At 36.6% G+C, this 144179-nt stretch overlaps 5 protein-coding genes across 14 annotated transcripts in view; 1 reads left to right on the top strand and 4 right to left on the bottom strand.

The window, feature by feature from the left end:
* The first annotated feature begins 10835 nt into the window (after positions 1-10835).
* On the top strand, positions 10836-49775 carry LOC139137569 (actin filament-associated protein 1-like). Of its 7 annotated transcripts, XR_011553409.1 has the most exons (12): positions 10836-11050; positions 11740-11941; positions 12546-12725; positions 16515-16741; positions 17400-17600; positions 18446-18526; positions 20528-20639; positions 43855-44050; positions 45011-45248; positions 45732-45806; positions 45994-46048; positions 47263-49775. XR_011553409.1 is itself a non-coding variant. In XM_070705739.1 (11 exons), the coding sequence occupies exons 1-11, from the start codon at positions 11006-11008 to the stop codon at positions 47287-47289; spliced, it is 1584 nt and encodes a 527-aa protein (XP_070561840.1). In that variant the 5' UTR covers positions 10836-11005; the 3' UTR covers positions 47290-49775. The 7 variants fall into 7 exon arrangements, 5 of the variants coding, with proteins under 5 accessions (XP_070561840.1, XP_070561841.1, XP_070561842.1 ...); XR_011553410.1 differs by lacking the exon at positions 45732-45806; XM_070705739.1 differs by lacking the exon at positions 45994-46048.
* A 4490-nt stretch (positions 49776-54265) lies between these two features.
* LOC139137579 (peptidoglycan DL-endopeptidase CwlO-like) lies at positions 54266-66666 on the bottom strand. Of its 2 annotated transcripts, XM_070705757.1 has the most exons (8): positions 65998-66666; positions 65439-65525; positions 62313-62521; positions 61545-61701; positions 59598-59742; positions 58662-58798; positions 57036-57950; positions 54266-56364 (listed from the first exon to the last, which is right to left on the bottom strand). In XM_070705757.1, the coding sequence occupies exons 1-8, from the start codon at positions 66655-66657 to the stop codon at positions 56317-56319; spliced, it is 2358 nt and encodes a 785-aa protein (XP_070561858.1). In that variant the 5' UTR covers positions 66658-66666; the 3' UTR covers positions 54266-56316. The 2 variants fall into 2 exon arrangements, with proteins under 2 accessions (XP_070561858.1, XP_070561859.1); XM_070705758.1 differs by lacking the exons at positions 65439-65525; positions 65998-66666 and adding an exon at positions 63511-63650.
* A 292-nt stretch (positions 66667-66958) lies between these two features.
* Positions 66959-116499, bottom strand: LOC139137580 (uncharacterized). The gene is made up of 3 exons (XM_070705759.1): positions 116112-116499; positions 115492-115832; positions 66959-68522 (listed from the first exon to the last, which is right to left on the bottom strand). The coding sequence occupies exons 1-3, from the start codon at positions 116137-116139 to the stop codon at positions 67362-67364; spliced, it is 1530 nt and encodes a 509-aa protein (XP_070561860.1). The 5' UTR covers positions 116140-116499; the 3' UTR covers positions 66959-67361.
* A 15874-nt stretch (positions 116500-132373) lies between these two features.
* Positions 132374-134719, bottom strand: LOC139137570 (uncharacterized). 2 transcript variants are annotated; one of them, XM_070705745.1, is made up of 4 exons: positions 134606-134719; positions 134341-134495; positions 133189-133575; positions 132374-133140 (listed from the first exon to the last, which is right to left on the bottom strand). In XM_070705745.1, exons 3-4 carry the CDS (start codon positions 133562-133564, stop codon positions 132878-132880), a joined length of 639 nt encoding a protein of 212 aa, XP_070561846.1. In that variant the 5' UTR covers positions 133565-133575; positions 134341-134495; positions 134606-134719; the 3' UTR covers positions 132374-132877. The 2 variants fall into 2 exon arrangements, with proteins under 2 accessions (XP_070561846.1, XP_070561845.1); XM_070705744.1 differs by lacking the exon at positions 134606-134719 and having other exon boundaries at positions 132374-133575.
* A 5473-nt stretch (positions 134720-140192) lies between these two features.
* The window catches only part of LOC139137572 (proline-rich proteoglycan 2-like), a 5548-nt gene continuing 1561 nt past the window's right edge, over positions 140193-144179 (bottom strand). For both annotated transcript variants that reach the window (XM_070705749.1, XM_070705748.1), the window contains exon 2: positions 140193-141026. In XM_070705749.1, coding sequence (XP_070561850.1) covers positions 140398-141015 — 618 coding nt within the window. In that variant the 5' untranslated portion in view covers positions 141016-141026 and the 3' untranslated portion in view covers positions 140193-140397. The remainder of the gene's footprint in view (positions 141027-144179) is intronic.

The raw sequence follows: 144179 nt of genomic DNA on the forward strand, positions 1-144179 counted from the left end.
ACTGTGTAGTATTAAATTCATTTGGTGTAGTATCGTATTTACCAACATTTTTCTCAACTATGTGAGATGAATCATATAGTTTCTGAAGGTGGATGACATTTATAATACCATGGATCCACAGTTTCCTGTTGATTACAATGAGTTGTAAATCACTTGTCGCGATCACGATGTAATGTACATATATCCTTTATTTTGGTAAAAATTATAGCTGTCATATTTCACTTTCTAAAATGATGCCAAATTCTTAAAAACATGTGCATTCACTGGGCCCAATTATAGTACATGCACATTTATAGCTTTGTGTCAGGTACACAAATACATGTACTGCAAGAATTTAACGAGATCAGTTTTTATTTTGACCAGCACACTTTTTGAGAGCCAGTCATCAGACATCAAGTTGGTGTGATAGGCTTCATGTTGGTTGCCTGGCTGAAGATTCACCAGTTCTGGACACACATGTAGATCTGGCTGGGGCTAAGGATAGGTTCAGGGTAAATAACGTGCCCAGGTGGTAAATTTCAAGGAGTTAATTGTCTCAGGACTGTGTCATATGTGATATTGCTAAATAATGGGAAACTTTACTGCATCAGTCCTGGCATTACTTATTGTATACAATACCTATAACAGTGTACTGTATATATCAGCAAGCAGTATCTAAGTGAAGTAACACATCTGTAGAGGTTTGAAATCAAAATGTAGATGTTAAAACTCACTATGTTTATAGTAAGTAGTGGCTTCTTGCCAATCAGGGGGCAGCTATTGACCTTTCCCAAAATACCTGAAAATATCAAGTGTGGTGTGGATTTCCCAATCACATGTCATCCCACAGTAGTATTTGTTTAAAGGGTGTTTTTGCGGTCTGTATGAAAAACCTTGGTTTGTTTTGACCACAAATTGATTACAACAGCTTTTAAAAAGACATGTGGGACGGGTACATGTACTTCCAAATTTTAAATGCCTTGCAAATGTCAAGTATTTTGATCGTGGGTGTCTGAATGATTTTCAAAAGTCCAAAACAGCAAAACCAATGCAGTTTAAAGTATTCACAAACATGTTTTCCAAATACTGCATGGGCAGGGAAGTCTTTGGACTTTCATTGCCTAAAAAGCTGGAGTAAAAGTAAACATAGAATGAATATAGCTCAGGTAAAACAAGACAATGAAGAAGAATTTTTCTTTTGACATAACTTGCAGATAGCAAATCAATGACTTTATAGTTTAAGATATAAAGGAAATCACAAATGTCAAGGTGAGAATAAGATGAGCACATTTGGGTGAAATTAAAGTCGTATCATGTCACATAAATAATAATAATAATAATAATAATAATAATAATAATAATAATAATAAATAATAATAATAAAGTACATCATTGTAACGTGCCTAATCTCTGAGAATAGAGCTCGTGGCGCAAACAGTATGACAAAAATATACCTGAAAAATTCAAGAATATGACTGCCTCTTTGATGAATCTCAGTGGTTGCTATGCCAACATCAAGGGTGCTTGGCAACCTGTTGGCCTACTCACATTACAAATTGACAATTGTAATAAAAAAGATTGTAATAAAATTATTCCATGGGAGTATTAAGGTAGAAATGTGCCTCAGGGACAGATATTCAGATGCTCAAATTTTTAGTTTATTGAAAATCAAAATTTATTTTTCCCATAGCTAACACAAATATTGCAGCCATTTTGAAATTGATTTCCCTAAGTACCAAACTTTGCACAGTGACCCCTAATTTTTAATCTTCATTCGGTATAAGTGAATGTTTGAAAGTTTCATCGAGGAAAGTTTTAGCAAAAGTTTAAGTCTTTGACTTTCGAGGCGCATACTAAGTTAATGTGTTGAGAGTAACTGGATAGGATCAACTGTTGTTTGGACACCAGTTCAAGAAGCTCTCGGTATCGTGTAATCATCCTTATAATGGTGCTTGACATTTTCACTACTTCTGTCCACAGCTCTTGAAAATCTCCTCCCCGGATTGCTGGAATATTTTCAAAGGGTCTTGCCAGGTGAAAAGCTATCGGATAATGCTGAGAAGAAAAGGCAATTTTTTGTGGCTGAGTTTGACAAACTGTCAGAATTTCGCAATCCAAGACGGGATTCTCTACCTCCACTACCACCGCCGGCACCTCCAGGTAAAGTCACTGAAAAAATAAAATGCTATTCTTGTCATTATTTTGCACCAATGCTGTATTCCTGCAGCAGAATGCAACCCAAATATCTTGTCATGACACTTGTATAGTGTTTCTGAAAAGGGACCTTTAGGTCTACAATGATAACGGTGGTCTTTTAAGTTGAGATTTTTGGAACAAGAGGAAGTCATAGGTCAAGTTTTTTTTTTATTTTCACTAAAGCTTGATAGTGAAAACTTACTTCACAAGCTTCAAATGAATCCACACAAGCCACAGACCTAGTATTGTAAACATGTTTGCATCCCGGAAACTTTTCCCACAGTGCATTCCAACCTGTTTATCTCTTGTTGATGGCTCTGTATCTTGATTTATTTGTAATTGTCAGTCTACGTGCCAATATAAACTTCCCCAATTCATGTCATCATGCCCTCAGCAGCAATTATGGTATGCATCATTTCATTTCAAGCCCCAGGAAATTGTTCAGAATTTTGCTTCCGTGTAGCAACTATAGCTTCTACCATAAAGGTATGGAAATACTCAGTATTTGGTTCGTCAATCTAGACTGTGTACATTTGTAATGGTCAGTTTGTACATGTCTGCAAATATCAACTTCCAAATTTTATGCCGTGTAATGCCCACAGCGGAAACTCAATGGCGTCTGTCATTTCATTTCAATATTTTGCTTCTGTGTAGCAATTATGGCTTTTATGTCTTCTGCCTTACCCATGAGGAAATACCCAGTATTTGCTTGTCAATCAAGCCGGTGTTTTTGAGATCTCGACATGCATAGTTAGACTTTTCATAAATTTCAATGACAGTCAGGCTTATACAAGGAAAAATAAAATTATCTACTTGGTATGCTTTAATGAAAATACAACAGTATTTCACCATAGACCTCGAGAAAAACTCGAGGGTCTATGATTTCACAGAGTGTAATAAAAAAAACTGATAGGAAGACATGAAAGTAATTTGAAGTAATGTTGCAATGAATTGCCAGTTTATTGTTGCTTATATACTGTATTGTAGTTTGTTTTAGATCAAACTGGCCACACACAAAAAGTTAGAAAATTAAATTATCTCTGCCACTCTGGCTGTACACCTTAACATAAGGTTACAGATGGGAAACGTTTCAAAAATGTTGTGAGTCGTAATTGACTTCAAAAAATCACTTACAACAGGATTGTTTTGGTTCACAATGAAAACTGCCAACAGTACTGTATATATTTTTATCCATAATTTTTGCATATCAAATTGTTATTTCTTGTTTAAAATATATTAAAATATATAAAGTTTGTATTTCTTGCTCAAAAAATATTGGCAGGGACTAAAGCAAGTGGAATTATTCAAAATGGAGTGCACTATGACAACACCTTGCAATATGACTATGCAGATGATCCAAACCAAAACCGGTAAGTCCTGGTCTGGATTCCTTGAATTCAGTTTTTTTGTGAAAATTAATGTGGAATTTCAGCATAATTAAGTGCAAGTTTTCAACACATTGCACAGAGGGTCATGCATACACAGATGATAAACCAACTTACGCAACATGTAATTGGTTTTGGATCTATAACTAATAAAATTTGTGTCAATAATAATACTTATTCAAGAGATAGCAGGCTGTTTTGCTGATCTGTAAATATTTCAAACACAGAAATCCTGTCTCTTGGCGTGACTATTATCCAAAGAAGTTGACTCTCCCTCAGCCCCTGTTTTGCAATACAGTGGCTATCTCAGCCATACACTGATGTACCTTCAACTGTCTGGCTAACCCAGCCCCAAGGCAAATAATCAGCTGAACCAGGATTTTACCAGCTCACTGATACGGGTTTCACCATGCTTAAAATTAGGACAGGAGAGGGTCTGACCATACCCAACAAGGGTCTTTGTGAGAGTTTGGTACTGTAGGTATACCAAACAGAATCTTCTCTGTCCAATGAGGTGTCATACTCCAGCAGAACGTGTGGCAAATATTCTCAGCTTCATTCTTGTTAATATTCAAAAAAAGGTATTGTTGTCATTGTGATTGAACATTTCCACATGTTGTAGTCAAACTTCTTGAAGCACCTTCAACATCACTTGCTAATGTAAGGGTCAAAGGTCATTGTGGCAAACTATTATGGTAGTTCATTTCAACAGGTATGGTATCGTTACTATTCAACTCAAACATTCCATAGTTGAAAGCAGAATTGAAATATAGTGCAATGGTAATGTTTGATATCTTCCTATTTATACTTCGTACTGAAACTGTTGATTGCCCCATATAACAGCTTGTTCATGCTTTCCAAATATTTCATTAATAAATTATGTAATACTCTAAAACATGGTCATAACAAAAGCATAATTCTCCATCTTGATACCTGAGTCTCCATGCAATCTATGTCAACATCTGTATTTACAGTACCATAAGCCGCAACTTTTGATGAATCTTCTAGTGTTTTTGTTCTGGTCATAGAATACAGCTTTGTGTGCTACTCATTTCAACTTATCATGAGCATGTTTTATCATACAAAAATGCTGAAATTGCAACAAAAAATCATTGTTTTTGTCAATTTTCAAAGTATTTTTCCTCATAGCACACACACCATAGTGTACAAGTATTCCCATTGACAGGTCATTAACATTACACTATGGCATTTGTCAACACTTTGCAAAAATATAAAGTCAGAACAGGAAATACAAATACATGTCTGTCACAGCAAGGCAAAAATGATTCTTTAAGGAGAACTTTCAGTTTGTCATATGAACTTTCAGTCTGTCATATTGTTTCTCATCTTAGACACTAATCAAAATAGTATTCCAGGTCATAGACAAAAAAAGCCCTAAGGTAGAACACGCCTCAGTGCCAGATATTGGAACTCTCAAATTTCTACAATTCAGATCTACCACTTGTGGGGGCTCTTTTTAAAGCTCTTGGAGAAAGAAAAACTTTCAACGTCTTAGTTTTCCGAAAATCCAAAATTTTATTTTTCTCCATAGAGTTAGCACAGGGATGGTGGCCATTTTGTATTTCAAATATTGCAAAATGTTGAGTAATTTGTTTTGCTAGTTCCACACTTTGCACGTTGACCCCTGAATTTTATTGTTGATTTGGTCAGAGAATGGTTGAAAGTTTCATTTCGGAAAGTTTGAAGTTTTTCACTTTCAAGGCGCACACTACCTTAAGTGAACAGTTTCAGTTCGCTGTTGTTTACTTGTGAAAATTGCAAACAGAAGCTTTCCTCATTTAACTGATAGTGTTTCAGCAATGGTTCATTTGCTTTATTGTGATCAAGAGAATCTTTTGAATGCATGCTTGACTAGTCGACTAAATGAGCACTTCTGTACCAGTCTGCAGTTTACTCAAAATTGTGGGTAGCAGGGTTTACACATCAATCAACATGACATGTGTTAGTCATTTCCTCAATTTCAGCTCACATTTTCGTCAAATTAATTCCTTAAATCATGGTCTGCTGCATGTAAGTTTTGACGGGTTTCCATGTAATGCACAATTTGATTGAGAAAAAATAATAAATGACCAGTTTTAAGACCGAAAATTATCTATCATATGCCTGGCAACAATTCTTGGCCTCCAGTCACTGTAGAACATATTTAAGTCATCTATGATTGATCTCTTTAAGATAGGTTTTGCCTTGAAATTGAAAGACTTTTGGCTCTCTCCAAACTTTCAACCAATCTCTTTCAAAATCAAGAATAAAAGCAGGAGTCATCGTGCAAATTTTGGCACTAGAGTAACACATTACCCTAATATGTTTAACAATATTTGTTAATTCAATATAGCCACTATCCTTATGTTATATCTATGAGGGGAAAAGAAAACTTAAGCCGGTGAAAATTTTATTTACCCTACAAGTTTCAAAATGAGAGCCCATAAGTGATAGGTCAAAAGACTGTAACAGTTTGAGAGTCTAACTATCTATCCCTGGTGCGCATTCTACCTTAATTACACTGCAAAGATTTCATTTTACCCACAACAAGTTGACCAGTGGAGATGGTAGAGCAAAAAAAAATATAAATCTCTCATGGTCCTTCCACTCCAACATGTGTCTGCTGCTGTTAGTGACTCTCACAGCTTGTTGTCTGCTACACTCCCCAGCAATTTCCACCAGACATTGATGTGTCTCCATTGGTCAGGCTGAGAGAGGCTGGCACACCATGCTAGCTCACACTACTGGCTTAACTACTAAGCCTAAATAATTTCAAAATTTATTATTGAGGACACTTTAAAAAAGATGTCAAACTATGTATCCAAGGGGGACTTAAATTTGTACTGAGAGAGTCAATTAATGTACGGTTTATATAAAGCAACTGTTCTCAGTGACGTCTTTTATTACACCTCCCCTATAGTCCTGATTTCGTGATTGACTAAACTCCACCACGTGACATTCCAAAAAAGTGATATACATGGTTCTATTTGCTATTGCCCTTGACTCTCGCCCACCAGCCGTTCGAACTCAAGGAACTCTTGCACAAGATATTTAAAATGCGTCGTTCGAAAATTTGCGCGTCATTTCAACCTGTCATTGGATGTGCACAGTACAAATACCATATTTTGTGATGATTTCAAATGTTCAGTGTTGTAAGATTGATAACACATGAAGATCGGGCAATATCATAATTTGTGGTCTGCCCTCTGGCTGGTGATCCTGACCGAAATATTGACGATTCCCTCGCCTGTGGCTCGATATTATCAATATTTCAGTCAGCTCACCATCCCTTGGGCAGGCCACAACTTGTGATATTGCCCGATCTTATGTGTTATTATTTAAATACTATGCACAGTGAAAACAGATGAGGAATCACAACTATCAATGAATATAATAGAAAACTCTGAATACCTTTTATCAGTGACTCTGTCACCCCTTATGCACATATCTAATTCTGGGCAAGCGAATAGAGCAAGAGGTCTGATTTTTGGCAATAGGGATTAATGAGCAATACAATTTTTTCCCCCAAAATGTCACGTGACCTCGGTGACCTTTGACCTTGATTATACATATATATGCATAACTCAGTAACCACAAGTTCAATACCCTTCAATTTTGATAGGATATTAGACCTTAAGATGTCACATCTTGTACTCATTTATTATGCGCATATGTATTTCTTGGCTGGCCAATACAGCTAGAGGTCTGATCTTTTTTCCCGATTTAGAACCATAACTTAGACATGCCTTATGTGTTTCAAATTGGGAACAATGACATAGACCTATGTGCCCGTAGATCTCAACATATACACTCCAGTGATACTTCTTAATGACCACATTTCCCTGCCCCATCAAGACTAATAGAGTCAAAACTGTGTATAGTGGTCACTCAATGGACCAAGAAAAAGTGACCACTATATGGAGGTGGCCTTTCTATAGAGGGTGGGTGTGGCATTACTTTCTGTGCAGGTGGTGCGCTAAGTGGTTAATTTAGGGAAAGATAAAAGCAATTATAAATTCCATAACATAAATCTGTTAAAACACATAGAACAGCTATTTAGTTTCTGAAAGCTTGTAATGCAGATGTAAAATCAGTAAAAGTAGACTTATTTCGTGCATTCCAGTCTGAGCATTTTTTGATAGAGGTCATTGAGAGTCAGATATACTGACCATTATATACAGGTTTTGTACCAAAATGGAGCAATTCCATGTGACCACTGACCACATAAGAGAGGTGGCTGTTCTGTAGAGGGCCTTTAACATGTAAAATGCCATGGGACTGCCAAAGTGACCACTATAGAGAGGTGACCGCTCTGTAAGGGTGACCACTATGACAGGTTTGACTGTACTCCTATTACAAGTGGGGACTATGTCATTGTCAATGACTTTTCCTGAATGTATCAACCTAAATGTACCACTAACATTCAGGCCTATATTCAGCTTTGATCTATATAGGCAGGGTTTTCTCTTGACAGCGCAATTGCTCAAATTTATTTTATCCATTTTCTGCCCTTTAAAAGTTATTGACAGCGAGAAAAATCGCACACAAAACACAGCAAGCAATTACACCCATATGATGGTGACCCCAAGCATAGTGTAGTGACCTGTGAATTTGCTGTTGTTTCTGCACCCTAAAATGTCAAATCTGCCCCCAAATTTGATGAATTGGGCAGAAATTGCCCCCTCCAGAGAACATGCAGAGAAAATACTGTATAGGGGTAAATTGATAAAATAAGTTTCAAGTTGCAGCTATTAAAGTAAGATAAAATAGACTCACTGACAATGGTATTCTAACGTGTTGCCTCTAGATTACTATATAGTACTGAGACTAATGTATAATGTTTCACTCCATATCTCTAGCATATTATAAAAGAAGATAATTTCATCATTTAGAGCTTCATGTGCAGTTGCTACTGACAAAAGAAGTCCATTTACTGATTGATTCATCCAAGCGTGATAAACAATTCTTTTTTTTTTGAAAAACTTTTAGAGTCCTCAAAGCAGATAACTTCTATGAGGAGCCAGTTCCCATGGCATCACCAGGCAAACAGAAGACTGCCAAGCCAGAATCCAGGGTCATAGTTGACGATGCCATTTACGAAGACACGGATTTAGCATTTGACAAGGAAGAAGGTAGTATCGCAGATTCTCTCACAGACTACAACTTTGATCTGGAAGCATTTGATCAAAACTTACGCATGTCCACCTCATCTTGGTACGAAGTGACTCCTACAGATCAGGCATACATTGATGTGGGAGAGCCTGCACACTCTTCATCCTCACCAACATCTCCATCATTCCCAGCTCCATCTTTGCACGGCATTGATGTGCCTGATAATGATCCATCTGTGCCTTATGTTATCAGCGATCCTGCACCAGCATTGCCAGCTCGGCTTCCACGCTATTCCATAGGTATAGACAAAGCTTCATGCTCTATAGGTGCTCATCTGTCCTTCTGCTGTTTTTGTCCATCAGATAATTATACTACATGCTGTAGAATGATGTTGTCAAATCACACCATTGTCATCATGTGCTGCAGTAAAAATTGTGCTATTGTCATCGCATGTCATATTTCTTGCTGTTATCAATCTGTGCTACCATCGTACTATGTGTTGCACTGAAATTATTATCACACCATAGGCATTTCTCACTATTCCTTGTATCAGGGACGGTGGATAATTAAGACACATACACATAAAAAAAAACTCATTGCATTTGTGATTTGACTTCAAAGGCCTGCCCTCTCCCCTAAACATATGTTTTGAAGTGTGAAAATCTGATAATAAAATGGTTTGAACTTTCTCAACAAATGGTAAAAAGACTGGAAATCTTTTTTTGAATGCCTGGCAGGTTTTTGAACAACGAAACATTTTAGGACACAATGTGAACAGTGATTGATTACCATTCATGTACACAGTTTCCTTGGTGTTACCATGGTATAGTGTGTTAGTTTATGCAAAAGAGTGAAAATAGAGTTAAACTTCTAAAATTATTAATTGAGTTTGGTTTGCAGTGCATGTTTTATTTATCCACAGTCCCTTGTAGCCATCGTTCTTTCATGTTAGTTTTTGCATGCTGGTGACAATGTTCATATCTGTAATGCACATGTTTGTGAACCACTCATTTGCTCACTAGATGCTGCATCATAACGCTGCAATCACTTGTCAGCAAGCATTGAAAGCATTCATGCCACTCCTCCAACTGTGTGTAATATCTGGCCCCTGGATTTTCACACTTTCTGTCATTTGTTTTTCAGCCTTCTGTTTCACTGAAGGCTGGTATATCACCATATTGTATATCTTATTCAAACTCTGGACAGTTCAAGCAATGTAGCTGTATTATGAGTACAATTATCAATAATATCCATCAGAGTGTATTTCTCTCATGACAAGTGTGTCTTCCCTGTGTCCAATGTCTTTCATAATAATCCAACACAACATAGAATGTTTGTTGATTGTTTCCTCCAGGATATGATTCAGATGCCAGTGGTTCCTATGAAGGTTATGAAAGTGATGAAGGTGAAGATAACGGATCATCTGGGTAACTATGGCATTTTGTTAGATCTCCAAATCAAAGACATCATTCACACATTTTTTCCTTTGACCGAGTGAACAATGGCATAGTTATTTGCTCATGAAAATTTCATTCAGTACTTACCGGTATTTATATTTGGATCAATGTTGATAGATGAATTTATTTCTCCAAATCAAAGACATCATTCACACATTTTTTCCTTTGACCGAGTGAACAATGGCATAGTTATTTGCTCATGAAAATCTCATTCAGTACTTACCGGTGTTCTTATATTTGGATCAATGTTGATAGATGAATTTATTTTTGGGAACTTAGTCATACTTTTTTTCCATGATGGTTTATTATGTATAGTCACAATTATACTGTTCATGATGACCAGGCAATGAATGAAAACAAAGTATGTCATTGTATGTCACAAGAGGGCGCTATCATGTCAACATTGTCAAAAACTGATGTTGGGTATGTGTGCTATCTGGTTTTCATTTTCTGAATAGGTTTTTAATGTTATGGTAGACATTTTCCATTCTCTTGTGAGGAACATTTGTTGTACAATAATTGTTTTTGTCATCACAGCCCATCCAGACAAAGCTCAAACAAGTCCACATCCTCAAGCCAGTCTGACAAAGCTGAGAAAAAGAGGAAAGTACAGGAAATGTTCGCATCGCACATCAACGATCCGGCGGTGCGACAATACGGAATCCTGCATCAGAAGAGACTCATGGGTACGCAGTGGGCCAAACGATTCTGCCTCATACGGAACATGCGATTCATCGCATATTCTTACAAGCTTGCCAAAGAGGAAAAGAAAGTTGTCATTGATTTCCACTGGTTGGGTTTGATGTGATATACTCTCAGAAGGAAGGGAAAAGAAGCCATGTATTGAAAATCTTCCATCCAGGCATTGAGAAATATATGTTTGCTGTCGGCAGAAAAGAAGAAGCTCAGAAATGGTTAGATGTAAGTATTTGATTGTTCATTACCACACAGCCCTTCCACTACCTTGAATTTGTATATCTTACCATTTTGAATGCAAGGTTTGACCCATGTATGAAAGTGATAATTATGTAGCCCACTTTCATTGATACACAAATGTCCAACTGAATAGTAAAAGTAATCATTACAATCTTTCCGTATATTTTTTTCCTTTGGTGATCATTATTGTGTTGTACAGTTAGTTGATGCTTATACAGGCAGCATATCCTATGTCAGTGTGTACATTCATGGGTGTGCTGCTCAGCTGTACACCCTACCAGTACATGTTCATTGCTGCAAGTGAAAACAAACCTAAGCTACCTTCCTTACTGATTGAAAAAAATAAGACTGCTTAAGTAGGATGTGTTCTCTTTGCAGTTCATTCCATTGTACATTTTATTCTAGCCTTGCCGTTTATAAGTTCATCAGAATTAGACTAATTATTGGCATCTGCTAGCTACCATTTACCTACTTTTGATATTTATGATAAATTTACAGAAAACGTTTTTTCCTCATTGTTGTCCGTAACATTCTAATTTGTAAACTATTTTTACTTGCTTCAATCTAGTGTTGTTGAAGAAATACTCCAGAGTTAAAGACCTCAAGTACAACTCCCTAACCAGAAAGGCTAACTGTCCAATAGTCACCCTTTATGTTCACGTTTCTCATTTCAGGTTTTAATTGAGTGTTCCAAGGCTTCAGAGGGAATGGAAGGCTCAGAGAAAGTACCTGGATCTCCGTTGTCACGGACAGATAGTACCAGTAGTGATGTCACTGATAGAAAACTAGTCATTGGGAAAACTGCTGATGGTCTGGAAGACAGTACAGGCAGTAAGAAAGACGAGATGTTTGACAATATACCTTCTCCAACCAGAGGTATGAATTCAGTCTCTACAGTGTCTGTGCGGTTCACTAGTTTGTGTGTCATGTCTGTCATTAACTTCGCATTGATATGGAAATGTATGCATTGATATGTAGATATATGCATTGATAATATGAATTTATGATTGGATATAAAAATGCAAGTCCTAATGTTTCAATTGAAATATAGATGTATGATTGGATACATTAATGTATCAGATTGGATATTAAATGAATAATTTAATATGTAAATGAATGCTTTGACATGTAAATGTGTGCTTTGATAAGTAAATATACTCAGTGATACATTGTAAATTACAACTAAGGAGAAAGTCAAAAATAGCAAACTATTTATGTTGGGGGATAGAGTATCTGCATAGACCACAGAAGACATACGGGCATACCATAGTATTTACAGAACTCTATAAAACAAAGGTACAGACAATGTTTATTTGATATTTCCTATTGTAATAGATTTGAGTTAGAATAACTTTCCTTTATCAGATAATAATTTCGTTGATAGCATGTTTTTAATCACACTAAAAGATGCTTCCAAGTACAAATTCCAATTAAAGGAAAACCTCTGTTAAAATTTTCCATCTAAAATGTCCCAATGTAGGAGATATGTCTCCCAGAATTGCCAAGAAGCACCTTGGAACCAACCTTGCAGACAGTCTTGCACAGACAGCGTCATCTCTGTTGGCATTTGCCAGAAACAAAAAAGGAAAGAAGAAATCACCAACCAGTCCGGGGGCATCTGACATTCCAAGGGTTGTGGATACCAACACTGCTATATCAGGTAAGTGATAAGGGTGCTTAACCCCCCCCCAACACTTTTATATCAGGCTAGTGGTAAGGTTGTTACCCCTCCCCACTGGCCACAATGACATGTTCCTTCCATCCCCCATTACACTCCTCTTCCGTACCCCACAATGATGAGGAATCAGAGGAATCATAGAATGATACATTTATTGCTACTGTTCCGTTTATTCCTACCGTATATGGTTGTTCAAGCAATTAATCAATAAAACACTTTACATTATTTATAGCAATTATCGGAAGTCAACTGTAATTTACAAGAAGTATATTTCAACCTAAATGTTATACTTTTTCTTTTTCTCCATTGCCATTCATAAAAGTTTGTAAATTTTTTCAACATATCAAATCATCACGTAAATTATCACGCAAATAAATTCCATGTAATCTTTCAGATGTGACTGACAAAGTAGTTCATGATCTGAATGAACTTGTTTTCTCAGATTTCCAAGTTATTAAAGAAACGCAGTGAACATAATCTGTCTATGAATTCAAGTTCCATTACGGTATTTTCACCAAAATTCTTTGATAAAAATATGGCTGCATGTAAATTCAAGCGTTTTTCTTCTATAGACTATAGTCTATAGAAGCTATTGGGATGGGTATCCGTCCGGCGTCCGTCGTCAGTCTGTATGTATGTATGTATGTATGTATGTATGTATGTATGTATGTATGTCCGTTTGTGAGGCGTCCGTCCACTCAAATATCTTGAGAACCGCAGTACTTACTGATTTGATATTTGTTGTGTAGATGAAAAATACGATTTTGAGAAACTATTTTTTTAATTTTTTGATATTGTTGAAAATAGGCAAATTAATGCCAAAAAAGGTGTTTTTGGTAAAAAATCTTCTTCTTCATAACCGCTGGTCAGACAGCTTTGCAGTGTTTCCGCTGCCCGCTCGCCAAATCGCAAATGCGAGAAAAAAAGTAGCGTTTGTCGAGAAGATTTGGCAAAAGTTAGCCAAACTTGCGAATCGAAAATTGCACTATGACGTCATCACTTTGTCTGCGCGCACATGTCCTGCATCAACTTGAGACGTAATACTGTTATACGTATCTCTGTGCATCCCTGACCTTATGCGTCAGGAGATCCTATTTGTAACACGTACAGTATGAATAAAATTGTAACGAAATAACTCACAAATCAATAGTACCGCATGTATATCATGACTATAGTTGACTAAAATGTTGCGAAGTTTTGGGTTTGACTACACGCAATGTGTGCCTACACATAACTCCGTGCAGTGACAGCCATGTCATCGTCAACACTGAATTTAATTGAAGGATCGTAGTGACGGTGAAACTAAGCAAAACCGGCAAACTTTCCCTTTTGACTTTGGCTGCTCCACCAATATGGGGGAACGACCCCTACAACACACATTCTAGTGCAAGTAAAGCTATAAAATGGAAAGAAAAATTATGATCAATGTAGTAAAGTCGACCGTGAATTTGGAAAGGAAAGTAGCGGCATGCATGGCCAAAAGCTAGCCCTACGATTATGGCGAGAGTGTCTGGCTTTGGCTACAACGGAGGTGGGAGGCGGCGTAGCCAAAGCCGGACACTCTCGCCATACTCGTAGGGCTAGGCCAAAAGCATACGCATGGCATTTTTTAGAACGTAGAGCGAGTAAGGCACTCCTGAAGAGCGAAAATGTTCGTGGTGTATTGCTGCCAACAAGAAAATACCTTTACTGGCGTTAGAAACTTGTGTGAATTGGCTTCCTTAAATATAAATTCGCGACAATTTTCAATGTATCACGGACATTTATTGTGACGTGACATCGTATACAGACTTTCAGAGAAGCGCTCGCTCGTCCGCCGAGTCGGCCTAGTTCCGCGTTCACATCGTGCAAATAAATACGCAAGTCTTGTCGCGATATTTGAGCATTTAACTTGATCGTCAGTGAAACAAAAAGATGTTTCTTCATATCAAAAGGGTATATATTTGATATTTTACGGTTCTGTTTACATAATAGACGTGAACATTTGGATTTATGATCCGTGATTTCCGCGATCCATGGCACGATTGAAGCTGGCTGTGAATACACACTGACGTCTTTGATGATGACCCCTGACCCAAGCGCCATTGACACGCTGTGCGCTGTCCGAGCTTCGCTTGCTAAACTTCAAGCGTAACTTTGGACAAGTGTCGCTTGGAATTCGGACAAATTTTATGTTGTATGTGTGGCTGATGTTGGCACCTTGTAATCTGAACCATTAATTGGTGTTACTTTTAGTATCCATAGTAGCACTAACAGGGTTTATTTCCGTCATTCTTACGGAAAATGCAGACAAATATTTATTTTTGCATATTAATGAGAAAGAAATGACGTCATTTGTGATCGGTGGTATCGGCTTGGCTAATTGAATATCTGGTTTGGCGAATAATTTTTTAGGGCTTCTAGCCAAATTTGCTACAAGATTTTGGAACCCAGGGGAAACACTGCTTTGTTATTTGGTATACAGGTCCCTAGGGGTAACCCAACTTAGACTTGTTCAAATTGTGATGAAATATGCAAATCTGTATTTTTAAGGAATTTTTTGTCATTTTTGGTCAAAATTTGACTTACATTGTATGTAATTCTTGTACTGTATAAACCCTATCAATTCACCCAGAAAAAATAATTAATATGATTTAATAATTGAATTAATTAGGAAATCATCAAAGCCAAAATAATTTTAGTGTAGAATTATCAGAAAGTTCAACTTTTTTTGACAGTTCATAGTGAAATGCTTACCATCTTGGAGGATTAAAACATGTAAAGGCAACTTTCCTGAATCCCAACTTTGACATATTCTGAACCGTCATTTATTGTGCCCTGTATGTTATCTAAAAGAAATTGCTCAAAATAGTCAATAGAGATAGAGATAGAGATAGAGAAAGTTCTAATTTCCATTTATGGTTGACTTGGTAAGGATAAAATAAAATTACTTTTTGAGGAAAAAAATAGAGTGGTCAATTAAAAGAGTGGTCAAAGTGATAGGGTTTTTATGGTAAAGCTGGGCTGTATAAAGATTCCTCATGTGCTATTCATAGCAATTATGCAATCTGTGTAAACAGTGCAATGAAAGTGTAACATGATTCCTTATAATGCTTTTGATGACCTTGAACTTCTTAAGTTTCAAACCTTTGTCTCTTCAGGTGCTTTCTCTGAGTATGTACAGTCTCAACTTATTAAACAGAACTCAATGTTAATCAAAGATATCCACTTCTTCATCAATACATGTGTCACAAAAGGTTATTCTCTATATAACACAGCAGAGCTCTGTCAACTGTTGAGTCGCTTGTTCTTTCAAAACCGCTGGTCAACAGCTTTAATATTTAGTTTACTTGTCCGTAGGATGACCTTAGTGAGATAATTTCATACAGTCAGGAAATACTTAATTTTGTATTCATGTCTATAGTAGCTTCAGGGACTAACCCTCAGATACAGATGTTCAGGCTCTAAAACTTTTTCAATACTTTTTTGGTCTACCGTGTGTAGGAACTCATTTTGAAACTCATGGAATAAATAAAGTTGTCTCCAGCTTATTTTTTGCGAAAATCAGAAAATTATGGAGCCCATTTCGAATTTCAAGTGTCAGTAAATACTTGGTGATTTTTGTCTCTAGTACAAAATTTTGCATGGTGACCGCAGACTAGAGTTCTTGATTTCAAAAAGAAATGGTTGAAAGTTTCCATATGGGAAGTTTGAACAAAAATTTAAGTCTGTTGATGTTGAGGGATGTGCTACTTCAATTGAAGATAATTTTTGTGTTTGCTGTTTTCACAGGGTATTTAAACGTTTGCAGTGGTAAGCTGAGTGACGGCAAATGGAACAAGTCCTGGTGTCTCATCAAGGACGGCATGTTCAAATGTTACAGAGTCAACAGTGAAAAGTTTGAATTCCAACTTCACCTCCAAGGATGTGACTTACAGCCTGTACCAGATGGAAAGAAAAAGGCCAAGTGTTATTTGTTCCAACTTGTCCAAGCCAAGGAGTCAGTCTTAGTTGCAGAGGTATTTATCTTGGCATAACTCAAGAAAGTAGACATCTGTGTATGAAGTTGCAATAGGATGAAAAGTCAAAGTGAATGCACTCAGAATAGTCTGTATTTGTTGATGTTTTATACATGCCATTGTTCACATTCATGGAGCCGCTATGTACAACAGGGTGTAAGCCCTCCAATCTCAAATACACAGTTAGTTTTAAAAAGTCTGGCAAAGTCAACATTCTTTGTATCTTTTATAACTGTTGAATATCTCACAGATTTTTGTGCATACCAAGAACCATGGCACACAAACATGTAAATCAACATGGTTTCCTTTACAAGAATAAAATTTTCATATGGTAACAACTAATGAATTACTTAGCTGAAGCATGTGTTCAAATTCAGTGAATATTGATATTAATTTCAGATTGCCCTGACTGTACGGTAAGTGCAAGAGTGCAGGAGTTGGTTGAGCGCCCCCAGTGTTTGCTTTTTAAGTTTCGCTTGTTTTGAATACTAGCTACCATAATTTCCAAAAACTTTCCACATTTCTACACACATGATTATTTATTTAGTTAGGTGCTGCCAACTGTCAACATACATAAATTGATGCTAATAGTTTTAATATCAGATGTACTTTTTTAAACTGGTCTTTTAATTCATGCACTTTCTGTTCATGGTACCAGGCATATGACTTAGATGAAATGGCTCGATGGATTCGAACGCTGATCAAAGAGATTGACTCCATTGATGAAAACTTGATGGGAGACTATGTTGAGCCTGAAGAAACCATGGAGTTCTTCAAGAAAATTGTCAGAGGTCAAGACGGGGAGGTTCTCACCCAGAAAGATATTGTTGCAAAGAATATGAAAATATTTGAAAAAATGGTACGTAAAACTTTCATGATCAAGCTACTGTTTGTATTTTTTGTACTGGCTGTATTGTATGCGACAGATATTGCAATGCCCTGCATGTTATATTGACTCTTTTACGTTCTGTGTCACTGAAATGTTTTGATTATATTGCTTTGTTTTGCATTTGAGTTGAATAATTTTCACTAGCAATCCTAAGAAAGCACTACAATCTTTGTTTGCTCTAAATTATTTTTGTGTCAGCTTGACCTTACAATAGAAGACCTTGTAATAGAAGTTGAGGCAAAACAATGTAAATTAATGGATGACATAAGCTAAATGAAGAACTACCAGACTCACCAAATGAATTTTAATCTCAGATCAAAGAATGAGTGAAATGATGATGACGGAATGCACTGTCAACATATTCTGCTCATGAGTGAAAACAAAGTAAATGGTACATGTCAAGTGAGGGCACTCTCCTAGTCTTCGCACACCAATGATATTGCATTTATTTGATAGATGTTTTATTTCATGAGTAAATTTTAACATTTGAAAACTATGATTGTCCAAATTAATTAACACTGGTTTAATAGTATGAAAATGATGAAGACAAATACCTCTTTTTCTTGGGAATGATTCAGTTAGATCTTGTTATCTGAGTTAATGTTAAGGCTTTAGTCAAAGAGTTAATGTACTTTGCTGAATATCAAGACATGTATGCTGGGTTGAAGGATAGACCCATTGATCTCTTAAACATGCATGCCTGGATTTTAAGATCCAATGTCTGTTTGGCACCCCGTCTTTTTCCGTAACCCTAATCCCTAACCCTCCAACAAAACTGATTCCTTGCTGTTCCAATACTGCTTGGAATGTGTTAGATACCTCCTGATGATGCATACATGGATTTAATAATGGATTCCGGTGATGAGAAAGGAAAATCAACTGCAGGAAAACATGGAGTAAGTTTAGAGATAAACACTGACAAAACAAAAAACCAACCATCCTCCTCCAATGTTCATTGTAATATTAGTTGTAGATTTATTAAATTCAATTGCTGTTTATCTAATTCCATGAATTTCCTTATCAACATTGTAAATCAAACATGTCACTCATTAAAAAATGGTTAGAATATTTCCATGGTGATGGAGTCATTTCAATGCTCAAATTCATCAGATATTATGATTGAAAATATAACCATCAGTTTCACATTGTTAGAAAAAGTACAAGTCCTTTGTCACTCCTTCAATATTTGACCACTTTAAGGTAGAACGCACCTCGGGGACAGAAATTGGGACCTTCAAATTTTATCAATTTTCTTCTGACCTACCACTTGTGGGGGCTCATTTTGAAGCTCTTGGCAAAAGAGAAGCTTTCACCGTCTTAGTTTTTCAAAAATCGAAAATTTTATTTTTTCCCATAGAGTTAACACAGGGATGGCGGCCATTTTGAATTTCAAATATCGAGAAATCGCAAGTTATTTGTCTCTCTAGTACCAAAGTTTGCACGGTGACCCCTGATTTTTATTCTTGCTTCGATAAGAGAATGGTTGAAAGTTTCGCTGAGGAAAGTTTGAGCAAAAGTTTAAGTCTTTCACTTTCGAGGTGCAAATTACATTAATGAAGCTTTGGTTACGTTTACCTATATTTGTACAATAGTATAAATGGATCCACTCATTGTGAATGGGGGATAGAGGTTCATTGAATGTGAGGGACAAATCTATATTTGACCATTGGTTGGTACAAGTAATGATACTTTCAGACAATCATCTCCCCATCATTATAATACCGCAGTACTATATGTAACAAACAGTAATAACAGAATTAAGAAATTTATGAATAATTCATTCGTGTTGTCTGTTTCACATGTGCTAATCTGTGTTATTTGTTTAACTTAAAAATAAGCTTAGCTGTAAGTGATAACTTGAAACAGATTTATCATTTTGATAAAAAAATGTGACAAACAGACCGACCGACTGACCGAATGATGACTGACTGACTGACTCTGTGTAACTCACTCGCTCACTGACTTTTCGACTGAATGAATGAATGAATGAATGAATGAATGTATTTCTGACTGACTGACTGTGACTGACTGACTGACTGACCGATTGAATGAATGAATGAATGACATGAAAGACAAGCCAAAATGCTCAGAATTTGATATGAACATTTCAAATGAAGATGAAGTAATAGTCATGGCCATGAAAATATGTTCTGGTAACCTGACTGACCATATTATACCGATACTAAAATATCTTTTTTGCATTTTGAAAAATGACACAAATTCTTTTCAGTTTCTTTGGGTCATGGCAAGCAAAAAAAAATACAAAATGTTCCGTACTAAGTCACATACTGTACTTTACAGAGATATGTTACAGGAAACACACTTAGCAGTATTGTGATTTTGACTGTACCATTCATGATGATTGAAAACTCTTGGAGTTGCAGGTCAAATTTAAGGTGGTACACTTCAGTTTCCTAGGAATAGGTAGTTTGTGACAGATGATAAGAACACCCACTAAACAAACAATGTCAATAATGTCCATTCACTATTTACCGCTACTTTTGCTCCAATCAAGCTTCTATCTTTAGAATTTCTCTCCAGTGAATGCCACAGGAAGTTCAACCTTTTCAGAGACCAAAGTTGATATTTGCTGAGCTGGTAGTGTAGTTTTGAAGTATGTGTATGTATTTGATATAGCAGTGGATGTAACGGTAGTTCCACAAAATTAGACAGCGTTATTAATTAAACACAGCTTAGAGGTGCCAGCATTCACACAGGTGGTTAGTAATCATCACTCAGCTGAGGGGTCAACTTAAGCTTGATATGTTGGCTTCACACATCAGTGAGTGAACAAGCCCTATTAAAATATCGAGCATTACTCTGACAGTTTACCATCACTGGGTATGAGACTGACTGAGACCACTTGAAAATTTTACATCTCTGTGAATCTCTCCCAGGAAAACAAGCCTGCCGGTGGTGCCAAGATGCAGGACCAAAACAAGAAAGGAGGGGTCATACGCAGACTCCAGGAACAGCTCATTGAAAGCAGCAAAACCGGGAACAACACAGGTGGGTTGTGTATGGAGCAGCATAACTGGGAACAAGACAAGCATATTGTGTATAGCCTGTGCATGATTGTAAGAAAGTGTACGCATGCAGTGTATATGTGTACGTTCCGGACTGTCACTCCGTGAATGAATTAATCCAAACACTAGGTTGGAAAAGAAACGGCACTCACATGTTGTGTAATCGGAAATAACACCAAAGTCTGACACAGGGTTAATGAGTTATAAATGAGCAAATCTCTTATGTCCGCACTGTAAACAAAGGCCATGTGCACAGTTAAGTTAAGTCCTGAAATGGGTACTCCTCCAAATTTATTCTACCTGTTTGTAAAAGGTAGATGATTACAGTGTGTGGGTGGTCAACATTTAGCTAACTGTAAATTGTGTAAAGATATTCTAGCATGGGAAACTGAACAGATTGCTGTAAAGATTAAACTGCGGGTCTATGCTCTGATGTGATATTGTAAGGTATATCTGATCCATTATGCAAATCAATTTAAGTGGATATCAGTTAGTTTTCCTAATGTTTCAGTTTCTTTCCTTCAAAGTGTATGATATTACTAATAACGTCAATTGTGTTACATTCTATGCCAATTGCAATCCAGCGCAGCTCAGCTGTCAGAAACCCAAATCTACAACATTTGTAATTCTAAAATGATTTATAACCAAGTGATGGCAAATTTAGAGTACTTAGTTTACCCACAGTGCTCGACCCCGTGACCTTATCAGCTGTAGTGTTTAATATTACATGTTACCTGCATGAAAATTCATGGCACATTGTCACGTTTCTGCCGTCAATAGCTTTCTTTCAGTGAAGTTTTTGACCCAAAGAGGACAATGGCCATTAATTATCACAAGTTCAACGTAACATTTCAAGTTACAACACAAATATCATGAATATTTTGTGAATAAGAGAAAAATTCACAAAATTTTGAAAGACATTATCTGTGATTGCATTCCGACAAGCTGAAGAGCGTCAATTTGTTGAGGGCTTTTTAGGCTCTAATTGCATGGCCTTTTAGCAACTTGCATTGAGTGTGGCCTTTTGCCTGAATACATTAAAAATCATTTTACAGCTTTTAGTATTATACAATAATGACCTCTCCTCAGAACTGGAAATCATCATTTTGTGCATAAAAAGTTACTGGTGTCCGATCCAAAATTAACCCACCATGCTCTGAAATGTTCAGTAATCCTAACTAACTGGTATGATTGAATGGGTATAGGGCTTAAAAATAGAAATGTAAAGAGTTAAGTATGTAATACTAAAAGACTGCAGGAAAAATATGCAGGCATTCTGTTACCCATTTTGTCAGATTTTTGAGAACAAAAACCTTGGAAAGTGTTGAACAATGGGCTTTGTTTCAGTCTGACAATCGATTAACGCTGCCAGACAGTCGGCAGTTATGCCAATGTATTGTATGCTGTACTGCATGTATAAACTGTCAGAAAGTCAACAATGAAGTGTAGTCTGCTGTGGATCGTACAACGTACTCAGAATTTGTAGTGTGTATCAAAACAGAATTTGAAATTTTTGTGATTTTAAAGCACATGTATGACTTCCAAACTTAAAAAAATTTACAGACAATTTACGTTAGTATTTGTTTTAATTTAGCAACACACAAAATTGCTGTTATTACATACAATTGTTGATAGAGATGAAGTGTTTTGGTTTGGGATAGCTCTTCAAGCCACAGCCAAACCACAACAGCTATTATTCGTATTTTCTGAATTAAATTGTTATTGGGTGTGTCCATGAGTGATCTCATCGTGTACCTAGGATTGTGGTACACCGCAATTCACATACGTGTGTGACATCATTTTAGGATGTGTGGCTTAGCATTCGACAATCAAACTCAAATGTCAAACTGACAATTCGTTTGTCCCACAATTTTTTTAACAACTAATAATGTCTGCTCCCTGCCAAAGTAAACAACCAGAGGGTATTAACCATGGTTTCTTATCAATGATAGGTGTCTGTGGAATCAAAGCGGGTAACCACTTTGTTTGCTTTGTCGTGAGGGTTGGAGAGTGTAATTCAGAGACGACTATTGTGAGACCGGATTCTGTGAATACGCTCCAGCTACGTCTTATTCCACAAGTTCCCAATAGACAATTAGAAACTAAACACGTACTAGTATAAGAGTTGTAAGAGACAGACATACAAAGAGCAAAGCCTGCCTGGTCACTAATGCAGGTATTCTGTCTGGCTCAGGCAACGGTTGAGTCATCAAATGTTGTTTTGGTCTACATGCACCATTAACTTACATATTCAATTGCAGGGGTGATTTTCACCCCTTTCACTGCAATGGTTTGGTCCAAACCTCTTTTGATCAATGGTAATTGCTGACTTGTTTACAGGGAATTGAGGTTGAACAGGTTAAGTCCTTTCACCCTAAAATTTTTGATGCAAGTCTTTCTGTAAACTTCGACCGCTATAGCAGGAAAATTGTTTCGTGAAAGTGTTGCAATCATAGTCAATATACATTTATTTATGTCGAGATATTAGTTTTAACATCACTACAAGGTAAAATGTTTATGTTCTAACTATTGAACACAGATACATTTCTGATGTCCTCGAGTATGATTGTTTTTTAGTGTACCAAGGACAACCTGTGTAAAATGCCCATGGGACTTCTGCTGGACTTTAATAACTAATATTTACTGCTTCACTGCCCTTCATAAGAAACGTATACAAACACAATATGTCCACATACAGGTATACACTGGTATGTAGCATGAAAGCTGATGGACATTATTAAGGCTGATACAACATATCATTGTTCAGAGGAACTGGTGATGTTCATAGATCACATTCATACAGACAACTGATGTAAAATTTACATCATGTTTTGACGTTCATTGTGTTTGTACTGTACACCATTATCATGATAGCATTCTGGTAGAGGGTCACCATGCAGGTATTCTATCTTTCCCAACACGATAAAGATAAAATCAGTACAATTATAGGCTTATTATATGTGTCATGAACTTTCAACTCAGCGCAATCATACAACCACTGTATATGTTTCAGTTCTTTTTTTTATGTTTCATATTAGCCATGATCTATATTTCCATTCTGTGATCTAGTCATAAGCAATTAATACACATGAGCTTAATTTTGTCTTTCACGTAATATCTAACTGTTAATCGTGATCTGTTGCTTTAAAAGCTGTCATCAAAAAACGATTCCCTTGCAATTTCATTGACATGAATTACCCTGAAACTGGATAGCTCTGTGTGCATTTTTCATTTTCAAAATGTGGCCACCATAATTGTAATAATTCTGACTTCAAAGAACATTTTCCTGTAATTCACCTTGATCAGTGTTTAATTTGTTAGACGTGAGGGGGATACAGTACTAGAAGTCAAAGGTTTACAGTCTTAGATATCAATTATCAGCCAGTTTCAACCCTCTTCCGGCCAGATACATCCATCACCATTGGAGCTTGTTAGTTGAAACCAGTAAAGCATAACACATCCCACAAAGCGTATTTTCACAGACCTAACCACTTGCCAATTGGAAAAAGTTACGTCAAAATGTGATTTTCACTGACTTTTCTGTCTAATATATAAATCAGTTCAGCTTTGACCTGGCAGTGATGTGGTTCACAGTAATCTCCTAGCAACCATGATACCTCTTTGGAATAACTTGATCTGAAATTGTTTAAAACCCTGTTATAATAATTGTAGCCAAACATTGCTATGTACATGTATCACAGATTAAACTTATAATTTCATAGACAGAATGGTCATAGGGCAGGAAGTAAATTAATATTGTAATAAAAAATTGAAACATATTTAGGAATAAGAATTTTCCTGCTATTTGTACATAGCCTTTGACCAACAATTACTTTGAAAAACATATAGATATCTTCCAAGGCTATTATAGGTTAACATTATAGTTCCCAGTTGTTTGAATAAGTCTGTATCTGATAATGATAAAATATTGTCTTCTGCATGATTATCAATCATTAATATCAAATGTAGTATGATCATTTTGCTTGTGAACATACATGTATCTTGTACATTTCTAGAGCTAAATGACAACCCTTGGTGATCACTAAAACACAAATATTACGTCAAATTCTAGAAGATGATGTTTATATGGTGTGAGCTTTTCTGGGTCATCACCATCGGAGAAAAATTATCAAAGGTTGATTTTCTGGAAAACATGATGGTAAATAAAAACACAAAAGTTTGAAGGACATATCATTTCTCTGCTGAAGTTTGTCCCTGAGAAGTAATCTCTCATCAAGTGTCAACTGTTTAGATTTCTATCTACTGAAGTCAGGGTTCCTCTTTAACACAGCATGGTGTGGTCTTGGTAGAGCTCATAAAGCCGTGCTTCTGTGGTTTTTGGATTCAGGGACCCTGTTTGTGGAGTAGCTTGTGAAATCAGTTCAAGGTTAACTTAACTGTTGTGTTTTCTTCATGTGGTAATAGAGTGACAACAAAATCACACCCCACAACAGCAGACAGTAAAGGGACAAAAGCTCCATTTTCCATAACATTTTAATGATTGGTAGACTATTTTCCTTTGAAATACACTCCTACATTTCCTTCTGTTACTTGCTGATTTATGTTGAAATACAAAGGACTAAACTTTTGAATGAAACATATTGTGTGTTATGTTTGAAAGCGAATTCCAGCCCAGATTAAAATTTATTTGTCAACAATAACATTCAACATTACAGTCACATACAGGCTGTGTTTGCCAGTTTGCATTTTGCAATGAATTCAGGAGTAGAACAAGAAGTTAAAATTTTCATACAGGAAAAAAATTAGAAAAATTAGAGGAGATACCAAAAGTTACAGGCAGTAGAGCTTTCAAAACTCAACTTCCTGTCCTTTCTTGTGAAAACGGCCTCCCGGGTCTTAACTTTTTGGACTTTGTATGACCTTGCTGTAGATTTATTTCACAGAGAAACTTCAATAAGAAAGAGAACTAGAGAGTTCTGAGACAAAGGAATATCCTGAGTACTGAACTCCGGGGTTAGTGAAATAAATATGTCAATAGATTCCAATTCTGTGGTAGACTGACAAATCTGCATGTACACTGAACTTGCATTGATTTTCGGGGAAGGTGGTCTGACCTCTGACCTCAGTATCCCAGTGCTGTTCTGGCCATTCCTTGAAAGATACAATGCTGTTAAGCAAAACACATTGATTGGTCAATGGTAAAATATTGCAACAATGTTTACCAGCAGAAAGAATCTATTAGGAATCTCTTGTATCAAAATACAGTAACAATACTAACATGTGACAGCATTGGTTGATATATTTCATCAATATGGATAATGTATCTGTAATGTTATACATTCCATCTATCAACACGCTATCTACAATTTCAAAGGACTAAAAAAAAAATACTGAAAACCATTGATCTACAGTCCCCACCACTTCGCAAGTTGAATTTCATGAATGATATATGCTGCATGATATTCCATCAAGAAAATTTTATCAACATTGAGGGGGAAAAGGTGTCGTTATCTCAAAGTGGATGTATTATTGAAGTTTTCATTACTAATGCTTGTTTAATGAGTCCAATAATAGTATGATAAAAAAGAGATGATTTTTTTCAGTTACTCAGAACTAGGACACAATATTTGCAAGTATCATTAAGAGGAAAAACTACAACTTTTATTGAGAGAAAAAATGGCTAGCCAGAGAAAACTAGGTACTTCTCAAAAGTCTGTTTACTTGTCTAGATTTCCAGCCTTCAACAAAGCAGACACAAAGTGTGTAACTGTTTACCAGTCTAGATTTCTAGCCATCGGCAAAGCAGACAGAAGTGTGTAAAGTTAGACTACACTCCGGGCAGTCAGGGAAACTCCTTTATAAATTTGTCATGTCTAGTCTAGGTGAGGACTATTCGTGAACACATCTCTCTGTTATGTGCAAACAAAATATTGTGACAGAGTGGCAACAACAAGAAGCCAAAGAATTTTGTCTTTTTTCCCCTGGAATCCTGAAATTGCATGGCTTAAGAAAATTAGCTTAGGGTGTCAACTATTGACAATACCCCTTCAGTAGCCAACATCTTTCTCAGTGAAATGCTCTAGACAGTATTTCTATGAGAAGGTTTTCTCCACATTCCGTAGCTGACTTCTTATTGTCAGTATGAGTAGATTGATAAAATGTGTAATTTAGAAGACTTTAAAAACATTTAAACTTTTAGAGTTCAGAAGTTGATAAAAGTATGTTTATCATGCAGTAATATCAACAGTCATGGCATAATCAATAATGTCATCATCGTTTTGGTTTTTCTGCCCAAACCAATAAATTGCATGACACTAAACAACAAATGTTTGTGTTTCCTCTATCATGTCACTATTTTATGTTAATTTGATGATTGTATCACCCAAGGCATGACCTCAACAAAATTGTATGGGCAGATGCGAACAAATCCCTAATTGTATTTTGTCGGCTTTTTCAGACTTCATATCGGTGTTTACCATTTAGACTCATACTCCTTTGCCAAAAGCTATTCACCATGAAATAAAAATTTGTCATCGTTGATAATGAGAAATAATGTCATGGTTGTGATTTGAATTCAAAAAATGTTCACCTTGTATCCTATTAACTTTTCAATTCTCATTACGTCATTGGTCGACTGAGTGACAAAAGACATAATGAGACAAGGATGGTAAAGGAGGCCAGACAATTAAAAAATTTTGTTTCTTGTCTACTGATTCTGTTAGAATGTCTGCTGTATAACTGAGACAAGGATTTCTGTGACCTCGGTAGATGACGAAAACAACATTCCATCTCTGTTGTTGAGATCTGACATATCTACACAATATGCAACATTAATGATGGCGTTTATGTATCTTAGCAAAACTGAAGACATATTTCACACATTGTCTCACATTAAGTCAAAATCACAGTGAAAGATTACTATTTACTGATTAAGATAGTCAGTTCTAAACAATCAATAAAATTGTAGTATTATATATTTAACTAAAGTGCAAATTGCTCGTAATGTTTTCGAAAACTTGATGGAGAAACTAAAAACTGTTTTTAATGGCCACCTTTGTGTGTAAATTTTCTAACAGGGTGGGACTGCAAAACGGCAGCTTTCTATTGAGTGACAGTCTCCAGAGTCTGAAAAAACCCAAATTACTTGAATGTGCTTCGTGGAATGTTTTATTTGTATTGAACACTTTTGAATGAGCTATTAATATTGATTTGTTTCCATGACAATTATTTTGCTTACAAATTATGCTTGAAGAAGTAAAATCCTTGAACAGGAATTTCATCAAGGTTTTTTTTTGCTTTATGGTACATGTATTGTAAGTATTTGGTATTCATATAGCGTTTTAAATTCAAGGGTAATTTACACAGCTACACATGATTTCACAAATTCAGTGTTTCAATTTCCATCCAAAATGCAAGTGAGGAAATGTTATTGATGAATATCTGTACTGAAATACCTCTGGAACCAGAAAAGACAAGTTGGCATCATTCTGGCAGGAATTTCTATTACTTATTAACAGCTTTCATTGTGTCATAGCCTGGCTGTCATTCAACTGAATATGAAGCTTAACTTTAAATGATGCAAATTATGGATGTATAAACTACAAAATTGGAAATGAAGTTCCAGAAATCTATTCACAGCAGCTTGGTTTCAGATGATCTTTACTGTTAGTTTACTTAATATTTAAATCACCACATTCCAAACTAACAGCATATATAACTAAATATTTTGCCTTCCAATTTTAGAACATCAACATTTTGATTTCAATGCCTGCAAACCATTCACTATTAATGTTTTGTTTACAGGAAATCTTGTTGACATCTCCAATTGATGCGTGTCAAATCAGTTAGAAAGGTCACACAAGGTAAACAAGCCACAACCATGACCAAACTTTGCATTTTCGAATCCATGTTGTTCCATTAAACATCAGACCCATTGTTTTCATGACATAGCAAAGCAAAATTCCTAGACTCCGCTTGTAAGTATATATGTCAGTTACGCTGTACATGCCGCGAAACTGAAAGATTTTACCTTTTGTTTCAACTTTCCTAAGGAAACTATGTACCATTCCCTCTCATCATCAAAAATAAAAATCAGAGGTCATCTTGCAAAATTTTTGCATGAGAGAAAATTACCTACAATAAAATTTCACAGATGTTTGAAAAAACGACCCCCATGTAAAACGACCCCCATGTGTAATCACTCCATGGTGAAAAATTTTAACAAGATGAAAACTTCATGTACATTGCAAACATCAGAATGAGTCTGGACAAGCAGGACGTCAGCACAAAGCGCAGTAAAAATTTGAGTCCAAATATCTGCCCTCAAGGCGTACTCTACTTGAAATCATGGTTCGCAGATTATAACTCCAAGACAATGAGTAAAACAGTCTGTTAGCTTTGATACACTTCAGCTGCGTGTTTGAAATCGTTCAAAACTCACCAAACATGCAATGGTTATTGAAAAACTTACGCTTCTCTGAAAGTGGACTTTCTTTCCAAACCATTGTTCAATCTGCCGCCCTGTAACCTTCCGAATTGCTTGCAGCAAATACACGAAAGTTACAAAACACATAGCGACATAGAAATGTTTAATTTAACAAGGTGACATGAATCATTGTGTACCGGTACTGGATCAAAACAGGAAGCAATCCATAGCTACCAAGAAACTCTTTAACGGCTCAGATTAAATTAGTGAGCTTATCATTTATTCTCATCACTGAGCTGTATTTATTCAAATTGTACTTTGATACATGCACTAAAAACATGTGTAGAAGGTTTACAGCACTTAACTGTAGCAAAATTTTGTTACACACTGTTAAATGTGTGTAGTGCATATCGATACATGCATTAAACACATGTTCACATGTAATTAATATTATGAACATGTATAGCAAAGATAGACTTGATGAAGTAGTTGAATGTATAGTGTTGTGATATGTGGTAAAGCAAAACACTTATTGGACCATATGTTGCAGTACAACTGAATTCATGTACAGTACAGTGAACAAATCAGATAGCCATACATATACCTCTGGTTAATGCATGAATAAAAAATGTTCAACCATTTCCACTATAACTGCATGAAAGAATTTTACAAGGATAAAATTCTACAGCTGGGGCAGGTTTCGAAATACTGGCTCCTTTTTCTCTGTAAAAACAATTTTTTTACTTGAAAAGTAAGACTTGCATTTTTATGTAATTTTCTTCTCAAATTTGGCGGGAACTTCTAACTCACGCAACTCATTGTAGTTTACAATTAATCATACCAATGATGTAGAGTACTTGAAGTTGTGACATTGATGATTTATTGAATATCAGATATACTGTAGACTTATCTCACCTGTAAGTTTTGACCTGCAATGTAGGTCAAGGTCATTGCTGTGACACATATATAGGAACAGCTGTACTGATCTGCTGATAAGACACTGGAAGATTGATGATGGTAGCCAATTATAATCCCACTTTGAAGTAAATGTTTTTAATGTAAAATTATTTGTAGTTTCATTTTCTGTTTCATTGATGAAAGTTAAATACTCTACACATGGTTGAGTTACGTGCGAAAGTTCATTACAACACTAGGGCCAGAAAAGCATTTGTGAAAACAAAGTTCTCAAGTACATTTATATGTATCAACAGAGTCAGTAGAAAGTTAAGAATTTTGGTTTTATGTTGTTGATGTCATCTTTGAATAAAGTCAGCACAGTGCCCTGTCTATCTAGTATCCATGGTCAGTACAGTATTTCTCACCTTTTAAATGGACATGACATCAGTAATGTTTTTGGGTTGATGATGTGACAGCCACTCTACCTTTGAACTCACAGTTAGTTTATGAGACCAAAGACACAGAGTTAGATTACACTTGAAAGATATATTCATCACTTAAATTCACTAAAACTTTGGCCAATCTAAGATGAGTTGGACTCAGAATCAGATACTTGCTTGAGTTTTCACCAAAGGTTATATGTGTGTATTTTCTGTAGGCCTTTGTTCATATAGAAACTTGCAACAACACTGAGGGAATTAATTTGATTAAAAAACAGAACACCAAGTGACATATGAAGTCAGTGTCCAACTGACATAAAGCCAGGAGACTGTCATGTTTCAGAATTGTTAAATCCGAGAATATCTTTACAGTCATAAGTGCAGCAGTGTTCTCCCCAGGATCAAGCCAAAGCATAGCGGCTAATTTGCATAATCATTTGCATATTCATTAATTTGCATTTGCATATGTATATAAGCATGCACATGCACCCACACATACTTGTACACTCAGAACAAAATGCAATGGTAACACACAAGTATGCAGTTTGAACATCATGGAAATTCTTTATTACACTTAAATAAATCATCACAGTATTGTAATTACAAGTACAATTAATAAAACAGAAGATTCAAACAGTAACAGCAAGTTCAGATTGAAAGCAAGAAATGGTTCGTCTGTTTGGAGTTTCATTAATACATATATTGCAAATAAAATTGTCAAAAATTGCCAACGAAGAGGAAAATTCACAAGGCTGTACACCATTCAAATGTAATTGAGTTTATATCGGTTTTGAACGACAAACACCACGAATAATTTTTCATCACGGGGATCGATTTCAACCAGCGGGCCCCCCCCCCTCTCTCTCTCTCTCTGCGTAACTACCACTGCCACTGAACATCGTCGTTCGATTATTGATTTTATAAATCTCACCAAGATGATTACAAGACATGAACTAAGTATGACTAGAATCACTCGAAAATCAGGTATAAATCTTTCAGAGAACGTGTCAGAGTGGAACCACATGTGACGCCACGATCAATGTCGACAGGTTATAAACAATGCGGCCAACATGGCCGCCGCCATATTGGAATGCAGTGTGAACGCGATCGTGATCGTACTCGGTCCAAAGAACGATCATCGTTGTAAAATCACAATCAACCTCACCAGTCAACTGCTTCTCTTGTTTCTTTTGCGGCCCATTTCGTTGATCAAAGCATTGGAGAGTGATCAAAGGCCCTGCTAGTGCTAACTCACGGTGAATACTTGTCGCCGATGTATGTACCGACCCACCGACTGTAAAGGTCTTTGTTGGTCGTAATAGGCTACTAGTAGTTGTAGAATGAAAACTTGTGAACAACCCAGCCGATTCTTCTATTGTTTTAACGTTCCTCTCAACACTTCCGGACAACTTATCTGATGCATACCATACTTCACACCTTCCACTCTTTCACCACGTTGAAAGTTGCAGTGAGCGCAAATGTGTAGACGATGCACGCAACAGCTGCTAAGCTACGCAGAGCGTGTGTACCACCGTCCGGACGGCCGACGGTGTGTGAACTAAAGGATGGCGGGAATATTTTAAAGCGTAGCGGGGAGAATCAAAGCGTAGCGGGGAGAGGCTAAAGCGTAGCGGGACCGCTACGCTAAAATGGCCTGGGGAGAACACTGTGCAGATAATGTATCATATTTCTATCAATTTCATAGCATACTACAGTGGGAAATAGACCAGACTGGTGCTGTTTCAAACTTTCTCCAATGTTTCCAGCAAAATCCAAGTATTGTTCATGACCAGTCATTTTAAAGGACATATATGTGTGTTTCACATGGCACAGGTGATTGGGTCTCATTGTAAACATATACACTCAGTTCTCATTGAAAACAAAAGATAAATAACCGTCTGTCGTACGTAAACTTCATTAACCCTTTGAGCGCCAACGTCAATATTTCTCCCTTGACAAAATATACCCTAGTCAATTTTTCTCAGATTTTTGCCAAAGTTTTGATAAAAAAAGTAGCCAATGAAATGTGATGTCCATTTAGTCCAAAATAATCAAATATTTCAGAAAAATTCATAAAAATTGGCAAAATGTGGCAGTAAAATTTTGGTGGGAAAAAATTACAGCACTCAAAGGGCTAAGAATAGATATAAAATGTAACGGCAATAACTATTTACCGATAATTAGTTTGGCTGCTGTTTTAGCTGATAAATGAAACCTGCTAAATTACATCCAAGTAAAGTTAAATTCAATAACAATAGAGTGATCTTTTTTTTCTAGTAAAATCAGTGAATTTCCCAGTAAAAATGTCAAAAACATCAAAAAGGAGCGAAATCAAGCCAAAGTGTAAATAAATGATTTTACAGAAATAGAAGTCTAATGTTACTGGTGATCCAACTTACATGCTTTGTTCGGCAATGCCTGATCAGAGAGAAATTCAAAGTAAAAGTTTGGAAAAAATCATAGATCAGTTTTTGAAGGAAAGGGCAACATGGAATGATGCTTTTGTGGTTTTATGTTCAGCACTGTACATGTATAGTTTGCACAAGCACTATTATTTATAAGATTTTGTGTGATTTCAGAATAAAATCATAGCACCATACATCACAGATTTTTATTAAAAAAACAGCTAATTAGCATAGCAGTAAGGGCTACACAATTCAGAGAACATACATGACATGTATTTGCATGCATGTTGGCAAAAACATCAAGACAAGTAGCATTCCATTGGTATTTGCCACACAAACAAGACAAGAGTTGACAACATTCATCCTGGAATGCAGTCAAGTATAGCCATGGAAAAGTAGACTTGTGGATCTAGTGAAGTAGTGGAAGTATACAAGTCATTCAGTGTGACCAGAGGGGTCAGAATTACTCTAAAGATGCCTTTTGCTGGGAGATAATAAATTGTACACATTTGAACAAGGTGTCTGTCAAAGCTACTGGCTTTCTTTTGTCAGCGTGTTCATGTGTTTTTACACTGTCATGATCACTGTTCAATGGCCTGGTCTGTTCTGACATCACAAAGGGCTGTGTTTTGTATATTTATTGGCGCTTTTGTCCAAATCAGATGCTGTGTGTGGGTTAGAATTCAATGCGGTGTATTGTGTCCGGTAGCGGTGGCTTTATCCGTGAACCATAGCTTTGAGCTTCTTTTTGTTCCATACGGAATGCCCTACATCCACTTGTCATGCCTTCCATACAAGGGTAAATTGCAGTCACAATTTAGATGGATGCAGTCACAATTTTAGATGGAATTTGGTGTTGGAGTTTGTCATCACTATATTGTTTTGTCAAACTTTGTCATGTACATCATTTTGTCATACTCAGCAGAACTGACAATGGCATGCTTACATGTACCTCAACCTAGTTACACCATTTCCCAATCTTTCAAAAATAACAAAAGGACTTGAATCTTCCAAATTTGGTGATAAAAGAGACAAATACCAGTACTCTTGCGCAAGGCAATCGTAAAAACTATGAGGCTTACTAACACAACTATCATATTAATTATAAATCACAAAGCGTTTACAGAATGCATAACCCATTCATGACTACTGAACTTTGTACCGGTACACAAGCTCACCTTGTATGTTGCTGCCTATGCAAACATTTTGAGTCAGATTTGAGACAATTTATCCAGGATTATCTTGTCAAACTATCTACCCACTCACTGTGATTTACACTGATCCCACTCAATGGTGTCACCTCATTAGTGAGAAAGGCTTCTAAGGTGCAACTGTCATCACACGTGTCAATGACAGATCTCACAAACCAATACTCAGTGGAATTACCATCACATTAATTAACCCATCTCCATTAAAATTCTCTCCACAGTTCACCATAGCTCACACACTACAGCTATGAATTTAATTGAAATAGGACCCTCCCAACCCATAACCTGTAGAGTAACCTGTTCAACCTGTCACCAATGAAGTCCAAGCCCACTTAAGTAATCGTTATTCACAACTTTAGTACATGGTCTTTAAGGAAGCCCATAGATTCTAACAGGTGGGCCCGGTCTGACAACTTCTATTCCATGAAACAGCCTAACCTATACAATCATTAAAATTTTCTCTACGTACAGTTTGTTAGTTAGTGAAGTTACAGCTGGCCAAAGATACAGTATCATCCATCACAAACACAATAAGGGCCAAACAATCTCTACCCATCGTTACCCATCAACTTTCACTTTGCCAAGACAACCCATCGGCTATTTGTGTCACCCACACACAATTTACCCATCATTTACAACAACACATTACCTGTACTGTTGCCCACAAAAGCCGTATCTTTTCAGAAACCATCATCTGTGAAACCCCCTCCCAACCTGCACAACAATCATATACGAAACAGTGGTCTTCACATTGCACCAACTGAATGTCTCCGGTTGGCAACTTAGCACACCTCATAACCCAGCACCTCTACAACTCCCCCCCCCCCCCCCCACCTCCTTCCCACCACCTCACAAGAAATCACCCATGAAACACCAGTCCTCACATTGCACCAACTGAATGTACCCTCACAACCCAACCCACCTCATCATCCATCACCTCATAACAAATCACACCAGATACACACTGACTTAAAAATCACCTCACACTGAGCATCTTCAGAACTATCATCTTTGCAAAATTTTAACACCAGAAATAGTCATTTACAGATCTTCAATCATACATATCATAACTGTCATCACTCTGTGCCAACCAAAAGCACAAATACAATCATTATAGCATCACCCAATCCAAACCATTACTAGCCATATTTCTCTCATTTTACATGGTTGTTATTTTTGAAAACAATTATTTTGAAATATGTGAAGAAGTCCATCAAGGTGCTGTGTGAGAGAATGTTGAACACAGTGTTCGGTTCATGACATTTGACAGTGTTCGGTTCATGACATTTGATAGAAACCCTGGCAACGTTGGTCTGCCACAGTATTCATTCAATAGTCTGAATACCGATAGAATGATGCAATTGTGCCCGAACAGGCTCTTTTCATAGTCTTCATAAAGAAACCGTATGTACACTGTATACCCATAGTGTGCAAGTTTGGAATTCAAAAGTTTCCATGTCAACATGCATTGAATCTTTTCATGCCATGTTACCATGTACTTTCAACAAAAGTGACCTTTGACCCAGCTGTCAATCAAAACCAATTGATAACTTTGGATCCTCAAATAATGTATGATTCATGCCAAAATTTTCACCATGGCATGGCATCTTTTCACATGGCAGGATTGTTCCTTGCGTGTGTGATGGTGATCATCTTTAAAACGGCCTCTGTACGGTATACCGGTAAATGTGCATAACTGAAGAAATACAAGTTCATAGAAAATATCGAGAATGGAGACTTTCAAATGAAGGGCAGAACTTTATGATTTGAGAGAAACTACTGTATTGATAATTTTATGCATATCAAGGACAAGTATATAAATTTAGCCATGAGTGATGGTAACTTTATGGAGGCGATAAAAATAATTCATGCTCTTTCATATAAGAAAATGTCAATCCTTGTCAAACAAAGCAGTTTTTGTGTAGATTCTGAAACATATTTTGGTACACTACTGTTGTAACCGACCCTTTTCAAACTTCATGTACATATTATCCACAAAGATTATGTGACGTGATCAAGTACCGGTATGAACTCTGGAATAACTCCGGAATAGACAATAGTGATTGAGTGCAGCAGAGTAGTGGGCAAGTTTGGACAGATCATATTTGTAATTATTATGAACCACTGAAGCATCTAGTCCCTGTAAACAGACACTAGAGTGCGATCAATGTCTTGGTCATGGACTGTGAAAACTTTTAATCATATCAGATGGAGACAGATGCATGCCAAGGCAATAATACATCATGTATTCCAGCAGTGTGTGTGTGTGTGTGTGTGTGTGTGTGTGTGTGTTGGAAATTGAAAAACCAACGAAGCATTCTAGTGGAAACTGCAGACTTTCATTTGGAGTTTATATCCGACGTGTGTCACAGTCTCTGAATGCAGCTGATAAAATCATTATGATATCGAGTGGAGATAGCTTTCATCAGAAGAGGTCGAGGATAAATGTTTTTGTTTCGGTTTGGTGGTTTTGAATGGTGCGGAACTTCACCGAGTGTGTTTTCAATACAGAATGGTTGACGTGTGTTTTCAGTTGCCCTGACAGCTCCTCCATATTATAGCCATGAAAACATAATCTTAGGGCAGCAGACATTTGTGAGTTTTGATGAGATCATTTACAAAACGAATATTTTTGCATCTACTGTACAATTCAGTCATTTTGCACTGATGAAAGGCTAATTATGAATAGAAATTGTGAGCAAGATGACTGCACTTTTATTCACATTCAATAGAGGATGTTCACCACATATATCACTACATCAACCTTATTTATCCCTATAAGCACCTGGAAACTTGATAATGTAATTTTCTCAGAAATTAGGAGTGGGTGCTTACCCGGATCCCACCCGGACATAATCAAAATTAATCAGTTTTGTTGTTTAATATCAAAAAGGAGGCAGGAAAAGTGCAAAATATGTTAAGCTGTTCAAAATTTATCGTCAAATTTGATGTTACACTGACAGAAACACCTAATCAATGTCATCAAATTTGACATCAAACACATAAACAGCTTTGAATTTGATGTTAAATACACAACAAACAGCACTTTTGAGGGCCAGCAATATGGCAAGATATGATACTGATGCGACAAAAAATGTACAATTAACAAGATTTACGGTACGCTTAATGATTTGGAATTTTTTCCCCATTCCTCCAAAAACCTTGAGAAATCAGTTAGGTGCTTGCTCGAACATTACCTCGATTTGAAATTTTAGTTGAAAGTTTGGGGTGGGCACTTGCCATGCACATATGCACATACACGTAAATACAATAGTTTGTGTAACTTCATTCGTAATGCCTGCTCAACTGCCAACATAACAAAGCACAGAAAGTTCATTTCAGGACAATGCCTGGTGTGCTGGGAGACGTGTGAACACAGAAAGTTCATTTCAGTTCACAGAAAGGTTCTCTCTGAAAACGGAAAAGTGACAGTGTTTGTCAAAGCAAGACTTCTATCCGGCTTCCTGTTTGTCACACTTCTTGAAAATCGTTCTGTTGGATGTAACGCTAAAAGTTATGACTTAATTATACTCAGGCACATGCCCTTTATGTAGCTGTTGTGCACAAAAATATAAATCACCCAAAACAGTTTCTCTTTGGTTTTATTTTGTGACGTGTAGGTCACAGTCCATCTGCTTACATCTCAGATTTATTCCTTGCAACAATTTTATCTTCCAGTTGGTAAATATCCAAGGTTCGAGCTGAATTTAGAACTTGAAAATAATTTTACTTTACAGTAGGTTAATTAAAGAGGTTTATTCATGGTAAAATTGAACATAAAGTATAATTTTTTTCAAAGGGATTTAGAGTTCAGTCGAAACTAAGGGTTGCAAGCTGAATTCAAATGAATAGAGATAGAGCAGTATAGAGTCTACCATATCAAAATATGTTGTCTTCTTAAATTCATGAAGGTCAAGTCAGTACTTGAGACTGATCCCTCAGGCTTAAAACATTATTATTCATCTATCAATTTCAAAAGATTGTTCTACAGGTGTCCCTATCAATGTCTGTCTCATGACATAGATAAATTGAGATGGATTTTAGATGACACTGCGTTGACCATTGGCAAAACTGAACTACATCTTGAAAGTAGGTTGGATTGTCAGTGTATTTGCCAACAAGACAATGTTTGCGATAAACTAACATTGACCCAATTGTACAACCTACTTGACCAAGTTCATAGTACCCTACTTTCTGCATTATTCACTCTGTGACATAAATTACAAAGCCATTCATACATAGGCATTGTACTTTGCTCTGCATTGGCTTGTACTGTACGTGAGTAAGTACATGTACTGCATGCATTGTACTCTTGTTTGCAAACCTCAAACGTCAATTGATCCGGAGTGTACACAGTAGATTTCACCATCCACCCTAATCACAAACACTGCTGAAGAATGGACCAAATACTTCACTACCAATTTTACATTGTTGAGTGCGGACAGTTTTGAAATCAGAACTGAAAAACAATTCCCAATATACACTCAAAATATGCTACGCCAGTATGTACCACAGATGAAATTATTTTCATAATAGATAATATTCATTTCATTAAAATAATAAAATTTTTCTGTACATAACATCACAGCGTTTTCTCCACTATAACAAAATTAACAAATGACCAGTGTTCAGAGTAAATGTAGAATGCTATCAATCAAATAAACAAAATATACATGAAGCCAAATTAAGCTAAAAAAATTTGGGTTATGATCACATGCACTAATAGTGCAGAACTTTTGCAGTAACCATAATATTTGATTTCTAAAGAAAGTATACTGTAACTTAGGACCATTACATGTATCACTGATACAGTATATCAACAACTGACAGAAAATTGTCATAAATAAGCCAGTGTGTGGATGTCCTCAAAATCTTTCATGGAACTGTGACTATTCATTATGATTGATATGAACACTGAGAACAGATCCTCTCTTTGTTCAAGTTTGAGAAAATGTTAGAAATTGAACCATAGGGAAGTAAATTTTTTTTAAGATAGCGATTCATAATCAGCTGGCAAACAATGCCATGAAACAGTTACTATACCGGTACAGGAATTTTCAGTTTTACATTGGTCCGGAGTATCTTTTATGGACAATTTCTGGTCTGTTGATGTGTGGAAAGGTAAAAGATGAACACAGAAAGAGATAAAATGAGAATCACAAGTTTGGCATAATCATTTCTTTTATTTTCTCAGCACAAATGAATAGTTCAAAAACCTGTTTCAGAAAATCTAGCTGTAATCTAGCTGTTCTTGACAGATCAGTTAGTTAAGCAAAAAGTTGTTTTATGAATGTCATTATATTGTGATCTTGATATCCCTCAACAGAATCCATTTGAATGTCAATGTGTGAACAAATATTGCGATCGTCGTGAACTTTATCGAGTCAATAAACCTTCACTCGTTATCAGTATAAAACAAAATAATTGTCAAAAGTGGCCTTACCTGTCCATAATGCAACAGTCAAGACCTATTTTGTCATTGTGGTAATAAAACTAAAGATGATTAAAGAAAGAAAGAAAATTGATAGTGCTTTGAACTCTGGTGTTTGTACATGCGCACACTTTTGTAGACAAATTTATTTTAAAATGTTTAGAGCTCAGTGTAAATGAGGAAATAGGATGCACTCTTTACGTAATAGAATGATAAAATGTTGTTGTGAATTGGAAACATAATAATTAAATAGTGATAAGAGAGTCACAAGTTTCACATGTATCAGAATATTGATAAACCTATGAAATACAGTAACATCCATATCAATGTGCTATACCATGGCCATAAGGAATGTCATTGGCAAGTGATAAAAACCAGTGCTACAAAAATAGACTGATATGCTGTGCCATCATTGATGGTGACAGCAGAGTTTGAACTTCAGAAAGGAGTAGATGTTATTAAGGTATTTCCAACAAGGTCAGCATTGTCTGTATGCCATTTGTGACATAAAGCATTCAGTCTACCAGTATGAATTCAGTGGGGAATTATATTAACAAGTCTCACAATGGCGCCCTCGTGCAATGGTTTTAATACTCCAAGCAAATATATCATGTGTGTAGGTGGGGATTTATCTGGAGGCCTTTGATTATTTTCGTTGTTTGCAAAAACACAAATAGACCCACTGTTACTGAGTGGCTAGAAACAAGATTGTAACAACCTGGTAACTCTGGTGAAGTGGTTGTCCCAGATACTTCCAAAATCATTCAGCTGTTGTTCAAAGTGATTGGAGTGTCATTATTGGAGAAAAGAAACCATATCAGTTGCTGTGTCACACTTGATGACAGAGATATTGTTTTACAAGGAAGGGATTGAAAATGTTGTAAACATCACTGGATTTAGACGACTGTGCAGTGATTGTAAATCCATGAAAAGACAACTCAGTGGTATGATTTAGATGAAGTCATTTGTAAATAATGAAGAGAAATTAGTCAAATATGCATTAAGAAAGTATCATGATAGTCAGTATTTCAGAAAAGATTGAAGTGGAATTTATGAAGATGTTTAATGAAATTCAAATACAAGTGCTTTGCATTTTAAAAGAAACTGGTTAGAAGTCATTCATCAGGAATATAAACGTTGTACATCTGTACACAGTGTATTGTCTTCAACAGGTTATGGTAATAGTTTGTATTTCAGTATACTGCAAGGACAAGAAGAAAAAGATTAAGAAAAGGAAAATGTATTTGTTTTAAAGAAAAAAAATCATGCAAATATTTCCGAAAGTCACAGCGGTTGTCCCTATAACATACACATCCTAATCAAGTGTTCATTTACAATAAATTTTTAAAAATTCCATTGAACTGAACAAGACACCCAGCCCATACTTCCTTAACTGTATAGTCAGCTATGTCCATGAAACGTGTTGTGTCACTCAAATTGTCTCAGAATAAAAACAGTTTGTTCCTAGACCGCAAGGTGTGTTGTCAAAGTCTTGTGTACTGTCTGGATTTCTTCACAGCATTGGATAATTGACTGCGCGGCGTTATGTATGCCTGTACTATCACTTAGCTAGCCTTTTTAGAAAACAAAAACACTTTCAAATTGTTGTCAACAGGTGGTTAGATGGTCTCAGGAATTTGAAATCTGAAGTGTCGTCTAAAGAGCCTAGATTTGCACCATTGGTAACCAATCTACCTTGCCTTGTTTCCCAGTCAACTTCTATCAATGCAGCAATGAAACACCACAAATTTAGAGTTAATGAGATTGATTTGATCAATTTAATTAACTCAACAAGACTTAAAATAGTGTACATTGAGGTGACATATTCATTGCTATAATTGTTTCAAAGTTTCAGCGTCAGTGAAATGTGCAAGTAATAGACAAAGGATTATTCATGATTCTAACCTATCACCTCAATAATGGATCTTGTGAAATCTGATTGTCCATTGCTAGAACTAATGTGTCGTGTAATGTGTTGAGAATTATGATAGAAAACCCACTTTGCATATTGTTACAAACTGCACACTGACTTGCAGATGTCGTGGCCTTACCATCACACTGTTTTGACCAGTTCTGCTCTGTTGAGTTTAACATTCCTGTCTAAGTAGCTGACCAGACAGTCTTTTGATGGAACTCAGATACCATAGGATACTGATCAATGATATGTCAACTGTAATATAATCCATATTGCGTCCCAAATGATTGGCCGAGCTAAAATCTATGTGCTAGTATGATCACCTTGCTTGTAACTCATCAAGGTACCACACGCCTTGAAAGGGAAAGACTTAAACTTTGCTGAAATTCTCCTCCATGAAACTTTCAACTATTCTCCAACCAAATCAAGAATAAAAATCAGGGGTTGTGATGCAAAATTTGGTAGTAGAAAAACAAACTACCTAATATTTACCGGTATTTGAAATTCAAAATGGCTGCCATCTTGTGTCATCTCAGTGGGGAAAAATAAAATTTGTGATTTTCGAAAATCAAAGACAGTGAAAATTTTTCTAACTCCAAGAGCTTTAAAGTGAGCTTCCATGAGTGCTAGGTCAGTAAAGAATTGTAAAATATTGAGAGTCAGAACATAGGTGCAAATCATCTTCAAGAAAAAACAAAGTGTGTTACAACCACAATGAACCTTTTTTGACCTTGAACTTGTAATTTAGTGAGAAGGTGTGGTAGAGTATGAGATTTTCATAGTCATATTATAGACTAAGTAATCATTATTTCAAGGCTCCATTCAGCTGTATTTTCCATCATATCTGTTCTGTCTGTGAAATACAGTTTTCTTTTTCCACTGTCAAAATCACATCAAATGCCAAGTGTACAAATCGTCAATACCGCCTGCACACATACACTGTCTAATGCTATTGTCAGCTTGTAGATTTTGACTATCAGTATATGCAACCTCATTTTACAAGAATAACATTGTATGTTGTATGCACTGTCATGTCTTTGCAATACCAATATTTTTTGTGTTTCAACAAACTTTGGAGAGAAAGCAAATTTTCTCAAACAAAAATAATGACAATATTATCAAACTTTCCAGGTACATAGTGACAAAGATGATCACTTTCCTAGCGCTGATATTTGTTCATTTACCCAGATCCAATATGTCTCTACCAATGTCAGCCTGACTCCAATTTTAGCTTTTATCACAAAACCCTTGATGGAAAGTCAGTATGCACGACAAAATTGTGGTGAAGTTTTTTGAATCAAAACATTTGTGAAACCCCACATTTGTCAGATTGCAAGCTTTGGTATACCTTTTACAGTAATCAGAATTTTAGAAAATCAGCTGGATGTACTCTTTACCAGGTCATGCTGAATTTTGATACCATTGCAACATTTCGGGCTCGAACTTAACGGTTGCCTGCTTGCCCGGGGCAACTAAAACCTGACATCGGGCTGGTAAAAATAAATTACACTTGCCCGGTCGGGCAAGTGATAGACTTTGATCAAATTAACATGTTCTGGGAAAAAAAACTCAAGAAACTCTGTGGAACAATGTTCGTTGTTATTGAGTTTCAAGTAACTGAAGCGGGTATCACAACCGACAAGCCTGACGTCAACATTCAGCAAGTGATTATCCAGTTGTTGTCTTTCCTCCCTCGGGAAGTCTAATTCATTAACGTATTACTTGCACTTGTTTGTCGCTAGTGACTCCCAGGGGGTGTTGGTCAGTAATATCAACAGCCACTTTGCACGTGGTGACCTGACTGAGACAACGCAGACTTTACATCATAGCGAAGCAAAGCACCCTGTTTTCATGTATATTTTTGAAATCTACGCCAGATAAAGTCACAGATTCCGGAACAGGATCTGTGTCAGGGGATACAGTACAGGTTCAACTGGCTGGCCACTCAGAAATCGACGGTGATAAAGCTAATGGCGCGATCGCAGCATCGAGTTCAGTGGAAAGTTAAGTGAAGAAGCAGAAGTGCGATATGTATATGAAAGGAAACGACAACGGAAGTTTCAAAACTCCAGGAAAAGAGATTTGCTGATGCGAATATCAATTGATGGGCCACCCCTTCACTAGAATATTGGTGGACGAGTGGGCAGAGATCACGAAGACAAACACAAATGGATCGTAAAATTAACACGATTATCAATACAGACAAAACAGAACTTGCATTGATATGATGCTGTCGGCCACATTTTGAGATTGCTTGGTCTTCGTGATCTCTAGCTGCCCAAACAATGTAAACAGACAAAAAAAAATCGGGCAAGTAAGTTTGTTCATCAGGCAAGTAAAATTTCTGGAAACTTGCCCGCAGGGCAAGTAGGTAAAAAAGTTAAGTTCGAGCCCTGCATTGCAACATTTCTGTCAAAAAGTTTGTTTTTTTTCTTTCAACATTGTAGAAATATGAGTGTATGTAAAACTCTCCAAGGTGTAAACTAAATTTTGTCAATATTTTGATTTGTTTTCAGCAGCCCAGCAGTCTAGGGACAGAAATGTTACAGAGAGACAGAATTCAACAGATAATTCTTTTCTAGACAAAGTGAGGATACAACGTCGGCTGAGTCAAGTCCATAAGCTGAAGTCACAGTTTGAAAGACTGCAAGTTGAAAAAGCACATCTAAACAGAATGCTATCAGACCTCAGATCACACAAGTTGGAGTTAAAGTAAGTCCTATCATTATACATCTACTATATCAATAACACATTTTGGGAGTGCTACCTAGAAGCACATCAAAGATAGCGTTCAATACTTGTGCTATAGATTTGAAGAAAAATTGTTGACATTGAACAAAAACAGGCAGTATTCAGCCCCTTAGATGCCGCAGTTATGAATACTAGTATAAGATGCATAATAATAAGATTATCATGAAAATACGATAAAGGATACACATGAACTTTGGCGCCGCGCATCAACCCTGCTTCATATCTGGTGTCTTCACTGTGCCAATGTCCTCCTGTATCTATCATAGTATTCTTGTAATAATCTCATCATATATGCAAATATGTATTCATGTACACATGCATACTGTATGAAAAGTACTGTTATGTCAGAAATTGCAGTGCTGTACATGAGAGTCCAGTTTTACAGGCAAAGAAGAATCGTGCAAAACAACCCTGTAAAATCTCGCTGCACAGGTTAACCCTAACACCACCATGGTTTGGCCCTAACCCATTGTTACCGATGGTAATTGTTGACCTGTTTACAGGGAATGGGGGGTGAACAGGTTAGACACAGAAGAGGATTTGTCAGTTTAGGGCTCTCCATTTGCATAAATTGAAGAGAATGCAAGCTCACTACAGCGAACAGATCATTCAGTCCCAGGGAAAAGAAATTATAATAATCTTTCACCCCAGTTCCCTGTGAACAGGTCCACAATCACTGTTGATTACAATTGATTTGGGCCATACCATTTTTGTGAAAGGGTAAACAAGAGGTTTAGGTCTTCTCTATTGCTGTCTTCTCTATTGCTGATTTGACTCAGGTCCATTTCATGTTTGACCACACTACACCATGTCCATTGTGTAATTGCCATTTGACATGTTGTTGCTACAGGGTTTATGACCTTTTTGACTAACCACTGCACTTACTTGTATTTGCATTTTCTGTTTGGATTCTTTCCACAGGGATAAGAAATTGCAGTGCAGGGAACAGTCAGAGAGGAAGAAAATTGATAATATTATGAAAGACACTGATTTAGAAATTTCACAAACAGAGGATGAGCTACAGCAAGTCAATCTACAGTTGGATAAAATTAGCAATCAAATTGATGATGCAGAGGATGAAGTGGCCGTCTGCATGGAAACTGTGCATGGTGAAGACGAGGAGGATGATGAATTTTATGACTGCCATGTATTTGAAAAGGTCGGTATGATGGTCACTGTTTGACTAAACTCTGATTCCGTTTGATGCACCTTGATATTCAGTCTTCAAATGACTTTATTGGAAGATCTGAATACCATTCAGCCATTGAACAGCTGTACTGTATCCTTTTATTTTCCTATTTCTGATTAACTCTCAAAACCTTTTATTGTTTGGGTAAATCTTTAGATTTCAAAGTCACAAACTGCTGTTGAACAGCAATGGTGACTGCGCCCTCAATTGTTAATGTACTTTATCCTTTTGTTTTCCTATTTCCAATTAACCCTCAAAATCTATACATTTTGGGGTAAATCTTGACATTTCAACATCACAAACTGGTCAGAACTTACAAGGTTAAAGAACATGCTATGTTTGAAACACAGACAAGTCTTCATCTTAATTACTCTAGCAAGATGGTGAAAGTTTTTCTGTCACAAACTAACATACCTTCTCACTACTGCCTTTCCTTCTTCACCTTATTTATAGGATATAAATAACTCACAATCAAAGGAACAGAATAACCAGCAAACATCTAAACAGGCAGTACTTCAGAGGGCAAAGGTCAGTCAAACACCTCTTGGACTTATCTTGTCTCAACTTTACTTGAAAAGCATGAGTTCCACTCACCTTCTTTCACACGGGGAAAGGTTACTGGTAAACTTTATGGTCTCTTAAACTCCCTTGTGGTCATAAAAGTGTATCTACTATACAGTGATTGAAACTGTAATTATTTTATGTTTTCGTTCAGTAAATTTATTAGCGCACATTTGGTATATGGATGTACAGCAAAAAGAGCTGATACGGTAAGTCTTGTATGTGTATGTATGTTATTATGGTATGTATGTATGTATGTATGTATGTATGTATGTATATATGCACCTACCATCTTAGCTTTTCGTGAAAAGGTGCACCCAGGGGTGGAGATATGAATTTCTTTAAATTAACGTTTCAGTATAAAAATAAGCAAATGAGGTAAACACAGGCAAAATCCTGCAAATTGCTAAAGTTCTGTAACCACAGGCCAGATTTGGTTGAAACTTGGTATGCAGGTTCCTTAAAGTAACTTTAGTAAGATGTATTCAAATTCTTGTGAAATTTTCTTCTTTGTGTTTTTTTGGCCAAGTATTCCCAGTTTTGTTCAAAAAATAATCTTCTCTGAAACCACGAGTTTAATTGCTTGGAAACTTTTTTTGCCTCTGAGTATGTATTCACACCAATGTCCTTGCATAGCACGTATAACTTCCAACTTTGAAAGTGATAGCAACAAGGAGACTTGTACACCAGCATGTTACAGTGATCTCATCTGTCAGTCATTATTGCTACATAAAAAATTAAAGTAACAGTAATTGATAGAAAAAAATCTATAGAAATGGATCATCATGGTGTACTAAAAAAACAACATTGATCATAGACCCTACCAGCCATTTAAGATACAGTATAAAAATGAATATGTTAGTCTAGGAAAAGAAGGACGATCCATGGTAGTTTTAGCGCCTCCACTTTCAGCTATGTTGTAAATTTTCAGCAGTATCTGAATCAATATTACTATTCACTCTTACCTGATACATTTACATTGACCGTTGTGGCCGATATTGCTGCCATCTATTGAGGCTGTCACGATAGCGCCCTCAACAGTCCACCATGCATTTGTGTCGGGGTCATGGTGGCACATTTTCCAGTAGTGATTTGTTAACTAAAGTACTGCCACCAGGTTGTCAATAGAACTGTAAATAAGAGACATAAAGCTACAAGAAAGTTCAACCATTCAGCAAAACATTAACAAAGTTTATGATGTGTGTTTTGATTTTATTTACACTGTAAAGAAGTGACACGATTTTTTGTGACGTTTACCAGAAACAGAAGATGCATCTTTGATAATTACCTTCCATTATACTTTAAAGCTAGGCCACAAGTGGAGTTTTGTAGTATATTTTGTATTTGAAATAACATATTCATGCTAGAAAATAGTTTACTTTGGCCCTATCGTAAAGATCTTTCTTTGATTTTGTTTTCACAGATGTGGGAATCCATGGCAAAGCAATAAATGTACCAAAGTCTTAGGAACTTTGAATTCTCCGTAACATCCGGAAGAAAATGTCTTCAATTATAGATGCGGAATCCTAGAACAACTGATATTTTCAGCCAGTAGATCCATGACAGTAGGTGTGTGGTAATGACCAAAAGTGAAAGGTCAAAGAAGAGATTCCTAGATGTGCAGGTGCATCATGGGAAATCTAATAATAAAGTTGGCTGTAGACAATCTTCAATACTCTTTTCACAGAAGCCTATGATATTTGCATCTCTTACTTGATTTGATCAGGCTTGTTTGTATCAAAGTCATTCCATTCAGTCAGAGGGGTGTGCAGGATCAGACAAGGAAGGGGTTATTCCTGTCTGGCCAATGCTGTATATTTTTGCCAATATTGAGTCAGCGAAAATTTATCCTCAAATGACCTTTGAGTACAAAATTTTTTATTAGAATCAGGTTTTCCAAGGGAGATAAAGTTTTAACTTTTTAACAGATTATATTTTCACTAATTATGTTTAAGATCCATTCGTTGGCAGTTATACATCATAGAACCAACAAGAGATCAAATAATTCCAAGTGAGATCAAGATGGCCATTGAAAATTCATAGCTTAGTGTTTTGAAGAAAAATATATTTTCCACGTAATGTCAAAGTTCATTGCATAGTGTTGGAAACTAAATTGTGACTGTACCTCTGCAGATATATTTTTGTAAAATTGCACACGTGTAAAGCTAACACAGATGGTGTTTATAAAGTAATTTCTGTCACAAGTCACCAGTTTTCCATCTCATCTCAAGGTACACTTGTATTCAATTGGCGCAGTTCTGTGAATCTGTTACCATTTCAGTGCATAAGTTCAAGTCTTTTCACAGAACACTTTTGCAATATATGTAAAATTTTGATTTCATATATCAATTAAGTTGAGATTGTTAAAAACTGTCAGAGATATTATTAACAATGTATGTCATATTATCAAGGAAATAATGTTTCTCTGTTATAATGTATCCAAATTGTGTTTTGGTCACGTGAAAGAAATGGGCATGCTGGTCGATTTATCAAAGAAAACCTGTATATTTGTTCTCTTCAAATGCAACCATAGAGGCTTCAAGTTATTCCTGGCAAACAAACAATGAACTTGGACTCTGTAATAAATTCAGATTTTCAGAGCTGATTTTTCCATAGAGAAATTCCCGATGAAGCAAGCCGAGTGTGAGTATAAGTCTTATGTCAGCATAAGACAGTAATAGTCCTGGCATAGAGCTTAGAAAGCAGGTCTATACCACACCTCTCTGAGAATATGTACAGTGCTGCATAGGCTAGGGGCAGGGTTCAACATTTTTCATCTGGTACATTGCCATGACAACAGACATGTAATGGGGTCTGAAATGTCAAAATATGAGAAAATTTGTACATGGTTTACCCTAAAAAAGAAACACAATGATATGTAATTTCTCAAGTTGTAAAGATCTTACTAATTTACAGTAATTGACTCAAATACTCAGCACTCAATACAGGCCTGTGTGTGTACATGTCTCACAGCATTGTGATCACAGGCATCACATGATTTGCCGTTTACATTTCTCTTGAAAAAAATTTTAAGAACCAAGTTTAGTTTTGGAAGTTCATACTGTTTGCTACATTCTGTTTCTTTAAAATACCTCTCAGGTACTGACTTTACTGCATCATTCAAATATTTATGCACATATTTATAACTATTTAGCCTCTCATTCATTGCCACTGTCTCAAAAAAGACTAAATTTAACAACGTCTAGTATCTTATTCAAGAATTGTAAGATTTGATCAACCCAGGTACCAGTTTGGCAAAAATTGTAGTGCGAAACTAGATTATGCATTGATAGTTTGGAGCTACTAATCACAGTTTAGTCTTACAAGACACCAAAATTACCATTCCAAGCAATAAAGTTTTGAAGAAAGCACATTTCAAAAAGAAAAGAGAGCATGCTTTATCCATCAATTGTCTTCCCCTCATCAATATGCAAATGTATGTAAATGTATGCAATATGCAATAATTAAAAGCTGCCAAATTTTTTGTGGCTGAATGATTATGTTTTCATAATGCCAACCATAAGAAGCTCATCACAGAGTGTTGGAAACTTGTATTCAGTGCAGGCTAATGTACTTTGTCAACTTTACAAAGAAATGAGGAATTTTCAAGAGAAAAAATTCCATGCACTGATCTAGGGGTAGTCATCTGTGTGATTTTTGAAGGGCGCCCTCGCTGATAAAGTGTTTTGATGCTATACTGTACTGAAAAGTGTAAAACATAGTTGATGTAGAAGTGCCTTTATGATAATAGCTGTTTTAGTCACAAATTTCAGTTTTTCAAATTATGTATATCCTTTTAATTTTTAACAAGAACGTCACTGTTTTACTCATCCCAACATTTTTTGATATTGCATATTTTGCTTTTATATGTTTACAGTAATTTACATATCTTAGACAAATTTAAACCCATGCAGTGGCAATAAATCCACCATTTAAAGATAATAGGTGTTTTGAGTGGTTTGTTTACATTTTTATGCTTGTAATTTGTGAACATTGGTCACTTGAGCTCTTCCAAGCTGTCTTGGGCATGTTTACCTTTAAACAAAATATTAATGGATGTCATTTCTGGATATTAAACCCATCATGGCTTCATGCAGATATCCTGCCAAAAATTGCGCGGTTTCAGGTCATAGTGTTTGTCCCATATCCATTTTTAGCTCATGTGTGTGACACAGGTTGGCTTATGGTTTAGTGATGTCTGTCTGTCTGTATACACGATATCTCAAGAATGGCCAAATTTTGTGCATAGCTTCAAATATCAAATGGCAAGAAATGAATAGATTTTGGTTGGCGTGGTATATCAAAGTTTTAATTTTTCGATTACATGGTTGTTTATGGTTTTATACCAAGATATACTGCACTAAATATGGTGAAACGTGCTATATAAATTGATAATATGCAAGAAATGATAATGTTTGGAGCATCATGCCAACTAAATGCTTATTTGAATATTGTAATTACTGATACAATTCTGAAATTGGTTCACCAATTTTGATAAAACGTGCAGATATTGAAGTGACAGACATTTGACGGTGCTGTGAGACATTCAGCAGAGCCATGTTAATTAACAGCTCGCAGTGTTGATGGTATAATCTGAACCAGTGAAGGAAAGGACTGCTGAGTACTGAATGCTGGATTTTTCATGCCTTTCTCACATCAGTCCTGTGGTGAAAGAGGCTAGTGATAGGGCCACTGCTGTGTGGAGTGTGAATATGTTAGTAAAACGATAGTTTGACCATATCAGCTGTTTGAGGGCGCTGTAAGTACCATGTATATGTATGGAGTGTGACTGGACAGAGACTTTGCTAACTATAAAAAGTCCTTGTTCCAGCTTTTAAATTCAGACAAAATTGTCAGCAATGTGGTAAATGATCTAAACTGGAAGATATATCATAGAGGTTTAGTCATAGAAAGTTTGGCAAAAATTTTCAAAGTTAGTGATGGGAAATGCCACATCTGTGGGGATGAAGAGACCATCGAACCACAGGGACGCGTTATCTTTCGAGTGTAGCCATGCAATATGCTACATGAATTATGACGAGTGTTGGTTCTATGAGTACCCATCTTCGAACACTGTGACTCGATCTTTTGCAACAGTTGTTTTCCATGTTTGTTTGTTCATAATAACATATTAATTATTAATAAATATTTATATTTCTATCTGATTTTAAAAACAGTATTTTCAAGATTAAGTGTATTGCCGCTGTTCTTATATAAAACACTATTTATTCTGTATATGTTACAATTAAAATTCTATATGAAAGTGCTGATAAACAGAAAACATTGGGCCAAAGTCCCTGAAGCTACTATAGACATGGAAACAAAATTAAGTATTTCCTGACTGTATGAAATTATCTCACTAAGGTCATCCTAGGGACATGTAAACCAAATATTAAAGCTGTCTGACCAGCGGTTTTGAAAAAACAAGCGACTCAACAGTTGACAGAGCTCTGCTGTGTTATGTAGAGAATAACCTTTTGTGACACATGTATTGATGAAGAAGGTGAATATCTTTGATAGCTCATTTCAGGATGGCCTGACCAAAAATGGAAAAAAATTCCGTAAAAATACAGATTTGCATATTTCATCAGACTATATTAGTCTATAATAGCAAATAAACGAGAGTTAATTACATTCTAATTAAAGTAAACTGGACTTGCTTAAATCAAGATTTACGTCATAATAAAACAGCATATCTGTCAGGTTATAAAGAATCTTGAGCTGGTTATCTTTTAATATCAGCATTTTCATCCTATTAACCAAGCACATTTTAACTTTCAAATTAACATTGTAAGTAAGTTCTGTTGAATAAGTTGAGACTGTACGTACTCAGAGAAAGCACACTGAAGAGACAAATGTTTGTAACTTAAGAAGTTCAAGGTCATCAAAAGCATTATAAGGAATCATGTTACACTTTCATTGCACTGTTTACACAGATTGCATAATTGCTATAAATAGCACGAGGAATCTTACAACCCAGCTTTACCATAAAAACCCTATCACTTTGACCACTCTTTTAATTGACCACTCTATTTTTTTCCTCAAAAAGTAATCTTATTTTATCCTTACCAAGTCAACCATAAATGGAAATTAGAACTTTCTCTATCTCTATTTATTTGACCACCCTATCATGACAAACTATTATGAGCAATTTCTTTTAGATAACATAAATGGTAGTTCAGAATATATCAAAGTTGGGATTCAGGAAAGTTGCCTTTACATCTTTTAATCCTCCAAGATGGTAAGCATTTCACTATGAACTGTCTGATAATTCCACACTAAAATTATTTTGACTTTGATGATTTCCTAATTAATTCAATTATTTAAAATCATATTAATTATTTTTTTCTGGGTGAATTGATAGGGTTTATACAGTACAAGAATTACATACAATGTAAGTCAAATTTTGACCAAAAATGACAAAAAAATTCCTTAAAAATACACATTTGCATATTTCATCACAATTTGAACAAATCTAAGTTGGGTTATCCCTAGGGACCTGTATACCAAATAACAAAGCTGTCTGACCAGCGGTTATGAAGAAGAAGATTTTTTACCAAAAACACCTTTTTTGGCATTAATTTGCCTATTTTCAACAATATTAAAAAATTAAAAAAAAATAGTTTCTCAAAATCATATTTTTCATCTACACAACAAATATCAAATCAGTAAGTACTGCGGTTCTCAAGATATTTGAGTGGACGGACGCCTCACAAACGGACATACATACATACATACATACATACATACATACATACATACATACATACATACATACATACATACAGACTGACGCCGGACGGATACCCATCCCAATAGCTTCTATAGTCTGTAGTAGCTAAAAAGACATTTCAGGATAAGCAAAATTCTATCAAAATGGGGACATGTGAAAGCATCCTCAATGCCAAACATTGAGCGAAACTGACCAGAACTTCTGCAACTACACACATGAGGGCGCACTTTCTACTCCACTACCACTTTTAGGTATCGCTTTCAGACAAACAAATCCATACTGTACCCATCTTCTACAAAAACATTTCCAGGAAAATTTATATAATGAATAGTAGGGCAACACTCCCAAACCTAATAGCATCTACAACTGTATGGAACCAAAGGAGCACTTTCTCCAAACATTTTGTAATCAACTTTTATCATCAATGATGTGTTTTCTGATCAGACTATTTTTATTCTAAAAACATGTCAGCATATTAATCTTACAGACATCTTTCTGCACTATGCGACGACATTTAAGAATGAAATTCATCAGCCACTCATTACATATCCTGTAATTAATCACAAAAATTAATGAAACTTGCTACTTATGCTTATGTCACATACCACTCTATGATAAAGACTAGTTGAACTAAATGACAGCCCTGACTCACTACTACACACGTGAGCATTTTAGTACTGATGGGACCATATTGAACCACAAGTGACTGTGGTACCAGCCATACTGTTGAGAGTTCCTTTAATTTATTATTCTGTATTTATTTATTGAAAACTATCAGAGATTATTATGCCAGGCAAGTATAAGACTGGTAATGATGGTTGAATGCTATAGGCATTAATCTCAGCATGTGGTTGATTTTACCATAGTGGAATGTAACGTAAATGGGATATCCAAGAACAATGTGAATTCTTAGCCATAATTTTGCAAAATTGAGCCAATACATGCCACAAAAAAGAAACTTACTTTTGATCAATCTTTTATCAAGAAACTAAAGTGTTCATTTTCATAATGAAGGGTAGAGATTAAGGTAAATTGAGAAACAAATTACTTACGTTGAAAAATTCATTGATATTTGAAATTCAAACTTGCAGCAATATCCACATTTTGTCTATGAGGAAATATTACAGAGAGCAAAAAGTCCCTGGCAAGCCATATGGCAAATGATTAGCAAAACAGCAAGTCATTTGATCAATTTGTAAAGTTTGGTGATTAATTTTGCTGATAGCATAGTGACTGTAAAACTGGACGTCAGGGGTTCCCTTTTGTAAATGTCCAGTCATTTCATTTACACTCCATACATTATATGCATTATACGCCACAGGTCTAAATAATAATCTAAACAAGCAGCACATCAGGAAAGTCCCGTGAAGGTTTGAGTATCTGGGCAACTGTTACTTAATATGTGCATTCTATCTTACCAGGTGAAAAAGTCACAAGGGTTTGTTGACAGTCCTCTATGCTTAACATGTTATCTCTTTCAAATGAAATCTACATGCCTTTGCAAATGTTGCAGGACAATTAACAACTTACTTACACTATAAACTGTCATTGATGACAATTTTAATGCTATACTATCAACATGAGATCCAAATTGAGACACGGAACAAACACTGCGCAAACAAAACTTCCTGCCAGTTTCATTCCTACGTTGAACATTTCACAAGCAACAGAAACCAACCAAAAACAAAGATAGTTTATACTTTCACAGTTATTTATTTCTGAAGATACATGTATATGCACATAAAATAGCAAATGAGTTGTATCAATTGTCACCAGTGAATAAAAGAGCAGGCGACCATCTCATTGAGTTTGTAATGTTACAAAAATTATACTACTCCCTATATTGCACTCTAAATACTGTAAGCTTTCAAGATAATAAGCTAAGAGTAAAAAATGTGACAAAATATTACACATTCAGAAGAGAGGCTTAGAGGTATAAAATGTTATTAAAATTACACCAAGTAACAAGTTTGGTAGAAATATAAAAATCTAAGAAATAAATAGTAATTTTGTTGTACAAATATTAAATGCAGTATTAATTTATGACATCAATGGTGATTTGTAATCCTGTGAACCTAATTTGAGGTTCCATTAATACGGCATGAGACTGAAATGATGAGGTATTTGTACACAGAATTTTCATCTTGATTATAAAATGCATAAAATGCAAGAAATCTTGGTTAGTCCAGTTTAGGTGGTTCCAAGAGAGTCTTAAATTAAAATATTTTATACCTTTTCCAAAAAATATTTCATCTATCAAAATGCACATTTGGCAAATATTGTACAATGAAATATCGATGAAACTATAAAACAATGTAATAAGACTTCGCTTCTCCATACCCTTGCTATGTTGGAAATGTTGCTACATCAGTGCAAGAGGGTCATAGCTGACATTTTTTGTTGAAGTCCCTCTTCATCAGAAAATAACTTAGAAGACTTGTTTTACAGAATAAAATTCAAGAGCAGCAGAATGGCCGTGTAAGATAGCTACTGAATATTTATATTCATAATGCGACTGCTACAAAGGCAAAATCAAGATCTGCCGACTAAATACATTTGCAGACACGACCTAATTGCACTGATGTGTACATCCTGTCATGTTTTATTCTCATTTTAATAATGTCATGATGACTTAAAGAAAAGTAGAATTGTTTATGTAAATTGGATGAGACCTCAAGCCTCACATTGCCATCCAATTCAGATGTGTCAGAATCAAACTATAGAGGGCGCCATCACCCTAACTTAACCTACACTTACACATAGGCTGCTAATCCCTGTATACAATATGAAAACATGCAACTTTTTTACATGGCCAATTGCTGAAAACTTTGCTCTGGGTACTTGCTTCTGATAAGAAAAACGAAAGAATGCCAACAGCAGAAAAATACAAACCATCTGATGCTATGTAAAAAAGTTCAATAAAAATTTCTGATATATCAACCTGAGTTTTTCAGAAATAGACAATCAATGTCGTCCTGAAAAACTCACAGTCTGAGGTAAAATATAAAACAAGGCAGTTGTCAAGTATCATAATCCGAAGATGTACAGAATGACTTCAATGATATGGTCTGTTTATAAAGGCAGTATCACAGCAGATAACATAGCAGTTGACTATGACTCCATCAAACAAGTAATGGTTCAGTCAACAGTCTCCGTATCTGCAGTGAATGAACCAAAAGAGTAAGCATCTAGCTGTGAGGATAATATGCTCCAAGTCATTCAAATTTTAAGAAGTATTTTTTAGCGGATTTCAGGTTTTTTTGGTCAAAAACTGCCATCAGAGATACGATTATAATTATAAATGGCAGCATTGGTAGCACAATCTAATTTTCCGAAATTTACCCACACTGAATTTCATAAGACTTAGCATATCCTGATAAAGGTCACAAATAGGTCAAGATTTCATTGTCTGATAGTACTGTTCTGAGACACATCCTGTATAATCCTGATGCCACTTGAAGATCAATATCACTGGGGTGTTACTGTGAGGGGAGCCCTCTAGTGATGGATCCTCCAGCTTATTGTGTGTCACAGACATCTTGAAATAACAGGTTGTAAGATTCAGAGAGTACAAGTTCATGAGAGTTTTAAAGAGTATTCTGTCTTCATTGGTAACTTCTCAATGCAGCTGGCAAACTTGATGTCTGGCACCAGACAAAACAAGTATAAAAATACCCATTTGTCAGTGCACTAAATTGTAATATATGTTCCTGAGGTCATATTGGTTGTCTTGATAGGAGTCATTCAAAAACCATAGTGCCCCAACATTTCCATGGACAGTTTCTCAAAAGCCTGAAAAAAATTTCCAAAATTAATTGAAATTAATTGTTTGAAAAATAATTGAAAAAGTGCAAAAAGTAAAAAATCATATCACTGTTGAATGAATATGCATGTTTTCATAACAGCAAAATCATTGTGTTTTGAACCAGACAGGCAGACAAATAAACTTTCAGGCAAATCAAATATTTGATAGGGTATGTACACTAGACTTTTGACAAACTAGATTCTTACAGGTACCAACACAAACAAAGTTTGCATAAATGCTACTAATTTTAGAAGAAAGTCAAACAAACAAAGTGTAAAAAAAAACAATGTGACTGCCATGGAAACAAACCAGAACATGTCGCTGATATCTCTGAATGGGTTGAAATTCACACTTAACCTTGGGTTTCTTGATAAACAGAATAAACTTTGAAGTGAACAAGTCCAACACATGACTCATCAGTTATGAAACTTAACTTGTGGCAGAGTCAATCATAATGCAAACAGGATGCTGGCATATGTATTTGCTTTATATTATAATCATACATTCATGGTACAATCCTATGCAGTACCACATAAATACACATTCTGTCCATCACATGACATGACACACTATATAGTTACTCATTCATTCGTTAAGTGTATCAGATACATAATACAGAATATTACCAAGAAGTAACAAAGTAGAAAATATTCCGTACCTCAATTTCTGCCAGTGTCTCTGCACTCACTTCAGTGCGTATTGGTGGTTTATCTTTCTTCGATGTTTGGCTGTTCTCTGCAGTCTGTGTTACCTCTTCTGCTTGGCTGGTAGAGACATTTGTTTCCGCGACAGTGGTAGATTCCTGATGAGTGGTTTCCTCTAATGACACATGACTTTCTGATGAACTCTGATTTGAGCTTTCAGTTTGTTTGCTGCTTAGCTTTGAGGTCAAAGTTAGAGAGAGGTCACCATTTCCAGATGACACAGCCTTTTCAATGATATTTGAATGTCCCGGGAAACTGTGCCTGAAAGTAGATTTATCTGAAAACGATTCTGAATCTAAATCTGAAATGAGTGATTTCCTGATCATTATGGGTGATCTTTCAGCTGGTATGACTGGCAACGTTCTTCGTTTCATCTGTTGTCCTGACACAGTCTGTCGGCGTGTAACTTGTGATGTGATCTGTTCCGATGCCATGGGTGACACCTGTGCCACCGTCTCTGATATCTCTTGCAAAGCTTTCTCTGCAGCCACCTTGCGATACTGTTTCATCCTGTGTTGCTGAGCAACAATCTTCAATTCCAGTTCTTTCTTCTCTTTCAACGACTCTAACATGTTTGTCTGATGGCTTTTGTTCTCCGCGATATCACTTTCAACTTTTTTCAAAGTGTTGTTCAAATCCTGCAGTCTCTTCTCCATGGCAGCGTACTCTTCTTCCGACAAACACACTCCTTTTCTCTTTTCTTCCTGCATTTTCTTTTGCAGATCATCTACTTTGATTTGCGCAGACATTCGTCTTCTCTTCAGCAGTGTTTGGTACTTGAGAGCTTTGGTTTCTTCCTCCTCCACAGATTTCTCATACTTCTGATCAATTTCCTCTTTTGTTGCCGGGAACGACATTGGTGGCATACTCTGTGACAGAAATAACGACAAAAAATTATCAATTGTGCCATTAAGGAGACTCTACACAACTAAATATTAGCATTATTTATTTATTTATCTTCTTTTTTTATTTCTGGGGTGCTTTTTTTTGACATTTTGATATATGAATGTTATGTCTTTGTCTCATTTATCTTTGCCTTTTCTTTTCTGTCTCTTCTGTTTTGTTATACAAATAACTAAAACTTTTTAAAATATTTGGATTTTTTCTTGGTTTGTTCAGTCTATGAAGGGTTTTAAATCCTTGATATAAATATTATCATTGAACAAATGCATCCTTGTCACCTTAAAGGTATACAGTCACCTGTAATTTAAATATGCCCATATATGGTCAAAGGGGCATTCCCTGGTATTCAAAATACCCATGTGAGGGCGCTGTTTTTAAAAAGCGGCCACCCGCTTAAAATCTGTGATTGGTTAGATTTTCTCTTTCCATGGTAACTGGCAAAATTGGAACAGGTGATAGTATGCCTTTAATTATTATTAAAACTGGTATATGTAAACATCTGTAAGAAAAAAAGCAATATAGACATTCTGAAAATTCAACTGATATAAGAATGTAGGAATGGCTACAAATACGAAATGACATCAAAAGATTCATGGACGATGACTAAACTGAATAAGAAATATCTGGTTGTGTGAAGTGGCAGTTGTTTCCTAGAAAAAATGATTGATTTATCTTACCTTTGGCCGTTGTTCTTTGTGTACGATGCCAGTGTTGCGTGCAAGCAACTCCTGAAGCAATCGTTTCTTCTGAAGTTTTACCAACTCTCGCTGAAAGTCTTGTTGGTTTTCTTTCTTCAAAACTTCTTTGTCTTTGGCTGTAAGTGAAAATTTTAAGATGTTATCACACAACACTGGCAGGGATAGGTCTACTATGATACTGGAATTGGACAAAAAACACTATCTGGAACATGGATATTGAGTAGTTCATCTTATCCAGGATAAAGGAAAGATATAAGACGTTAGAGTAATGTCAACAATGCAATAAAACATGCAGTTCTTGATACATTTGATGAGTATCACCTTTGTTAGTTACCCAACTGACTGTTACAATATATCTGTGTGCAAAAGTGATGAAAATATAGTTTATGTGGTAAGTATACCAACCAAGTGCATCTTTAGTTTTACTGATTTTCTCCGATTATGAAATTGAAATCTCAATGATAATTTGCAGAAATTTGCAAACATATTGTATGGTAAGTGAATTTGTCTAAAGGAGATAATGCAATGTAAACCCTGTCAAATCTAATGTCTTTGTAATACAGCAATCTAACTTTGGAAAGAATGTAATCATCTTGAGTCCAAATTTGATTCAGAAAGGCTGAATCGCTCATAACTCTCTCACATTTTGAATAGGTGGACCTCTCTGTTATTCAATTTCAAGAAATACAAGATGCGAATGTAACTGGCATGGAAGAAATACAAAAAGTCTCTAAACAGGTTATAGCACACTTGAAAAACATTTGGCCAAATCTTTCTCATGACAACAGTCAGGGTTTCTTAGGGGCCCTCCTAGAGTTTTTTGATGCAACATGACTCCCTGGGATTATGTTAATTTTTAAATCTAAAGTGTGGGCCCAGTATTGTTCAGTCTTGCCAATTTTACACTGCGCTTACCTTGAGTTTCGTCAAACTCACTGCTGACACCAGTCTCCAGATTCAAACCTTCAACTGTTATTTTCTGTGAAGCTTTGTCAATCATGAAAATCCACTCATGAAAGTCTGACTCTGTCTCTGCTGAGAAGTAAGTAGACCTCTCACCCTGTAATTTGCAAATAAACAGGTAAGTATTGGAAGTTAACAGGTAAGTACTGGAAGTAAACACGTAAGTACTAGAAGTGAACAGAAGTAAACAGGTAAGTACTGGAATTAAACAGGTAAGTATTGGAAGTAAATAGGTAAGTATTGGAAGTAAATAGGTAAGTATTGGAAGTAAACAGGTAAGTATTGGAAGTAAACAGGTAAGTACTGGAAGTAAACAGGTAAGTATTGGAAGTAAATAGGTAAGTACTGGAAATAAACAGGTAAGTACTGGAAGTAAACAGGTAAGTACTGGAAGTAAACAGGTAAGTACTGGAAGTAAACAGGTAAGTACTGGAATTAAACAGGTAAGTACTGGAAGTAAACAGGTAAGTACTGGAAGTAAACAGGTAAGTACAGGAATAAACAGGTAAGTACTGGAAGTAAACAGGTAAGTACTGGAAGTAAACAGGTAAGTACTGGAAGTAAACAGGTAAGTACTGGAAGTAAACAGGTAAGTACTGGAAGTAAACAGGCAAGTACTGGAAGTAAACAGGTAAGTACAGGAATAAACAGGTAAGTACTGGAAGTAAACAGGTAAGTACTGGAAGTAAACAGGTAAGTACTAGAAGTGAACAGGTAAGTACTGGAATTAAACAGGTAAGTACTGGAATTAAACAGGTAAGTACTGGAATTAAACAGGTAAGTACTGGAAGTAAACAGGCAAGTACTGGAAGTAAACAGGTAAGTACGGAATAAACAGGTAAGTACTGGAAGTAAACAGGTAAGTACTGGAAGTAAACAGGTAAGTACTGGAAGTAAACAGGTAAGTACTGGAAGTAAACAGGTAAGTACTGGAAGTAAACAGGTAAGTACTGGAAGTAAACAGGTAAGTACTGGAAGTAAACAGGTAAGTACTGGAAGTAAACAGGTAAGTACTGGAAGTAAACAGGTAAGTACTGGAAGTAAACAGGTAAGTACTGGAAGTAAACAGGTAAGTACTGGAAGTAAACAGGTAAGTACGGGAAGTAAACAGGTAAGTACTGGAAGTAAACAGGTAAGTACTGTAAGTAAGCAGGTGTGTACAAGGAATGCACCCTTCATGTCACGGGAATATAAAGAAAGTGGAATTGAACATTTCATCAAAACGAAAGCCAGATATCAAATGTTAAAAACAGCTTCCAATTTTCACCTTTGTGCTTGGTTGATTATCATATCATCTATAGCAATTCTATCCCATTATATAATGTGATTAGACTTTACACATTATTTAGACAAACTCGTCAACAAAATCACCATCTGATCTTGTACATCTATTACATTATAATTTCAAGAAAAAAGTCATGACTTTGACATAATTTCAACGAATCAAAATAGGTTAGGAACTTTTTAGAATTCAGAATCCAATGCACATTATCTACAGTGATTGACATTTTTCAAAATTCACATTTAGGTTATATACACTGACAACACCTATATGTCAGCTCATATCCTGAAGTTCAATGTTGTTTCAATGTAATTACTTATTAGTGTTCACTGATTGCTGAGTATTAAGATACAAAAATAAATACACGTAATTCTAAACTATTGGATCACTACATGTGCAGCTTTATAAACACAAACAACGTAACACTGATTGCTAATCAAGGAGCTGGAATACAATAACATACAAAATTGCCTCCCTAAAGACCTTGGATACCTTGAGATTACAAATTCACATAACAGTAGCAGTTGTGTTCAGTCGCTGTCATGTTTATGTAGGCAATAATTTCAATTTCTTTCACACAGAGGTATAAATTCAAATAATAAGTAGCTGTCTCTCACCTCGTGAACAAGTTTAAATGTTAGTTTTCTTGATTTAAAGGCAGTTTTGACGTCAGTTGAAACTTTGTAACCAGGTAACGCCATTGCATCAACTGTAGCAGTGTCTTCTGGTGTCTTGTACAGATACAGAGTGTCCTTATTCAACACAGCCCAATATCTATAGGTATTAAAAGGATATGAAAAATTTTGTAAGAATTTTATTTAGTTCAGTCTGAAACTTTGTACCATAGCATATGGCGTCTTGTGAAAGATTCTTGAGTTTTATATTAACCCTTTGAGCGCCATCGTCAATTTTTGTTACCTTTGTGAAATGAAACTCGAACAATTTCTTTCTCATTTTCTCAGAAATTATGATGAAATGAAGACAATATGATATCATGTCAATGCAGTCCAAATCTATTACAAAAATTACAGAAAAATATACAAAAATTTACAAAATGTTGCACTAAAATTTTGGAGGGAAAAAATATGTCACTCAAAGGGTTAATGGTGGATGACAATGGTATCTGTGGAAATCCCTCTGATATTCTTACCCTCAAGCAGAAATGAAGGGATGGTCAAACACAAAATCTATTTCTTCATCTCAGCCAGTTTCAATACATGTTTCATTTCCTGTCAGAAAAGTCTGTGAATATTCCGTTTGACTTTTTAGTTCCCATATTCAAATGTCTGTTCTGAAAGCTAATTTTCCTTAGAATGTTTAATGCATAACTTGTACAGCACATTTGTGTCCGGCAAGTTGTCAGTATTTTTAAAAAAATTGATTACCTTGTCCATGGGCCTTTACATTTTCTGTTTAAATATCCAATCTTAGATGCTTTGGTCCACTCTTTGGCAGCTGTATGGACCACACTGATTGGATGCATTTTTTTCTTGGACTTTTTCTCCTTCTTGGATTTTTTACCATTTAAGTTCAGTCCTGGTATGTCATCAAGGGATCCATGGAGACTCTTCTTACGTAGGCTATACACACTTTCCTGTCAACAGATTTACAGAAAATCATACTTTAAACTTCATACAATGGGTCACTTTCACCTAGATTCCCTATACACAAACAGTATTTCATAGCTAACACTCTGGTGTGCTCCACTGTAGGCAATACCTATAAAGTAGAATCAGTCTTTTTCAATTACTTACCATCGTTGTACACCACAGGTCTCTACATACAGCAATAGCTGGAGGTGCTGATTTTTGTGTGGTTTAAATGAACCTCTAGCTTCAACACTTGGTTGTACAAAATACTGTTTGGATAGGTTTATGACCGGTACCGCACTGAGCTGAGGTATCTGAAGTACCTATATTGTACTTCCACATAACACAGAAACCTATGAACTTCATGAAGTATCATACTTCTACCCTTTCACCCCTATTACGTGATACATGGGTTCAACCATACCAATGAGACTCAACGTGACTGTATCAAAGCTTTGATTCAACAGGTGGCACATTACCGAAATTTAGGGAGAGTTCTCTTACTAGGAAAATTGCTTCCAATCATGGTGCCTGGAGTGACCATGTTCAAATTCTAAGATTTAGTTCTTAGAATGTTCTAAATCCTATTGCAAACTGCAGCAAATAATGGCCATGGTTTCACACACATCAGTCATTGTGGCAATGTACATTTTGTTATCAACACCTAGATACTATATAACACTGGTGCAGTTACATGGGGTTGCATTGAACAGTTTTGGTGTTGATTTCAATCATAGGCATGGTTGATTTCAGTTTGATATAGAGAAAACCAATATCAGGCTGTCTCACTTCTCATTAAGATTAAAAGCACCAACATTCATTTTATGAACTGTTGTTGAATTGTGCAAAGATACAGGAGACCTATGCAGTGGAACACAGTTTTTACAGACATGCAACAGTTCTCATATCTGATTTTGCAAAGTTTAAGCCCAATATTTCTTAAGAAAGTAAATCAATCATAAATCGTTCATATCTTACATAATACCAGATCTACCTTTTGCGTGATGTCTGCCAAGTCCATCCTTATTTCATGACCAAAACTCAAGTGAGAAAAACGTTCTGCTGTGACTCTTGAAAGCATCGTGAGCAGGAGAGTGACAATGAGTCAGCCGTACCCCATAAACACTACCACAGAATGTTTACATGTGTTTGAGTTTGAGCTCAGAATATTTACAAATCGGCTTGGCTGGTATTTGGATAGTACCATCAATTGGCATGTAACTGTCAAAAATGATTCAGATTCATTTTAAAGTAACACAGTCCTAGAGGGGCTGTGATTTCAACCATGTCTTTGGAGTACCGGTACTGTTTACTTGATATCAAAGGGGAGGGGCAAAACACATATGATGAGTCCACCTTTTCTTCATTTGTAATTAGAATCACTGCATTAACCCCTTCATCACCATGGTTTGGGCCAAATCAATCATTACCATTGGTGAGTACGGACTTGTTCACTTGGAACTAGGGGTGAACAGGTTTATCATCCCTGAAATGGACTTCATCTTTTTACCATTCATGACTTCACCATAAAAGTCTTCACAAGAATACATTTTAGTACTATCTTATTTTCACTCTCATTCCTTTAAAATTGTCATGACAACCAAGTAATGCCCTTGTAGCTCCAATACTGACACAAAAGCAAAATTGAAAAGTGACAGTACATGTATCAGAACCACAAATGTTTTGCAGAGACAAAACGCCGAAAACCTCATCCAGGGGGGACAGAGTGCAGTGTGGTTGGATGGTTAACAGGTAGCACTAATTAGGAGTCTACATGGGTCAATGAACTTTTGAATATTTTTGCTTTGTTTGTTTTTTGTCAAATTCCAGAATGGACATTACTAGACGTGTAGGAATGTGCCTCTGGGACTGCAGGGTCACCTTGTTTTTCTAGTTTTGTCATGTGAACAGTATTGTTATTGAAACAGGGGCAACTTTGCACAGTACTTTTGAAAAAAACAATGCTAAAATAAAGACTTTTTCAGCCTTGATTGCCATGAAAAAGTTTTCCACGTAGGTGCACACACTGAATTATCCACAATCTCTTGTATGATTTTCACTAGGTAAATTACGTTTTGTTTCTATGATGAACAAAATATCAGTCAAAGCAAATTAGGGACTGTCCATTAAGCTAACAAAAAAAGTTCTGAGTAATTTCTTGCAAAGCATTATGGTTCAATACTGGGAATTAGGCTTCAGCCAGCAACCTGACATCCTTTACTTTTCAATCCATCATGGGAATAATGTCACTTAACATATTACAGTACATTCAGCCAGTGAACATGTAAGATTCTGGCTAAAAAATTCTTTCATCAGTATATCCTATTTACAATAGTTGGCAAAGCCAAAAGTTCCAAGTTGTTTATTTCAACAATGGCAAAGCTTAATAATTTCCTTCAATAGGATTTTCACAGATCAGCATCTTCTAAGGCTGTTCAATTTTTTAATGTTAAGAAGAGAAATATCTCACTTTTGTCGAAAGAATCACAACCAATCGTGAATAATCTGTCCACTTAATGGTGTTAACTTTTGATCACTGTTTTCACTTTGTTTTGTTTTGTTTGTTGATTGAACGTTCTTTCTCTACTCCCTGCAGCACGTTGAACAAATATTTAAATTCTTGTCTGGACCAGAATACACTTGTCAACAATAAGAATGCAATCTATACATCTACTGGCTGAGTTGACAAGCTGAATACTGTGTATCTCAACAAGCCTCTGGGAGTTAAAAAACAAATTGTGGTTGACATTTAAAGAAAAGCCAAGAAAAAAAATCATCAAAAGTTAGCAGCTACTGGCCTCGAAGAAAAACTGACTAAGTTATCTTTCCATAAAACTTCATCACTTTTCACTGCATTACAACCGGTAACATTCCACTAGTACACCCAGAAACCTTCATGAAATTATAACTCTGACAACTTACCATCTCTGAAAGGCTGCCATTGCTTTCATCTTCAGAATAGCATGGGCGTAAAACTGACGGTACTGATGATGAGAACACATCACTATCCTATGATAAATAAAAATAAAGAAATAACACCATCAGTGCTACCTAATCACTTAGAACATAATACATAGACTAATGATAATCATATCTTTGCAATAATCTGTCACAGACTATTACAATTTTTAACAGCATTGACTTCTTAAGACAAATGTCATCAGAGGACACAATTTCATACCCTTGACAACTTTGGAGCATATGTGTCACAGATGATAGAAATATTAGTGGTCGAAATTCTGTCCATCTACTGAATGCAAAAACATCTGTGCATGTCTTATATCTTGTCACTATAGTTATCAGTAAAAACTATTGGAAGCAACTGTCTTATAAAGGAAATCAAGGTTAGCTGATGAAATACATCATGGCATTCCTGAACAGTGCCTTTTTCTATCCTATGTTCCCTGCACACATGCCGGATCACACTATTTGCAGCACAGTTGAGTTTATGTGCGTGATACATGTATATATCACTACTTACCATATTGCTTTCAAGATCTTGAAGTGACTGTTCTTCAGTTTCATTATCATTGCCATCATCAATACCATCGTAACCTTCAAGGAAACTTGCCCTTGACATTCGCAGCATGGCCATTCTCCTCTGTGTGGTCGGTGAGCAATTCTCTTTCGATTCCTTTCCGTTTGCTTTTTTCTCGTGACTTGATCCAAAACGTCGTTGCAAACTAGCGAAAGAGTTTGATTTGTTTATGGGCGTGTCTTTATCTTTGTGCTTGCCTCCCCACTTGATGTGTGAGTCGGAGGCACTTGATGCAAGAGGTGAGCCTTCCCTGTTGATAAAGTCTACCCATTTCAAGAGATCCACATGTTGTGAAGCCTGTAAATATACTCTCTTGTAAGCTGGATGTGAAATTTTCAACACATTGGGAAGTTTTTCTCTCTGTGATTTGCTAGCTTGGCAGCCAGACAGAGATAGAATCATTTCTGCCATCTCGTCAGATTGGCTAGACTTGAAAAGGTACAGGTTCTTGTTACAAATAACACACCAATATTTTGCCCATCCTGTTTTCATTTTGAGTTCAAGTTCACCAGAGTGCTTGGCTTTAGAGAGAGACCCTAATGTGACATCTTGTGGGACGTTGCCTTTTGTTTTTGGTGTTTTCAAACTCATTCTTTCTTTCATTTTTTTGTGCTTGCTTGGCTAAGCTTCATGCCAAAGCTTCTTCTGCTCGGTTCACTTGCGAGCGCTCATGTTTTGCTTTTTTGTCTGCTTCCTCTGGAACTTTATCAACAACATCTATAAGATCCAGGTCTCTCTCTAGAGTACTGCATGGAGAACTCTTTGTTGAGGATGATGTACTAACATTGTCACTTTGCTGGACTCTAATAAGATCTGATAGGATCGGTGGCGAGGACTTGCAAATTCACTTCCTAGATTTGATGAATCATCCTTTACGAGAAAATCTTACTGAAATCGTAAAATTCTCCTCCGAGTTAAAACTATCAGTGTGCATTCTTTGACCACTTCCTGAACCGGTTGACGGTAAGCGATACTTGAGGCCTGGAAAGACAGAGTTGTTGTTGTTATAGTAACTGTAGTTGCTGTAATAACCAGTATCATCATCACTGCTTTCCTCATCATCGTGTCCGTGCTGATGCTGTGGTCGAGAGAAGCTGCAAGCCTCAGTGCTTCTGTCCATTTGTGCAACTCCTTCTGGGATTCCACACAGAGCGTGAACTCAGTGCCAGCATTTTGGTGTGTAAGTTTAACTTGGTACTTTCCACTATCTTGACGGAAGTCTTGTGTCTGCAGCTGCTGTGAATTGTGGGAAGTATTTTCATCCTCTGAGACCAGAATAATGGGTCGAATTTCGTAGCCAGGTAGGACTAAAACTTTGTACGCTCTTGGGGAGGTAGGCTGGTCAAACATACACAGTAGATATCTGCCACAATACACCAATAGCGTTTCCCATCATATGGGTTCATTAACCATCCACTGTGGTATGGTTTCTTGAGATCTGAGGAACTTACAGAAGAATTAAGTAAAGGAGAATCTTCCGATGCATTCTCTGATAACACCTGCCACAAGTTTTGGCTGAGAGATGCTCTCCTTTGCATTTTGGATACTTTAATTCGCTTCTTTGTTAAATCTTGTAATTGGATTGTCACAAATCTTGGCACATGGCCAAGTGACTTGCTACGATCTCTGACGCTCAAGACACTGTCAAAGTCAAAGTCAGAGTTTTGTCTCAAAGTTGTCGGGAAGGGTGTCTCTGGTAGACTGTATTCTGAGGAGGTGCTGATCTGTCGTGCAAAAGCTTGAAATGAAGTGCGCGGCAGGGATGACCCTCTTCTTGAGTCAATGTCACTCCAGGAACTCCAAGTGCCACTCAGACTTTCAGAATCTTCAAAATCACCGGAACTATTCCTACGTGGATGAATCTTTTCTTTCTGGCTTTGATCCTCACTTTTTGGCAAGTCACTGTAACTGAGCTTCAGAGATTTCACTGAAATGTACTTCCTACTTTCAGGAGGTACTTCATCAGCAGCTGCTGTGAGATTCTTAGTGGCAGTGAGTTGCAGAACTGACTGATCTTCTTGGAAGTTTCCCTTGTCTTCTTGGATGTTTTGTTTCTCACAACTTTTCACAGTATCTTTGAAGCTGTACGTGCTGTCACATGTGACAACTTTGGAGTCCACTTCTGGAGGGCAGTTTGGGTAATTTCCCTGAGGGTTTAACAGTCTTTGGCTGCAATCACTTTCAGAGTTTTTGCTCCCATCACAAAGGGAATCACCATGCAGACTCTTACTCGCTTCCTCGGACTCTGAAATTCCTTTGCCACTAGACTTTTCAGATGTGCAATCGGTAAGTGTGTCTTCTTCTTCACAGTGACTTGTGATTGCCTGATTGCTGAAGGCCACAGATGCGGTGCCTTTATGTTCCTTGTTTGTTGAACTGTTCCCCTTTGCTCCTACCACCTTATCTTGAGTAGAATTATCTTCAGCCTGTATTAGTTTTCCGTTGTTTCCTGTGCTTTGATCAGTGTCCTGAAAAAAGAATACAATAGATTAATTGACTATTCTGGGAATATTATGAACTAAATTTAATGCTGTCCTTGGAATAATCTGAACAAAAGTAAAATGTTGCACACGGAAAAGGCCAAGGCTGGTTATACATGAATTAATGTCATAAAATCTTCCCAATGAGAAGAACACACTATATTTGTATTCACTTTCACCAAATATGGCTTCAAAGTTGAATGACCCTTTGTCACATCAACAGGTATCACAAACTACAAGGACCATATATAGGCCTAAACACACACTGTTTTCATTAATTCTATCGATCCAAGCCTAAAAGACCAACCCTCAAGAAAAGCTGTTTTTGATCAGCAAAATCATATAAAAAGAAATTTACAATTTTTAATCCAGTTCAGACTTTATTCATCCTGACACATAAAGAAAATAAACAAAAATAAAAGTTACTCTGACTGACCAGGATTTTCCTGAAGGCAACATATCAGACAGTCTGTACAGAATTATGTTATGAAATTTTATCTTGAATAAGATATTTGTGAAACACAATGATATGAAATATTTTTGTTTCAAATCTTTATTTGAACTGGCACATTAGTTTCACATACCAAAGCATACCGGAAGTGATGCATAAAACTAAGAAAATAATAGTGGGCAGTGTTTATCTTATACTTGTCACAAAGCCATGTTGGCACTGCATTGTGTACGTCACATCCTTCATAAAAGGAAATGACGTACATAACACATACATAAACCTGAAAAAGTTTATATTTGCCAGAAAAAATAACCATTCTTCTAAAAGTATGAAAACAAGGTGGTTGACCTAATTATTCTTTTAAATTAGTTATTTTTTTGTTAATGTGTATTAGTTATTGAAATATTACTGATATTTGCAATTGAAAGTGATATCATTTTTCTATGAACTATGGACAAAGCTTTCTGCTGTTACTTTTTTCACATGACTTTTGTTGATGTCTGCCATGCCTTTGTTTATAGTATCACAATTTCCTCTTCAAAACTAAACAATACAAAGCACTGACATACACTAATTCCCTATGGTTGTACTTTTTGCAGTTGTTTGAAAAATATATACTAGGTATTATATGTTAGAAGCCAACACTACCATATTGTAAGATACAGCACTTCAGGCTAATGGTTGAACCTGGCAGTCTGTCAGTCACATATGATACTTCCATTTACATGACAAACACTATAATTACTCACATGTAGTTTGATCCAAAACTGTTCTGATGGCTATTGTAACAAGAATGACTGTATAGTCACTTCCAATTCAACAAACAAAATTTCTAGCCAGCAAATTCTATACCTGGGCAAAACCATTGGAACTACAGTTGCAGAACCTTGTGATCGTGGCAGGCTATTTCTCTACTTGTTTATGACTTTGCCAAACATACAATCATGATCACACATGAAAAATTCATGCAGTCTTTTATTTGAAAACGTTGGTGGGCACAATACAGGTTAATTTATTCGACTCATTAAAGCTCCAGCTTTTGTCTAAAAAATGTCAAGTGTGGAAAGTCAGGGGATCTACTGATTGGATTAGCTTTACATGTTACAATTACTATAAGTATACTAGTACACTTGGGAAATTCAACAAAGATTATCACTGATCGATATAAAAGTTAACTGTCAACTATCCACTGATTATGAATTCAGCAAACTTTTTGTGATGGCAATAAAATAGAACTATTGCAATAAATTTGTGGATAAAAAAAGCACAGCCTTACTGATAAAATTTTTGCATCTAGAAAATGTTGCACATTGTTTTAGTAACTTCACTTGCAATTCATTCCTTATCTTCTTTGCATTTTCCTTTTTCACGACATGCAACAAACACAACTTCAAGTCAAATTTCACTGCCAACAAAATATCTATGACGTGGAAGACATCACTCATTGAAGATCTCTTGCAAGTTGCTAATCTGATTTACTATGTGACTGAAAGAGTGAATGTGTCAGATGTGAGATTTGTGATAAAGAGTGGATTGACTTTGTACATGGATTTTACTTTGTTCATTTTACATGAAATTGTCGCATGTATTACTAACGATTGTTCTTCACTTAGAAACCACAAATACTGTCTGTAGTAATATTTATGCATTAATTTATCATAGTATACCAGTGTTTGTATCAATGTTTATATTGATATCATTGTCATAATTATACAGCATAATAACTCTGACTATGAAATTTTATGAGCTGAGTGAGGCACTACTGAGTTACAAAAAATTCTTTTACAATATTGGGTTTGGCCTGTCACAAATTTTAACTTTGGTCAAGTGAACTTCAACCTATGACCTAAACTTGCGTCTCCCTCTGTTGGGCTTGTTCAGTCTGACACCTGTGTTGTAGATTTGTTTCTCTCATGATCCTCCTACTGAAAGGGCTATAAGTCATGACAGAATATTTTGCTGACAGTTGTCTCAGCCTACAGTGCTGTGTGTTCAACACCAGTGTGATGAAATACCCACAGGTACATGTATTACAGGTATATGCACAGTGAATCTTAACTCACCTGCAGAGTCATGCCCTTTGTAAGAGGCAATAAAAAATTACTAGGCTTACAATAGGGAGAGGTTACAGACAACTGTCGGAGGTTATTCATCTGAACTACATGAATAACAGCGTTAAGCATTTTTGTTACAGGTGTGGCACTGGCGCAACAATTCAGTCACTGAGACCAGTGACTGCATTTTGACCCAATCCTACACATATATTGTCTGATATGATACCTGGCAAACTGTCAACATGGGATTACTACTGTCAACTGCAAATATTCTGTTTGGAAAATACGATACATGCTACCTATCAACTTAAATTAAATGGAGTGCTTTTACTTGCTAACACTCAGTAGGTGTATATCCAAACTATCACAAGAAAAAAAAAATATATATATATATATCCAAACTGTCATGAGGGGAAATAATATATATATACCAGTACATATATACATATGTGTGTGTGTGTGTGATTTACTTTCAGAACACATTTGCTGCCCAGAAACTCGACTCTAGCTCAAATACACCAACTATACACCTTTTTCTGACATTCATAATAAAAATTAAAACACAAATTTTGGCACAGTCTGAAAAGATACTACAATGTATACAGTAACAGAGCATTAAAACCAGTCATAAATACCAAAGTAACACCAGCTTTTGAATAGAAAGATTCTCTCCTGAATTTTCATGAATTTAAAATGTTTGTTTTCAGTGATGGAATTCAAGAATTTTAGATGTAAACAAGTACATTCCACTCTTAATTCACTTATTCAAGATTGTTCTCACACATTTTTAGCAGGATTATCATATAGCGTGTCAAAACACTTGACTTTCATTTAGCAACCAAAGGTAACACTTGATATTAAACTTAACCCTTTGAGCGCTGTAATTTTCTCCTGCCAAAATTTTAGTGCAAAATTTTATCAATTTTCATGAATTTTTCTGTAATTTTTTGATAATTTTGGACCAAATGGACATCACATTTCATTGGCTATAGTTTTTTCTCAAAATTTTGGCAAAAATCTTAGAAAAATTGACTGGGTTTATTTTATAAAGGGACAAAAATAGACTTTGGCGCTCAAAGGGTTAACTTTTCCATTCATTTGAAATCAGCGATTGTTTATTCTGCATATGCATCTGATTACACAAGATGATTTGACACTATGATAACATGTAGACATTAACTTTGTTTATGAACAAAACCAAGACAATAGTCTTTGCAGTGCACAATAGACAGACATGTATCTGCAACCACAGACTTCCTGTTCATGTTTTTTCCATACAGCCACCCAGATATCTATCATAACAACCTACATAAAAGAGTTTTTAAAATTTGACACCCATGTATGAAAAATCATAAGGCTACATTTTTCTTTAGTTTCAAGCAGTGAGATACTTGTTGCAAAGTGTTAGATTAACCCTTTGAGTGCTGTAATTTTTCTCCGCCAAAATTTGAGTCCAACATTTTACCAATTTTTATGAATTTTTCTGTAATGTTTTTGGTAATTTTGGACGAAATGGACATCATATTTCATTGGCTACAGTTTTTATCAAAATTTTGGCAAAAATCTGAAAAAATTGACTGGAGTACATTTTATAAAGGCGACAAAAATTGACTTTGGCACTCAAAGGGTTAAGTCTGTGTGCCATAGCAACTGTCAGTCTAAAAAGACAGTTTGTCAGACAATCTCCTCTAAATGTAGCATTGAAATGTTTGTAATCTTATCTGAAAGGGTAACTGTTTAAAATTTTAGATTTGAAAGATCAAGATGGCAACAATACCGGCTTTCAGGTTACACCTTGTAGGATTACAATAGCCAAATGATGACCAAAAATCAAAAAAGCAAAATATGCTGGATTTCTTGAAAATCAAATTACAAAAGCAGGATATACCATAAATTCCCAAATTGTTGCTCTACTGGTATGGAACTAAATTTAAGGAATAGAAGTTGAACTAAATTTACAGAGTTGTAGTAGAAGTACAATGTAGAATATATGCAATGGTATTACCTCACTGAAATGATGAAATGCTTGTCCTGCTCCTGGTACCCAAGTTTTGACTGCACGGATCGAGTCACAAAGTTTTGAATCACATTTGTTCTGCCCCTCAGGTCAAAGGTCACAGTACTTTTTTGTTTCCTTCCCTACCTTGCTACAGATTATAACCCACTGAAATTCCCCGCACAAAGGAGATACGGGTACAGTCAAATCTTTTCTGCCAACACAACGGTCACATATCCCACTCAATAACCGGAGTTTAACATTAGACACTGTATTACCTGTGTCATGGAGATTAGATAATTCAGCTCCCTGATGAATTCCAGGGTTGCCAGATAAACTATTTGCCAACCACCCACCCATAACTCGATCTTGACACATTCAATGAACAACGCTGACTGTTATTTCATCCTGACCTAATACTTTACCAGTAGATAAATTACTTTATAATGTTTTATCAGATGATCAGCTGATAAAATACTTGTGACTACGGGTCAATGCACTGCACTCTTGGCTGCAAGTTGCCCTGCTGGATGTAGTACAGGCTTCTGTAATTTTGATGATTGATATTAATTTTCATAATTCTCATTTGTAGACTTGTTTGAAATTATATCAAAAAGGTTTTTTTTTTAATTTTAGCACATCTAATAAATGCTCATTTGAGGCATATAAATCATAACTGTTTCATTGCATAGAAACAAACATGGAAGTACAAATTACAGTCGAGCTGACAGATTTATTTCCTTTAACACTTGCAAACAAGTTTAAAAGAAAAAGATGAAAATTTTCAGAAAACACCTTGGGGATAGCATTCTATGGATTCTAATGGAATTGAACATCAAAGCGGACAGTTCAATAATATCAGGCAATGGGAACGATTATATGATATACCAAAACTATCTTTTTTCATCTTAAACTGTATGGGGAGTAAAATTACTTCAATAATCAAATTTCATGATAATACTTGTATATCAATCAATGCTTTCATCAAATACATGCTTAGGCCAAAGTAATTAAATTCTTTGTTTTGCGTCCCCACCCGCTTAGGGTTTTTAAGGTTTTCATGAAAACACACACAGTGTATTGAATAGGAAATTTTAGGGCATGACCACTTAGCTTTTCTGAACTAAAATTTTGTTACAATTTTTTACTTGCTGCAATCAAATTACATTGTATTAATTTTCTTGTGTGTGTTTTCAGCCGCTTAGACGCGTACCTTTTCCCATTTAGAGTGGACGCAAAACAAAGAATTAATTACTTTGGCCTTATATAACATTACAAATGTTATTTTACCAAGTACACTATCATTATACATAGTCATTTCTTCATGTCACCCACATAGGCCTGTACATGTGTCAATTTTTAATTTCAGCTGCCAAAGATTTTATTTGACCATTTCCATGACAACTGCAAATTTCTTTGGAGGCATGTCATTTTACAAATCATGCAGTAGTTTATCAAATATCAAAAGAACCGTTCTCCTTTTGGCGGTAATAGATCCATTTACTTCACATAGAGACAAGACATACATAATTCGATATCTTCAAAAGATCCATTGCCATATTACCAGTGTTCACAGAGTTCTAATAATTACTCTCAATGACAAAGAAAGCAGTAGAGTATACCTGGGCATTACCAGTATGTGTGCTATAGATTTCAATATTTGATTATAAAAGGTTTTATATCAATAATGTTATGCCTCTATTGGCTAAGCTAGGCCACATCCCTGGGGATCATTACAGGCCTGAACAAACCATCTCATTATGTTTCATGGAAATTGTCTCATAATATGCTCGGTTGAAATGTTTTCATTTTTATGATATCAATAGTGTCTGTCTGGCTGACCTTGCTGTCGCAAGAACCAAATGAACTGTCTCGTATTCAACCTTTGAACACAGCCCATAACTTTGTACCGGTGGAGTACGTGTAAACATTTGCCAAAGGTGAAATTTAGTGACACGTAAGCGACGAAATCTGTTTGAGTTTAAGTGATTTTCAGTTTGATCACAATCGCCTACATATTGAGTCATAAATAAAACTGGGGTTGCTGACCTTAGTAAGCCAACCAAGATATAAGATTTATTAAATAATTTATCACATAGGAAACTGACTGCCCATCTACATGATCTTAGGATATGCTTGCTGTGAACACCATGTCTGAGGACTTAAGTACTTCAAACTTTGCTTTACTAACCATTATTTTGGCATCAGTACAACAATATGAAGGAGGATAATTAAGAATGATAGATGATTTTCATTCTTAACTATGAAAGAGAATTGTTAAGTCTCCTTGAGAAATGATTTAGTAAAAGTTAATGCAATGAGGAGCATAATACCTTTAAGATGTCAGCACATTGCTACAAGATGACATATCAATGGAGAAAAAGTGGAGTGTTAATTGATTTGCCCATTGTAACAATGTCTGTATTTGTTACAATGTTGCAAAGTGACACTGTTGTGTTAATCTCATTGTACAGCAATGTTACATTGCAGTATTAAATTTCCCCTTTGAGCTCAATTGGTCATTGGGCCACTTACTCACAACTTTCTTAGTGATTTGCCCTGGAGGTATTTTTTACCTCTGAACAAAGTTCAATACACTGTAATCTTACAGTAACACAGAGAATTTCTCTGTAACTTTCAAACAAGAAAAGCTGAGAGATTGGTATTTTTACCGATTAACAATTTGGTTTGTTCGCCTTTTTGCTTTAGCGATTTTTCCACTAATGAAAATTTCTTGAAATGTTTTATTTTTTGGCTGCATATTTCAATCCAATTTGTTGACAACCCATTGTCAGATCAGCATATTGAAAACTTGGACCAAAGGCAGTAGGTAATTGCTTGTAATCATGGTGATTATCAATTGTACACATTCTTTGATTGCAAACTTTGCCCCGGTTACATTGAGGAATGTTGTTTATTTACACAGCGCAAGCACATCAGAGAAGCCTACCAAGCATTGTAGTTGTATTTTCTCACCGTAAATGATGTTATGGGAGAACTTTGCACAAAAGCCAAAAATACCTGCCGGGCGAATGATTAACAATACTAATAATCTACACCCATCACTGAAGTTGGTGAAATTCAATGCTATCATGTAACAATGTTTTATAATGAGATAATTGCAACAATGTAAAATATGGCAACACTGTAACAAATATCAACATAGCTTTGCTCTCTACAAATCCCTTCATGATTTCCTTCATTTCTTTTTCTACCACATTGAATTAGACAACCTGCTGTCATCTTGCCAACTTAATTGTAACAAGTTTGTATAACGCTCAGCTTTTACAATTGCCCACCTGTTGCATGCATTTGAAGGCAGTTCTGCAACACGCGCAGTCACAGTTTTACATGAAAGACCCATTTTAATACTTTAAAATTATAACTTCAAAAATTCACTGTGGAAAATTGCTACAATTCTAAATTGATATTGAAACTAATGGGATAATTATACTGAGACTGGGTACACAGATACTGTAACTCACTTGAGAAATGAATTTGGTAATTACCAGTTTGTGTATCAATTATGTTTCAAGATGATTACAGGAGCTGATTGTGCTCCCACAAATTATATTTCCCATGTATGTTTGTGTCTGCCTTCATGCAACTATGTGATGGTCATCAATTTCAAACAGAAGCTATTACTAAAACTTTTGAAAGAAGTGACCTGAAATGTCCTTGACGTATGAACCAAAACATATCAGTATTATCATCTGTCATTCTTCACAAAGACTGAACAATAATAGCAATACATACTTTGTATAAGACAAAGAAAGCAGTATAGATGTGCAACTTCAAAAAATATCCGAAATGTACGAAACAGGCACGTTTGCAGGAATGAAGAAGGTTTTGAACATATTAGGTATTAAAGAGAACCAAAAATTGAGATTACACATTATGCAAAGTCAAACTTAGAAATTATGCTCTGTACTCAGTAGACAGTTTGTAATGTCTGTACATGTACAAAACAGCCAAGCAGACTGACCTGCAGAGCACATCTTGATAGCATTTGTTTTGCAGATTACAATAGTGGGGTAGACTCTGCTTTGCCTGACTAGCTTTGGTATTTTTGTAAACCAATAAAACTTACAAGCTGCTAGGATTTATTTCTGAACAGTGCAAGGTCATAAGAACCCACAAGAAGAATCGGAAGCCAAACCAAACCATGCAGAAAGTAGAACTGTCTACAGCAAGTACATGACCTTGCTAATCGTTTTAGTGAGCTCTATCCTGACACGATCCTCACACAAGATCTATTGAACAACATCACACACAGTAGGGTTTTGAAAGTTGTAGAAAAATAATAGAACAGCAATAAATATTACTACATAACTGTAACTGACACTGCATGTTATTCACGGCATTACCGTACCAAAACAGAACATTCATTAGCTCACGGCAATTATAGAAAGACTGACAGATACAGCATCCTGTTCGCCCTGAATTAGTTCATTCACTTTGATGGCATTTAAAATTAATCTAGCCGTACAAATAATCATATATAAAATCTCATTCAGAAGTATGTGTGACTGAAACTACGTTCATTGCTAGTTTTCAATCATAATTTATATATTCATTGAACAGATATGGATCATCCCCACTTTACTTACTCTCCATAATGCATAAATGACAGTGTTTACATTATAGATTACATGAAAAAAATAGCTCTATCAAAAATTTTCAATATTAGACATTTGTACCGTAGGTAAACCTATACTTACTATATATTTTACCTGTGGCTTCAGCAGTTTTCATGAATTACAACTCACCTTTCATCAACGTGAACAGCTGTCCTGAGTGTTTCAGAAACTAAATAATTTGAGACACTGTGCCTGACTAGTATATATTTAACCACCCCTGGTAGTGTACAATTTAATACACAAAGCTAAATCATTGCTAATTATACACATCATGTGTGCAGTTCCATAAAATGACACCTGTCACAAATATACTTGAAAAAATAGTCTAAAATCTAATTCCAGGGTCATTAAGTATTAGCCAGCTGCTAATTTAAATTTCATATTGAGATCACTGAGAAGTGTATTTATTATTGCTGAAAAGGCCATGTATCAGCCTACAATTGAGAAATGTTCGCTCCCTGATGATTGTATCGTGCTGTTAAAGTTACCAAATTAAACACATGGCAATACGTTTTAAGCTTTTTACTAAGTCAACAAGGCAGGCTATTTCAGTTCTGGAAACCGTAACCTATATGAAATTCTCATAAATTACTACCATTTATGTTGCTGATTACTATGTCAATCATGCAAATATGAAAGGCCATTGCATGTTTTGGTCAACAGGATCACTGAGAAGAAATATTCGCCAGTGCTACCAATGATGTTATGATGCCCTACATTTGATATTTGATAAAATGAGCTCTTCAGTAATATTGAAGTTACAAGACATCCTGATTGGCTACTACGGCTGTAAAACTCAAGAACGAGTCCTTCACATCCAATTGTCTCTCACCTTGTAAACCAACGCTGGTTGACAGGGTCATGGAACCTCTCCTACTTTTACTTGTATGTTGCATGTTCTTTTCCCTTGTGATATGCAAATGATAGGATGGCTTTATATTGGCACAGGATGATAAAATTTTATTACTTTGGGGATAGGCACCATGTTTACCGGCACAGTAAACACAGTGAAATTTACCTTTGTCTCCAGAGCTGTACAGTCAACATAAAGTAGACTTATAAAAATATTATCTGTCCTCATTGATTAATTTGATCTAGTGCTGTTTTCTTGTACTGAATTTGATGATCTGAGGTGATTGTGTCTAACAGAGAACCATTATCATATAAGACCAATTTTTCCAGTATGTACACCTGATGCATGCATGAATGCATTTGAAGTCATAAAATCCTTATAATTAGCTTTTTTATGGCCAACAGGGAATATTATCCTTGACATCCATTGTCTTGTTAAGGTGACAATTTGCATATCATTTTTCAGTCGCAGGAAAACAATTCTGTGATGGGATTAAAATTTGGAAATTCAAGCTTAAGCAATTTTTCTGATTAAAATGTTATTTGATATATACTATATATCTTCACTGGTGTTATTTTTTTTAATATTCTGTCATTGAAATTTATTCTAGTAGATGCCACCAAATATATGAGCCATGGAAATTTATAATCACATAAGTCTGGCTCTGCTTGGTTTCAAACATGCATGTATAGTAGGGGAAACCAAAGGTACATATCAGTTAATAGGCCTATCATAAAAATAGCAAATGTTTAACAGTAAGCTTACAGCATCTATTAGACAGTTCAGAACATGTTAAAATGATTAATTCAAAATAACAGTACATGATAACAGTACATGTACACATCAATGGGAAGTCCTTACTTTATTCCAATAAAATGAAATGGAGAATTCCATCAACATTTCCATGAAACAAACAAGAATTTCGAGTCAAATTGTTGGGAGAAACTTACAGGAAGAGTAGAATCTTTTACTCTGTGTCTGGTTTGTCTTCAAGATGACAATTTGATTCAAAGTGTGAAACTTAAATTTTAATTGTTCATTTCAATTCTTCGAATTTAAAGAGGATTTGTCACACAATCATATATTCATATTCAGAGAAATTTTATCATGCTGTTGTAACTTGGATCTGACCAATATGCAAACCTGGATAACTTGTTAGGGTCTTAGTCATTTCACATGTTCAACTATTTTTCACAAATGGTTTCAAATAACTCTCAAACATTCCCATCATGGGTGTGTAAAATTTGTAAATCCCTCGTGAAATAGCAAGGCCATGTGGAATAACTGCAAGGGGAGGTTTACAACTGACCGCAGCATGCATGAATAATTTCAGCAATTAGCTTGCTGTTATCAGCCCAGAAAGCTGGCTTGTAGTGGTTACTGAGCTTGATGACAATTGAAGGTAAAGTTACCAGACTACAACCACAACACACAAAAGCCAGTAACTGACTTAAACAACGTCAAAACCACAAACATATGTCAGCTTGTCTTCTCATATGATTTTTAATGATTCATGTATTGTGGTGGGCAAAAGATCAGAATTTAAAAAATTCCTAAAATGAATATAATTTGGCATATATCTACAAGTGATATGCGACTTTGGTATTTTCCAATTTCAACATCACTCTAGGAAGTGCAAAGGTATAATTCCTATCTGAGGAGATTTTAATTGACAAAAATCATACATTAATATCACACTTGCTGAAAACAACTGACTTAGTGTGCATGCCGCACCGCTGCAGTTAGGATACCTATCAAATTCCAAATACACATTTAAGTTAATCATGTTTACACATTGACTCTACCAGCGATATCGCTGAGAGCATTGTTACATGGAAATATTCCAGGAAGCAAACAAGCACACAAAAGATACTGTACTCACCTTTCAACACAGCTAGGCCTAAACCCTATCAAACTTGTCTGTCTTTCGCAGAATGATCACGCACAAAATAGACTGGCCATAAAGGAGTGTTTATACTGTTCAGTCCCAACCAGCAAATTTTAAGATACAGCTGCCTCCATAAAAATACTTATCTTCTATATATATCTGAATGTCCACTCAATAGGACGGCCTGGTGGAGTAGAGTGTCAACTATAAACTGCAAATTCACCTGAATAGTGTCAAACTTTATAGATAGTAATTGGTCACGGCTGAGGGGGGACCAATCAGATTTCAATCTTCCATAGCTCATTTGCATATTTCTATGAACATACCATTGATAAGGCCAATCAAAACAACATACAGTTAATTAGAAACTACTGAAATGAATGTATTCGATTAAATTAGAATATATATAAACAATGCACAGGAAGTGATGTGTGGTTTACACCTGAATTTCGTGGGGACTGTAAACTTTTTCTTAAGGTGAGGAGGGTATGATAATCAACACAAAGTATTAAACTAGATGACAATTTATATATATATATTGAGCATAAATATGACATCATGTGATGTTTAAAATTATTATTTGACATTATCATCTTTTAATTTTCAAGAATCTCACAAAAATGTAAAACAATTGTATTTGGCTGTAAGCCAAGGATGTGTTTGCTTGCGTCACTAAGTTAACCTGTACAATGGCCACCATTTCAGAGTGAAAGAATGCTAGTTTCATTATTGCCTTATCAGTTCAAACACGTTTTAAAGATGATGTATTACTTCCTGCAAGTTGAGTACCCCACACTTGTTATTTGCAAATAAGTTTTGAAAGCCCAGATATGCACATGAACAATTTATCACATCTTAAAGAATTTTCAGATACTCACTACATACATGTAGCCAAAAGCAAATTGAGCTGCCCTAAGATTAAAGTTTACATGATTAATACCTAAAGCTATATCATATGACACTTTGGTAACATAGTCTTAAATTGAGATTAATTTTTCACTGTGCATGTTTTACAGTTTAAAGTAGTGAGTATGGTTGAAACATTATTGGGTTATTTCTCATTCCTAGTTCTTTACAAAGTAGTATCCTTTTTAATTAATGCTATTTTGAGCTCAAAAAGTTCAACTGCTGACATCAAAACCACAGGCCTGGACTTTTCAATGCAGTGATAATGCTAACATACAGTTTGATATGCCAATGTTCAGTATTAAAATGTAAAGTGAGTAATTTTATGATCCAACGAACATGCTTTTCTCCATAACACACACTCTCCGAGCATCGTCACTTTTGTTTGTTATATTTAAATATTTAAAGTTAAAGTGATAAAATTGGTTGGCGCAGCTAGTGTATGTGAGGATGAGAAATTGACCTTTTTCACACATGTTTTTTCCTGAGACTGTCAGTCAGGTCTTAACACACTAAATGCGAGAATCCACTCCCAGAGTCCAATGAAGATACCATTTAATACCAAACTCTTGCATATCAACACTCCTTCACACTTTTCACTTTGCTCTCAACTACCGTTAAAACTTCTCTGATAACTTAGTTGGACTGTTCCATTGGAATTGGGGGGGGGAAGGATTGACAGACGTGCCCTGGCTCATAGAGCTTGGCAAACTTTTTTTCTGCAAACAAACAGCTTGCTAAGCTTGGAAGAGATACATGACCTTGTACACAGCCTAACATCTCCATAACACATTTCATGCAGACCAGCCCACCATATATAATGACAAAGTACTAGTTAATAGCAGAATTGTCTTCTTCACTCTGTGTGAAAATTCAAAATATTTAAGAGTTGTTTTTGACCAAACAAGAAAATCTGAGATCTCCCTCCACTAAAATGCTGCAACCAAAGTAAGGTTGTGAATGCAGCAATTGCTTGGTCAACAGAATTTTTTATTCAAACACTCATTATGTCGCCTGCATGTGTCTACAAAATGATTTCTCAAGTGGTAAAAATTGACATTCTTTCTCTGACAAAGTTCAGCCTTAGAGACATCCTTCACATATACTACAGTTCAAGACAATTTTTAAGTGATTTAGCATTGATAATGAGGACAGTAATAATACTGGTATATTATCAAATATGTCTGGTTTGACCTGTTGAATATTATCATACTGTAGAACTTTATGAGTAACCTAAAACGTCTCATTTCTTTATTTGGTATTCAGCTTGATAGGGAAGTGAGCAAATACATATTATTTATATCTGAAAATTAAAATGGACTTGATGGAAACTTAAAAATGAATCTGGTGTATTTTCTTAAGTTTTTCACAAATTTTCAAAAACCTATACTGATCATGTGACAGCCATAAGGGTTTACTTGACAGACTTTGTAGATTTGTTCAAAAATTGAGACAACTCATTGTCAGGATAAAAACCGAACGGAAATTATGGAAGACTAATGAAATTACATTCCTTACAAAGTAAATCATGAAAATGCACAAAAATGTTCAAAAACTAGGGAGAGTGCTTGCTTCAGAAAAACAGTTCAAAAATCAAATAATCAGGGATGTTATTTTGAATAAAATCATCAAGGCCTTTCTGGATGTATATATTTTTTTCTGATTGTTCAGGGAATATTTTCCTGAGAAGTGTTATTGCAAGCTGTACATCCTTTTAAAGTGGCAACGCATGCAAATTGTCTTTCCCATAAATTCTCTCACATATCTGTGAAGACAGACGGCATGTTTATGCCTGCCCTGCTGTATATGACTATGAATGAATAATAAAAACACAACATGTGAGGAGATCCTGTCTGTGGAATTTCAGGGCTAATTAATCATAATTTAAATGAATTTGATGACCTGGGTATTGATACCACTTCACTCAGGGCCACAAAATGATGTTGATCAGTAAACATTTGACTATGATCACTCACCAGTGATGGATCTATTAATTTTGGGTAAATGTTTTACTAGAGATCATTCCTCACAAATGGGACTGAATTATTAATGATTTACAATATTACTTTCTTTCAAACACAGTTTCATCTCCTCTATGAAAAGTCATAATTTCCATCTGACTGTCCTTGTTGTTCTGCTGGGTACGTTAACCTCTATGTAAAACACACAGTAAAACTGTTGATCACAAATTCAAGCAACCACTGATGCATGTACAGTGCTATGGGTGACCAGTTTGTTGATTCACTGATCATCACGGAAACTTCACAAACTTCACAAACAAAATGGAAAAAGTGCAGCATACATAATGTTCTCTCTCTGAACTTTGTGATAGCATGAGGCAAAAGAAATAATTAAAATTGAAGATTTCAATGGTAGGGACATTCAAAATTGTGGTGCAGATTAAGGTTGAAATTTTAAATTTGGGAACAAGAAGTTTTAATGACAGCCACATAAATGTGATAATTTTCCAGCAGTCACCCCAATACTTCTTTCATATCACAGCTGTATGAGTTAGCTGCACACACGGGAATACTATCTCTGGCAGATGCATGCACATGGACGCTATGCTGCCTAGGAATTGGACATACTTCAAGTCAGATCATAAGTTGCATGGTGATCAAATAACGTCTTCATAAATCACAATGAAGTTTAATACTCTGACTCTAAATGAATTTGACACCTATAGGTCTGACTGCTTGGAGACCTTGACTGAACAAATGTTATAATATTGAGAAACTTTGCACCACAGTGATAAGATTCGGGTTTTTCTTGAAAACAAATTCCTTGAGAAGGTCACCATCAACGACCTTGCTGACGAAGAATTTGGCGATTGAGAGTCAATTTCCTTCAAGTTGAACTTGTCACGGCTTGTTTTACACGCACACACTGTTAAGTGCATATTTGTAGGTACATGGAATAGAGTGTACATTCTGCTTGTTGTCAATTTTACTGAGCAAATATTCCCAAGTAAGAACGGGTCAGTTCTGAGTCACTTTCTTCAGAAACCGTAACAAATAATGTTTACGCAAACTGTAATCTTCAAGTGAAGCTTCAATACAGGCAGGTATGTGCAAATTCATCTGGCAGTGAAAATGGCTGAAATATTTCTACAACGTCAGAGAAAACTCTTGCATCTCTTTGGAAAATCCGAATTCAAGTATTCATAGGATACATTTGTCTGTGAAATATAATTTCTTATACAACTTTTTTCACCAACACATTTTGATAATTTCTTTGTCTTCTATGACAAGACCCGCCTTCATTTTTCTTTAGAATAAAATGACAAAAAACAATTTACTGACACAAAAAAGCTTGTCCTACAACATCAAATTTTGATGCTTAAACATGAACAGAAACCATACAGGTCGCTCTTTTGAAGTATTGAACATTCTATTTTAATATCTTAAAATTAACTCACACTAGACCAGTACAGTCCCAGATGTCATTTGCAAAGGACACAGAAAAAAATTTGAAAGACTTTGGTCATTCCCTCAATAAACCTGCAGTTTCTATGGATTGAAGATTTAAATCTACATGTTAAGTATCCATTACAATGGATGGGAAAACAGTCTCTACACTGCATGTGGAGGGATTGTGGTGCTAAACTTCTGTAAAAACTGGCCAACATCTGAACTGTGGAGAGAGATGCATTCTCAGGTTTCCAAACAAGACATATGGATCATTATAATGTAACTAGAGTGTAAAGGCTGCAGTGCAACTAATGGATTGTTTGTTTAGGACACTTTTCTCCACTATTCTCAGTTGGTCATGTGACTTTTTCATGCCCAAAAGAAAGGTGCAGAATGAAAACTAATGAGAGTGTGCCTCCATAATGGCTGCAGATACCTGAACCATGGAAAGACATATTCTCAAGTTTCTAAAAGTTACAAGACTTGAATCACTAATCATCGAACTATTGAGTGAGGATCAGTGCAGATTCAGTAATGGAATATTTGTTTTGAAAGTTTCACTTTTCTCTGCCATACTTGGTTTTTAATGAGTGCTCTTTCAGCAGAATTGACATGCAACAGAGTTCTCTTTAACCCAAGTAAATTTGACAATATTACACTTATTGTATAGAGTTGACTCCAGGAAATTTCTACGTTGTTCAAAAGCTCAATGCCATACATTGAAGGCACACTGTTGTTATGTCAGAATCATGTGATTTCTTTGTGAAATAGAAAGGTACTGAGAGATAAACATATCATGATGCATTGTATATTTTTAGAGCACTTAAATACTTACAGGCTGTTTTGTCCTAAGGTTGTTACTAAAATTACGAAGTCTGACTGCCACTGTAAGTGCATACTTTGACTAGAACAAGGATTAGTGGCTATTTATCAGTTGTTGAGCTCAAATTAACGCACCAAGCATGAAAACTGCTAAAATACCAGGTATTCATCCACTGTGAATGGATGCGTGCTCCGACATAAATTACGACACTTACGAAGAATTCAGAATAGTTGCATTAAGATTTCGCAGTAACCATGCATATCGGATATCGTTTTTTTTTTTTCTCAAAAAACATTAACAAGTACAGTAAATTGACATAAACAAAGGCAAACATTTCGCATGGTTGCTGAATCGAAGAAAGTAATTACTCTTCAAACATGCGATCACAGACACAATGAAGAAAGTCAATTTCCGGTAGTTAGTACATGGGACAACAGCATTCCTGGTCATCACTCATTGTCACATGATGGTGGATCAAACATGATAAATATTTTTTTATCATCATAAAAATGTTGTACAGAGTAGAAATTGAAATAGAACCGCATTATTTTAAAAACACAAAACAGCTTTCTTATCATGATTATGTGAATTTGTATTTTCACCATTTTTGAAAGGATGAAAGGATGCTTCAGTATTGAACTTGAACTCTGGTAATTGACCATGATCACGTGTACAGGGCAAGTCTCACAACTGTTACACTGTTTTAATCTCTCTCTGCACCTACATTGTTTTCATGTTTTGTATCTGTACAATACATCATAGGTTGATTGTTGACAGAATAACTTTTAAAAGTTTCATCACAAAAATAACTTTATTATTAAAGGAAAGTGTTATATTGCTGGTAATACAGTACTATTCTTTCAATTTTTGCTGAAGTAAATGATGGTAAATTCTGCCTTTCACCATACCCTTCAGACATACTGTATACACTGTGAAAGACTTACTACTACTACTACCCCCTTTCAATATGTCACACTTGAGATCTGAGATATCAGAAAACTGCACGGCAAAACTTAACAAATGCTACAAAACTGTCAATATTTAAAGGTCTGAAGTGACAACTTCCTGCACCTTGAGACCAAGTTCGAATATTCCTAGCTACTTCCAAGAACTTAGCAACACATGATTTATATTTCATTCTGTGAATCCAGCAACATTCTTATTCACTCAGTCACTTGCTTGTTTACGTATTAACAAGTTTGTTATGATGAACGGTAAAGTTTTTGTTTCTATCTGCTGGTTGAGCTCATGTCCAAAGAATGTACCAACCATGCTCGTTAAAATATAAAAAAACTCAAGTTTATGGAGTATGTGCATATGCTACAAGTACAACTGGTACAAGTTGTATAGTTGTGGTATGAAACTTAAACAACGGGAAAGATTGGTCCCTGGCTGTACGACTTCAGCTTGCCTATGAGCACCGTGTACTGCAGATATAATACTGTTAACTATATTGACTGCTTTAAGGACTTGAAGATGCTAAGAACCAGTTTATTTTACATGTGTCTCCAGCACTTGGCAAATGACAGGTAATTGTCTCAGACATTGAGCTAACCCACTGGCACAAATCATTGGTTGACCATTGCAAGATTGGCGGATCCTTGTGTTAAAGCATAGGAGATATACGCACCTCTTGCACTCACTGGGCTATTGAAATTCACTTCAATCCAACTGATTAACGTTGAGGGTAACTGTGATTCAAAACCACTATATTTGCTCTCACCTGTTTGAGGTACATGTAAGCTACAGTAGCTTGAATCTACACATGCCTGGAATGCTTTAACTCGTCTGTTTAACATACATACCGGTACAGCTGGATGGTGCTGTAAGGCAAAATACCATCCACAACAAAAGATCCAACACGGTACAATAGCTTCTGTCCAAATACACTATCGCAATGACTGTCCACATCACACAAGACAATGCAAGTAACAAAACAAGAACACACATACCAAACTAGGAGAATTAAGTTATTAATTAGTGAAGTCACTAAATGCTTTGTTTTAAGTGAGCTAGCTAGTGCTTGTACATTTGCCAGGATTGTGTGATCAAAACATATGTGGATGTGCTTATTAAAGGGGTATGCACTGGAACTCAAACCACAATATTGATGCAAAACCTGTCAACATGTCCTGCATAAAGTTTCAGCTTTCAAAATCCCTGCACAAGTAAAGAGGACCAATCAAAATTTGCTATCAGAATGATTGCATGGAAATACATCCTGATTCATGGATGTATACATAAAACTGTATGGTAACGATTTGATATCAGGCAATTCAAGCATGGAGGTAATAACTCTTGGGGTACCTCTATGATTCTGAGGTACTGGCAAAATTGGTACATGTACTTATAAAGACCTAAATTAAAACCTCAACCCAAGAGACTGGAAGATAAAAAAAAACGCTATAATACCTTTCACCAGACTTGTGATAATTGGGCATTAATGAATGCTGCATTCAAACAGTTCCTCACCCTGTAGGAGGAACAGAAAATCCTTCACTAACAAAACTGTTGCTAAAACTCAGAGTCAATCAGTCAGATCTTGACCACACTGTGCACTGGAGGGAGATGCCAAACAGCTTTCTGATAGAACTACACGTCAGAGGCATGAGGCTTTGAAAGCCATATTGCACTTACCTTCCAACCCAACAGTCATGGTTGAAACTATGGACCAACTGAATACTCAGCACAGTACTAATTTACATGTGAAGATACACAATCCCACCATTGTGAAACGAGAAAAACAAAACTTCAGAACAATGGTCGTGCCACTCACACTAAAACTTTAAAACTAATCTTCTGAAAGAAAGAGAGGCACGACCATTCCACGGTTAAACTATAAAAGTAGCTATCTATAAAGACATTGTAAGTGAACGGAAATCCTGTTATGATATTAGCTTCGCTCTACTAAACTGGAATAAAATTTATTTCTTTGGATCGTACAATCAAATTAAATCTGATAACCTATGGCTTTCTTGAATTTCTTTTCAAACTCGTAGCTAAAAATAAATTTCACAAAATTTACATCACTCTTTCAATTGCAATTCTTACTGTTGCCCCTACAGGCTAGAAAGATGTTGACAAACTGTAAGCTTTTACACCACACACTGAGAACACACTCCCCCCCCCGGGGAAGTACGTCAACCCCTAGAGTAAAGCCCCTTTCACAGAAGATCAAATTGGCAATTAATTGTGCCACGCAAAGGATCTTTCCTTTGTGTGATTTTAATCTAACTGTTGACCCATTTGACAGGACCAATTCCTGCCCTATGGTGACACAGTGAAGTCTGATATGCACAGGAACTCATAACCACTCGCAATATCAACCTGTACAGTGATTAAATCCATGTTTTCCAAACAAACACAAATTATCATATATTAGCATAATTCATTGTGCTGAACCAACATTTTTAAATAAAAACGTCACACATTCGACTTTCACTTAAAGGTTGGGGACTCCATCCCAGGGATCAAGATTGTTCTAGTCTGTAAGAGGATTATAGGGGTGTAATAGCCTTTTGTAAGTTTTCATTGGAATTGTAATCTACTATGTAAATTTCCTGGCAAGACAATCTGATGCCTGACTCTTGCCTTTAAATGGAATAGTGAATCCCAGGTTCTCACATTAGCGAATGTGTCAACAGCCTATTAACAGTCTGTCATTCTTTTGTTTTCCATTGAATATTTCATCAAGTAAATTATATTTATCTTAGATAAATCTGATAATTGAGTGGGGGCTTTATTGTTTTTAATAGAAGTAAGAAATTTTATTATAGTGATCATCTTAAATAATAACATTAACTTTGCTACAAGTTACTGCTTACTTTTAAGTTGAAGTGTCAATGCATTAAGGACGTAACTGCAAATTTCAGAATTTAACAAGCGCACTGGAAAAAGTCAACTTTAAAATACCTGAATCCATAGTCTGAACGCAAAACTTGTTCAATTAAAAATTGAATAATGGTCCTCCACAAAGATATGACTTTTTTGAATTTATGTTAGTAATTTCAGAGCATTTTCAGAAGAATAGTGAATTTTTACAAAAATGTCAGTTGCAACCTTCTTGCACATACCGGTAGGTGACAAATTATGCAAAACAAGGACACCTTCAAAGTACTTTCTGGAATACCGGTACATGTCAGAAATCCTAAAGATGTACTCATCTCTGCCTAAAAGACAGTAGGAATTTATTTAATAATTGATCAGTCATGGCATTTGTGTTGGTACAATGAAAGTGAAGAAAACTTACAAAGAAGAACCAAAAGACTATGATATTTTCTTTTCATTTTAGTCACAAAAAGTGGTTCTGATGATACAAAATAACTTTATCCTTGCAATGTTCAATTCATATCTAGATATTGTTGAAAATGCACACAGTTTGAGAAGTCCCTTGAACGTTTGACAGACAAACACATGGTGACACCTATTTTATACAGTGACACAAAAGATTAATATTTTTCTATTCTGTGTTGCATACTAAAAAGTGACATCCCTCATCAAATCACACAAAGAAAAACAATATTCAGAGCCAGAAAGGCATTAAATCCTACCCTCATGAATACACAAAGTTAACATTCACTACTATTGATCACATCATATCCTCAGTACAACCAATGAAGCAAATAAATACAGATTTATTGGGCATCCAACAGAGACACTAAATGATGTATCAACTTTGTACAATCTTACAGTTAATCTCACCAACAGAATGAAAGACTCCATTTCTTACATCATATGACAGTCAAAAGTCAAGGAAAATGCTAAATCTTACCCGGGATTCCATCTGGTGTAACAAAACAATTGCGTTAGGGGAAAAGAAAAAACTTTAAAAAAACAGGTTCCACCCTAAAGTACGTACTTACCTATGTGCCCTGATTCTGTAATCACACTGACAGTCTTACATATTGGCAATTCAGAATGTGTTCTATACTGCTATACCTTACACAGACCCTAGTAGTCTTTCCTCACTGTCTACAGTAGCACACACAATTTCAGGGAGGGTTTTCTCTTGATGAATACATTTGCCTTATTTCAACTGTAAAGCACTCAAGTTTGTTTCCCTTGTGAAAACAGTTGAAAGCTGCTTATGTTTTCCTTTGTTAGCGGACACAATCCACCAGTCAGGCAAGGATGTTGTAGGAGGCTGGCACCATTTGTAATGGCAGTTGCTGCATGCCATTGGAGATGATGATGGAACATGCCTTTGCTTTTAAACCTTTGTTGTATTTTGAAGTCAACAAGACAGTGCCTCAGGGGCATGAGTTGAACCCAGCATGACAACTTCATCAACATACCTGAACACAATTTCTTGGGATCATGACGAGAATTACATGTAGCTGACCTATTACCTCCCTCAAAGCTGCTAACTAGCTTGTAATTAGTAAAACCTACAGAGGAAACCAATTACCCATACACTCAATTAAGCTTTTGTTTTGAACATTTAAATTTAACAATTACAAGGCCTAACTTATCCATATTCTGAAGTGTCCAAAGCATGTGTTGCTTTTAGCAATCAAAACTTATGAGGTATCTTAGAAGTATAAAGTTGGTAATCAACTTTGCTCAGTCCTATAACACAATCACTGGCTATATTATAATTTTTCAGCTGAAGTAAAACAATTTCAAATAAAAGAGGATTAATTAAGAGTGTATACTGGGAATTTAAGTGAAAAACACTGAATGCAGACATTTTCATAAAGGAAATGCTATGTCCCTTATCAATGTAATTGCCACAAGCTTACCTTATCTCCTAAACATGAAAATGATATACAGGTTCATTGTCTGACACTTTATATGATAAAAATTAAATGTAAAAGTTGCCTTAACAAGTTAACTCAGTAATGTTTATCTTGATTCTTCACTTGTCCAATTCTGAATCTGACCTGAGTACACTACCATACTTCCAAACAGTCATAAGAACACCTATTTAGGTGACTCTGTATTTGCATACGTGCTTTCAACACAAACTGTAAAAGCAATTAGGCATTAAGTGAATCTTAATTCAGCCCATTGAATAGTAAACAAAGATGACCTAACCTGACTTTTACAAATGTGCATGATTTAAAACAAAGAAGCTTGACCTTCTTAGAAACAATTATCGGAATGTGTGTACCGGACAAATTCCTACTTTAGAGTTTACCTCTAACAGTCAAATATTTATTCTAGGACACTGGTAAAGTTATTTGAAGTGTACAAACTTTTGTTTTAAATGAATCATGGCCTTTACACTATCTAAACCACAGTGCACTGGTGCATTCTGGGATACTGCCTAAACTGTTGAAAGACACATTGCACCAATGTTTTAGCATTATACAGCCTTTAAGTTTAATATTACTTTCAATTAGTGTGTTACTGGCCCCTTCCACTACATACTAAGTGCTTTGAAATGAGTTTGAGTACATAATTACAAGAAGCAACCTCTCCTTCAATATATTTCACCTGAAATGATGCCACTACCTTTCTTACGACTTACCAGGATTATTATGATCAAACAAAACAAGTCAACCTTGTATAACTTTCTCCAGTGGTCTATCTGAGAACCATACCTATAACCTTGTCAAGTTGTATGCAAGGATCTAAACTCTAGATCTAGGGCAAAGGTCAACACCCTGGTACTCAGAACAGTAATGGGTGATTATGGCTTTGCTATAATCATTGTTAACGTCTGGAGCGACACGGGGGGAAGGGTTTAGACCTTGACATGTATGGGTCACCATGCGTCACCTACCTTACACTTCTAGATGCATTTGAGACGTAACCTAATCTACCAACCGCCTCGATTACCGTTATCTCAACAAATTACATCACCCTTTCCACGTCATTATCCATGCGCACATCAGTGTGTTCAAAGCTAATTTTCGTCCATTTCAATCTCTGCCACGCTCAAGTTCACATCGCAAAATTCCCACCCACCCTCCGCAAAAAAAAAAAAAAAAAAAAAAAAAAAAAAAAAGTGCCTCGCTGCAGGGTAGCAGCTCACAATAAAAGAATATTGTATTCCACTAATTTGATGGCTTTTTCACAATAAGTTCCAGGGGGGTACTGTCATGGGCCTGTAGTGGGCGCCCGGTAGCACGTTGCCTGACGCACGGTGCCAGGAGTCTGGTACCGCCGTCCAGGCCGCCATGACGCCTTGACGCCCCCGCCGTGACGGTACATACATAACCCCGGATTTCGGCCAAACACTTGACTCCGTGTCGTTTCTTTGCGTTAAGTAGCAATTATATTTGAAATATAAAAAGAACATACTGCTCTACAAACACGGTATGTACAAAATATTATTTGACACACTGGTAGGTACAAACTACCCACACATGTACAAGCGCCTATGGTAATACACATATTCTGTGCGCATTTGCACACATGGGTTAACTTGCCTACACTGATGTCCATTTGACTTCCAGGTTTAACCTACTACTGGCACCACAAACTTAATAAGCACTTAAATATGAAACAGGTTTGATAAAAGCCAGGAGCCTTGTTTCCATGACAATATGCCCAGAAGAAAACATTACCTTCCTCTCTAAAGTCTTACATAATGGTAAAAGTCTGCAGCCTATCAGTATCTTATCTAGTGCACTCTTATGATATCTGCTAGTGATAGCAACTGAGCCGATGAGCAAGGACTAAATGTCCAACTATTTGTGTTAGGATTTCACCATTACACCCACTCCACTCTATTGACATAGACTTTGATGTGGTGACCTGCTAACAAGACAGACTGCTATGAAATGTCAGATTTGAAATATGAACTCGGTTCATCTGAGTTCACAGCCATCAGGAAATGACCGGTAGCCTACAATGAAATGATTTGTATTCTGTGGAACGGAAGGACATACCAGACAAAAGAATCTGCTGAAAACAAACATCACAGTCTTGGCTACTAGGAAAAACTTCTATACAAACAAAGATGACAACCAACTTACACAAAAAAGTTATCTTAATAGGGACTTCCGGTTTCACATTTGACAATTCTGATAGAAGTCAATAATTAAATTGAAATTCAACAAACTAATTTTGTTGTCCTTCATTGACCTGATCAAAAGAATAAAATAATGTAAATTTTTCACACTACAATAATTCAATTTTACAGTTCAAGATTATATAGCTATATATATGTTTGGGAATTGGCTAGTACTTATATAACTATCAATTTTTTCAAAGTTTTTCACTCAAGCATATAGTATAGAAAGAGCATGTGTACCACTTGCATATATTGTCTCCATTTTTCGAGCAACAGAAAACAATACTATATTGTTTGAGATATCTGATGAATTTTTACAGTGTACAAATTACGGCGAGAAACTTTTATTCATCACCGAGATCTTATTCCTCTCTGATCTGAATTTTCAAGTCAAGTTTTTCTATTTTTAAATCTTATAAGATGCAAAGTACTTATGATATTCATAAGCATGCAATATTTACTAACAGTATTAATATCGGCAAGACTGAACAGACCACTTGCTGGTTATACAGAACAATTTTACAAATCAACATAATCTTAGGGGGTTTAGTTTATTCAAAATGCTATGGAGGCCCCTAGGAAAACTATTGCTTATGCATAAATGATGATTGTCCCAGTGATCTGCAGGTGTACACTACATGTAATATCAGTATATGTTTTGTCTGACACTGCACCAACCTAGCGAATATATTTGCATCTACGCAAATTTTTGCTTTGATACAAGATAGCTATTCACTGTAATCCTCTGCCAAGTAACAATTAAATTTACACCTGCTAAACTCTTCAGACTGTTTTATTACTTGTTTCCAGATCATAAATCTTCTGAGAACTGTAACATTACTGCCATACATTTATTCCTAGCTCTGCCAGACTGTTTGCCTCGTTAGTGGCTAGTTAGGCCAACTGGCTAAATTATTTTACACTGGTTTGCATACAACAGAGAAAATAATTAATTATTGCTTGTAATTTAAGTAAGTTATGGTAAGCTACATACCATTGGCTACTATACTCTGCTGTGAAGTAGAGTTAAGCATGTGCATATCAACTTGATTCCATCTATTAACCATCCATGTTTTACAATTCTATTATCTCTCAAAATCCTGTTCTGCTGATTGCTTGCAAATGTTATACTCATATTGTAAAACAAATTTTGTTGAAATCTTATTGAAACACATTAATATTCCATGTTATTCAAATTAGTTATTACCCTGTGTAGGGGTCAGCTCAGCTGCTGGGATAATGTAATTTATTCTCAACGACGTTGTAGTAAATATATCAGTCTTTCACACTCATTTTACAGTCATTTCACCCTAGCCACATATGTCTAGATATGACAGGAAGAGCCCCCTATAAATTTAGTGGGTCAAATTTTATTGGGACAGTCACTATTAACTGTCTCCACTGATTCCTCCTTTGGTGATGGGTGGGAAACATCAGAATCTGCAGCCTCAGAGATACAGCTGAATTGTGAATTGCCATAACAGTCAAGAAATAATTAACTGATCCATACCCTAATCAATCTGAATTTCTACAAGCACTACTTGAATACTAAATGACCTTTCAGGGGTGGCAAATGTACATGCTGAGCTATGATGATCAGTCAGTCTACAACCACTCACTGTGATTTCAGTTTATTTTCATATTATATATACTATCTTATCTTCTGAGTCATGACACCAGTGTTTCTACAGTTCCTATCACGTTACAAGAGTAACTCCTTACCACACAACTATCAATTTTCCACGGCTGGGATGCCAGTAGTATTTGTTTTCAACTATGAATTCAAATATAGTGACTGATATCAGCTTTTCTGCTGTGGAATCTAAATCATTCTCTCAAACAGGGATCGAAAATAATCTGTTTGTTGTAGCAGGCTATGTAGATCTAGTAACAAAGCTACAATCGCATAAGTCCTGTAGTTTTTAAACCACTGAATTCACTTAGTAAGATATAATAATATTCATTTTATAACAAGCACATTAAAAGCCTCAGCCCATGTCTAAAGATTTTGTTTGTGGATTGTTTCTTCAGAGAAATTTGGTTGAAGTTCATCAAAATACACAAAGTTTAAGTGTTACCATGTAAAACATGACAGCAATGTCTGCTTAAAACTTTTAATCATCTCCGATGTACATTTGTACCATGCATAGTGATCCAATGAGACTTATACAATGTACCTTTGCGCAAAGTTCTGACAACTACGGCCTTTTGACATTGAAATCCAACTTTTTTGTGTTTCTCAAATGAAACATCACCTTTCCACTTCACTTCTCTGTAAAGTAATCCATTAACCTATATTCAAAACAACAGAGCTGCACCCAAAGTCTAGCAGTCTACTGGGTCTACTGAAAAAAGGCATTTGACATTCTGCTGCTTTCACAAGGTTGACCACCGAGCATAACTGCATATAAATCAAAGGCAGATTTCAGACTAAACATTTTACAAACTGAGGAGGCAAGACTAACTTACTTACAGTAAACGCAATTGACAATTTTAAAATTAAGGTTAGATTTATGTAATATTATGTGTACGCAAAGATCTATTCGAACAAACTTTTTATAAAAGTATCTATATTATGGCTCTGACAAAAAGAATTTCCATCAAGTAATGTTTTTTGCTATATGTAGATGCTATTTTGTTAAATTGTAGTAGCAGAAACCAGAGGCAGTAATTATGCGATGGTATACCATGCTGACCTAAATATCTAGCCAATGACTGCACTCTCTACTGAAGCAAAAGTAATTACACATGTCGAGTGAATAGCACAAGTAAGTTGGACATACAAATTGCAGATGAACAGTTTCTTACCCAAAGTTTCTAACAAAAACGATACGTTTTCTAAATTTAGTGGGTTACCTCCTTGTTTGTTCTTTTGAACTCACAAGATCCAATGATGGGCATAAAAACACTAGTTTCATGGCAGCATTAATTCTAACACATCACACACAATGATGCAGCAATTACAACAAAAAGTATCACACTTCAGAACTGTACAATGCATTTGTGTGTGATCTAGACAAAAAAAATTTCTGTTGTGCATTAACTGTTGATTTTTGATACTTAATTTTTGGGGGCAAGCATGACAACATAGGTTGATATTGCTAGTCCCCATCAAAGCAGGAGGCCCTTTCCTGTGTTTAGGCCTGCATGATCTATGGTAAATCACATAGTGAGATTCGTTTTACACCGAACTAATTCAACACCTGTTGGGGTATATAAGATATCACACTGCTAAGATAATAGGTTTGTTTAAAGGACGCTGGTACTAAGTCTTATCATGAAACAGATTTGTTTGCAACATCATAAAATACTCACAGAAATCAAACTAAATTTCAAGAGATTTAAACTACAATTAGTATATATGTTCATACAAAAACATGTATCTTCCACCTCACCTCAATAGAAAGCTTTAGAATATTTGTTCTCTCATTTCAAAATGCATTGATGTCAGTCTGACACATTTGTTACACACGCACTGCATAAATGTTTACAGGCACATCAGCTTTGTATGAGAATACCAAAGTATGTGAAGTGTGCTGTGAAAGGACACCCTGTAACTTAATCTGAATAGCTGAAACTACCATTGTTACTATCCATGAGATCTACGACTTCGTACAAAGAGTACAATGCCCTAATTCAAACTGTTGAGACACATATCAAGCATTTACTCAACTTTTATATGATTAGGAAACATGTAGTTCAACTACGCTATCCTGTCAACTTCACGCCACTTGAGAAGAAAAATTCAGTCCAGGAATTTTTCAATTTGGAATGACCATTATGAAGATATACAATATTTTGAAAGCCTATACATCTACATTAGCTACGGAATTCATTTCTCAAGAATGTAGCTCAAATACCCCAGCCCTTTCTATCCTTTCCAATGTCATTAGTTCCTAAATTTTTGTCTTCAAAACGTAACTGGAACTATCATTGGAAGAATCAAAGTGAAAGATTTCTACTGATAACCTGATAGTAAACTTACCTTAAGAGTTTGTGGGATATATCGTACGATCACAACAAACAATTGACTTGATCTTTACAAAGCTTTGGTCTCAGAAAGCAATTGCAATATTTTCTAATGTGATCTACATTCTGAGCAATGCACTTATTTAAAATGAAAGGATGAAAATGGTTTATCTTCTTTAAAAGGCAGTATTGGAGGGCATGAATGATATAGTAAGACAAAGTGTTAAATATGGCACGCAATTGGGTTTCACAACCGTAAATGCCAATGAATGCCAGCACTTTGAAAACTGGCCAGACTAGTCATTCTGCTGAGAGATGTAAGAATACATACTTGAGAAATGTTATCTTCAATTTACCCTGTGACTGATATTTTGAGTAGAAATCACTTTGCCTCAAGAGCTTGAAGCTTTTAACTGCACGGAACGATACACAGATTTCTTTTGAATTCAGACTAGTGCTTTTTCTTACTTCTACTCTGTATGACTCTGATAAAATAAACGCCTTCCGGCAATGGAGTAAAATAAAGTAACTTAGAATCAGAAGAAAACTGCTTTGCTGTCCCTTTTGTCACAATGCGTATATAAGACTCACTCAGCCATTCTTGTGTGAAGGAGTACCATAGAGCAGCAACCTTACCTGCAACTATTGTTTGGTTGATCGCTGTTCTGCAAATGACCCTATACTCCCGAGCATGAACGGCCCATTTGAAAGTTTGAATGAAGAAATTCCTGTGGTAATAACCATATGACTACGACTACTTTCTCTTTAAAGTTTAAGCAGCGACAGGAAGTAGATTTTTTCACTGGTGAGCAGTTTCCAAATTTAAAGTCCACCCAGTTTACTGATCAGAGTTCTACGAAGAACCTGAAGTGTGGCTCAAAGGTAGAAAATACCCTCTATTCTAAATATGGTACACTTATTTGCATAACAATCAAGAGCTTTTTGAAATTCTTTAGTTGTCTAGCAGGACAAGTCCATTTTGAGAAAAGGATATGTGGGTGGTTTACGACACATCTGGTAACATGCCAAAACGTTTTCAAATGATGATTGTAAGAAATTCCCTATTTTAAGGTGAGGAATGAAATGACATATATAGACATATGAGTAGGAAAGTCCCCTGCGGTACAATGTTGACATTGTTGTACTCCCCCAGACATTACATGTAAATATCGATCAGGTCACAGAAATGATATTTGAACCTATGACACCATGATCACAATGTTAACACACATAACACAAAAATGATTTATTGTTATGTTACAGTTTTATATAAATTGTAGTGTCTATCCTAATTCAAAGTAATGCTTGTCTAGAAAAGTGTAATCACATCATCCAACATAAAACTCTCTTTCGTACCACTCCTCTATTTATTTCAGAGTAGCACAAATGTCATCATGGAAATAAATTAAGTAGTCCAGACAAGATTGAGGGTACACTTTCATATGAGACTTCCAGTTTTGTGCTTTGAAGAAATATAAACTGAAAACATTGTGGTTGTGAAAGATTTTTGTGACCTTGACTAAGATTTTTTATTGAATTCAGTGACTACTGACACAGCTCAAGTAGTACAAGTTCAATGACTGGACCACTTACAGTTCTAACTTGCAACTCAACTCAAACTATTTATGTTGACCTAACCTGGATGTGTGAGTTATGAAATCAGCTGGGCACTTCTGACGCACTGACTGAAGTGTCTCGGCTCTTTCTGAATCTCTGACTCAAAACTGCCCACTACCATTTCCATCATTCAAACAAATCTCGCTCATTTTTCATAATTCTCAAAATCTGTATCTGATTAAAAATCTCTGTAATGTGTAATGGCCAACAACTCTTTTACCTTTAATTAAAGTTGACGGGGTTTTTTTTGTTTTTTTTTTTAGTTCGTACATGGAGTTCGGTTTGTGTAAACAACATTCAGAAGACCTGTCTTAACATCCTGGGAGATGAAGCGTTAACTCGTAAATAATGGAATAGGTGTCCTTACAGAAACCCAAAAGGGCAGCGATGCTTGACAGTGCACTAAACATCTATGCATAACTTGTCGTAAATTTACAGCGTGGCAGTGTAGCTCGGTATCGAGGTCGTAAGCTTGTTACATGTAACCTTACATTGTAATGTGGCGCTACTGGCATCACTCTACTGTTCTGTCACTACTTTTCAGAAAGCGATCTCCATGACGGCAAAATTGATCGTTCTTCAGGTCTCGGTTTTGCCGTAAAACGCGCAAGATCCATTGGAAAGGCCCGCGGTGAGCGCATACTCGTGGCTTGTGCAGCATCGAACATACGCGTCCCAAGGACTCGATTATACTGGCCACTTTTAGAAGAGGAAAGCCGACATCTGCCTTTACACATTCCGTATGTTTGTACACAGACAGTAGCGAGATCTATGATCAGACAATCGATTACAACATTGTAGATTGACTGATTATTGATAATTTGGAGGACGAAACTGTATAATAATTCAAAGTCTCAACATCTGGATTAATTATTTTACAACTGTACTTGCACACAAGAGTTAAGCCCAAATTGGCCAGCCAATGTCCCACCCACTAATTCCAACACAGCTTGTGAAACTATCGAGTAGCAGGGAATCGCGGTTGACAGTAGGGACCGTGATTTAATGCACGTTGAAAAAGTAGAACGGCGGCCCTTGGTCAGCGAAAGTTCCGTGACGCCTCACGATTTCTAATATGAGCTTCGATTTAGCACAGTTACACAGATATTTGAATCATACAGGTAACAATTGAGTTGCTATTCTCCGAAAATCTCTGAAGAATACTTACACGTAAACCCTGCAAGTAACCTTGCAATTTGGCAGACGACACAAGTTCGGAAACACTTCAGTCACTGCACACCAGGGTATGCCCTGCCTCGTTTTCGAACGTTACTTTGATTGGCTAAAGAGCATGAGCACAGGGCATTTTCGTAGGCATTCCGCGTCTTCCTTTTTCTCTCGAATTTCATACTGTATTTAGAAAAATAAAATATTTTCCTCAAATTGATATATTTACGCCGTCGTTACGGAGACATCCGTGTATCGGAGTATTTCAATGATCTGATCAGTCTCATCGATCAACCATATTAGGAGCTGTCATTTGCATACAAATCTACATAAATTAATATTCAGAACGTACTCCAGCCAATAACGCCACTGGATCTGCGCGTCAATCAACTAATTTCTCGCCCTTTGTTATGAAAGTCATAACCTTTTCTTTTCAAATGTAGATTTCGGAGTCAAAATCTCTATTTGGGGATGCCCAGCCATATGAAAACATTAGATTACGGTCCAAACTTACTTCCTCGGCGAGAAGAAAAACATAAACAGATGCTTTTTTTTGAAATATTAAATTTCGATTTTCACGCCTTCATTGCATCTTGACGATATACGTATGGCAAGTCGCGAATGACATAAATGATATACAATTATGACTAGATTTGTAGAGTTTACTCGATGTCTAAGTGCAAAGTGGTGCTATCGTTATACAAAAACATGTCGCGGGTGGATGAAAGACAAACCGCAATGCCGGTGTCCTTATCATGCTGAATGGACAGTTTGACAGCCCCATACATTGATTTGAGAAAAACTATGAATTTTCACCGTAGATCTGTATAAGATTAAGCATGGTGACCCATCTTTTTGTCTAATATTTGATTATTTTCGTATGTCAGAATTCAAAAATCCATGGTAACTGTTAAGTCTCCTAGTCTTCTATGTGTTGCTCTCTACCCTGATCTTGTGTACAAGTACAGTATATATATATATATATATATATATATATATATATATATATATATATATATATATATATATATATATATATATATATATATAAATAAATAAACAGATTACTTCAAGTACAAAGTAATGAAATCTATTACTTAAGTTTCATGCATCTTGCAATCCTCAGACTAGAGTGAGGATTGCAAGATGCATGAAACTTAAGTAATAGATTTCATTACTTTGTACTTGAAGTAATCTGTTTATTTATAACGCTCTGCTTTTTGCATTGAGCACTGTACTTTCCCTCGAGGACATCTGTATACTTCAATATATATATATATATATATATATATATATATATTTATATATATATATATATATATATATATATATATATATATATATATATATATATGCATCAGTCACATTGGTCTTTTTGTCTCTGCCATGCTTGCTGTGATATCACCGCCACACTACTAGAGGTGACCCTTGACCCGAGCGCGGTCGATAGACGGCACTATAAACACCGTTGCGATATCACAGCTACCATGTATAATGATCAACATTTTCTGTGAAATTCCAAATCCAATTTCTTGCACACAATCCAACTGTAACCCCCGTAGTCTAATCAAATTTAATATCAACAATCAAGCATACATAAAGTGGAAGAGGGTACTTTATTAGTAATATTTTTTTTCATTTTTTGCAATGCCAGACAGGGAATTGTAGATTTAGAAAACACCAGGCCAAAAGACGGTCGACTGTGTAATCGTAGGGTCACCGATCCAGGTCAACGTTCCAAATCGTACAATGTAACACTTTCCTTTTGTCCAATGCAACTTTGTAACCAACTCCACCAACTCCCGAAATATACATTCAAACGCTTTTTTGGCAGGTATCGCAAGCTGGTAGATAAATACAATATCTCTCTTCGACAAATGATCGCTGATGGCATCGGTGACATTGGGCCTTGGTTAGTGACCAGTACCTATCTAATATGGGGGCCCGTTCTGGTCAAAATTATGTTTTATTAATTTTAGTATATTAGAATTAATTTTATGTACACTTGCATTAATTTACTAGCACCTCGAATTATTATATGTTTCTTTTAATTAATTTTTATATGCTTTAATTAATTTTGTGTAGTCATGCCGAATTAATTTTATGTGTTCCAATTAATTGTTTCTGCTTATCTTTGCTGTAATTAATTTTATGTAGTCTAGAATTAATTTTGCTAACATTTCAAATTATTTACATGTTTTTTATATGCCAGAATTAATTTTATGTAGTCTAGATTTAATATATTAATTCCTTCAATTAATTTTGGGTTCAAAATGTTTTCACGTGCTGCAATTAATTTAATGTTGGCTAGAATTAATTTCTACAAGTTCTTGAATTAATTTTGTGTTCGGTCGAAGTAATTATGTGTGTTCGCTCAAATTAATCATGTGTTTGAGCGAATTAATTATATGTATTTGCTTGAATTAATTATATGTGTTTGGCGAATTAATTATATGTTTGCTCGAATTATTTTTGGCCGATCCAGCAGTCCTTTGCGCATGCTTTCTTAAATCAATAAGGCGGCTCCCCACCGGCGTGGTATTATTCAGGCGCTCAAACCTTGATCTGTGAAAATGGAAATCAATAAACTGATCACAAAAACTTTTGTATTGTCTCCTGTCTCAGGGGTCGTGAATGTGATTGCCTATAGAACGAAGCACGACCAATTTTGTGTTTACGTCAGACGCGAACGTTCACACTTTTATGACTACACAAAATTAATTAAAGCATATAAAAATTTATTAAAAGAAACATACAATTAATTCGAGGTTCTAGTAAATTAATTCCAGTCTACATAAAATTAATTCTAACATACTTAAATTAATAAAACATAATTTTGACCAGAACGGGCCCCCATATATCTGACTTACAGATTGATATATGGCGGGTGCCACATGTGGGGCAGGATGCGCTTACTATTTTCGAAACACCTGACATCACTTTTTGTTGTCATTTGGCCAGAGGTCAATATATCTTTCTTTCATGAATTTGACTTTGTTTGTGTACCATCTATTTACTGTCTGTTCTGTGCTGTTTTGTGTCTATGTTTACAACTATTGTCTTACGAATTCTGACCTAGTTATATTGGACTATGGATTGGTATGATTGCAATTATTTTGTAACCTTTATGACACCTAAAATATCTCTAAATCAGACGGTGATCGATAACACGAAGAGCAACAATACATAAGCTTGGCCAGAAACTTTGAAAAATCATTACCCCCCGGCCCCCCCCCCCCCCTCTCTCTCTCTCTCTCACTCAAACACACACACATGCATTTCAAAAACAATATACTATTTTCAAATACTGGGATGTACTATGCATTTCAGAATTATTATTAACAATTGATAGTAATTCATCATTGTCATGATTTTGTATTATTCACAAAAAAGGATCAAAACCTGCATTTTATCTAGAAAATTGCTCAGTAAATATGTGATAGCAACACTCTGTATCTTGCCTACTGTAAAAATTATATACAAATATATATGTTGACAAACTGAATACTAGTATTGTGCTTTTAGCTCACGTGTGCACACACGTGAGCTTATGTCGCAGTGATGTCTGTCTGTCTGTGTATCTGTCTGTGTGTCTCTATGTATATCTATCTGTGTGATTGATACCTCAAAAACGGTTCATCAGATCAGAATCAAATCTGGTACATAGATTCAATTTGCAAATGGCAAGAACTGATTAGTTTTTGGTAGGTGTGGCTTGCTTACTTTTTGCTCATTTGCATAATGATTTAAAAAATACTGGATATACATTGAGAATGACTGCACACAATTTGATGATATTTGCTACAAATGTTGATCACACCAAGATATATCAGCTATGAAAGATTAAGGGATGTCACGAAAGATAATGGCTAATTTGCATATTAAATGAACTTTCATAATTAGGGATATATATCTGAATTGACTAGATCAAAATTGACGAAACTTGGTATGTATATTGAAGACTCTACGATTTAACATTATTGAAAGTCATTAGGCATTTTTACTTCATTCAACTCCTAATTTGTAAATTTAATGAACTTTTGAAATTAGGGATATATATTTGAATTGACTTGACCAAAATTGATGAAACTTGCTATGTACATTAAAGATACTATAATATAACATTGTTGAAAGTCATTAAGCAGTTTTACTTCAGCCAATTCCTGAATTGCATATTTAATAAATTTTCCCAATAAGATATATATCTGAACTGACTTGACCAAAGATGATGAAACTTGCTACATTGGAGATACTATAAAACACCATTATTGCAAGTCATTAAGCTTTTTTACTTCAGCCAATTCCTAATTTTCATATTTAATGAACTTTCCTTATTAGGGATATTTATCTTTATTGACTCAACAAAATTTGACGAAACTTGCTATGTACATTAAAGATACTATGATACAACATTATTGAAAGTCATTAAACATTTTTACATTAGCCAATTTCTTATTTGCATATTGAATGAACTTTCCTAATTAGGGTTATTTATCTGTATTGACTTGACCAAAGTTGATGAAACTTGCTATGTGCATTTAAGATACCGTGATTCAACATTATTAAAAGTCATTTAACATTTTTGCTTAAGCAAAGTCCTAATTTGCATATTTTATGAGAACATTTCAGTCAACTCCTAATTTGCATATTAATGAACTTTCCTAATTCGGGATATATACTTTGATTTACTTGATCAAAGTTGGCAAAACATGCTATTTACATTGATGATTATACCAGGTTATAACAATATTGAAAGGCATTTCGCATGTTCATGTCAGCTTATTTATAATTTGCATATCTAATGAGCTTTCACAGTTTAGCATATAAAGCTTGAAGGACTTTACCAAAGGGAATTATACTTGCTATATAAAGTGGGTATACAATGACAGCAGTCAAAGAAATTAATTATTTTTATTTCAGCTGATTATATATTTGAATACTTAATGACCTTTAGAATTAATATGTGGTGAATATTGTTCATTATGTTGATCTTAACATTTTCAATGAAGTTGCAAACATGTGGCAAAGGTTCAAATTTACACATAACTGCAATATATAATGTAACACATGAGCATTTGCAGTTTACATGTGGTTATTACTTTGCTGCACTTGCCACAAGACTGTATTAGATAGCCCTATGAAACTTTCCGTTTGATATCCTTCTTAAATATTAACTCTTTTACAACAACCAACAATCTCCAAACAGTTTTTTGTTTGTGTGTGTGTGTGTGTGTGTCTTCCAGTGATTACAGAACATTTATGCAGTTATTGTCTGTTTACAAAATAAAACAAACTTCTTGTGAAAGTTTTGCGATTTAAAATTTCTGTTTTATTTAATGTGAACTAAACATTTGCTTTGCTAGTCTGTATTCATATATGATTAGATGTTTGTTACGATCTTCTGCAGGTTTATAAATAAACATATTCACATGAAAATATAATAGGATGAAATAAAAAATAATTGTAATAATGTCTAAGACTGACAAGACTATATTATTTTGGAGCCTAGTCAATTAATACTTCTGATGCAATTATATCGTCCCTTTTATAATCATATTATATTATATTATATTATATTATATTATATTATATTATATTATATTATATTATATTATATTGCAATGCATCATACAAGATAATCGCTATCATACCCATCTATAATCCAATAACACTATCAGCTATTATAAAAATAGACAGAACACAACACAGCACAAACTAAACAACAAAGCATCAGTACACACCACAAAGTCCAATTCGTGAAAGAAAGATATATGGACCTATAGCAGAGACAAACCATCGTACTTCAGAGACTGTATCATGACAAAAATATTTGTATTATAATTTTTACAGTAGGCAATTAAGATACAGAGTGTTGCTATCACATGTATTTACTTAGCAATTTTCTAGATAAAATGCATGTTTTTGATCCTTTTTTGAGAATCATACAAAATCACGACAATGATGAATTACTATCAATTATTAATAATAATTCTGAAATGCATAGGTAGATCCCAGTATTTGAAAATTGTATATTGTTTTTGAATTGCATGTGTGTGTGTTTGAGAGTGAGAGAGAGAGAGTCGGGGGGGGGGGGGGGCAATGATTTTTCAAAGTTTCTGGCCAAGCGTATGATATATTGCTGCTCTTCGCGATCGCCGTCTGATTTAGAGATATACGGATAGTTTTCAATCGGATTCGAACCCACAACATACGGCATCAGTCGCCTAGCTGAGAGGCCCGAGACAGAACCAGTCGGCTAAATCTCCACTCCCAAAAAAGAGTGGTTCAATAGCCGGCTAAGTTGTTACATTTTTCTGACTGAGACCTTTCAACACGTTGTAGAGTTCGTGAAGCACTCACGCACGCATGCTCACTATCATACATCGCACATACACACTTTATCGAAGCGAAGAAACGAATTTCATCGCTTTAACTGGGCGAACGATAACCTCGGGGACAATTCTGTCCACCAGCAGTGTTACCGACCCAGGATAGAAAATACGGATAGTTTTCAATCGGATTCGAACCCATATTTTAGATGTCATAAGGTTACAAAGTTGCATTGGACAAAAGGAAAGTGTCACATTGTACGATTTGGAACGTTGACCTGGATTGGTGACCCCTACGATTACACAGTCGACCGTCTTTTGGCCTGGTGTTTTCTAAATCTACAATTCCCTGTCTGGCATTGCAAAAAATGAAAAAAAATATGACTATAATGTACCCTCTTCCATTTTATGTATGCTTGATTGTTGATATTAAATTATTTGATTAGACTACGGTGGTTATAGATGAATTGCGTGCAAGAAATTGGATTTTGGAATTTCACAGAAAATGTTGATCATATAGCTAGCTAGCTGTGATATCGCAGCGCGGTGCGAGTGCCGCCGTCTATCGAACGCACTAGGGTCAAGGGTCACCTCTATCAAAACCGGCAGAAACTAACTCACTACTGCGCAGACGCAACGGTAACGCATTCAATTGCTGCACTGCACTGGGAAAACCTGGCCTGGGACCTGCCAAAGTGCGAATAGGTCGGTACGAAATAGGAGAGACATAAGAGAAATTATTATAAATGATTTTATTTTATTTTTTAATTCACCGACTTGAACCAAGTCTAGCAGATGGAGTCAATACAATTGTTGACTCTTTCATAAACGATTCTGGCTTCTCCTCTTTGAGGGAAGATGGCCACCATCAAATCCAAAGAAGGCAATTCAAAATATAAGAGCAACCGATTTAGATAAAAAATGCTGAAGTGTGGAAACCACGTTGAAAAGAGGAATCACAAAAGTGTTATCTTTACAGATGACCAAGGCAAATCAATGTCAAATTACTATGAAAGTGCGACTTTGCACAATGTTTATATATCGGACATTTACTTTCTAGTATAGAAATTTGACGCGGTTCCCACTTATTTCTGTGAATTAGAAACAAAATACACAACAATCATAAATCGCTTAATCATGTCATGGTCATGGATATCGATGTTGGTGACAAATTTCACCTTTTTATAATAACCCATCATGTAAAGGCACTTCAGCAATTTTGGATCTGACGCTTCACTTCTGATATCAGCGCTTGGAAAGTTTTTAATAAGCTGCCTACAAACTGCGAAATGCTTATTCATGTTGTAAAGAAGGAACATTTTGCTTAGAAAATGGGTTCCAATTTAACCTGAGGCATAGTCCCTCCACGCAGAGCTAGCCTACATAGGGCCTACAGATACAAGCGTCAAACGCAAGTGTCTCGCTGGCAGCTGACTGCTGGTTCCACTGGGACTAACCCTCCTACAGTTACGTTTACGGGTACAGACTATTATTCTAGAGCTCAAACTGATAGTGCCTATGTCGCTGCCAACAATATACAAAGGTTTGATGTTGACAATAGAAATTAGTCAGGCATTGACGACAGGTTTAATAGCGGTGGGCCGGAGGACTTGAAAATGCCTCGGGCGTGATGTTTGTCTGATAATCGTGTCGCTTGGTTCCGAGTTTCAAATTGAACTCAACCAACCATTTTAGTCGATCCTCTGAGCTTTAGACGTTAAACAAATAATGTTATTGACAATGGCTTATTTCTTCGCCTTTCTTCTGGTTATTTTCAACTTTATTACGAATGGTAGGCCTACTACTTTCTTCGGTAATAGCTTCTCACTGATATGGTCTCTGTGATGACAAATCAAGTGCTCTCTCCTCCAAAATTACATCACGTGTATCGTAACTCGCAGTTCGGCAGCGAAAAAAGTTTACGCATTGTTCACAAACTTAGTTGGAAGGCAATGTCGATTGGCTATCCTCTGAGCGAGCAGTAACGCGAGACGTGTACACACCACTCATCTGTATTTCCCGGCATCCCAAAAAGAATTGTGACCTCGAGTGACTTATGCTCAAAAACCGACTTCTCTCCTTTCTAAACTGCAGACAAGGGAATTTGATATAAATGGTGCTCTCCTATAAATAGTAAATCCGTAGTGAATGATTACAAGGCGGAGGACTGTTGAATATAAAAGGTGTTCATTTTCCGTGTTCAAAGATTTGTCATGTTTTCCGCAGTTAATTGGCAAATTATCCAAACCCCTTCCAAATAACACTAACCTAGAACCGTAAAGCGAAGTTTTAGGGTCTAGGCTACGATAACAATTGCTCAATTTCAACTTAGCTATGAGGTTAAAGTGCTTGTAGAGGCAGCAAGGGTCTGGGGATTTTTGCATCAAACTTTTTGTAAACAAATATTGCAGTTCATAACAAGCCCGGGAATGATGAAACAACAAAGAGCGAAAGTATAACAACAGATGCGCATGAATGCGTGGTACAGGGCCAGTGACGTCAGTATTTCGTTGAAACTGCAAGAGCGCTTTTGCCTTGTTTCCTTTGATGTGGTTGCATCACACTCTCGCGAAAATCAAAACATGCGCATACCTGTGTGAAATGTTTATGCTCATGTTTTTCCTGCGTGTCTTGTGATCCTGGAGTTATTTCATTCAAAAGATCGCGTTAACAGATTGTATACCGTTGGTTTCTTTGATTGGGAACTTTGCACACAAGTGCCAAAACGTGTTTGTTCTCATATGTCCATATTCACGAAAGACTTTGACATAAAATTGAATGATTGTACATTTTTCTTATGTGACCATTGTAATTGTGAGAATTATGGCGGGATATGGCCGTGGTTAAGCTCAGGCAAAAGATTTCCGAAATGGTACACCCGGCCTGTGCTATATGGCAGGTGAAAGCTGCACGAAAGAAGTGGAATGTTGAACCACGGTACCTCCACCCACGGAGGGACTGTGGTAAACAATAGCAATTGAAGGAATCATTGCTTTACAATCGCTCTGAGGAGACCACACAACTTTCAGATTAAAGGTGGAAATTCGCCCTGCGGCAACCCACCTAGTAGATTGGCGAGAGAAACTGAACTTCTCAGAATTAAAAAGAGAATCTTTTCCGCTCGGTCTGTTATCCGTTTCGTCAATATCTCAGCAGGAAACACAAAAACTTCCATCTTCTTCTTCAAAACTGCCTCAGTTCCAATTACAACGACAATCATTGCGACGTTTCAGAGATTAAGTAAATTTTACGGCTAATCTTTTCAAGGCCAGGAGCTAAAGAATCACCAATCAAAGTTGTTTTTTTCAGTTATTGAACACATCGTCATGATAGTTTGAAATCGGAAATTGATACCGGCAAGAATATCACTATAATGCGTAGTCCATGCCCAGCTGAACCACTCTTTAATAACACCTATCTCGGCCAGAAATGTTACTTGAATATGAGGAGCGGATGGAATCTAATTTATTTCATTTTCGTTTTTTTTTTAATTTTAATTTTACACTATTGCACATAAACAATTTGTTATTTTTAATCCCAGACGACTTCCCGACGATGAATTAATGGAAAACTTGGGAACCCTTTTCTATCTGCTGCTCAACATAACGCGCCGATGGAGGGCGCTATGCTTTAGCGGACTAAACTGTTTTCACAGCCTCGGTGCTGAGTACTAAGTATTGTTGCTCAAGATATGTTGTCGCCGACAAAAGATCCGTGTCTATCCGTTTTGTCGGTTATTAAATGACACAGTTATACTAAAACTTGTTTTTATTCAGAGAGTAGATAATTCACTCTTTTTATAATGATTCTGTACTTTTGTACCACAATCGTATTTGGTTTGTGAAACGCCCCGAATATGCTAACTGGTTTTATCTAATTTACAAACACAAAAGGCTTATACCTCGAATATTTTTTTATTTCTCTCCTCCCTCTGATAGTTTGAACTTAGTGTAAGAGGAATTCGTTTAATTAAAAGATCGACAATGGTACGACACAGTGTACCATGATATTTACGTGGCACTGAAACTATATCAATTTAAAAGTATTTTGAATGGTGCACTTCCCAGCAATGGTACGGTCAATAAATCGTGTATAATCCTCTAAGCGATTATCTGAATTTTCGTGACCTTTATTGGATACAACGTCAGTTCCAAGTTTATAACGGGAGACAGGTTTCAGGTAAAAGTAAAAACACGTGTCTTCTTATTCTTTTCCCATTCTGTTCGTATGCAGGATGAAGACATGTTGTCTCATCCACTCTTCTAGTGTGTTTCAAGATGCTAAACAATAAAAACTGACTTCTCACTGGTACCGACAGAGACAAAAGACTATGTCAAGACTTCCTAGTTTTACAAACACAAGCATTGCTGAAAATCACATAAACTTGCACTTGAAACCCTGAAGTCACATTTAATGGATAACGCCAACACTATTGCCCTGCGAGGAAGTGTTTGAACTTGCTTCAGATAAGTGAGAGTGAAGACGTGAAAAAAAACCCCAAAAAGATGATAGCAATTGTTCATAGAAAGAAAATAATGAAGAAATTTGAGAATGTACCGCCTAGGAAAGAACATTGCCCCTAATACTTGAAGTTCGGGGTGGATCAAACATGGAATGATGAAAAAGGTGGCAAGTTGAATTCGGAGAATTTGACAGACGTCTAGCATAAACACTGATAATTGAAAGTGAGCAGCGTGTTATACAGCTTTTTGTCCGAGTTCAATGCCAAGTATCAGTATGCAATGACGCCTTCCTCCTATAAAAGAACTGTTTTTAATAGAGTGGTTCATTCGTACTGGGAAAGCTTTTTTTGCAATCACGCTGCAAGGCCGTGAATCTCGTTTGTTCTCGTATTCAACGAAGACCGATTCAATGTCAAAAAGGCGCCGCTGAAAGTGAACAGTACTCCATCCAAGCATGCACATTCAGTGAATGTGTCAGTCTATAGCCTTACTGTTCCAAGGCCACGTACAAAGCATAGTCATAAATAAAGTCTCTCACCCATGTCCCCAAACACAGGTGGCCCTTAGAATATAACGTCCCCGGCGTAAAACTTTTTTGTTGTGGTTGAAAATATACGCGGTTCACTTAGAGGCCGACACGCATGGAAGCCATACTTTTGGCAATGTATCGCGGTTTTTGTCGGACGCTATTACATTTTCCTGTCTCTTGAAAAATCTTGGGGTAAAATGACCAATACTGACCATACACACAAACCGTAACGCAGTTGGTTTTCGTGATATTATAATGGGTGAATTGTTTCAATCGAGGGATCGTGGATGAACGGAAAATGATGGGAAAAGCTTTTCATTAGTTTTTATTTCGGTGATAGACTTTATCTGTTCTGGGTCCATATTCTGTGAGTCAACATATTAAACCACGGCATTTCCATCGATAAGAACGATGTTTCGCTTCGGGGCTTGTATACGGAGATGTTCGTACACCGAACTAACTGAACAACGTTTTGCATGTTATATTTCATCGACGGCCCTGGTTCTCATCTGCTGAGAAGTTCAATATCTTCGAAGCCTTACCATTCAAGGAACAGATAGAAACGCGATGAAGTTTCTTTTGGTTCTGACTTGACAAGCCAGTAGCTGTAACCTCGGAATCCTTTTCACCATTTTAATTTGCAATTTCAAGTAGAGTTTCTTGTTCTTCTCTCCAAACCCTATTGATATGCAAAGTATTTATTTTATTTATTTATTTTTTATTTTTTATTTACACTAGTAAGTATACAGCCTGTCAACTCAAAAAAGTAGACTGCATTGTTATTGTTGAGAGATAAATTTCGGTCCGGACTAGAATTCAAATGTAAACAGTAACAGTGTATTCTACACATTAGCGTGAATATAAGAGTTAAACAGATGGAGTCCAACATTGTTAGAGAGTAGAACAAAAACCTGCAATTGACATACAAAGGAAAATTGTGTGAAAAACTCGTGAAACGTTATAGATACTGGCCCTTTAAGCACCACAAATTCTCTAAATTTTCGTCCTTGTGAATTAAATTAACTATTTCAAAACGTTTTCTTGAGCTTTTTAACTGAAACTGTATACAAGTTTTTCCCCTTGGGTCCACTGAAACCACAAACAGTGACATGTATCAGTGCAATAGGGCGAAGGGGAAAGACCAACACGTTTAACTATACAAAATAGCCAATTTTTTTTCTTTCATAAAATCTAAAATTTGACAACTACAATGCAGTACATATGAAGACACCTATGATAGGAATTTTCACTTTTATATTCGTCATTGCCCATTTCGTCCAAATCGATATCGAACTGCTTGGGGTCAGTGATCCGCTTTTCCACGATCTAATACGGCCGCACCTTTATACTGTGACACTGTCAGCAAGTTCATTGCCGAAAAGAAGCCCTTGGCCCCTGTTGGTTTATCATGCATACTTTTGCCAACCAAACTCTTCCACCAGAATAACTCGTCCCCATGGGAACAGAACGAGGACGATGTCAATTCAATCTAGCATAAACTGACTATAAAACTCTGAAAGCCATGTCTTTTCATTGATGTCCGAGAACAAATGAGATACACCATAGACCCGGTACTCCGCCTTATAATATAGAGAATCGTGACCCTTTGGTGTGCTTTGTGAGGTCATGACCGCTTATCCGATTATATACCAATAAGATTAGCTACTATGTGCCACCATAACACACTCTATGACAAACCAATAAAACCATTTAGGATATTACTACCAGCAAAACAGAAGTAAAAAACACCAAAACATTAAACACTCTCTCTCTCTCTCTCTCTCTCTCTCTCTCTCTCTCTCTCTCCATTTGAGTTGTCTACACAACATGTATGTATCTTCTTCTGCAAATGTTTTTGTGTATGTATGTTCACAAAAGCTGTGCCTGACATTCAAAGAGAGAGAGAAAGAAGACAGAGAGGGACAGACAGAGAGAGGTCGCTGGAGGGCACCCATCGCTCCTCTCACTAAATCCACAAAGGGGTACTTTAGCAACTTTGATATCGTAGATCACTTTCTTCACAAAAGGTAGGCGTGTACTGCTGACCAGAGGGACCTTGCGCAACTATTTTGAGAACAACAAACAAGCGTTTTTCTTTTGACGTATTCTTACATAAACAATTCAAATTGTCTCGTTTTCGATGCATAGAACAAAACCCGTTGGTATTTGTTGCGTCGTTTTATTGCTGGAATCAACGGTATTTCTGATCGTTGAAAAAAGTCGTGGACTTGTTTAGTATGGTGCAGAACATGCGTTTTATTTATTTATTTTTGGTAGACTATTGTAAACAAAGCACGTGCACTGAGCAAGACTCAGCAAAGTTCCAACACAGTAATTTATATTACTGTAACAGAACAATGCGTTTTTGTGGGATGAGCCGTTATTATTGACTATCTTGAAAAAAGTGATTCGGCAACTGAAATATGAACCACACGGTTCATCGTTATATCGACATTCAGATATTCTGAGACTAAGAACTGTGTGCAACGTATTCATACATCATTAGTCCAGTTTCGTATACCGGAGGAAAAGCATGCCAGTTACGTCACTTCAAACCGCTGATTGTAGCCCTGAGATATAGAACTCACCACATTACATTTAACTATCTCTGGCGCCACAATGAATAGTGACAAAGGCACAGCATAGGCAAAAAAACACCATACAGTCGGCGACAAAGAAACCACATTTTTTCATCAAGATACGTGTTCCGTACAGTCTTCATCATAGCGCATCAAAAAGGTCTCCACCAAATCCTAATTGATGTTGCATTGAGTCTCCATACAAATGTGTTTGTTAAAGTATACACAAGCAGATAAAGCACAGTATAAGAGAATACCCACGGACTATATGTCCACCTTTGTCTGTCGCTCAATCGGTGACTTTCAGAGCGTGGAATTTCATTCAATCATTGTGGAAAATCGCATATCCAGAGTAAACACATGTCATTGTGCGCCTGTTTTGACGATGTTGTCGGGTGCCTTTACGCACAATTTCGCATTTCAGACGTTAAACTGATCATGGCATTCGATATTCAGCAGTGTGATGGTGAATTTATCGAAGGAAGGTACTCGAGATCTGAACTAACTTTTACGCATTGAACAAGTACTAGTGCAGTTCACATCTTAAACATCGAGTGTATGCTTAAGAATAGTTTCTTTCAAGAAATATACTCCGCGTTAGTGAATTAAATCGGTTTTGGGTCAGCCATTAAAAATCGCTGTGCGTGAATTAAACTTTCAAGAGCCGTTTGTGTGTTTGAATTAACCTAGTGGAACCAGTTGGTATAAAGAAGGCCAAGTGACCGTAAGGTCCGTAAGGATTAGTAAAATATCCACGTAAAGGTTGTCAATTTTACCTCTGACATTATGCGACCTACTTACAAAGTCACGCGGATTAAAACTAATAATGTACGTCATAATTGTAACCAACGGTTGATTAGAAACCAGAAAATGTCCCTTTCACCGAACAATTACATTTCCCCTCCTCACCCCTCGGGTCATTTGACAAACTACTTGTCCTATTTCTGTGTTGACAATTGATTGTTGTGGATTGTCCTGTTTGAATTACAGCCCACAATCTTACTTTTAAATCTGCTCACTTCAAAGGAGAAAAACAAAAACACGTAATAGATGAGACAGTACTCAGTGTGCCACCATGTAGCATTGCTCAGGGTCCACACACGGTTACATCACTTGGAATGCGGTTCATTTTTGTCACGAGAACGATCAGCCGCCGGTGATTTATAAAATGATCTTCATTTATAGGTTGTTTTCAGCTGCATGACTAAAAGGTCACAGCTCCAAAACAAACCTTGTGGTGATAAAGTGTATAGTGACTTTAGCAAATATTCGTTTCTAAAAGTTAAGCAGAAAAGCAGGAAAAAGCCGATAAACACTCACCAAGTCTCCTCGATCTTTTCCCGGGAAGATGCCCGTAGACAAATGGGTTCCATCCGAAATTGGCTCCCTGTATTTATACCGAGTGATCCATTCCTCCATGTTATTATTCTCTGTCAAAATTCCATCATCAAGGTGTGGAATGCCCATACCCGTTCCATCTTCCACACTTCCAGGGTTTTCTTGGATTTCTTCCCCGGCGATCTTCAAGGAATCTCGGTGTTTTAATGAATTCATGGCGTCCACGACTTGTTGGCGACATTCCTCCGTGTTCGGCGAGAGTTTCTCGTCGGGGAGAACGACGGAGAGGAAGAAGTCGGCCTTGGCGAGGAAGTTTTCGAAATCTGAAATGGGAACGAAAGAACGGATCATTTCTTCAACATATCTACTGACGATGCGAAGCTGTACTGTCTAACGTAGTGGCTACATACATTGATTTGTTATTGAATTTTTATGTACCGGTATATTCATATTAATGTAAAGACAAACAGATTTAAAAAATGTTAAATATGCATACATTTACATCCAGAATACGAAATTCATTTGATTGAAACAAAAGAATATGATGTATGCATGAAATAATGAGTTGTATGGTGAAATGGTGTTGTGTTTAAAATACTCACCGTGTTTCGCGGCTCTTACTAAAGACATTGCGAAGCGCTGTATCTTGACATGCCTTGGAACTTCTGTTGTACGTGTAATACCGATCAACAATGGCCCGTTTAGCTACACACCGCGTTCAGTACACTGACAGATACTCGCATACCGAAGGATTTGTGATAGCCGACAATTCCTATGGACTTCCGTAGGGTTTGGTCGTCCCGTTATTCTCTAAGCTCCGTCGGAATGGCGACCGTACCGTGTAGGCGGCGCGTTTTGTGGGAAGGAGATTAAATTGGCGAAGAGGTCGTTACGGTAGTAGCGGTATATCAGTAGGGGTCGGGACCCTCACTGGAAACACACCCAGCGCCTGTCAATGCGACCATTTGAATGTTAACGGCACACAATACCTGTACAGGTTGATTTTTTATTGTCTGTTTACCCCGAGGCTGAACGAGTTCTGCCAACTCATTTATCATGTTACGTACAAAATACACCGAAAGGCACTTCTTTAAGCAAGCTGTGCTGAATACAATAGTCCTTCTTGGCGGCAAATAATGCCATGTTCTAAAACTCTGTAAGATTACATGAAGCGTGTCTTTTCAGATGAATGTAATTGTGATGTAACATTCATAAATTCTCTTGCTGTAGAGAAGAGAAGCTTGTACAGTACTTAGAGTACAATGCATAGCGGTATCTTCGGAGTATCTTTAATTTCTTGCTTTAAGTGCCAAAGGAGGTCGCAAAAATGACCATCGTCCTTTGGTACAGACGTTTCAAGTTGATATTTTCAGAAGTTGATTATTAATTGACCCTGAATACACACCGAATCTGATTTGAAATTAACACGGTAATTACTTCTAATTAAGGTACAGAATGAAGAAACTCCTCTTTCAATCCTTTTGAGACATTACCTTTCAACAAGTAAATCCTCTTTTGTTCACAGCTTTAGCCTAATATGAAGATAGTGAGGCCCTACACTATTGAGAAAACTAATAATTGGAGCAGAATGATACAGGGGATATCAAGTGAAGCAAGTTCTTTATTCGAAATTTGGATCGATTGAAGATTTGTAAAAGCGACTTAGTTTTAATCAAAACGAGGACCTGTAGACCCCTTTACCACGTTTCTATGGAACCGTATAGCCAAAGGTCACACGAACTATTTCCACAGAGGGGGATGGGAGGCGGGGAGGGGGGGGGGGATCAACCGGCTGGATCACGAAATATCCTTGAATATCGAGAGTTTAACCTTTCACACACTTAAATGTCCTTGACCTTCAGAAACATCAGTATGGAATGGAAACAGTTCATTGTTTAGAATTTATGACTTGATAGTTTCGGAAATGCTCGTATTCTTTTCGTCTGTGTTTACATATATATGTGATGAAATGAATTATCCCCCACAGGGCAATATAAAAGTTTCTAGACTGACCATTATGACGTCATGAATAGTTGTGGTTGCCGCACAATTGTTTTAAACTTCCTTAAACCATTAAATTCTAATTCGAAGTGGAAGTTTAAGACGGCAACAATGACGTACCGAACCCAGGAAAGACAACTTCCGCCAAGAACCGTCTTTTGTGCAGAATTGACAGAAAACTGAGCGGCGTCGAACTAATAGATAATCCGGCATACGTGTTGGAATGTAGCTATTAAGGTAGGGGACTGTCAGTGGACAGTTTAGTATTAGCGTAGTCACCCACTTTACGTGCCCTGAATTCCAGATAGGAAAGAAATGATATAATGCATGCGTCGTATATCCTTTCTATTAAAAAAAGCTGGTAAACAAACAAAAACCACATTATCCATTCAGTCTCACAATTATAGAAATGTTAATATCAACTTCCAATAAAGAATGAGAAAATTATGCTCTAATATTTTCTATTGTGGTTAGTTCGTTGAACTTATGTCGACGCTTGGTCGGAATTGAGTCAAAAAGTTGTCTCACTATTGAGACCGGAGCACCGTCGCGAACCGCACAATATTAGACACGGGTGTGAAGGGAAGAACGGCAGCGCGCTACCAAGCGCCACACTCATTTTGTGCCTTTTAAGAACGAATGGTATGTCTAGAATGGTCTAATGAGGGTGCTCGTATACGCGAACGCAAACATATGCAGATATAGTCTTCTCTATACTCTCTTTCTAATAAATGAATTCTAATAAATGAATTACGTTCCACTCCATTCATTCATTAATGATGATCAGCCGGGGAGGGGGGGGGGGCAGCTTTATTACAGACAAGAAAAGGAAAGTATACAGTACACATTATACACAGGCGCTCCTTAGCTGGGTAGTCTGCTAAGTAGATCGATTTTCGGCTCGATTTATCGATCCCGTAGTCGATATGCCCGCCACTGCGCACGGCCAGTTGACAAATGGGGTGGTGTTTTTTGAGTGATTGTGTTGCACACCTTGTGAGTATTTAGATTGCAGTGGCTGGCATATCGACTACTTGATCGATAAATCGAGCCGAAAATCGATCTACTTAGCAGACTACCCAGCTAAGGAGCGCCTGTGACATTACACCAGGGTGCGGAAGCAAATGGCGGGAGCAAATGAAATGAAATACCCGCGTCACTTGTGCATGCCGTTCAGGAAAAACCAGAGGTAAAAAACCTAAGATAAGGGACTGGTCAGTTTCTTCGGCCGGGGGCCGGGGGGGGGGGGGCGGTGGATTATTTTTTGCCGACGCGTCAAAAAGTGGCTGACCCCCCTATTCCAAATTTTGAAAACAGGGTGACCCCCCCATTCCAAATTTCTAAAACAGGGTGACCCCCCCCCCCGGCGCGACAAAGGTAAAACAAAAGATGGACATAAATTATATATATATATATATATATATATATATATATATATATATATATATTATATATATATATATATTATATATATATATATATAGATAGATAGATAGATAGATATATATATATTATATTTTACATTTTACATATATTTATATTTTAAATAGTCATTCTATGTTTTAGTGAAATTGTTGACATGTCAGTTGTAAGATAGGAATTTCAAAGTGTCAATCTCAAAGTTTATATACAGTACATTTTGAATGAGCTGTATTTTGAATGAGCTGTGAATGTATTTCACACTTTCTCTGCTTAACCAGATGTCCTGAACTGTTGTACAGAAATGGATGTCAATCATTAATATCAAAGAGGAAAAAGCAGTAAATCAAAACTTTGATGGGTGTTAAGACTTGCCAACCATCCAATTAAATCTACTGAGGAGCCATAGAGAGCTTTTTTAGCCAAATCTGATGTGTACAGTGTCTGAGAGGACCTTTTCTTGTGTAACATTGAAACCATAAAAGCACAGCTAATAATGACAAAACTGCCTTTTTAACTGTTATTTTGTTCATAAAAAGCATCTTTCTACAGAAACCTATGAAACAAAGGAAAATAATGGCATCAATGAGAAGGAAAGATATCTTGTCATTTTTCTATCTCTAAAATAAGTCACTGTATCAAATATATATTGTGAAATATTTGTGCATGTTGCTTTCTCATACTGAATTCTCACAGAGAGAACAGAAAAGTATCAGGAATTTGTCATCCTTTTCATATGAAATGCAGATTTCATAATGGTACACTTTCACTTAGCAAACATCAAGATATCTCTGAAAGTATGGCGCCCGAAGGGCGCGCCAAAAAATATGAAACATCCTGATATCTCTGATATATATGCCTTGTATATTAAAGTCATGCACCTGAAGGGCATGCTGAAAGATGTATGATATATTAAAGTAATGAGCTTGAAGAGCACGCTGAAAATATTGAACATACAGATATCTCTGATGTATATGCTTGATATGTTAAAGTTGGGCGGGCTGAAAAATATGACTGATTATTAAAGTTACGCGCCCGAAGGGCGCGCCGAAAAATACTACTGAATGATGAATTTTGTGGCTGACACTAGCATTTTAGGCAATGATGAGCCTGTGTCAAAATTCAAAAACACACTGACCCCCCCTATTGGGCATTTCAAAAACATGGTGACCCCCCCTATCACCAAAGTCAAAAACAGGGTGACCCCCCCCTGAATCCAACGGCCCCCCCCAGGCTGAAGAAACTGACCAGTCCCTAAGGGAAATTCTCTGGAAACCTGCGTCCGAAAACAATGCATAACACAGGACCACGGGGTGGTGTCGGACTCAACCACTTTTGTTCATTCCCTCAATACGTAAAACAAAAGAGCGTCTTTGTTTTTTGATGATAACTCGGACGAACCAGTCTGTTGGCTGCTAAAGTGTCTGGCTAGACTGATTATCTACTTCTAACTTCCCACTTACAGCTCCGTAGCCCCGGCCACGCATTATAGATCAATGCCATGTGTCAAATTCACGTATAAACGCGAAGCACGGTCACTTCACAAAATGTGGAGGGACCGTGCGCGAAGACATCAATTTCTCTCTATACTATCGAACCGCAAGAAATTATAAATTAGACACGGGTGTTACGGGAAGAGCAGAGCGCGCCACCAAGCGCCACACTCATTTCATGCCTTTTAAAAACGAATGATATGTTTAGAATGGTCTTATGAGGGTGCTCCTAGTATATACGCGAACGCAAACATTTGCAGACATAATACAGAAAGAAGTGTACGGAATACAGTCCTTAATAAAGAAAAGCCTAAATTTCATATCAATAAATTTGTGGGTAAGTGAAAATAATACATGGCAAGTGAATTAAAACAAACGTATTACAAAGAATATTCTACACATAAAGAATTTGGTACATTTCAATGAAAACTAATTTGTTGCATCAGCTTCATTATGAAAATTATCTTCTAACTACATATGATACCGTAGTAGTTTCCCGACAGCCATACTGTGTAAGTACATAAAGACCACGTCATCGCACATCAGCGAGCACGGAACGAGCAAAAATATCCGTTGACCTGCCCACTTGACATAGGAAAGTTTTGATACACAGAAAAAGACCACTTACCTCGGATTATGGCACTTTTTTCAGGGGACGATAGCCAGTTGTTAGAACAGCAAAAAACTGAAATCTGTACATCGTAAATAGTGTAGAACAGAGACGTCTGTACACTCAATTTTATCGATCTGAACTGAGCTGCCTAAATCCTGGTTAAATAAAGGGAGATGCTAATTTGAATATTAAGCTCAACACCTGCAGGCCTGATGCACTGTGGAGAATGCACACGTGAAACATGAAAAAGGGAACTTGCACGCAGATAGATAGCAGACAAATCAACTATGAAGGTTGTATTCTTTGAATGAATTTAACTTTCAATGCTAAAACATAAAGATAACATTTCGACCTCCTCGACGTATAGAACTGTGGCTGAACGAAAAGTGATGCCGAAATCAAATCAGTTTTCTGAAAATGTTTGATTAGAAATGGCATCGAGTCAAAGGTCAAATTGGCCAAAAGAATCTCCATCTCACCAGAATGCAATTCAAAATTTCTTTATTTAGTCGTTAATTCAACAAGAATCGCAAGACACTAAGGAATAATGATGAATTAAATCGAAATTCGGAAAAATTCCATAGACGCCTACAGGAAGCGAGGCCAAAACGTCTACGTGAAAGGGACTCGCGAATGGGAAATACCATTTAATGGCCAAGATGAGACCCTTGAACCCATCGAATTTGATATATATATATATATATATATATATATATATATATATATATATATATATATAGCGCCGAAAACGGAAATGGCAGGAAATGAAAGTGCCACAAGGTATCTGAAATATATATATATATATATATATATATATATATATATATATATATATATATATTTATATGAATTGAGGTTGAAAACATGTCATTTACTACATATCTTCATGTGTGAAATACCTACTTTTGAATATAAGAAACTCAGTTATTCTCGGTGGGATTAACGGTAATTTTCACTCCTATGATATCTTAGATGAATGATTTGTACTTTATTTGTAAGATGATGGACAAAGTAGCTGATTTTAGGCTTTAAGACAAAAGGAACACCCTGAACTCATTCCTATGATAGAATTAATTATTTACTGATTTCTTTACATCTTTCACATCCTGTGGCTAATCACTGGGGTCATTCCTTTGTACTTTTATTTCCTTGCTGTACTTATTTACAGTAATGTAAATCGGCTTTCCATGTCCATGTTGGAATAAATTAAACTTAGAAAAAAACACAGAAAAAAATAAAAAAAACAGACTGAGAGAAAACAACTTCGATCACCATCCTCTCTACTCCAGTGTGACCTAAAAAATGTAATAACTCATTCAACCCTTATTTGTCCGTGAGGAAATTTAAGACGAAAACTATTATTGACCTGAGAAAACACGGATCTTGAACGAATGGCCCGGTCAAGCGCTTTTATTAGGCCGCGTTCAAAAAAAGTGGTGGGGGGGGGCTGGAGGAATTCAGGGGGGATTCGAAATTTTTTGGGGTAGTCGAGGGGGGGACTTGAAAGTTTTGCTCTGCCTATAGGGGGGGACCTGAAAATATTTTGACTCCCAACATTTTGATGTCGTCCAATGGTTCTAATGTTAGTAATAATTAAACAAAATCTAGAACCGTTTTGTCATATTTTATGTCTTTAAATCTCAAAAAAGTCTAAAAATGTATGAATGCCATTAAATTTTCGTAAACAAGTTGGCCTTGTAATGGGGCAGGAGCTACAACTGTTGATAATTTTTCAATATTTCTATGCAATGTATCAACACAGTTTCTTGGTGTCTCTCTACAGCATGCTGCTGAAAAACACAATATTCAGTTTGTCAACAAAGCCCGTTTGTCTAAATATTGGTGATAATTGAATGATGCAAATGCACGGTACACGTAGGCTGTGTTGGCAAGCTGAATACTGGATAGCTCAACATTCTGTAGGGAGTAGAACAAGAACACAATTGTATAAACTGAACAAAAATATTGTCAAAATAAAAAGTTAGTACAACTACTGCCCTGCTACTACATACTGGCAGTGACAGTGATACATGTAGCTCTGACTCTGATGTAGTTTAAGAAGAGTTTCGGTCATAGGACACTCAATTGACAGTGAAACATACATCTACTTGTACACAAGATCCAGCCAGAGAGCAACGCATAGAAGACTAGGGGACTAACAGTTACCATGGATATTTGAATTCTGGCATATGAGAAGAATCAAATATTAGAGAAAAAAGATGGGGTCACCATACTTGATCTTATACAAATGTACGATGAAAAGTCAGTTTTTCTAAAATCACTTAAAATCAATATATAAAACCATTCATTTCAAGTTCATGCAGTGAATGAAATTTTCACATCTCATTGTACCAATAACACAAAAGTAAAACTTTGAACAGTAAAGACTCTAATTTAAATGGAAAAATGTGTGACTAAATGGAATCTTTTATTTTTTATCAAATTTGCCATTATTACACCCAAAATTTCTGAGATTAAAACATTAATTTCATGGAATATTTTAACCTTCCAGTATTGTCAATTTTGTAAAACATTTTATAAGTGGCATCTAAGTTGTACATATGTCTTGTACTTTTGAAAAAAAATTCTCGGTAGGTCACTGTGCTCATTTTTTTTCACAATTTGGTTAAACGTAGCTAGGAATACACAAATTTCATACTCTCTCATGATTGTCATTTTGTGTGCTTTTCAGCTGGTGCCATTGAACTGGCCACAGTTGGATAAACTCAAGTCGGCTTAGACTGAGAAATCCAAAAAGTTCACTGATGCATTTAAAATGAATCAATTTAAGAACTTGCCCTAGGTATATGGCTCTACAACCTGCTGATAAGAGGTAGTGTTGAACATTTGCGTGCACAACGACACATTACATGTTTTTTTTACTCTGCGTGCATTCCTAATTAATATGCGGCTATATGGTAATTTGGGGGGGGACTTGAAATTTTTGAGGGATCGAGGGGGGGACTTGAAAATTTTTGAGGGTATTGAGGGGGGGGGATCTGAAAAAAAATAAGATTTCAATCGCGATTCCTCCAGCCCCCCCCCCTCACCATTTTTTTTGAACGCGGCCTAAAATGCGGCACTTCAAGATCACGTACATTCCACAGAGAGGCCGGGTCCGTCACTCCATGTCTGAGACGCCTCCATTTCGCTGGTGGTTAATCTCAATATTTCATTCGTTTATTGTCGTACTGTCCTGTTGATGAACTGACGTTGCTGGAGTGAGCGTATAGTAAGCGTACGACTTTTATGAAGTGGACACCAGACGTTTTCTCGGAAGAACAAGAACGTTTGCCTCCCAAAGAAAAATTTCGGTCGAATAACAAAACTGTTTTTGTCCATAGAAGGCTTGGATCGAAGCTATGTACAACTTCAAGACATGTCCCAAGGTCTCCGTGCTACTAATGTTATATCCAGTGATGAGAAATACTCGAAATGATAACAAATTCAGTGACCAATGGTCTAGTCGGGCTTGCCAATATTTTCTTAGTGCCAGAGCGTGAGAACCGACTGTTCAAATACGTTCATACGGGAAATTTTATCATTTAATAGGAATAAAATCAAAAGTTGTTATCGTGACAAGTACTTGGCTCACGTCTTTGGTACGAAGAGGTTCTGACAGACGTGACGATTATACAGGACTATTCGCAGCCTTTGTATGTGTGTATGGTGTGCAGCTGAGGATGACTTATTTGTTTCACGATTGTAAGATTCTCGAATTAGATGTGATCGTTTTTTAGGGAGTCGTCATTATTTACAGTCGGGGGGGGGGTCGGAGGAATGTGAGGGGGTTACTCAAAAAATTGAAAACTTTAATGGGGTGCTCAAATGTGGTGAGAAAGAAGGGGGTTACTCAAGTTTTGGTGGAAAATTAATTTAAACACCTCTCAGATTGCACCATTTAACAAATCAATTTCTCAAAATTTTCGATGCGAGAGGGGGACACCCCCCATGTCTTTATATTTAACTTTTCTAAGTGGGAGGGGATCAGTCAAAATTTCTGTATTAGAGAGGGGGTTACTCAAATTAATCAGGGTTGGCAGGGGGTAATCGAAATTTCAGTTTCCGATGACATTCCCCGACCCCCACGCCGTAAATAATGACGGCTCCCTTAATATATATTATTTTATTTTAAAAAAACAAATGAAACGTGTAACTTCAAGCAAAAGTTATCATGATTGCATACTTACCAACGAATGATTCCAGGGATCTATAACGCAATCCCGGGGGAGGGTACTCCCATAGAAATGGTGTATGGGGATGTGCCGCCAGAGTAGGTCACTTTTTCAAGAAAAATCCCTAAAACATGGGTCAAATTTCATCAGAGGAAAACCCTTAGCATGGGTCGATAACAAAGCAAATGTCCGATGCTTTAGGAAAACCATAGACCCTCGAGAAAAACCTTCACCTGCAACAGAATAAAGGTGGAAGTTCCCCAGCCTAATAATGTCGAGCAAAATCCTAACAATTGGTCATATTTTGGAATCTACATGGGTAGATGTTTTCAACTTGGGCGGCTCACACTCCGTATGAAAATATCAGGAGTGTAAACCCCGGAACGCAATTTCACAGCAAAGAATGCTATCATTTTTGTGACGAATACTCTACCCACACCTTCCCTACCACTGTGACATTGACATATTTGTACGTATGGTCATGTACCCTTTTAAGGGTTTATAAGGGCCAATCCATGATTGGTTTCTAGAAAATTTAACTACAAGTATTCTGATAGTGTGTCATTTCAAGCACTATTGCATTAAATGAAAATTTGAAGTGAAAATGGAAGTTACTCGCAACTGTCCTCCCGCTACAATATGAAAATCCTCCGAGTCCCACCAGTTCTCTCCTCGGGTCGCCTCACTTTCAACCTGGAGAACTAAACACTGGCTCTCTCCTCTTTACAAGAACTCGGACCACTTCCGATACCCCCCTCCATAACATGTCTAATTCCCTCTCCCAGCCACGTTATTTTACCCTTCATATCAGCAACTTCAAACGCCGTGTAAAATCGACTTACATTCCCAGTCCGCCTCTTGAATTGTTCAAGTTTCAGTGGCGGTTAGGAAATGAAGGAGACTTCCCCACTCTCCGATCAGAGCAAGAAATACGCCCCCCCCCCCTCGCCAGCGAATGAGCCATTCACCAACACCTTTTTACTTACAGTAAACGGCGTGTGTGCGTGTCAGTCGGGAGAAGAAGGTCATGCAACTTTTAAACAAAACATGGCATTGAATCCAGAGAGTACCCTGGTACAATTACCCGGATGTATTATTGAGCTATTCAGCAAGGATAAATGTCCCTGGATTTTCCTGTCTATACCGCAAGTCATTTGCCTATCGCGGGAATCGCCACAAGGTGGTACTGAATTGAATTACCGTATATCCATACCCAAAACACTGCGTTAATACTCTCTGTCACGGTGATACTAGTAAGTTTGTGCTGTCGATCCGTTCTTTTGTCCTGCAAAATTAACCCGCGCCGTGAGATACTGAATGGTGTTGGAAGAATAATTGTTTCTTGAGGTTGCAAATAAATGGATCCCCACGCACTTGAGAAACAATCGGTGCCAGGCTTTGGACGTCTCAACACGGTCAGTTAGGTAACAAATCGTAAACGAATTTTGGATGTTATTAAAAGTACCAGAGTGAATCCCGGATACAATGACCGGATCAACTTGTAGCATTGTGACAGAAACAAAGCAATAGACTGATAGTATTTGTCCAGTGTGAAAAGTCGACTTTCTCTGGCCTTACATGTAATGGAAACAACCCTGTGTTAATTTCAAGGAGTGCACATACACGAGTTTCGATTTCGTCGAGATCGGGTGAAATACGATTGGTTAATTATTTTTCAATTGATTACCATGCCTTAGTACCCGACGGTAATGGACAAGATCTTCTGAATCATAATTCCTTTTTTTTTTTATGAAATTGCGGACATTAAAATTGATTTTATTTTCTTTATTTTTTTTATTTATTTTGCACAAAATGATACATAAAACACCATAAAATGAACAAAATTGTGCATGTATTACACAGAAAAGTCTAAAGTTAAGACTTATTTCCACTGTGGTCCATATAGACTCAAGACTAACAAAACAATGAAAAACAATACAAAGTAAGAAATCCGACAACAGAAGGTAAAACCTGAAGCATATCAGGTCAGTTATTAAAATACCATTTCACTCAGTAATGAACACCGTATGTCAGTAGGCCTATAACGATGTGCATTTTACAAGAATCGTTTGTTCACAGGCGAATTAGAGTAAAAGCGAGTAAGTGGAAAGAGCACTCGAATTGTAACTTGGATCTCTACCACGAGAGGAATTGGTTAAGCTGAAAGCATACAAGAGATGAGATTCGGTTTTATGTTAGTTGGCTGCATTTCGTCAAAGTTAGAACAATGATACAAAAACTGATACGGAGAGAAAGACAACCCTGGCCACAACTGACAACACGTGCAAGATTTGTGCGTGTTCATGCATTTTGAATAAAAGTAAAATTCGAAGGGGATAGTGAAATCTTCAGCTGTTCTACAAAGCTTATGTTGCACTTTAATAGACTGAGTGTTTCCATCCCTTACACTGAGAGGGGAGGCAGGGGAGTTTTCTGGAAAATCAAATTTCTTCTTTTCAGACGCCCGTTAAAAAACCTCCCTGCATACCTTTTCCTATACTAGAAAAAACACCAATTTCTCTCCCAACATACAAAAATCCCTACGTGTTTAATAAAAAAATAAAACCGAACAGCACTTATTCTTATTCCAAAGAGCAGATACGCAGTCCAGTGTATTCATCGACCATAGTGTGCATCGCTTCGGACACAGGTTCTGCCATTATGACATCGCTTTCTCCAATAAAGTAGACATATTACTCTGAAACGTGCCTTTTCCAATCCATCAAATCCCTACTCTGCCCCTTTGCTACATGTTTATGCACTCGCCATCGACAAACCCAAGAAATCACGCTCTACCAGGCCTAGGCTTATGTTTTTTTGGAGATTAGCGGCCCTTGCCTGCTGATACGGGGAAAGGCCCCGCAAACAAATCGCTTTAAACACATAGCTTGCACCAAGAAAGATACTAGCTAACATTGAATTTTATGAGTACCATGTACCAAATATCATATTTTAATCGGCCTCATCCATATCACTCCAGCGTGAAACCGTGAATATATTTATCCGTTGTTACGTGTCATACTGTAAAAACAGTACTTTATGACTATTTCAAGCAAAATTATGGTGAGCTCACTTGGTACATCCTCATGAAAAATTAACCACAGAACAATCAATCTTTCGACCTTGTAAACTACTTGATGGGAGTTTTAATGTCATTTAAATGGAACCAAGCAATAACTGTTTGATCGAAATGCTGGTGATCACGACTGTCGGAAAAGTATTGACTGTAGTCAAATGGTACCAGGACACGGCGCGGCTCTGATATTACATTATGTAACTGGCTACCTTGAGTAAGTCACGGAGAAAAGAGGTCAGACACCCTCGTGTTCTCATTGTGCTTGACAGCCACCAATTTGCATACAACATCGGTATCAGGTCCTGTTGAAAATGACAGTTTAGCATGAAAATGTCTCGAAGTTCAGATAACATCTACCTTACACTGTACAATAAGTTCATTATTATTATTATTATTATTATTATTATTATTATTATTATTATTATTATTATTAGACTTTATTTAAAGAGGGTATATAATCTGAGTTACAAAACAAATTGTAATTTACATCAGAGCCCTCTGTGAGCTCGAAAAAAGTACATGCGTATAAATAGCAAATACAATGTACATGTAAATACAGCAAGTGTTCAAAAAAGGATGAGTAACATCTTCATTGCAACAAAAGAAATAAATTAATCTAAATCTGAACCCTCATTTGTAAACTTTGTCATAAGATAATCTCGCAACTTTACTTTGAAAGTGGCTAAAGTTGAGGTATTTCTAATCGCAGGGGGAATTGTATTCCAAGTACTTGCAGCACGAAAGAGAAAGATTTTTGAGCTGTGGTAGTCTTAAATTTTGGAACACACAAATTTCCATGACTGGCATTACGGGTGTTTGATGAAATTCGATGAAAAACGACACTCAAATAAGAGGGTGCGAGGCCATTCAATGATTTGAATGTCAATAATGAGGTGAAATAGATAATACGTAGGTCAATCGGCAACCAGTGCAAAGTTAAAAAGATAGTTCGTGAGGGAACACTCATGTCAACCCCTAAAATTACTCTTCCAGCCCTCTTCTGGAGTTTGTAAATACGGTGAAGATTTGACTTCGAAGTATTGCCCCAAACAGTGCAACAATAATCAATCAAAGAAAGGAACAGTGCATTGTACACAACCAAAAGAGTACTCGTAGTGGTAAATGGACGTAGTTTGCGAAGGATACCAATTCTGATAGAAAGTTTCTTACACAGGTTATCAACGTGAACATCCCAACTTAAAGTAGAATCAATTGAAACGCCTAAGAAGAGGATGTGAGAAGAGACATTAGAGATAATTGTTTCTTGTATTGTGACACAAATAGAGGCCTCAGTGTTAGTAACATGTCTAATTTTAGGGCAAGAAGCAATAACCATACTTTTAGTTTTCTCTGTGTTGACAACCATAGCATTATTAGGACCCACGATGAGATTGGGACAACATTATCGTTCATACGAGAAATAATTTCATTGACGCTAATTACCTGAAACACACAAAGTCTGGTCGTCAGCGAACATATCTAACTCACCCGTGTTAAGGCAAAGGGGAAGGTCGTTGATGAAAATCAAAAAAAGCAGAGGGCCGAGAATAGACCCTTGAGGGACGCCACTAACAATTGGCAAGACCTCAGACTCACATCCAAGATACTGAACAAGCTGAGTTCTGTCTGTCAGGTACGAGCGAAACCAACGGAGGGATGACCCGGAAACACCATAAATAGCAAGTTTATCTATAAGAATATCATGGTCAACCAGATCAAAGGCCTTACGTAGATCCAAAAATAATAAACCATTGAAGAGACCAGAATAAATGTTCGAAAATAAATGAAACGTCAGTTTAATCCGAGCAGTGTGACATGAGTGATGTTCTCTGAAGCCAGATTGGGACTCAACAATCAAATGATTCATATGCAAATAGTTAAAAAGGCTAATGTAAACAAGCTTTTCCAGGATTTTAGAAAGGAAGGGCAAAATCGAAATTGGCCTATAGTTGTTCACATCACTTTTCGAACCACCCTTGCGAATGGGAACAACACGGGCACATTTCTAACAAGTAGGGAAGACCCCATCTGTTATTGACATATTAAAAATACTGGTAACACAATCAGCAATACACAGTGCACCAATCTTCAGAAATTTTGAGGAGAGCTCATCATTACCAGGAGACTTCTTTTCATCGAGCAAAGAAAGATGCTTTTTCACAAAGTCAACAGTGACAGGAGGAATTTGGAAACTTGGTGAAGAGTTACCATGGCACGAGTTAACCCAAGCTTTGGTTATACTGAGATCACGAGTGTTGTCAAAATGCTGACGAAACTTATCAATGATGCTAGTAAAATGAATATTGAAAACCTTGGCGATATCCCCGTGGTTTTTTTAGCCTCTTACCTTTATGGTAGAAAGTTTAAGTCTTAGCGTCTTCAAAATAACCGCTCGTTCGCAATGCCTGGACTTTAGAGAGGTCAATACCATAGAATCAAAATATTCGTAATTTAAGGTAGAATTCACCTCGAGACAGAGATTCTGACTCTCAAATTTTTACAATTCTTTTTCTGATCTACCACTTGTGGGGGTTCATTTTATAGCTTCGAAGAATTAACACAGGGATGGCAACCATTTTGAATTTCAAGTAATCGTTAAATGTCGGATAATTTCATTGAATTTGTTTCTCTATTATCAAAAATTGCACGGTGACCTCAGATTTTCATTCTTACTTTGGTAAGAGTATGGTGGAAACTTTCATTGAGGAAAGTTTGAGCAAATATTCATGTCTCTCACTTTCTAGGCCCGTACTACCTTAACGGCAATTTTTTTTGTGCGCATGCACCAGGCTAAGTGTTTTCTGTTGACAGTGCGGATGTTCAGTGATCAAAAGCAATGCACATGAGACTACTGGAATACATGAATGAAAGGAATGGATGGATAAATGAAATGAGGGAGTATGGGCCTCAAAATGAATGAGTTAAAAATTTGCTTAACTTTCAAGGAAACTTACAACCAGTCTCTTTCCAAAATCAGGAGTCACTGGGCAAATTTGGTACTAGAGAAACAATTATGTGCTTCAAATTCAAAATGGCCGCCATCTCTATTGGAAAAATATTTTTTCGATTTTAAGTAAAATGAGACAATGGAATCATTATTTACCACACAAGCGATAGATAAGAGCAGTATCGTTAAAATTTGAGAATCTTAATATTTGTCCCAGAGGCGCTTTCTGCCTTTAATGGGTGAAGTAATATATATATATACTTCAATAGATATGCGCCAACGCATGGATGATATATATATATATATATATATATATATATATATATATATATATATATATATATATATATATATATATATATATATATATATATATATATATATATGTATAGGATAAAGCCCGAGTACGAGGGCTCTTCTGGTATATAAAGTCCAACCCAACGATAAAATGTCGAGGCCGCAGGCCGAGACATTTATCGTTGGGTTGGACTTTATATATCGGAAGAGCCCGAGTACGAGGGTTTTATCCGACTTAAAAACTATCGCCCCTAACTGATATATTTTCGTTTTCAATGTGTTTACGTCAACCGTCCCCTTTGTCACTGTAAGATGTTTAGGATATGAATTAAAACTTTTATTTGTGAAATAGCCTTTCAATGTAATGGAACATCCTATAAATGCCCTAGGGCACATTATATAAATGCCCTAGGGCAGAGCAGATTTTGTGTTGCAGCTGGTTTCCGCTGTGTTACCAAATTCGATTATTAAAACGTACCAGATATCTACAGAATATGACATGTTCACTTTTGATTGGACAGTACTTTACTACGGCGCTGTCATTCGTTTCTGGAATTTGGTGACCAAGGCTTTACGAGTAAATAAAACACCCTGAATTGAGCGCTCTGATTGGTCAATCAACAGTAGATAGTTTTTAAATATATATATATATATATATATATATATATATATATATATATATATATATATATATATATATATATAAAGATGCATAGATACAATAGTGTACATACATACATACATACATACACACACATACATACATACATACATACATACATACATACATACATACATACATACATACATACATACATACATAAAGACAAACCAAAGTGTAAATTTCTTTCTCACTAATGCCTCTTTATTTCCTGAGAAAAAACTTATGTCACAGTACCAGCATGTACAGTTTGCTATCTCAAAGTTGTTCATGATAGAGAGTTTTTCTGTTCGACACTTCAATGTAAAATATGATCATGATTAACCCGTTTGCTGTTATGTTAAGCGATGGTAAGATTCATGGACATACATTAAATTTTGAATGAGATTGCTCATGGAAGAGGACATCCCTACTAGTTCCGGAAACAGACAGTTTCCATCGTACTTCTGAAGGGGGGACTTTGAGCTATTGCACATGTTGAAAAGAAGATTGACATTTTTTCAAAGTAAAAGGACCGGTGACTACAACTCAGAATGTTCCTGAAATATATATTAAAACGATTCCTCGACGGAAGTTCTACTGAGTGAATGGCAACTATGATCTTGTCTTGCAGTTTTTGTGAATAGTTTTTAGTAGAAAACAATGAGAAGAAACATTATGCATCAGCGACTGGACGCGACGGCCATTCATGGCGTGTCCTTGTTAACCGCGACGGCCACCACGGCCATTTCCACGGCCCTTGCCACGGCCTCGACCTCCTGATGGTTTTGGTCTACGTCCTCCACCGCCTTGTGGCTTGCCCTTGGTGGTTTACCGCCTGGTCCCATGTCGTCACCCTCTGGTCTGTCTCCGGGTCCCATGTCGTCACCCTCTCCGGGTCCCATGTCGTCTCCCTCTCCGGGTCCCATGTCGTCACCCTCTCCGGGTCCCATGTCGTCACCCTCTCCGGGTCCCATGTCGTCACCCTCTCCGGGTCCCATGTCGTCTCCCTCTCCAGGTCCCATGTCGTCCTCCGGTCTGTCTCCAGGTCTCTCGTCTTCGGGCATTTCGTCATCATCATCATCATCATCATCATCATCATCATCATCATCATCATCATCATCATCACTATCATCATCATCATCATCATCATCATCATCATCATCATCATCATCATCATCATCATCATCATCATCATCATCATCATCATCATCATCATCGTCATCGTCATCGTCATCCATTTCTGGCCTTTCACTTCGCATCCTCTCGTCTTCTTCGCTCAAGTCCACATCGCTCTTCATTGCCATGTCATCGTCGTCACTGGCGATCGACGCCGCGTTGCTGAACACAACTACAGCAGTCAACAGAACTGCAAACGCCAAAGTGAACTTCATGATGTCGAAGTCTGTAACGAAACAGGAGTGTTGAGAATGATTTAAGACGTGTAAAGGTCTATAGCATTCAAATAATAAAAGCTCATCTCTTCGCAGATTTTGTTTTGTTGATTTGTTTGAGTTTTAAAGGCACGTTTCAGTGTAATATGTCTACTTTGGTTGAGAAAGCGATGTCATAATGACAGAGCCTGTGACAGCAGCAATGCACACTACGGTCGACGAATCTACTGTTGAAATACACTGGACTGCGTATCTGCTCTTTGGAATAAGAATAAGTGCTGTGCGGTTTTATTTTTTTTTTATTAAACGTGTATTAAAATTTTCTGATACTGAATGTAGATTCTTGATGTCATTTATTGATGTCAAGAAACAGTTTCTCTCAGAATTCGGACATTTAACATTTGGTTTAGGTTTCCATGATGGCACGGTTGCCTGGCTATGTATTGTGTGTTTTCAGATTGCCGAGGGCACAATCCCACCGCGACAGTGGAAAATCGTCAAAACAGTTTTGATGAGTTTCGTACGGTGAGAGGAAACACGTCAAAGAAACCAAAAACAAAATAACAGCCAAAACTCGAAATTCTACACATTCGTATTCGTCTAATATTAGGTTTATCTTAACAGTAAGGTTAGATCAGGAATTTCAGGAGATTTTCAATTGAATCAAACCTCACAACGTACGGCACCTAGTCACCAAGCGAAGACATCACAGTCGAAACCGCTCGGCAATATGGGCAATATAAATAGACTAATATTACAAGCTGAATTATTCTTACCAATTTATTTCCACCTTTACCACAGCTGTCAACCAGTCTTGAATAAAAATATTGTCGTTGGTTCGCCTTTATATAGTCATCTTCTCCAGTAAGCTCAATACTCATATTTGTATATGGGCCCACCTATCTACTTCTGCATTGTAGATTATGTAACACTGTTAGATAAGTAACAATAGGTTATATTTCCATTCATCTTAGATCAACGGATGATATGTTTAGGAAAATATCTATTTCCATCAAAATCAAAATACATGTTAGTACATACCTTCATCACACTATCTAAGATGCGGAAGGTGAAATTTCGTGCCAAATTTCTCAAATCTGTTCTGCGTTTGAACAGAATATTGTAACGACCCTCGCGCATCTGATAAACAATTTGTCTGAGAGCTTGCCCTTGAAAATACCGTTTATCTCGTTTGAAAGTAGAAAAGCAGATTCTACGAAATTAATCATGTCAGAAAGAACAATGTAGCGTTTTCTTTCGTTAAAGCTCTACCAAGGCTCTTTGGTGTTTCCCCGTCCACCTAGGGGGTCTATTTCGGTGCCTGGTGGTGAGCCGCGGCGGTGGATGGCACGGCTTCACATCACAATAGAGTTTTATTGATTTTTGTGGAAACGTCGCCGCCACCTTCTGATATCACCTTCCCTTTTCAACTTTTGTAATTATTTGTTTTTTGGTCTCTTTGTCTCCATGTGACGGCCGTAAAATCGACACATTAAACAATTACGTCATTACCAATGCACTGGTATTTACCAGGCACGCTATGAAACGTTTCTGCGATACTTTGCGAGCTGTAGAAATAGTTTAGTCGAAGATTCAACTTAGTGTACCGCAACGAAGCCGAAAAAAATTGCAAAGAAAACGTGTCTTTCATATTCGTCTCAACAATTGATTGGATAAAAAAATCGTAGCAGTAATTATGTCTACAAAAATCAAGAATGTCCAAGAATTCATGGTGACTTAGCAACCAACTGGTATTACAGAAGTTCTATGGCACAAGATTTCAGGTTTTACGTATTTGGGTTGTTTTTGCACTCCTATGTTGAATCAAAGTAGCATTTGATTGGTTTAGGTTTAATCTCCTGATTCTCACTTAAAGCTCACCTATAGAGGTACGCTATACAACATTAGGCAGTAACTAAAACATATTTCGTATTTTCATCCGCACAGTGGCATTTAAAATATCAATGGTCGCCGAATACTTTGTTTGAAAGGAAATTTAACAGATTCGATGAAAGGTAGAGCAGAGTTGTTAAAAGTTTGTATTCTAAAAAGTGTCATTGTGCTTTTGAATGCATGAGGTGATTCAGTGTACTGGGATCAACTCTTTTCACTTTCAGACTTTTTCTAATAACTTTCACTTCTGTACGAGAAATCATTGCTGCAATGTCAGAAATCACTGGTAAAATTTCAGAAAGAAAAGCTGAAGGTTTGTGAAACATACAGTTGTACTTACGTTTCGTTACCTTAATAATTTCATTTCTGATCCATGACGTCATGTTTTAAGCTGACATAAAAACAACTGATCCCTGACCTCGATTAAGAGCGCCTTAGTCAACGATAAATCCAAGCAACTACATTGTAATTCAAAACATTACCGTTGACAGAAACACGCTACCTAAGAGTGTCATACAAGTCTCAGGGGGTCGGCCATATTTTCAATATGGCAGATTTCTGCAGGTAAACACATAAGATTACAGAAAAACATGTGAAGTAATAGGTTATACAGGAATTTAATGCCAGAAATGCTTAAAAGATAAATAAATGAATGAGTTTGGCCAGTTTCACGAACAAATAGAACTTTTTGCGCTGCGTACCTTCATGGTTGCGGCGACCAATAAAGTTACTTACTGGTCCTCTCATTTTCATACGTTAGTATGCCTGCATTCCCCGCCACGAAGTAAGTTACCTTCAAAAATTGGAATATAAAGGTAAGAGACAACCGCACAGAGACATGTTTATTTGTTGCTGTCAGTTCAGAAATACGAACATTTATTTTTCGCTGACCCCATCAGAGGTTGCAACTGTGCGAATCATGAGGCGTTGAGACAATTTGAAAAACAGAAATAAATAAATAAATAAATAAATAAATAAAAAATCAATAAATCAATGAATGATTAATTATTTTTGTTCTATTATAATTTACTTTTCCTGGTAAATGACTGAAAAAACCGAATGAAACCAGGCCTACGGAAATGTTTTGATAGATATTTAGGTTTTCAAAGGGATATATCGAGCAAATTTTTACTCCAAAATATAAAGTATGATACTTCTTGGTTTGTTAAAAAGTAAGCATCTTCTTCATTTCACTCCCCGTAGTCTTGCAAAGGTAACAAGCCAACCTGCACAAAACCGAAGACCACGACACCTAAAGTTTTTTTCATGTGCATAATTCTATTTGTCCATCAGCATCTTGTAATTATCTCGAATAAGGCATGCAGAGTTTTCAAATCCCTCAATTTTTTTTTTCATTTACGTGATAATGCAATTTCCTCCTCTGCCGCCTCCTCTTCCTCTATTTCCACCACGCTGTCTATACCTCTGTAGTTGGCGATGACCAAGTGGAGGTCGTGGTCTGCCAGGTCCTGCACTACTCTGGACAAGCCGGCGTTCACCCACTGGCGGCTCACCCACACTAAGTGCTATCATCTCCATCCACCGGTTTTCTCTGGTTCGTGATGCCCGTCGTCACCTTCGTCACCAGTCGACTGTCGATCTGCCGTTCACTTTCATTGGTCCGTCACCGCTCGGCACATCGAACCGGTAACCATGGCCGTTGTCGTTTTTTCATCCATTCATCGACGACCAAGGGTCAAATTTTCCCCAAGAAAGCGATTATAGTCCTTACCAACTGCCATGCCTTGAGAGAAGGCGACCTCTTGCGCCAAGAAAAGTATTATACATAGCAAGATCTTCATGGTCCCAATATTTGCAAGAAAAAATGTGCAAAAAGTGATATCCGAAAAATGAATTTTGAAATAAATTTTGGTTGTTTAGCTGACAGCTTGTCGTGACAGAATGTTCACTCCACAGAACCCAGCGGTGACTTTCTGTCAATTAAAATGTAGCCTTTTCTACAAAAGTCTTCTCAGTGACACTGTTTTATATCGCATTACGTTTACATCGCATGACAAATATGCGTGACTACAGGTGTATTGAGTGGTTCATGCCGAACGCCTGATGGCGTATTTCATTCCGCTTGTCGGTTTCCTTCTGAGCTGCGCAACAGCCCCGTGTGCAGAGGGACTGCGGCTGCGCCTATATTCCATGTTCACAAGCGCTCACCTCATTCTGCCGGGCAAGTACTGCCGCTATATTACAAACTTATTATCGGGAGTCGCAATTAAGATTAAAATCCTGCACGCAATCGGCCGAAATAATGATATTGTTTGGTAGGGTACCGCTTTCAAAATATTGACACTATTTGGGTAAGAAAAATGTTCAGTTTTGATATCGATAAAATTGCACGAGGCTGTAGGCTATAAACTGTGCTCTCATTTCATGAAATCGTGAATGGGCAGTCGCACACATTTCAGAATACACTTTTACATCGACCGTGCACGACGAAGTCCTCACATATTGATATGCAAGTAAAAAAGGGTGGGTTTAAAACATCAGTTTGAATAAGTCTTATCATTTGAAGTAGGAATCAAGCAAATTCGTTGATGTTTTTTTTTCTTCAAAGAGAGCTAATGTTTGGTTTTTACAGTGGTTGCTATTTAATTATAGAAAGTGATTTCGTAATGAATGGGGGATTGTGAGATATGCAGTGTGTACATAACCTCGGGACAAATATGAAACATTTGCAGACCAAATACATCATTATTGGTCTCCTGCTGTTTAGTCCGAACGCTCACAGGGATGACACAAAGTAAACATGCTTACGTCACACGTTTGTCTGTCTACTGGCAAAGCGAGAGCAGAATTCTAGCGAATCAGTACAATCATAGAACAATTTTGCTGTCGACAGACCTAAATATACCACTTCGATGACGCGTTAATGTTACCAGTTTCAAGAATATTGTCTACACGTGGCACTTCGCTTTGCTCCTCCTGAATTGTTTTGCCAAATTAAATTTTTATTCCATATATTTTTAATTAGAAATGATCATCTATCATGAATTTAAAGCAGGACAGCTGGAATTTGAGACGAATTGGCCTTTTTTCCCATCGATTCTTTGCTCAGTTTGAGCACTTGCTTTATATTTTTACTATATTTTATCGTCACACTCATAATTTAGTCCATAGATACGTAATGTACTCGAAGGAGTTAATCGTAATTATCTAAAATGGATAAATCAGTCACGTAGAAGATTATGGCACCTACTCACCAAAAATTTCTTCCTCTATGATATTGGGTTGCTTACATATGGCCAGATATTTTTTTGTGCGCTGAATATTTGCTATTTGTAAATTAAGATCACTCAGGATATATATTAAACCACTTGTGCGCTATGTATTGAATAGATGTAGCAATAATTATCAAAGGGACAAGATACATGAATATCAGGCAAAAATCGTGATGAAGATAGTTCGCACCTCGAAATTAAAAGAATAGAACTTTTGTCGAAACTTTCCTCATTGAAACTGTAAACGATTTCCTTACGAAATCAAGAAAAAACTCAGGGGGTTACCATGCAAAATTTGGTACTAGAGAGACGAATGACCAACATTCACAGTACCGACACACGAAATGAAAACTGTGCGACATTCCTATATTCACACTTTGGGGAAAATAGCGTTTTCGATTTTCACAAAGATGAGCAGGCGAAAACTATATTTACATCATTAGCTAGAAAATGGATCCCCACCATTGGTATAGACTAAAAACATCTCGTAAAATACTCAGAATATCTGTCCGAGAACACATTGTACATTGCATTTTAAATATACATTGAAAGCCGAAGTATTTCAAGTTAGAGAGTTTTTTTAAACAAAATGCTCTTCCTAAACGAATGGTGCCGTTTAGTACCAATCTACGAAGGTTGACCAATTGGGGCAACTAATTTGTTTGTGATTTCTGCGAGTGGAAGTGCCTTATTCAAGAAACGCGTGATGTAATCAGTAACACACCTTTCTTCTGACTTGACTACATCGGCACAGCATTTATGATACGTACTGCAAGTTGAAATAAGGTCATCAATTTGACATTATTTGAAGTTATATTCCCCTGTCGATTGAATTAGGTTTGTTTGTATGACATAAATTTGAATTGCAACCTTGAGAGTGAATTGATTATGTCACACAGACACAGCATTTGAATTCGAGTTACTTCTCAAACTAAACTCTCTTAAGAATATTATATCAATTTACAGTACAAGGCTAAGAAGTTATGTTTGCTTTACTTATACATTTGGTAGCTTATGGAACAGATCTATTGTCTTCAAGCAAATGTGCTAGCAAAGCTGATTACCATCCTGAGAGAGAGAGAGAGAGAGAGAGAGAGAGAGAGAGAGAGAGAGAGAGAGAGAGAGAGAGAGAGAGAGAGAGAGAGAGAGAGAGAGAGAGAGAGAGAGAGAGAGACACTTCAAGTGTGGTTTAAGGAAACAAGTCACTATCAGTATCATTTCCAGTTTGTTGATTTTGCTTATTCGGTAAGACGGATTCTTCTGTTTCTCAGGGCACTCTAATAACATGTAAGCTCCGAGTCAAAAAGTCAAAGTCATTGTTAAACTCGAAAACTTTGCCGCACACTTTCATATCTCCCCGTTTCATCGAGCACACACAATTTCACAACATATCTAATTCCGAATCCCAAGAGCCATATCACTCTTGATGCCACTGTCAGCATTTTTTTTACACTTGTCTACTTCTTTCATGCGTCAAAAACATATAAATCATAGCCTGTTAATACTCTTTGATATGGATTTAATATCTGACCAATAATCAACAAATATCATTCAAATCAAAACCGAGTATCGTAAATATGTTGCAATAGGTATACTAGTCCATATATTGCATCGGTTGTATTCGTCTATATTGTCCTGTATGCAAACAACGCCAACCAGAAGGATGACGGTACAAGCGGTACAGAGTTCACACTGGGTATTTTTTTCTCAGTTTCTGCGCCCGCGACCACCTCGTCCACCTCGACCCTTTCCTCTTCCACGTCCCCTTGGACGACGACCGCCATTAGGTCTTGGCCTTCGGTGTGGTCGCCTCCCGCCCTGGCCTTCTCCAGCCGGTGGTTCTGGTCCGCCTTCCATCGGTGGTTCGGGTCCGCCTTCCATCGGTGGTTCGGGTCCGCCTTCCATTGGTGGTTCGGGTCCACCTTCCATCGGCGGTTGAGGCTCGCCATCAACTGGTGGTTCGGGTTCGCCATCAACTGGTGGTTCGGGTTCGCCATCAACTGGTGGTTCGGGTTCGCCACCAGCTGGTGGTTCGGGTTCGCCACCAGCTGGTGGTTCGGGTTCGCCGTCAACTGGTGGTTCGGGTTCGCCACCAGCTGGTGGTTCGGGTTCGCCATCAACTGGTGGTTCGGGTTCACCTTCGCCACCTTCTCCCTCCTCACCTGCGGGTGGTTCAGGCTCACCGCCAGATGGTTCTGGTCCAGGCTCTCCTCCGGTGTTTCCCCCTACTCCACCTTCACCTGCATTTATCGTTGGCACGTCATTCTGCTGGGCGAATACTGTCACTGTTGCCAACAGCAAGCTCAAGCAAATAATCAGCCTCATTATGGTAAAACCTGGAAATATAAATGAGAGAAATCTTTAACCTTCCCTAGAATAATAACGGTCAGTTTTCTGGCAGTTTTATAAATTAAAGTTGATGATCCAAGCACTACGGTGGCCCCTACACGCCACGGAACTCTATTACTTTTGAATATAAACTCTAATTTTTCTTGACAATATCTTTAATATTTGTAAGAGATTTTATTTCTCCACCGCAAACTTTTAATTTTGTACGGGCAACTTTATCTTAACATTATCTTAACTTTAACTTCTCGAAAGTAGTTTTAGTTTTAACCATAAACAAAATATGTTTCTCAAGAGTATTTTTTATTTTGTAAAACAAACGTAAAATTTTTTCAAGATAACAGACTCCCCTTACACGTCACGGGAATTTATTACTTTTGAACATAAACTAATATTTCTTGGCAATATATTTAATATTTGTAAGAAATCTTATTTTCTCCACAGCATACTTTATTTCTGAACGGGAAACTTAAATTTTTTGGGTAAACTGTTTTTAAAAACTTTTAACAAAAACGCTTTAACTTTTAAAAAATAACTTTAACTTTGAACAAGATATCTGTTTCTCAAGACGTTTTTATTTCGAAAAGAAGTAAAATTGTTCACAGCAAGAGTTTAAGATTTTGCTGAGCGCGAACTGAGTTACTAATGACATAACCTTATGTTTTTAGAGCAGAAAACTTAAATTCTTAAAGAAAAATTTTATTTTTCCAAGAGTAAAATTAATTTCTTTATGGAAAACTACGGTGGCCCCTACACGCCACGGAACTCTACTACTTTTGAATATAAACTCTAATTTTTCTTGTCAATATCTTTAATATTTGTAAGAGATTTTATTTCTCCACCGCAAACTTTTAATTTTGTACGGGCAACTTTATCTTAACATTATCTTAACTTTAACTTCTCGAAAGTAGTTTTAGTTTTAACATAAACAAAATATGTTTCTCAAAAGTATTTTTTATTTTGTAAAACAAAAGTAAAATTTTTTCAAGATAACAAACTCCCCTACACGTCATGGAAATTTATTACTTTTGAACATAAACTCATATTTCTTGACAATATATTTAATATTTGTAAGAAATTTTATTTCTCCACAGCAAACTTTTATTTCTGAACGGGGAAACTTTATTTTTGGGGTAAACTGTTTTTAAAAACTTTTAACAAAAACACTTTAACTTTTAAAAAATAACTTTTACTTTGAACAAAATATTTGTTTCTGAAAAACGTTTTTATTTCGAAAAGAAGTAAAAATTGTTCACAGCAAGAGTTGAAGATTTTTGCTAAGCGCGAACTGAGTTACTTAAATGACATAACCTTATGTTTTTAGAGCAGAAAACTTAAATTCTTAAAGAAAATTTTATTTTTCAGGAGTAAAATTAATTTCTTTATGGAAAAAAGATTTTCTCAGAGCAGCAAATTGAAATATAGTGAATAAAACTTTTTTCTCAATGGACAGAAATTATTTTCTGAAGACAACAAAACTAATTTTTTCAAGATATATTTTCTACATATGAGTGTGGTTTAAGAATTTGGTAAAACTGAACTGAGAAAGAACGAAAAAGGAAGGATGAAAAAGTCAAACTTACTTTTCTTCAGAGCGAAATTTATTTCTGAGAGGAGAAATATTTCATGTGAGGGCGCAATTACCTATAATGCATAGCAAACTCTTTCTAGCGAGAGTGAACATATTTGGAAGAGTAAAACATTTTTCCGACGAGCAAAACTATTTTAACGGCGGCGGAAGTTAAAGTATCCCACCATGCAACACCCAAGTGTGATGACCCAGAGTCTCCGAGTTGGTAGCCGGTATCAGACAGTTCGTGTTCGTGTCGGCTACATGGACGATCTGCTCTCCGAGACAACCATGACTGACTTCATCAGCGATACGGGCACGCCCGCCCGGCCCTACCCTGCCTGCTTACGATGCTGTGTGTTGGGGCTGTATAACGCCGGGAACTCACAACATCGTACACAGGGCTACGGGCACGCGGGTCAGTTGCCACTTGTCTGAGTCCCCGAAGAACGGTTTTATGTTTGAGTGATTCGTCCTGACGGCAGACGGTGTGCGACGGGACCGCATTGGGGTTCTTCATTAGCTCTGCATTGCATAGCCCTGCGTACACGGTACAGGTCTGTGTGTTCCCGGCGTTATACGCTGGGAACACACAGACCTGTACGCAGGGCTATGCATGGCATGCGGCAGGGCTGTGTGTTACCGGCGTTATACAGTCTCCCACCACATAACACCGGTAACACACAGCCAATGTGTGTGATATTCATTTTTTCTAAGAGGAGAAGCCAGATTCGTGATTTATAGAAACTGAAAGTGAACCGAGCCCGCCAGATTTGACCACAGTCGCGGACTGGTTTTGACTTTCACGTGTGTTTTGCGGGGTCAAAAACGTGAAAGTCAACCAGCCCGTAAAAGGCATATCCCGTCCGAAAACACCACAGCTGTGGACCAACAACTACTGTATTGAACCACGCTCGACTGTGGTCAAATCTGGTGGGCCAGGTTCAGTTTCAGTCGAAGACTCTATCAATTACGAATCTGGCTGATAGAAAAGATGACTATCACACAACATCAACTGATGAAGGAATAGCTCTGCATGGCAGGGCTGTGTGTTACCGGCGTTATGTGGTGGGAGGCCGTATAACGCCGGTAACACACAGCCCATGCAGAGCTAATGAAGGAACCCAATGCGGTCCATCCCGTCGCACTACGTCTGCAGTCAGGACGAATCACTCAAACACAAAACCGTTCTTCGGGGACTCAGACAAGTGGCAACTGTTGAACTGACTCGTTTGCGTGCCCGTGCCCATAGCCCTGCGTACGATGCTGTGTGTTCCCGGCGTTATACGGCCCCAACACACAGCATCGTACGCAGGCAGGGTAGGGCCGGCTAGCTGCAGTACAGTACGGCAAACCGTCCGACCCAAATACCCAGGTAAAACCTCGAGGTACTGTACTGCAGCTAGGGCCGGGCTAGCGTGCCTGTATCGCCGATGAAGTCAGTCATGGTTGTCTCGGAGACTCTGGGTCATCAAACTTGGGTGTTGCATGGTGGGATACTTTAACTTCCGCCGCCGTTAAAATAAAGTTTTGCTCGTCGGAAAAATGTTTTACTCTTCCCCAAAATATGTTT

Source organism: Ptychodera flava, chromosome 7 (genome assembly GCF_041260155.1).
Source record: "Ptychodera flava strain L36383 chromosome 7, AS_Pfla_20210202, whole genome shotgun sequence".
NCBI classification, from domain to species: domain Eukaryota; kingdom Metazoa; phylum Hemichordata; class Enteropneusta; family Ptychoderidae; genus Ptychodera; species Ptychodera flava.

Excerpts from the sequence above, each read along its gene's own strand:
- LOC139137580 (XM_070705759.1), bottom strand. The coding sequence starts at position 116,139 with ATGTCTTTAGTAAGAGCCGCGAAACACG. Across the intron at positions 115,833-116,111 it reads AGTAAGAGCCGCGAAACACG|ATTTCGAAAACTTCCTCGCC; the intron begins GTGAGTATTTTA and ends TTCCCATTTCAG. Across the intron at positions 68,523-115,491 it reads GAAAAGATCGAGGAGACTTG|GACACTGATCAAAGCACAGG; the intron begins GTGAGTGTTTAT and ends TTCTTTTTTCAG.
- LOC139137570 (XM_070705744.1), bottom strand. The coding sequence starts at position 133,564 with ATGAAGTTCACTTTGGCGTTTGCAGTTCTGTTGACTGCTGTAGTTGTG.
- LOC139137569 (XM_070705739.1), top strand. The coding sequence starts at position 11,006 with ATGTTTGCTGTCGGCAGAAAAGAAGAAGCTCAGAAATGGTTAGAT. Across the intron at positions 11,051-11,739 it reads AAGCTCAGAAATGGTTAGAT|GTTTTAATTGAGTGTTCCAA; the intron begins GTAAGTATTTGA and ends TTCTCATTTCAG. Across the intron at positions 20,640-43,854 it reads CAAAACCGGGAACAACACAG|CAGCCCAGCAGTCTAGGGAC; the intron begins GTGGGTTGTGTA and ends ATTTGTTTTCAG.
- LOC139137579 (XM_070705757.1), bottom strand. The coding sequence starts at position 66,657 with ATGAAAGAAAGAATGAGTTTGAAAACACCAAAAACAAAAGGCAACGTC. Across the intron at positions 61,702-62,312 it reads TGTAAAGGCCCATGGACAAG|ATATTGGGCTGTGTTGAATA; the intron begins GTAATCAATTTT and ends TAATACCTATAG. Across the intron at positions 57,951-58,661 it reads ACAAAGAACAACGGCCAAAG|AGTATGCCACCAATGTCGTT; the intron begins GTAAGATAAATC and ends TTTCTGTCACAG.